The following is a 144,179-nucleotide window of genomic DNA, read 5'->3' on the forward strand; positions in this document are numbered from 1 at the left end:
TCAAACACCGCCAGTTTCTGCCCGGAACTGCTAGCTGCACAAAGAAAAACACCAGTCAATGTGTTAGTGGGGTTCAGCAACGCCAGCTGTTCCCCTGCTGTGTAGTTGGCATCGTGTCCAGCACAAGCCACGCTGGCACAACCGACCAAAAGCTGCCACCAGTGCAGGCTTCGGCCTACACTCTGCTCCTCTCCTCCTCCTGCTGACCCCGGGCTCAAACACCGCCAGTTTCTGCCCGGACATGCTAGCTGCACAGAGAAAAACACCAGTCAATGTGTTAGTGGGGTTCAGCAACGCCAGCTGTTCCCCTGCTGTGTAGTTGGCATCGTGTCCAGCACAAGCCACGCTGGCACAACCGACCAAAAGCTGCCAACAGTGCAGGCTTCGGCCTACACTTTGCTCCTCTCCTCCTCCTGCTGACCCTGGGCTCTAACACCGCCAGTTTTTGCCCGGACATGCGATCTGCACAGAGAAAAACACCAGTCAATGTGTCAGTGGGGTTCAGCAACGCCAGCTGTTCCCCTGCTGTGTAGCCGGCAACGTGACCTGCAAACGCCACGCAGGCACATGAACTGAAATTGAAGGGAGCCTGCCCCCCACCCCCAGGTGTTTCTATGTATAATAGCCACCTTGTACAGCAGTACTGCTGCATTTGTACAAGGTGGCTGACTTTTTCTCCTTGCCCACGTTTAATTAAACGCGTACTAAATGTGTCTCATTGAGACCATTCCACTGTCCCTGAGGTGTGACTTTCCTTTCTAATGATACGCAGCACCACCCTTGTTAGCGCTGCCCGTCTTTTGACATCATTGGTTAGCTGGCTGCGCCTGTGCGTCTGCCCTGCTCGAAACAACGCCCCTCGGTGTCTTATTTTTTTGGACAGCGAGGGTGTGATTGATGGGCATGTGCAGTGCATATGTTTGCCTGTGTTCACTCATCTCCTTCCGCCTTCTTCAGACTGGGTGTCCTCATGGCCGCGGCAGGCGATAAGGGATCAGCTGAGGCCGCCCAGTCTGAAGCAGGTGTAAGGACATGTGTGAGCGTCAAACATATTTACTGAACAAGGCCACGAATCCCAGCCACGCAGTGTGATTTTTTGAAAACACACTGTGGGTCTGGGATTCATGTCCATCGCTAACCGCAACGGCCGACATGAAATGAGGTCAGAAGACAGGAAGCGCTCACAGCGCATGGCCAAGGGATCACAATAGCGCAGACTCCTGTACAGCAAATAACAACGCTCAGGAATCTGCGCACAGCATCTAGGTGTAAATTTTTACACCTGTGCTGCATCTCCTTAAAAAGACAAGTCACGCCTCCACTACTGTTTGACAGTATAATGGGCTAAATAGTGTACGTGTTTTATTCAGCGTGTGCAAGGAGCAAAATAAAATAGAGCAACCTTTGACTTGTGCATCATTAATGCTGTTCAAGGTGTGGCTCTTGTACCTTGCAACACCTGAGGGGGGGGGTTAAAGGTAACCTTTGAAATTGGTTCAACTAGGCTTCGGCCTACACTTTGCTCCTCTCCTCCTCCTGCTGACCCTGGGCTCAAACAATGCCAGTTTCTGCCCGGACATGCTAGCTGCACAGAGAAAAACACCAGCCAATGTGTTAGTGGGGTTCAGCACCGCCAGCTGTTCCCCTGCTGTGTAGCTGGCAACGTGTCCTGCAAACGCCACGCAGGCACATGAACTGAAATTGAAGGGAGCCTGCCCCCCACCCCCCCAGGTGTTTCTATGTATAACAGCCACCTTGTACAGCAGTACTGCTGCATTTGTACAAGGTGGCTGACTTTTTCTCCTTGCACACGTGGAACTCAACAAGTACAAAATGTGTCTCATTACAGACCATTACAATGTCCCTGAGGTGTGACTTTCCTTTTTAATGACACGCAGCACCCCCATTGTTAGCGCTGCCCGTCTCCTGACATCATTGGTTGGCTGGCTGTGCCTGTGCGTCCCCCCTGCCCGACACAACGCCCCCCGTTGTCTCATATATTTTGACTGCGAGGGTGTGATTGATGGGCACGAGCAGTGCATATGTTCCCCTGTCTTCACTCCCCTCCTTCCGCCTTCTTCTGACTGTGCGGCCTCATGGCCGCGTCATGCGATAAGGGATCAGCTGAGGCCGCCCAGTCTGAAGCAGGTGTAAGGACATGTGTGAGCGGCGAACATATTTACTGCACAAGGCCACGAATCCCAGCACCGCAGTGTGACTTTAGGAAAAGCCACTGTGGGTCTGGGATTTATGGCCATCGTTAACCGCACCGGCCAACATGAAATAAGGTATTGAGACGGCCTGCACTAACAGGGTATTGCCAAGGGATAACACAAGAGCGCAGTTTCCTGTACTGCAAATAACAACGGTAAGGAATCTGCGCCCAGCACCTAGGTGTAAATTTGTACACCTGTGCTGCGTCTCCTTAAAAAGACTAGTAGTCACGCCTCCACTACTGTTTGACAGTATAATGGGCTAAATAGTGTACGTGTTTTATTCAGTGTGTGCAAGGAGCAAAATTAAATAGAGCAACCTTTGACTTGTGCATCATTAATGCTGTTCAAGGTGTGGCTCTTGTACCTTGCAACACCTGAGGGGGGGTTAAAGGTAACCTTTGAAATTGGTTCAACTAGGCTTCGGCCTACACTCCGCTCCTCTCCTCCTCCTGCTGACCCTGGGCTCAAACACCGCCAGTTTTTGCCCGGAACTGCTAGCTGCACAGAGAAAAACACCAGTCAATGTGTTAGTGGGGTTCAGCAACGCCAGCTGTTCCCCTGCTGTGTAGTCGGCATCGTGTCCAGCACAAGCCACGCTGGCACAACTGACCAAAAGCTGCCACCAGTGCAGGCTTCGGCCTACACTTTGCTCCTCTCCTCCTCCTGCTGACCCTGGGCTCAAACACCGCCAGTTTCTGCCCGGACATGCTAGCTGCACAGAGAAAAACACCAGCCAATGTGTTAGTGGGGTTCAGCACCGCCAGCTGTTCCCCTGCTGTGTAGTCTGCATCGTGTCCAGCACAAGCCACGCTGGCACAACTGACCAAAAGCTGCCACCAGTGCAGGCTTCGGCCTACACTTTGCTCCTCTCCTCCTCCTGCTGACCCTGGGCTCAAACACCGCCAGTTTCTGCCCGGACATGCTAGCTGCACTGAAAAAAACACCAGCCAACGTGTTAGTGGGGTTCAGCACCGCCAGCTGTTCCCCTGCTGTGTAGCTGGCAACGTGTCCTGCAAACGCCACGCAGGCACATGAACTGAAATTGAAGGGAGCCTGCCCCCCACCCCCAGGTGTTTCTATGTATAACAGCCACCTTGTAGAGCAGTACTGCTGCATTTGTACAAGGTGGCTGACTTTTTCTCCTTGCCCACGTTTAATTAAACACGTACTAAATGTGTCTCATTGAGACCATTCCACTGTCCCCGAGGTGTGACTTTCCTTTCTAATGATACGCAGCACCCCCCTTGGTAGCGCTTCCCGTCTTCTGACATCATTGGTTGGCTTGTTGCGCCTGTGCGTCCGCCCTGCCTGAAACAATGCTCTTCGTTGTCTTATTTTGACTGCGAGGGTGTGATTGATGGGCACGAGCAGTGCATATCTTCACCTGTCTTAACTCATCTCCTTCCGCCTTCTTCAGACTGTGCAGCCTCATGGCCGCGGCATGCGAGAAGGGATCAGCAGAGGCCGCCCAGTCTGAAGCAGGTGTAAGGACGTGTGTGAGCGGCCAAAATATTTATTGCTCAAGGCCACGAATCACAGCACCGCAGTGTGACTTTATGAAAAGGCACTGTGGGTCTGGGATTTATGGCCATCGTTAACCGCACCGGCCAACATGAAATGAGGTCATAAGACGGGCAGCTCTAACAGGGCATTGCCAAGGGATAACACAAGAGCGCAGACTCCTGTACAGCAAATAACAACGCTCAGGAAGCTGCGCCAAGCACCAAGGCGTTATTTGGGACACCTGTGCTGCGTCTCCTTAAAAAGCCAAGTCACGCATCCACTACAGTTTGACTGTAGAATGGGCTAAATTGTGTACGTCTTTCATTCAGCGTGTTCAAATAGACAAATTAATAGAGCAACCTTTCACTTGTGCAGCATTAATACTGCACAAGGTGTGTCTCTTGTACTTTGTAACACCTGAGGGGGGGTTAAAGGTTTCCTTTGAAATTGGTTCAAATAGGCTTCGGCCTACACTCTGCTCCTCTCCTCCTCCTCCTGCTTCAACACGGGCTCTAACATCGCTAGTTTTTGCCCGCAAGTGCTAGCTGCACAGAGAAAAACACACGCCATTGTGTTAGTGGGGTTCAGCAACGCCAGCTGTTCCCCAACTGTGTAGCCGGCAAAGTGTCCTGCAAACGCAACGCAGACACAAAGCTGACTCCAGTGCAGGCTTCGGCCTACACTCTGCTCCCCCTGCTTACCCTTAGCTCCAACACCGCTAGTTGGGGCTCTAGGAAGACAATCTTTAATAAGCAACGCATCTGGGTTCCATCACCGCCAGCTGGTTCTCGGCAGTGTTCTTGTCACAGGTACTCCCTCGTGCCAAGCCTGGTTTCAGCACCGTCAGCTGTTTCCGGGTTGTGTCAAGTTCACTGAGACGCCTATGCTTGCCCCGTCGTGGTGCGGTCGGGTTAGCCAACTCCAGGGTGCCTCCAGTTTAGGAGCTTCCTATGTGGGCTGCGTGAACTGGTAGTCAAGGCTGGTTCTGTAGTGCCAGTAGGCCCAGCTCCCCCTGTAGGACTGTTGGGGTTCGGTAACTGCGGCTGCCTTGCGGCCTAGCTGTTCTCTCCTCTCCTGTGGGCCTTCGGGTCCACCTCCTGGTTCCAGCACCGTCAGCTGGTTCCAGGCCGAGCCTTTGGCTTAGGTGCCTCCTCCTGGGTATCCGAGTTCCGCCAACGCCAGGCGGTCCTTGGTAGTGCTTTTAAGCGCGGGCACCTACAGCTTAGTAACCGGGTTCCAGCACCGCCAGCTGGTCCTCGGTCGTGCCATTGGCTCTTGCACACTGGGGCAACGCATCTGGGTTCCAGCACCGCCAGCTGGTTCTCGGCAGTGTTCTTGTCACAGGTACTCCCTCGTGCCAAGCCTGGTTTCAGCACCGTCAGCTGTTTCCGGGTTGTGTCAAGCTCACTGAGACGCCTATGCTTGCCCCGTCGTGGTGCTGTCGGGTTAGCCAACTCCAGGGTGCCTCCAGTTTAGGAGCTTCCTATGTGGGCTGCGTGAACTGGTAGTCAAGGCTGGTTCTGTAGTGCCAGTAGGCCCAGCTCCCCCTGTAGGACTGTTGGGGTTCGGTAACTGCGGCTGCCTCGCGGCCTAGCTGTTCTCTCCTCTCCTGTGGGCCTTCGGGTCCACTTCCTGGTTCCAGCACCGTCAGCTGGTTCCAGGCCGAGCCTTTGGCTTAGGTGCCTCCTCCTGGGTATCCGAGTTCCGCCAACGCCAGGCGGTCCTTGGTAGTGCTTTTAAGCGCGGGCACCTACAGCTTAGTAACCGGGTTCCAGCACCGCCAGCTGGTCCTCGGTCGTGCCATTGGCTCTTGCACACTGGGGCAACGCATCTGGGTTCCAGCACCGCCAGCTGGTTCTCGGCAGTGTTCTTGTCACAGGTACTCCCTCGTGCCAAGCCTGGTTTCAGCACCGTCAGCTGTTTCCGGGTTGTGTCAAGCTCACTGAGACGCCTATGCTTGCCCCGTCGTGGTGCTGTCGGGTTAGCCAACTCCAGGGTGCCTCCAGTTTAGGAGCTTCCTATGTGGGCTGCGTGAACTGGTAGTCAAGGCTGGTTCTGTAGTGCCAGTAGGCCCAGCTCCCCCTGTAGGACTGTTGGGGTTCGGTAACTGCGGCTGCCTCGCGGCCTAGCTGTTCTCTCCTCTCCTGTGGGCTTTCGGGTCCACCTCCTGGGTCCAGCACCGTCAGCTGGTTCCAGGCCGAGCCTTTGGCTTAGGTGCCTCCTCCTGGGTATCCGAGTTCCACCAACGCCAGGCGGTCCTTGGTAGTGCTTTTAAGCGCGGGCACCTACAGCTTAGTAACCGGGTTCCAGCACCGCCAGCTGGTCCTTGGTCGTGCCATTGGCTCTTGCACACTGGGGCAACGCATCTGGGTTCCAGCACCGCCAGCTGGTTCTCGGCAGTGTTCTTGTCACAGGTACTCCCTCGTGCCAAGCCTGGTTTCAGCACCGTCAGCTGTTTCCGGGTTGTGTCAAGCTCACTGAGACGTCTATGCTTGCCCCGTCGTGGTGCTGTCGGGTTAGCCAACTCCAGGGTGCCTCCAGTTTAGGAGCTTCCTATGTGGGCTGCGTGAACTGGTAGTCAAGGCTGGTTCTGTAGTGCCAGTAGGCCCAGCTCCCCCTGTAGGACTGTTGGGGTTCGGTAACTGCGGCTGCCTCGCGGCCTAGCTGTTCTCTCCTCTCCTGTGGGCCTTCGGGTCCACCTCCTGGTTCCAGCACCGTCAGCTGGTTCCAGGCCGAGCTTTTGGCTTAGGTGCCTCCTCCTGGGTATCCGAGTTCCGCCAACGCCAGGCGGTCCTTGGTAGTGCTTTTAAGCGCGGGCACCTACAGCTTAGTAACCGGGTTCCAGCACCGCCAGCTGGTCCTCGGTGCCATTGGCTCTTGCACACTGGGGCAACGCATCTGGGTTCCAGCACCGCCAGCTGGTTCTCGGCAGTGTTCTTGTCACAGGTACTCCCTCGTGCCAAGCCTGGTTTCAGCACCGTCAGCTGTTTCCGGGTTGTGTCAAGCTCACTGAGACGCCTATGCTTGCCCCGTCGTGGTGCTGTCGGGTTAGCCAACTCCAGGGTGCCTCCAGTTTAGGAGCTTCCTATGTGGGCTGCGTGAACTGGTAGTCAAGGCTGGTTCTGTAGTGCCAGTAGGCCCAGCTCTGTTATGGCTGGCAATCAGGCAACACAGCGTGCAGTAATCAGCGCACATACAGAGATCTGGCAATAACCAAAAACGATAGGACGAGCTCTGAGACGTGGAATCTCTGTAGACTGCAGTACCTGATCTATCCTCACACAACTATAAGCAGCAGTGGATTGCGCCTATCACTACCTATGCAACTCGGCACTGCCTGAGGAGCTGACTAGCCTGAAGATAGAAATACAAGCCTGACTTACCTCAGAGAAATACCCCAAAGGAATAGGCAGCCCCCCACATATAATGACTGTTAGCAAGATGAAAAGACAAACGTAGGAATGAAATAGATTCAGCAAAGTGAGGCCCGATATTCTAGACAGAGCGAGGATAGCAAAGAGAACTATGCAGTCTACAAAAAACCCTAAAACGAAAACCACGCAAAGGGTCAAAAAGACCCACCGTGCCGAACTAACAGCACGGCGGTGCACCCCTTTGCTTCTCAGAGCTTCCAGCAAAAGTTAATAGCAAGCTGGACAGAAAAAACAGAAAACAAACTAGAAGCACTTATCTAGCAGAGCAGCAGGCCCAAGGAAAGATGCAGTAGCTCAGATCCAACACTGGAACATTGACAAGGAGCAAGGAAGACAGACTCAAGTGGAGCTAAATAGCAAGGCAGCCAAGGAGCTCACCAAAACACCTGAGGGAGGAAGCCCAGAGACTGCAATACCACTTGTGACCACAGAAGTGAACTCAGCCACAGAATTCACAACAGTACCCCCCCCTTGAGGAGGGGTCACCGAACCCTCACCAGAACCCCCAGGCCGACCAGGATGAGCCACATGAAAGGCACGAACAAGATCTGGGGCATGGACACCAGAGGCAAAAACCCAGGAATTATCTTCCTGAGCATAACCCTTCCATTTGACCAGATACTGGAGTTTCCGTCTAGAGACACGAGAATCCAAAATCTTCTCCACAATATACTCCAATTCCCCCTCCACCAAAACAGGGGCAGGAGGCTCCACAGATGGAACCATAGGTGCCACGTATCTCCTCAACAACGACCTATGGAATACATTATGTATGGAAAAGGAGTCTGGGAGGGTCAGACGAAAAGACACCGGATTGAGAATCTCAGAAATCCTATACGGACCAATAAAACGAGGTTTAAATTTAGGAGAGGAAACCTTCATAGGAATATGACGAGAAGATAACCAAACCAGATCCCCAACACGAAGTCGGGGGCCCACACGGCGTCTGCGATTAGCGAAAAGCCGAGCCTTCTCCTGGGACAAGGTCAAATTGTCCACTACCTGAGTCCAGATCTGCTGCAACCTGTCCACCACAGAATCCACACCAGGACAGTCCGAAGACTCAACCTGTCCTGAAGAGAAACGAGGATGGAACCCAGAATTGCAGAAAAATGGAGAGACCAAGGTAGCCGAGCTGGCCCGATTATTAAGGGCGAACTCAGCCAACGGCAAAAATGACACCCAATCATCCTGGTCAGCGGAAACAAAACATCTCAGATATGTTTCCAAGGTCTGATTGGTTCGTTCGGTCTGGCCATTAGTCTGAGGATGGAAGGCCGAGGAGAAAGATAGGTCAATGCCCATCCTACCACAAAAGGCTCGCCAGAACCTCGAGACAAACTGGGAACCTCTGTCAGAAACAATATTCTCAGGAATGCCATGTAAACGAACCACATGCTGGAAGAACAAAGGCACCAAATCAGAGGAGGAAGGCAATTTAACCAAGGGCACCAGATGGACCATTTTAGAAAAGCGATCACAGACCACCCAAATGACCGACATTTTTTGAGAAACGGGAAGGTCAGAAATGAAATCCATCGAAATATGTGTCCAAGGCCTCTTCGGGACCGGCAAGGGCAAAAGCAACCCACTGGCACGTGAACAGCAGGGCTTAGCCCTAGCACAAATTCCACAGGACTGCACAAAAGCACGCACATCCCGTGACAGAGATGGCCACCAGAAGGATCTAGCAACCAACTCCCTGGTACCAAAGATTCCTGGATGACCGGCCAGCACCGAACAATGAAGTTCAGAAATAACTTTACTAGTCCACCTATCAGGGACGAACAGTTTCTCGGCCGGACAACGATCAGGTTTATTAGCCTGAAATTTCTGCAACACTCTCCGCAAATCAGGGGAGATGGCAGACACAATGACTCCTTCCTTGAGGATACTCGCCGGCTCAGATAACCCCGGAGAGTCGGGCACAAAACTCCTAGACAGAGCATCCGCCTTCACATTTTTAGAGCCCGGAAGGTATGAAATCACAAAATCAAAACGAGCAAAAAATAACGACCAACGGGCCTGTCTAGGATTCAAGCGCTTGGCAGACTCAAGATAAGTAAGGTTCTTATGATCAGTCAAAACCACCACGCGATGCTTAGCACCCTCAAGCCAATGACGCCACTCCTCGAATGCCCACTTCATGGCCAGCAACTCTCGGTTGCCCACATCATAATTACGCTCAGCAGCAGAAAATTTCCTGGAAAAAAAAGCACATGGTTTGAACACTGAGCAATCAGAACCTCTCTGTGACAAAACCGCCCCTGCACCAATCTCAGAAGCATCAACCTCGACCTGGAACGGAAGAGAAACATCAGGTTGACACAACACAGGGGCACAGCAAAAACGACGCTTCAACTCCTGAAAAGCTTCCACGGCAGCAGAAGACCAATTAACCAAATCAGCACCCTTCTTGGTCAAATCGGTCAATGGTCTGGCAATGCTAGAAAAATTACAGATGAAGCGACGATAAAAATTAGCAAAGCCCAGGAATTTCTGCAGACTTTTTAGAGATGTCGGCTGAGTCCAATCCTGGATGGCCTGAACCTTAACCGGATCCATCTCGATAGTAGAAGGGGAAAAGATGAACCCCAAAAATGAAACTTTCTGCACACCGAAGAGACACTTTGATCCCTTCACGAACAAGGAATTAGCACGCAGTACCTGGAAAACCATTCTGACTTGCTTCACATGAGACTCCCAATCATCTGAGAAGATCAAAATGTCATCCAAGTAAACAATCAAGAATTTATCCAGATATTCACGGAAAATGTCATGCATAAAAGACTGAAAAACAGATGGAGCATTGGCAAGTCCGAACGGCATCACCAGATACTCAAAATGACCCTCGGGCGTATTAAATGCCGTTTTCCATTCATCTCCCTGCCTGATTCTCACCAGATTATACGCACCACGAAGATCAATCTTAGTAAACCAACTAGCCCCCTTAATCCGAGCAAACAAGTCAGAAATCAATGGCAAGGGATACTGAAACTTAACAGTGATCTTATTAAGAAGGCGGTAATCAATACACGGTCTTAGCGAACCATCCTTCTTGGCTACAAAAAAGAACCCTGCTCCCAATGGTGACGACGATGGGCGAATATGTCCCTTCTCCAGGGACTCCTTCACATAACTGCGCATAGCGGTGTGTTCAGGTACGGACAAATTAAATAAACGACCCTTAGGGAATTTACTACCAGGAATCAAATCGATAGCACAATCACAATTCCTATGCGGAGGTAGGGCATCAGACTTGGACTCTTCAAATACATCCTGAAAGTCCGACAAGAACTCTGGGATGTCAGAAGGAATGGATGACGAAATAGACAAAAATGGAACATCACCATGTACTCCCTGACAACCCCAGCTGGTTACCGACATAGAGTTCCAATCCAATACTGGATTATGGGTTTGTAGCCATGGCAACCCCAACACGACCACATCATGCAAATTATGCAGTACCAGAAAGCGAATAACTTCCTGATGTGCAGGAGCCATGCACATGGTCAGCTGGGCCCAGTACTGAGGCTTATTCTTGGCCAAAGGTGTAGCATCAATTCCTCTCAACGGAATAAGACACCGCAAAGGCTCCAAGAAAAATCCACAACGTTTAGCATAATCCAAATCCATCAGATTCAGGGCAGCGCCTGAATCCACAAACGCCATGACAGAATACGATGACAAAGAGCACATTAAGGTAATGGACAAAAGGAATTTGGACTGTACAGTACCAATAACGGCAGAGCTATCGAACCGCCTAGTGCGTTTAGGACAATTAGAAATAGCATGAGTAGAATCACCACAATAGAAACACAGTCTGTTCAGACGTCTGTGTTCTTGCCGTTCTACTTTAGTCATAGTCCTGTCGCACTGCATAGGCTCAGATTTACTCTCAGACAATACCGCCAGATGGTGCACAGATTTACGCTCGCGCAAGCGACGACCGATCTGAATGGCCAAGGACATAGACCCATTCAAACCAGCAGGCATAGGAAATCCCACCATTACATCCTTAAGAGCTTCAGAGAGACCCTTTCTGAACAAAGCCGCTAGTGCAGATTCATTCCACAGAGTGAGTACTGACCACTTCCTAAATTTCTGACAATATACTTCTACATCATCCTGACCCTGGCATAAAGCCAGCAGATTTTTCTCAGCCTGATCCACTGAATTAGGCTCATCGTAAAGCAATCCCAGCGCCTGGAAAAATGCATCAACATTACTCAATGCAGAATCTCCTGGTGCAAGAGAAAACGCCCAGTCCTGAGGGTCGCCGCGCAAAAAAGAAATAATAATCAAAACCTGTTGAATAGGATTACCAGAAGAATGAGGTTTCAAGGCCAAAAATAGCTTACAATTATTTCTGAAGCTCAGGAACTTAGTTCTGTCACCAAAAAACAAATCAGGAATCGGAATTCTTGGTTCTAGCATCGATTTCTGATCAATAGTATCTTGAATCTTTTGTACATTTACAACGAGATTATCCATTGAGGAGCACAGAGCCTGAATATCCATGTCCACAGCTGTGTCCTGAAGCACTCTAATGTCTAGGGGAAAAAAAAGACTGAAGACAGAGCTAAGAAAAAAAAATGATGTCAGGATTTCTTTTTTCCCTCTATTGGGAATCATTGGTGTGGCTCCTTGTACTGTTATGGCTGGCAATCAGGCAACACAGCGTGCAGTAATCAGCGCACATACAGAGATCTGACAATAACCAAAAACGATAGGACGAGCTCTGAGACGTGGAATCTCTGTAGACTGCAGTACCTGATCTATCCTCACACAACTATAAGCAGCAGTGGATTGCGCCTATCACTACCTATGCAACTCGGCACTGCCTGAGGAGCTGACTAGCCTGAAGATAGAAATACAAGCCTGACTTACCTCAGAGAAATACCCCAAAGGAATAGGCAGCCCCCCACATATAATGACTGTTAGCAAGATGAAAAGACAAACGTAGGAATGAAATAGATTCAGCAAAGTGAGGCCCGATATTCTAGACAGAGCGAGGATAGCAAAGAGAACTATGCAGTCTACAAAAAACCCTAAAACGAAAACCACGCAAAGGGTCAAAAAGACCCACCGTGCCGAACTAACAGCACGGCGGTGCACCCCTTTGCTTCTCAGAGCTTCCAGCAAAAGTTAATAGCAAGCTGGACAGAAAAAACAGAAAACAAACTAGAAGCACTTATCTAGCAGAGCAGCAGGCCCAAGGAAAGATGCAGTAGCTCAGATCCAACACTGGAACATTGACAAGGAGCAAGGAAGACAGACTCAAGTGGAGCTAAATAGCAAGGCAGCCAAGGAGCTCACCAAAACACCTGAGGGAGGAAGCCCAGAGACTGCAATACCACTTGTGACCACAGAAGTGAACTCAGCCACAGAATTCACAACACAGCTCCCCCTGTAGGACTGTTGGGGTTCGGTAACTGCGGCTGCCTCGCGGCCTAGCTGTTCTCTCCTCTCCTGTGGGCCTTCGGGTCCACCTCCTGGTTCCAGCACCGTCAGCTGGTTCCAGGCCGAGCCTTTGGCTTAGGTGCCTCCTCCTGGGTATCCGAGTTCCGCCAACGCCAGGCGGTCCTTGGTAGTGCTTTTAAGCGCGGGCACCTACAGCTTAGTAACCGGGTTCCAGCACCGCCAGCTGGTCCTCGGTGCCATTGGCTCTTGCACACTGGGGCAACGCATCTGGGTTCCAGCACCGCCAGCTGGTTCTCGGCAGTGTTCTTGTCACAGGTACTCCCTCGTGCCAAGCCTGGTTTCAGCACCGTCAGCTGTTTCCGGGTTGTGTCAAGCTCACTGAGACGCCTATGCTTGCCCCGTCGTGGTGCTGTCGGGTTAGCCAACTCCAGGGTGCCTCCAGTTTAGGAGCTTCCTATGTGGGCTGCGTGAACTGGTAGTCAAGGCTGGTTCTGTAGTGCCAGTAGGCCCAGCTCCCCCTGTAGGACTGTTGGGGTTCGGTAACTGCGGCTGCCTCGCGGCCTAGCTGTTCTCTCCTCTCCTGTGGGCCTTCGGGTCCACCTCCTGGTTCCAGCACCGTCAGCTGGTTCCAGGCCGAGCCTTTGGCTTAGGTGCCTCCTCCTGGGTATCCGAGTTCCGCCAACGCCAGGCGGTCCTTGGTAGTGCTTTTAAGCGCAGGCACCTACAGCTTAGTAACCGGGTTCCAGCACCGCCAGCTGGTCATCGGTCGTGCCATTGGCTCTTGCACACTGGGGCAACGCATCTGGGTTCCAGCACCGCCAGCTGGTTCTCGGCAGTGTTCTTGTCACAGGTACTCCCTCGTGCCAAGCCTGGTTTCAGCACCGTCAGCTGTTTCCGGGTTGTGTCAAGTTCACTGACACGCCTATGCTTGCCCCGTCGTGGTGCGGTCGGGTTAGCCAACTCCAGGGTGCCTCCAGTTTAGGAGCTTCCTATGTGGGCTGCGTGAACTGGTAGTCAAGGCTGGTTCTGTAGTGCCAGTAGGCCCAGCTCCCCCTGTAGGACTGTTGGGGTTCGGTAACTGCGGCTGCCTCGCGGCCTAGCTGTTCTCTCCTCTCCTGTGGACCTTGGGGTCCACCACCTGGTTCCAGCACCGTCAGCTGGTTCCGGGCCGAGCCTTTGGCTTAGGTGCCTCCTCCTGGCTATCCGAGTTCCGCCAACGTCAGGCGGTCCTTGGTAGTGCTTTTAAGCGCGGGCACCTACAGCTTAGTAACCGGGTTCCAGCACCGCCAGCTGGTCCTCGGTCGTGCCATTGGCTCTTGCACACTGGGGCAACGCATCTGGGTTCCAGCACCGCCAGCTGGTTCTCGGCAGTGTTCTTGTCACAGGTACTCCCTCGTGCCAAGCCTGGTTTCAGCACCGTCAGCTGTTTCCGGGTTGTGTCAAGCTCACTGAGACGCCTATGCTTGCCCCGTCGTGGTGCTGTCGGGTTAGCCAACTCCAGGGTGCCTCCAGTTTAGGAGCTTCCTATGTGGGCTGCGTGAACTGGTAGTCAAGGCTGGTTCTGTAGTGCCAGTAGGCCCAGCTCCCCCTGTAGGACTGTTGGGGTTCGGTAACTGCGGCTGCCTCGCGGCCTAGCTGTTCTCTCCTCTCCTGTGGGCCTTCGGGTCCACCACCTGGTTCCAGCACCGTCAGCTGGTTCTCGGCAGTGTCTTTTGCTCTTGTACCTTCTGCTCCCCATCCTGGTTCCAGTACCGTCAGCTGGTTCCGGGCAGAGCCTTTGGCTTAGGTGCCTCCTTCTGGGTATCCAAGTTCCACCAACGTCAGGTGGTCCTTGGTAGTGCTTTCAGGCACGGGTACCTCCTGCTTAGTAACCGGGTTCCAGTAACGTCAGCTGGTCCTCGGTAGTTCCATTGGCTCTTGGACCTTCGGCTACCCATCCGGGTTCCAGTACCGTCTGCTGGTTCTCGGCAGTGTCTTTTGCTCTTGTACCTTCTGCTCCCCATCCTGGTTCCAGTAACGTCAGCTGGTTCCGGGCAGAGCCTTTGGCTTAGGTGCCTCCTTCTGGGTATCCGAGTTCCGCCAACGCCAGGCGGTCCTTGGTAGTGCTTTTTAGCACGGGTACCTCCTGCTTAGTAACCGGGTTCCAGTAACGTCAGCTGGTCCTCGGTAGTTCCATAGGCTCTTGAACCTTCGGGTAGCCATCCGAGTTCCAGTTCCATCAGCTGGTTCTTGGCATTTTCTCAGCCTTCTTGTACCTTCTGCTACATTTCCAAGTTTAAGACCCTAAAGTCGACGACCCGGAAGACCACCCCGATGACGACGACCCGGAAGACCACCCCGATGACGACGACGGCGGAGACGACGACAGTGGAGACGACGACGGCGGAGACGACGACACTGAAGACGACGACCCTGGAGACGACGACATGGAAGACCGAGAAGCAGAAGAACAAGAGGCTGCAGAACAAAGAGCAGAAGAACATTAAGCATAAGACTTAATATCAGAGCAAAAGATATTATCTAAATTATATGCAGAAGAAGACTAAGCAGTGTATGGGGGTGAGTCCGTTCCTCCTCGTGGTGCCCCTGGATAAAGCCTGATGCTGCAGGCCAAACTGAACGTGGACAAATGTAACTTTTGTGACTGGCAGAACGGAAGGTGTAATCTTCCAACTTTTATAGATCACAACTACGGGAATGCCTGTCACAAATGAGAATATGATGAAGAAGTAGAATAGGAAGAATAATAACAGTGGAATAAAAAGAATATGTAGAATAGGAAGAATAACAATAGTTGAATAAAATGAATATGAAGAATGTAATAAAAAAAAAATAGGTAGAAGATGAAGAAGAAGATGAATAAGGTGAAGAAGAAGTTGATGTCAAAGATGCTGATGATGATGAAGATGAAAGTGTGGGAAAAGTAAAAAAAAAAATAAAAAAAAGAAGGGGAAGGGCGTGGAATAGTGAAACATCAATATCTGACAAAATAAAAAAAAATTTACATAGTCAATATCTTTTTCACTCCGAACGTCTTTAAAAAAAAAAAATTCATGCTATTCTATTTGATTGGGCTAAACCTCATTGCCTTTAATGTCTCCGCCACCTCCCACAATACATCCTACATTATTCTTAGTTGTTTTCCTTGATGTAGAATGAACCTACAAGGAAAGAAAGGGTTTATTTTAATTCCGATATTTTGGTCCCATTGACTTGCATTGGGATCGGGTATCGGTATAGGCGATATCCGATATTTTTTGAATATCGGCCGATCCAATCCCATACCGATACTTTCCGATATCGGAAGGTATCGCTCAACACTACTTGGGACCGATTTGGGGCGGCTAGTGTCTCAGTATGTGGCCACTGAACCCCCAAGTTCGGCTCCCCAAGAATGTCATGACTCTACTGTGAATGTTGATGTGTTGAATGTGCCTCCAACAGTGGGGGAGGGAGTGAAACCTGAGGGTACTCCATACACTGACACCACACACACGGGGCTCACAGGGGGGACAGGTGAGGAGACTGTAGGGGAGAGCTCAGAGGTGGAGGGAGGGGCTGCTATGGGCAGTGTAGGGCCCCTAAGTGAATCCAGCCTGCTGAGTCTAGGGCCCCTGCAGGAAGAGGAACAGGCCATGGGGGGAGGAGGCGTCCCGGGAGAGGAGCCACCAGGTAAGACCCCAGGGCAGGAGTTCCCCACACCCGGGATGTCAGGAGGGCAGGGAAGTCTGCCTGACCCGGCGACTTGGTCAGGAGCTGGGGGGAAGCAGGCGCTACCCGTGGGCACAGCGGTCGTGGCCGCTGTCACCCGGAGTGGGAGCGCCGGAGCCCAAGGAGCCTTGCAGAGGTCCGACGGCTTCCCCCTCTCTGACCAAGTGGCTGCCGAGTCAGACAGCGGCCAGGAGACAGATCCCGGGGAGCTGACAGCGGATGTGGCGGTGTCGTCCATTCTCGCCACATCGAGTCAGGGATTTCAGGCAGCGTTGGAAGCCGACGCTAGCCTGAAAGCTCTCAAGGAGCAGGCGGCACAGCCTCCTGGGGAGTCAGACCGCGAGCGGGTGGTCTGGGACCAGGGACGGCTGTACTGGGTATCGGTCCAGCAGGGTTCACCGGAGGCGTGGCCCAGGGACCGACAGTTAGTGGTACCCTATCCGTTCAGGGCGGAATTGTTGCGGATAGCCCACGAGATTCCCATGGCCGGACACCTAGGGATCGCTAAGACCAGGGCCAGGCTAGCGCAGCATTTCTACTGGCCTGGAATGAGGACCGAGGTAATTGCCTACTGCCGTTCGTGTGACACCTGTCAGAGGGTGGGGAAGGCGGGGCGGCGCCCCAAAGCCCCACTGGTAACTCTGCCCATCGAGCCTTTCTCGAGGGTGGCTGTGGATCTCATTGGACCTCTGTCCACTCCCAGTCGCTCCGGGAAATGCTTCATATTAACGGTAGTGGACTATGCCACTCGGTACCCGGAGGCGGTCGCTTTGTCATCCATTCGGGCTGACAAAGTGGCCACTGCCTTACTGGAGATCTTCTCCAGAGTGGGGTTTCCCCAGGAAATGCTCACCGACCGAGGGACCCAGTTCATGTCCCAGCTGATGGAGTCTCTCTGTAAGCAGATCCAGGTGCAACATCTGGTAGCCAGCCCGTATCACCCACAGACCAATGGCCTGTGTGAGCGGTTCAACGGCACCTTAAAGCAGATGCTTAAGATGTTGGTCGACTCCCACGGGAGAGATTGGGAGCGGTATCTCCCACACCTTTTATTTGCCTACCGGGAGGTTCCACAGGCCTCAACGGGGTTCTCCCCCTTTGAGCTCCTGTATGGGCGACGTGTACGGGGGCCCCTTGCTCTAGTGAAGGAAGCGTGGGAAGGAGATTTGGCCACCCCTGGAGTGTCGGCCATTGAGTATGTTGTGCGCTTCCGGGACAGAATGACGGCCTTGACGCGGCTGGTGCATGACAATATGGCCCAGGCCCAAGCTGACCAGAAGCGGTGGTACGACCAGAATGCTTGTGAGAGGACCTACCAGGTGGGTCAAAAGGTGTGGGTACTGGTTCCCGTCCCACAAAACAAGCTTCAGGCAGCCTGGGAGGGTCCATACCTCGTGCACCAGCAGCTCAACGCCGTCACCTATCTGGTTACCCTGGACCACGCCCGTGGAAGGAGGAAGGCCTTCCACGTGAACATGATGAAAGCACATCATGAGCGGGAGGCTTGTGCCCACCCAGTGTGCAACCTCCCGGAGGAAGGGGAGGTAGAAACCCTCCTGGATCTGCTTACCCAAGTCAAGGCGGGTGGATCCATCGAGGAGGATTGTGGAGGTTGGCCACCAGCTTTCGGAGGACCAACGTTCCCAGCTGGGGGTCACCCTACACCCCTTTCGGGAGCTGTTTAGCAGCCTGCCCGGAAGGACTGAGGCAGCCGTCCACGATGTGGACACCGGCAATCACCCCCCAATCCGGCGTTCAGCATATCGGGTCTCTCTCGAGGTGCAGCAGCACATGCGCCAAGAGATAGACGAGATGCTGAAGCTGGGGGTGATCCAAGCATCCAACAGCGCGTGGGCTTCGCCGGTAGTCCTCGTCCCTAAAAAGGACCGGACTACGCGGTTCTGCGTGGACTACCGGGGGCTCAACGCTGTGACGGTCACCGATGCGTACCCAATGCCGCGCATCGATGACCTGCTCGATCAGCTGGCCGGGGCCAAGTACCTGACCATCATGGATCTGAGCAGGGGATATTGGCAGATTCCCCTGACCCCTAAGGCACGGGAACGCTCTGCCTTTATCACCCCATTTGGACTGTACGAGTCCACGGTGATGCCCTTCGGCATGAAGAATGCCCCTGCCACTTTTCAGCGGATGGTCAACACGCTGCTCAAGGGACTGGAAGGGTATGCGACTGCGTACCTGGATGACATTGCCATCTTCAGTCCCACCTGGGAAGATCACCTACAGCACCTGGCGCAGGTGTTGGGGAGGATCCAGAGGGCAGGGTTGACCATTAAGCCGGAAAAGTGCCAGCTGGGTATGAGTGAGGTCCAGTACCTGGGACACCGGGTAGGTGGGGGAGCTCTAAAGCCAGAGCCCGGGAAGGTGGATGCCATCACCTCCTGGCCCTCCCCCAGGACCAAGAAGCAGGTGATGTCCTTCTTGGGGACTGCCGGGTACTATAGGAGGTTTGTTCCACACTATAGCACCCTGGCCAAGCCCCTGACAGACCTCACCAAGAAGAAGCTGCCCGTCGCAGTCGACTGGACAGTCGCCTGCGAGACAGCTTTCCAGGCGCTCAAAACCGCCTTGTCTAGCTCTCCTGTACTACAGGCAGCCGACTTCACGCGGCCGTTCGTAGTACAGACCGACGCCAGTGACTTTGGCCTCGGTGCTGTGCTCAGCCAGGTCGACACTACGGGACATGAACACCCCGTTTTGTACCTGAGCCGGAAGCTCCTGCCGAGGGAAGTGGCCTATTCCACGATGGAGAAGGAATGTCTGGCAATTGTATGGGCCCTGCAACGTCTGCAGCCATACTTGTACGGACGCCACTTCACCGTGGAAACAGACCACAACCCCCTCAGCTGGTTACACTCGGTCTCTGGGACGAATGGGAGGTTGCTACGCTGGAGCCTGGCTCTCCAGCAGTATCACTTCAGCATTCGCAACAGAAGCGGCAGAGACCATGGTAATGCCGATGGGTTGTCCCGGCAAGGAGAAGGTGTGGATGGGCGCATGGGGGAACACAGGAATGTGATGCCCCCTAGCGCCCTCTAAAGCAGGGAGGTGTGATGAGGGAACAGCCGCCATCTTGGAACAGGCATGCTATCAGATTGGCGTGACTCCATTTTGTCTCATGGTCACAGGAGTGCTCCTGGCCCCCACCTTTGCTAATGAATAGAGTTCTTATTAGTATGCTAACGGGCTGAGCTCAGTGTAAACTGTAGATGGTATTTCAAAGCTGTGAGGAAACCACGCAAGCAGGGGGCTTGGAAATGCTTGGGGACTTAATTAAAACACGCATGCCAAGTGGCCACTGGATACACATCTATTATGGCAGCCCAGCCGAACTGTCTCCAACATGGAATTGTGAATTATGGACGCATCGTCCGAGGTACAGGCTCATAAAAAATATTCTCCTTGCCCTAAAGAAATTGTGCATCCAACAGTGTGACTCCCGTGATGGTGGAAGGTCTGAAACCCGAGATATAGGGATCAGCCTCCCACAGGGACCGAATGGGTCCAGGTTTGATCCCAGTACGACCGGCAGAACAAACCACAGGCGCTGGTACTGCCCGTGTGCTGATCCGATCATCCTGAGAGAAGTTATCCCATTTATTAGATATGGGAATAAATCTTGCAGGGAGGCAGAGGGGGTGGAGATTGCTAAGCCCACCCAGCTGCAGGCAGGGGGGCTCAGCCAGGTATAAGAAGAAGCTGAGGTCACTGGGAGGGTCTCACTCCACAGAAGAACATGATGATGATATCTTAAGGAACAGGGTATGCCAGCCAGAGGGGAGCAAGCACATGCTTTCTGGGGGCTGCCCGGCAACTAAGATTTGGACCTGCGGAATGCTGCGCGCCCCCAGCTTCCACAAGCGACCTTCAACCTGGTAAATTCACCTCCAGCTTTATACCTTTAAGCCTTGTATTATTGTTGTTATATTGTACTCTGACTGTAACTCTTGATATATTGTGATTGTATATTTCTTGTAATTATCTAGTGCGCCCTTAAGGCAATTAAATCATAAATTAATTTTGGGCTGATCCTTTTACTCTGATTGCGAATCCTAGAATACCCAGTGTGGGTAACAGGGCAGTCTCCCCAGCGGCCATTTGCTCTAGGTGCAGTTCCTTTACTGACCTGAGAGACAAAGGGGGCGCCGGAGAGCTGGGCCTGTGTAGTGACGTCACGGATTGGTGACGTGGGAGGAAGGGGTAATCCTTCACAGACGCCAACGCCCAGTTATTATCAGGTAGTAAAGAACTGTATTGAATTATCGATTGAACCCGTCTGATATTTATAGAGGTGCTCTTACCAGGCATAAAGCCAGTTTGATCCGGGTGTATAATGTCTAGTATAATAGAGTTCAGCCTAGTGGCTAAAATCTTAGTAAAAATCTTATAGTCTACATTTACTAACGATATGGGGCGATAGGACCCGCACTCTAATGGATCTTTCCCCTCTTTTCTGAGTACAATAATATGTGCCTCATAAAAAGTATCGGGCAGGCATCCCCCTCTCCATATCTCTCTGAACACTTGCAATAAAAGTGGAGCTAGTACTTCTCGGTATTTCCTATACAATTCGATTGGGAAGCCATCTGGCCCGGGGGCCTTCCCAGAGGCCATATCCGTTATAGCTTGCTCTATTTCTTCTAGGGTAAATTCAGCGTCCATAAAAGCCTGCTGTGTGGAATTCAGTGTAGGGAATTCTATATCGGATAAATATTCTAATCAATCTGAAACACTGAAATCGCTCTTGGACTCATATAACCCTTTATAATAATTATAAAAGCACTGAAGTATTTCCTCGGTGGTGGTGTTCAACGAGCCGTCTGGCGAACGAAGTTGTATTACCATATTAGACGTATTGTGTTGACGTACCAGGAAAGCCAAAAATTTCCCCGCCTGATTCCCCACTTCAAAATATGATTGTCGCGTAAAAAACAGCTTACGTTTGGATTTAGTGTCCAGGTGTTGGGCATATAATCTTTGCAGGGTTAACCACTCAACCTTATTGTTATTAGTCTGACTGGCTGTATATGCGGCCTCAGCATCTTTCAAGCGTTGCTCAATCTCATCGTCGTCTCTCGATGTCACCCTTTTAACATAAGAAATCGTAGAGGACAAACAGCCCCTTAGGTACGCCTTAAGGGCGTCCCAGAATAAATTAATATCTTGAGGATCTGGGTGAGATCGAGTATAACAATTCAACTGGTCAACTGTTCTATCACTTGAGTCTATTAGTTTAAGCCAAAAGGGGTTCAACTTCCATATTCTACCATTAGTCAGTTTCCCAAATGTAAGCGTGAGAACAATTGGACTGTGGTCCGAGATTCCTCTATTGCCATGCTCTATACCGCTTACCCATTGCACCAAGCCGCCAGACCCAAAAATATAGTCTATACGGGACAGGGAACTCTTAGATAAGTGGCAGGTATATCTTTTTTCCCCAGAGTGACGTATCCTCCATAGATCCACCCAGCCACTATTTTCTATGAACAGTGTCAGTGTCAGTCGGGGCCAATGAAGAAGACAAGGGCTGAGGTTCCCCAGATGACCCATCTCCCAGTCTCAACCTATCCAGACCACTATCCATGACTAGGTTAAAGTCACCCATACAGATGACATGTGCGTCTGGGTAATTTAACGCAAAACTCATTGCCATCCTAAGTATTGAAATATTAGCTGGAGGAGGGTTGTAAATGCAAAATATAACATATTCACGAGAATTAATTAATGCATGAACAAAAACAAAACGTCCCTCTGCCTCCCATCGAACATCTCTGTGTATCAACAATGATACCCCTCTCGAGTAGCTGGTGTGGAACGCATGAACATGCCACTGTACCCAGGGTTTCTGTACGCTTCTGGCTGTGTCTCTAGTTAAATGTGTTTCTACCAGGGCCACAATATGAGGATGATATCGATTGATCTGGGAGAACACCTTAATTTTCTTCCGGGGTGATTTAATACCCCGTATATTCCAGGTCATACATATCAATTTAGACTCCATATTCATTCCTTAACCTATGGCATACAATGGTGGTCGAGAGAAGTCTACAGATTACGCATAAATAATTATAACAGTTCTGGAGGCGGCTTTTACCTAAACACTTATTAGTGCTAGTTAAACTTAACAAAAAAAGAAAACTTAACAAGAACTGAACAATCCAGGAGCATTGTTTATCGCTCCCATCATCTAAACCTGGGGATACCCCCGCTGACTCCAGCGTCCGGTATCGTTGGTATTTTGAACGCTCGCAGAGAGAGCTCCAATTTCAAAATTTAAAGAGGCATTAGTTGGTCGGAAACTTATCAGGGTTCCGTTGCATTAGACTTCCCACGGGATCGCAGCCAGTCCTCTGCCTCCGATGGGTCAGTGAAGAACAAGGAGGAACCATTGCAGACCACCCGGAGACGTGCTGGATAGATCATGGAGTAGATGATGTTCTTGTCTCTGAGTTGTTTTTTGACATCCATAAATCTTGCCCGCTGTTTCTGAAGTTCAACGGAGAAGTCTGGGAAAATCGAGATTGTAGCACTATTAAACTTGATGGGACTCTTTTGTCGTGCCAGTCGCAGAATAGCATCTCTGTCCTTGCAGTTAAGGATGCGTGCCAGGAACGGTCTGGGTGGGGCTCCAGGAGGAAGGGATCTTGTAGGGACTCTATGGGCTCTTTCCACCGAGAACATTGGGGAGAATATGTCTCCCAAAGAGGATTTGAGCCAATCTTCCAGGAATTTTTCAGGTTGTTGGCCTTCTGAGCGCTCCGGCAGACCAATAATGCGAATATTGTTTCGGCGCAGTCTGTTTTCCAAATCGTCTGCCTTTTGTTTCCAGGCATTTATAGACCCAGCAACTTTCGTTAGTTTTGCCTCCATAGGTTTGATAGTGTCCTCCACCTGAGATACCCTTGTTTCAACTTCTGTTATACGTCCCTTCATGGTCTGCATGTCTTGCCTTAGGCGCCCCACCTCCGTATGTACATCCTCTATTTTTTTCAGAAAGAGACGTCCTAGTTAGAGATATAGCTTGCATTAATTGTTCAGATGCTTGCTTAAGGGTACCGTCACACTATACCATTTCGATCGCTACGACGGTACGATTTGTGACGTTCCAGCGATATCGTTACGATATCGCTGTGTCTGACACGCAGCAGCGATCAGGGATCCTGCTGAGAATCGTACGTCGTAGCAGATCGTTTAGAACTTTCTTTCATCGCTGGATCTCCCGCTGTCATCGCTAGATCGGTGTGTGTGACACCGATCTAGCGATCTAGCGATGCGTTCCAGCGATGTGTTCGCTTGTAACCAGGGTAAACAGGGTAGGGGACTTCGGGATCGTTGGATGCTGGAGAGCTGTCTGTGTGACAGCTCTCCAGCGACGCTGTAGCGATCGACATTGTTGTCGGTATCGCTGCAGCGTCGCTTAGTGTGACGGTACCTTTAGTCTTGCTCATAACAAGACTGACTGCCAGCACAGTGAGGTGTCAGGTTACATCTTCCATTATTCTCTTTAGATAAGAAGTGTGGAATAGAGCAAAAAAAGGGAGAGACAGAATGATCGCGAGGAGCTTTCTAACAAGTCTCTTCAGAGCTGGATTCACATCTTTATGCTGCTTCTATCTGTGTGCTGAGCTGTGTATTGGAGATGTATTAGCAGCTAGTCTTCACCAACCAATTCAGAGACAGTGGCTGTAGAGGGGAAAACTGGTAAAAAAAAAATGCAGGGTACCAGTCATACAATGGTCAGAAATAGTGGAATCCCTCATGTACAGACCAATAACAGCATATTCCAAAAAGCCACTTGATAGCACAGTTATCGTTTACGTGGCCCATTCAATGTGCGATAGTTAACAGGCTATAAGGGTGATCAACACTCAGGGGCTGAAAATCTGATAATCCAAAAGGGCCGTAAGTGGGTCTTTATACAAGCAGTTTTAGGTTACATCTCCTATAATTCTTTTTAGATCGAACCGTGCTGAGCTTTCTAACAAGTCTCACACCAGAGATGGATTCAGATCTACACTGCTCAGTACTGTTGTATAATTTCCTTTATGCTACTTCTAGCTGTGTATAGAAGACATCATAGCAGCTAGTCTTCACCAACCAACTTGGAAACAGAGACCACAGAGGGGAAAACTTGTAAAAAAAAAAAAATGTTTACGCCGATGACATCACTTTCTGTTCTCAAATTTAGTGTTCACCATTGACATCAAGGATCGATCTTATGGAAATGTACATGGAGCTCATACAATACCTAAACCTGTGTAATAATACCCGAGCCACAATATTCAGTAACCTTTAATAATTATAATAATATTAATTATACATCAGAAGCCAGAAATTTTGAAAAAGAGAAAGCTTTAACACCAAGAGTGGACACAGGACACGTATGTAGAAGGTCGAAGTCATGAGTGAAAGAAAAGGGTCAGGAGAAGAGTAGTGGAAAAGCGAATAGTTGTGTGGACGAGTAGAGAAGTTTAGGAAATACCGGAGTGACGGGGTTGAGAGTACGTGTGACGCGGTATGGGATGGAACGGGGAGGTGAATGGTATGACACACAGATGTACCAAAAAAGTCAGCATATCACAAACCACACACAGCAGAAGAGAGGGGTCAAAATCTGCCATTTTTTGGGAGAGAGATAAGTGTCAGGTTGTCCTGAAGAAGAACATGGGAATGCGGTAAACTGAAAGCACTCACCCATATTGCACACACACAGCGCTGGCAGCATATAATGCCGGGGTAGTAGCACCTCCGCCCCCCTACTCACTAAATTGTAATTATTGGTTTGAGGTTTATTATGGGGGGTGAATGCTGTAATATGTGCAAACAAAAGACCCTAGAAGCTATGTGCAATCTGATATGTCCATAAATAAGTGTGAATGTCGCCTAATACAGAAGGGTTATCAGAATAGGTTCTGCTATCCGGTGTGTGAGGACTTGTCTACATAGGGTTGTGTTGAGGATACGTCGTCTGCCGGAGATTATTGTACTTGTGGTCCTTCACACAGACTAGTGGAATAGATCGGCATTGCATAATTAGGGGGTGTCTAATGTATATCTTCATTTTGGTCCTACAGGAATCTGAGGTGTCCTAAGTAATGGGGAGGTGGTGGGTTCTCGATTGACATGGGATGATTGACATGTTTAGGTGGGTTCTCTGGCCCCGCGAGGTCACTCCTATCAGACATGCTGGTCACACTCTGTAGAGTCCATCTCCTCGGGTCACCCCATGTACCCCGCTCTTCCCTGGTGGTGACGGCGCAGTTGTCGCCCCTAGAAGAGGAGCAGTTTCCGCTTGAGCTCATTTCTTCTCCACAATGGCATCCTTACAAACTCATCCAATGTCATGGAGAAGACCCGCTGAAAGTCCTCAGGGGAGAGATATCTCTGTGGAGAAGAACAAATAAAAAAATTGTATTAGCGCCCTATGGAATAGGTGACATTGTAGTATCCACGGCATAATTACCAATCGGCCATAACAAAAAAACAAACACCAGCCTAATACCCTCCTGCCACCAAAATAACTCTTGACCCTTCAAGACATGGGGCGTGCGTCATCATTTGTGATTTGTCACTTATTTTGTCTTCTGGAATTTGCTGGTGTTTTTCTGCTCCAAATGATTATTTATATAGCACCATTGATTCCATGGTGCTGTACATGAGAAGGGGTTACATTAAAAATTACAGATATCACTTACAGTAAACAAACGAACAATGACAGACTGATACAGAGGGGCGAGGACCCTGCCCTTGCGAGCTTACATTCTACAGGATGGTGGGGAAGGAGACAGTAGGTTGAGGGTCCGGTAGTCGTGAGGAGGCAGCGGGGTTATTGCAGGCTGTAGGCTTTCCTGAAGAGGTGGGTTTTCATGTTCCAAGACCACAAAGAACAAAAAGACAGCGCCACAATGGATGGTGAAAAAATAATATCTTACATTTATTCTGCCTCCTGTAGCGACATTTCGGTCAACAGACCCGTAGAAGCGCCGGTGCAGGCGCGAAACGGCTGTTGTCCTCTCCCCCGCTCACCTCCTTCATTCTGTTTCCCCCGTGCCGTGAAGATGGTCTCACACTTACTTGAATAAAGAGGTAAAGCCCGCTTTACAGGATCGGTGAGTGTTGCCGCGTCTTTCTTCATTTTCAGACCTTTATCAAGCACCGTCAGCTTGATGAAGGTCTGTTGACTGAAACGTCGCTACAGGAGACAGAATAAATGTAAGCTCTTATTTTTTCACCATCCGTTGTGGCGCTGTCTTTTTGTTCTTTGTGGTCTTGGTACTGTAACCCGGATGGGCTCCCTGGTTTTGGACGTGCGCCCTTGTGTCCGCTGAGACCTTCAATCTATAAAGAAAAGGGTGCGGTTTTGACTTTCTTTTGTTTTGACTCTGAGCGTTTTCAGGTTCCGTCTGAAGGATCTGAATGTGGTTGATAGTCGGACGTGTTGGGGCAAAGAATTCCAGAGGATGGGGGATATTCAGGAGAAGTCTTGGAGGCGGTTGGGTAAGGAGCGGATAAGTGTGGAGGAGAGGAGGTCTTGGGAGGACCGGAGATTACGTGAGGGAATATACCGGAAGATTAGTTCAGAGATATATGGAGGAAACAGGTTATGGATGGCTTTGTAGGTCAGTATTAGTAGTTTGAACTGGATACGCTGAGGGAATGGGAGCCAGTGAAGAGATTTGCAGAGGGGGGGAAGTGAAGGAGTAGCGAGGAGAGAGATGAATTTGTCGGGCAGCTAAGGATGGACTGGAGAGGTGCAAGGGTGTTAGCAGGGAGGCCACAGAAAAGGATGTTGCAGTAGTCAAGGCAGGAGATAATGAGGGCATGCACAAGCATTTTAGTAGATTGACGGTTGAGGAAAGGACGGATTCTGGAGATATTTCTGAGCTGGAGGCGACAGGAGGTGGAAAGAGCTTGGACGTGCAGTTTGAAGGACAGAGTCCAGGGTTACTCCGAGGCAGCGGACTTTCCGGTACAGGGGAAAGCATGATGTCATTGATTGCGATAGGTCAGGTAAGGAAGATCTATGAGATGGAGGAAAGATGATGAGTTCAGATTTTTCCACATTGAGTCTGAGGAAGCGAGAGGAGAAGAAGGAGGATATGGCTGATAGACACTCCGGGATTCTGGACAGCAGAGAGGTGACATCTGGGCCAGAGAGGTAGATCTGAGTGTCATCAGCATAGAGGTGGTACTGGAAGCCAAGTGTATAGATTGAGAAGAGTAGGGGTCCTAGAACAGAGCCTTGGGGGACTCCAGCAGAGAGAGGGTGGGATGAGGAAGTAGTGTGGGAGTGGGAGACGCTGAATGCCGGTTGGAAAGGTATGAGAAGATCCAGGATAGGGCGAGGTCTTTGAATTGATTGAGGTTCACAAATTTGTCACAAAAAGAAAAATTAAAAGCGTTTTTAAAGTCGTCTGTTTTTTTGTTTGACTTTTTTTTTATCCCGAAAACTCCCAAATCCCATAAAATGTCATCAACATTCACCAAACTGATAATTTCCCCCGAAACATTACTCCAGAGAGGGGAGGAAATGGGAGTGAGATGCGTCCCGGGACATTTGGTGAAAGTTGCATTTCAAGAATCTGTCTAAAACTTCTCAATAAGGAAAGTTGTTGAGGGGAAAAAAAAAGGAACAAACAAACAAAAAAAAAGTGTTGCAAAACAAAAAGTATAATAATAAAAGTTACTCTGTCCTTAGGAGCCACCGCACACAACTCAGGGGACACCAAGTTCATTGCAACAAGCAAACGTTTTCTAGTCAGTTCGTGTTCATCAGATGGCAACATGTGGAATTTGGCACAACACTTCTGGTTCCTTCCTTCCTTAGCACAATACATCTTGAACCTTACCATTCGTTCCTCCTGGACTATGCCTGCTCCCACTGGCTCCCTCAGCCCCAGAGATTTCATAACCAGTTCCGCAGTGTATCCTGAATCCATTACCTTCACACGGTTCCACGTCCATCTTCTGTGCGCCAAAGGACCAGATGCGCCCTTTAGCCCTTATGCCGGACCTTGAGCTCCTGATGTTACCGGAATATCCGCACACCAGAAGAGGACGTCATCGTAAGAAGATGAGAGGCCCCGGACCGCGACGCCCATTGAATCGGACCGCCCGCCCAGGTGAGTATAATCTAACCTTTTTATCTCATCTTTTAGGATTCATCGGGGGCTTATCTACAGCATTACAGACTGCTGTAGATAAGCCCCTGATACCGGTGGGCTTAGCTCACCGTTGATTTTGGGGGTGACAGGTTCCCGTTAACAGTATGATTAGTATGTACTAACCATGGTCCACATCATATGTCCTATCCTTATACTTAGCACCAACATATCCTGCCATGTTCCATGCATATTTCACATTACTGTAATAACAGTACTTATACTACCCCATATCACAGACTGGTTACAATGTACAATATATATATATATATATATATATATATATATATATATATATATATATATATATATATATATAAAACATTGGTGTCTTCAGGGGTAGGAACACAATAGCCCACCACTCCTACAATTGATTGGGCTGAGATTTGGGGGGATCGGAGACACATTTTCACGTGCACTTGCCCATTTTTCCTGCCTCCAACACATCAACTTCAAGAGCTACCTAGTCACTTGCCACCTAAGTTATCCCTCTTTTACAGGTGGCATTATTTTAAGGTTATGGCTGATGGATGTGTGGTATTACATATACTCCAGAGGAACAAACCCATTTTCTCCTTACCTCTAGCTGAGTCTTATCCACCCCAGGAGGTAGTTTCTGGCGCCCCCTATTTGTTACTATTAACATTTCATAAGGAAATATCTGCGAAAGAAAAATTGGAAAAATAAAATATTAGTTAGAAATAAATTTCTCTTAGGCCAAATTCAGACATTGAGGATTTGCGGTGTAGATTCTGTGAACAGTACAAATAAATGGGTTTTTTTTCAAAATCACAGTCACACATTGCACGAAAAAAAACCACAGCAAAAACGCTGTGAATTTTAGGAACCGCAGCTTTAAAAAAAAAAAAAATCCAACAAAAAACGCACTGTGTGAATGAGATTTTAGAAATCTCTTTTAATTTTGCTGCTATTGTAAAATGTTTTCTTTTTTTTTTTTTACCTGAAAAAGCTCACAGAAAAAAAAGCTACGTGTGAATAAGCCCTAGGAAAAACTGTTGGTGGAAAGTAGCCAGTGGTCTTATATGTAACGTATTCAGTAAGAGGAATATAGAAAGGACTTCCCACCCTAAATAAAGCCTAAATATTCCAAGTTTCTGTTATTTTGGTTTACCAGACCATTTTACCGTCTGACATGATTTTCAAGAGAAATCCACGTTTTTTTTTTAATGATGTTTTCAGATCTGTTTCCTAATCAGTTTTACCATGTTTTTTTTGTTGTTGTTGTTTCCATCTTTTCAGTTGTCATGTTTGGATGGGATTTCAAGCAGAATCCACATCAAAGAAGTCACGGGTCACTTCGTGTGTTTGGAGGCAGGCAGTTTTTTTCTGGGTTTTCTCGTGTTTTTTTCCCTAGCCTTTATTATTATTATTATTATTATTACTATTATTATTATTATTTAAATTTTTAAAAAAAAGCAAAATTGATGGCAAAATGGCCAAAAAAACATCCGGTTGTCTTCTGGACATCGTTTGAGATTTCCCATTAAGGCTACTTTCACACTAGCGTCGCATTCGGCCCGTCGCAGAACGTCGAGCCGAGATTCCGATGCTAGCGTTTGATGCGTCACACAACAGGTGCAGCGGATGCATTTCTTCGGCGAATCCGCTGCCCCATTGTGAGGTGCGGGGAGGTGGGGGCGGAGTTCCGGCTGCGCATGCGCGGTCAGAAATAGCGGTCCGTCGGCAGCAAAAAACGTTATGTTTAACGTTTTTGCTCCCGACGGTCTGCCACAACACGGCGCAACCGTCGCACGACGTTTGCGACGTGTGTCAGTACGTCGCAATGCGTCGGTAATGTTACTCTATGGGGCAAAAACGCATCCTGCAAACAACTTTGCAGGATGCGTTTTTTCCCCTAAATGACGCATTGCGACGTATTCAAAACAACGCCAGTGTGAAAGTAGCCTAACCTGTATTGCAAAATTGAGCGTCATCTCAGCAGAAAACACCAGAGGAATGGACATGTGTCTCCTTTTAACTTCTTGTCGTTTTTAGAAACGTGAAGTGGTTAAAAGACGCTTATGTTCATTCTTTTGAAAGTTTTTGATAGGTTTCGCTGGTGGTTTCCGCCTGAAAAAGACGTTGTGTGCACATAGCCACTGTTACGTCAAAGGTTGTGATCACAATGAGGCCTTTGCCATGGTTTTGGTGCTGATTATGTGCCAAAATTCAGGCTTCCCTTTTATTTGAATGGCAAAACAAACAGAGTATGTTTACATGGAATCTTTTTATGTGGATTTAGAAGTGGATCCGCTTTAAAGTCCACATTGATAATCACTTCACTTACCATATGAATACTTTTTGATGTGGATTTTGAAGCAGATCAGCGTCAAAATTTAGGTGAAAAACTCCATGAGAACATATCCTAATTATTCTTCATTACATACCTTCTGCTCCAGCATGCTGGGGAGAGAGTTTCCCCGATCCATCCTGGTCCTCTGCCCTTCACCGTTCTGCAGGACATAGAAGACATTTCTGGATGCACTGGGTCCTGACCATGTGAATCCATCTTCCCCATCCCTTCCCTATGAACGCTTACCTGAAACCCTGAAAAACAAGAAGTAATTATTTAGCCCAAAATATTCATTATTATTAAAAAATATTACTAATAATACAGGGTGTGACCTAAGTAAGACTGGTGTAGTCTCTAACATGTCAAGGGAAAGCCAAGGAGGTAAAAAAAAGAGAGTCCGCCGGCTCCAAAATCCAAACTAAGCACCAATCCTTGTAGGGCACCTTGTGCTGAGAGGAGCCATGATTTAATTATAAATTTTCTCGTTTTAAAAAAAGTATATATATTTTTTTCATATGCAAATGTCGCTAAGCAGGGGAGGGACTTCACAGGAGCCATCTGCTTGGCAACCAAGTCTAATGGAGACCCCAGAGACCCTGTAAAAACAAATTATCACCTAACTATGGGATTAATGATATGTAGATCAGTGGACGTCCGACCTCTGTGCCCACACTGATCAGTGGAGCAGGGCACTTTTACTTTAGAATAGCGGGCAGTGCACACGATTGACCACTGCTTCATTCAATCCCTATAGTGGTGCGACAGCTGCCCTTTTTCCAGAAGCCCCCTAGAGAACAAATGGAGCGGAGTTGGGCATCCAACCTGACGCGCCATTTTGTAATGGATAAAAGTGCGCTATCAAGGAATAAAATCCCTATTCGATGCGGCTCCCAGCAGTCAGACCCCAACCGATCAGTACTCCTGTTTTCACAGCACAGCTCCTTTAATGGTGGTAACGTACGAGACCATGGATGGTGGTCTCTGGAGATTTAGGAATATACAGATTGCAAAGCATTTCCTCCTAACCTGTGCTCTCCCTCTGCCGGTCCGGGTGATGAAATTCTGCAGACTGCAGCTAAAGACGGAGAACATCATAGTTATTACATAGCGCAGCGGCCATGGGTAGCAATCGGTATAGAAGCATATTGAGCAGACAGTGCCGTAAACACCTACCCTCGATAAGCTGCTCCTTCCATATCCAGAGTGAATGGCTGTGGAGAAAGAGCACTGACATGTCAGAAAACACATAGTAGATCCTGGACCTCCAGCTTTATTTATTGGGTGGGGTGGAATTGGGAAGAAAAGGACTAGTTAGCTATAGGGGCTTCATGAAGTCACAAAATGGCCTTGGTCCCTGAGGGTACCGTAGGCTCCCTGTACCACAAAGAACACCAGTATAAATGGCGCATAGTAGGTGGGAGCCATGTTAGGATGCCCATACTGATTCACGGGACCATTCGACTATGTTATGTATAAGGGTGTCCTGACTCCTGATGGCAGATAATGGAAGGAAGAAGGGTCCACTGAGGGCTCGTGTACACAACCGATTATAGAAGACTAGTGCTATCCATGATATTCTATGGGGCTGTGCACATGTCCGATTTTTTTTTTCCTCTGACTGAGTGGTCTGAGGAAAAAATCAGAGGCATGTCCCATTCTGAAATGAGTGTCAAAATCGTCAATGCAAGTCTATGGGTCCATGAAAAACATTGGCCCGTACTCGGATGATACTCAGTTGTGGTCAGATTTTCACGGACTGACAGAATGGAGAAGGCGAAGAAACTTTTTTCTTCTCTCCACCTCCAAGAAAAACCAATGCCACTCTGATCAAAGACTGATGAGACTATCTGGACTGTTTTTCTCGTCTGCGCCTACCCTGATACTTACGTGTGTAGATTGGAGTCCGGTCCGGCAGAGAACGAGTTTTTCTTCGCGGGGTCCCTCCCTTCTGCATTTCTTCTTTTAGGATGAGTCTTCCTAGGTTAGACTGGATCTATACGGTGAAAGGTAATCGGTGTGAATGTGTTCCTTGGTGATTTATACATTAGTTTTTTATAAAATACCGTGCTTTACCTTGGTCAGCTCCACTACGTGCCGTTCTTTCAGTTCTCTCACCTCCTCACTTTCCTCACCCTCCTCGTCTCCTTTGGATTCCCTGCGGTGTCGTCTCTCTGACTCTAAAGAAAGAATAGGTGGCGTTAGGCGGCATGTCCTCGTCTTGGGGCTTGCAGCTCATGCCGAATGGCTGATCGCGCTCACCTACGACGGCCAAGGAAGGAGGACATGGCCAGTAATCGGTTTCGATCTTCGCTGGCTGATTTGGGTCTGGAGGCTTCGCAGCTGGGAATTTAGAGGACTCTACTATGGGGTCATCGGATGGTCTGTGGGAGAGCGCCGATTCTAGAAGAAGAGTATTAAAATCAAGGCTGAGATGAGAGGTAAGTGCCAGAGGGTACCGGCATGGTCAGTGGGGTCTTCTCACCTCTCTGCCTGTAGATTGGTGGCTTCTTGTAGAGATTTGGCTCAGCCTGAGAAATCTCTGAAGAAACAGAGCACAGAGTGAGTGGCACATGGGAAAACGTGGTAAGTGATGTAACATAGTAACATAGTAACATAGTTAGTAAGGCCGAAAAAAGACATTTGTCCATCCAGTTCAGCCTATATTCCATCATAATAAATACCCAGATCTACGTCCTTCTACAGAACCTAATAATTGTATGATACAATATTGTTCTGCTCCAGATGTGAAATCCATGGTACCACAAAACCTCAATTTTACCTGGGCAGTGGAAATGTTGCAGTCCTCCTCTGGGAGAATTGGTTCCTCCACGGGTACCTGGTGGAGTTGAGCCACTTACTATAGACTTGTTGTCTGCCCAGAGTGCAGTGACCTGTGTAAAAAGAAACCGTAAGTAAGACCATTATAAAGTGCCCATAACTGCTTGTTTGGCCAAAAACTACCATATTCCACCGGGACCTTCCATCCCCCTCCCCCCACACATGCACATTCAGTTTGCCGGGGGGAATCATTGAAAAGAGGGGAGTAACCCGTTGTCAGATACCTCTACTGGTGATGTATCTTCCATGGGATCAAAAATTGATTGGGCATTGAAATTCAACATGCCCAATCCTTCTTTCTTCCAACCTCATTTGTTGGAAATAAGCATAATTTAGTCGGCCAGCCCCATCAAAATCAGTGTGAACGCCCAATTTTGCTCTAATGTATAAGGTGGACGTAACCTAATACAACTTAAACATCATACATGTACGCCATTGTAAATATATGGTACGGGTTTATTGCTCCTGAATTCTGGACACTGTGGAGAACACAGAAGCCAATTATTATCGCTAATGTGAAAAAAATGTTAGGGAAAATAATTAAAATAAAATTCAGAAAAATAAACAAAACTTAAGCCACCCACCCCAACATGCAGACTGGCATTTCTCAACAACATCGTTCAGCCGACAGCCGTACCCGCCTGTGTCCACCAATGAGTGCATGAGCTTGTGGGAACACTGAGGGGCTACCTGCACACTTGTGCATGCATTTTTCCCTGCAGGCGGGACGTAGTGCAATGTGTGAACGCAGCCAAATCACGTAACCTGAGACTTTACATATCATACACTATTCAAAAAATAAAGGGAACACTAAAATACCACATCCTAGATATCATTGAATGAAATATTCCAGTTGTAAATCTATATTCATTGCATAGTGGAATGTGTTGAGAATTATAAAACATTAAAATGATCAATGTAAATGAAAATTAATCTCCCACGGAGGTCTGGATTTGGAATGATACTCAAAATCAAAGTGGAAAATCAAATTACAGGCTGATCCAACTTCAGTGGAAATGCCTCAAGACAAGGAAATGATGCTCAGTAGTGTGTGTGGCCTCCACGTGCCTGTATGACCTCTCTACAATACCTGGGCATGCTCCTGATGAGGCTGCGAATGTTCTCCTGAAAGATCTCTTCCCAGACATGGATTAAAAGGACACTCAACTCCTGGACAGTCTGTGGTGCAACATGGCATTGGTGGATAGAACGAGACATGATGTCCCAGATGTGCTTGGTTGGATTCAGGTCTGGGGAATGCACAGGCCAGTCCATAGCATCAATGCCTTCATCATGCAGGAACTGCTGCTGACACACTTCAGCAACATGAGGCCTAGCATTGTCATGCATCAAAAGGAACCCAGGGCACCAGCATATAGTCTCACAAGGGGTCTGAGGATCTCATCTCGGTACCTAATGGCAGTCAGGCTACCTCTGGCGAGCACATGGGCTGTGCGGCCCTCCAAAGAAATGCCACCCCACACCATTACTGACCCACTGCCAAACCAGTCATGCTGGAGGATGTTGCAGGCAGCAGATCACTCTCCACAGCGTCTTCAGACTCACATGTGCTCAGTGTGAACCTGCGGTAATCTGTGACGAGCACAATGTCGAATCTGCCAATCTTGGTGTTCTCTAGCAAATGCAAATCGCCCTGCACGGTGTAGGGCTGTAAGCACCAAACCCACTTGTCGACGTTGGCCCTCATACTACCCTCATAGAGTCTGTTTCTGACAGTTTGAGCAGACACATGGAGGTAATTTTTGCAGGGCTCTGGCAATGCTCCTCCTGTTCCTCCTTGCACAAATGTAGCTGTCCTGCTGCTGGGTTGTTGCCCTTTTATGCCCCCCTCCACGTCTGCTGACAGACACAGTTACCCTTCTTGCCACAGCTCGCATTGATGTGCCATCCTGGATGAGCTGAACTACCTTTTGTGGGTTGTAGACAACGCCTCATGCTACTGTACCTCTAGGGTGAGAGGAATGACAAAATGCAAAAGTGACCAAAACAACAGCCAAAAAGGATGAGAACAGAGAAATGGTCAGTGTTCACCCTCTGCAGAATTACTCTATTATAGGGGTGTCTAGCTAATTGCCTATCAGCTCTACCTGTTGTCTGTTCGATTTGCACAACAAAATTGATTCACAGTCGGTGTTGCTTCATAACTGGACAGAAGTGATTGACTTGGAATTACATTGTGTTGTTTAAGTGTTCCCTTAATTTTTTTTGTGCACTGTAGATCAAAAAGTCCAAAATAAAGAAGGAAGCCCATTCTAATGCTCTATGTTACAATAAATTTATAAATTAAAACAAAGAAAAATCTACTTATGATATACCGTACATTACTCTAAATAAATGTTTTAAAAAAATGTATAAAAAGTTAGTACATGCGGCCTTATATGTCACAAAAATACAGCAAAAAAAAAATTATTTTGGTAGACAAAGAATTTAAATAAAAGTTAGGACCATGACATCATCAAGTGAGCAAAATCACAAAAATGTGTCTGGTATTTTAGGACCAAAACTCTAGTTAAAGGGGTCGAAAAAAACTCACCTGCTCACGCCCCCTACCATAACCCTACAAATGTTTAGCTGTTTACCTCGGGTGATGGAGGTGGAGATATTGACTTGGGTGACAGCGATCGCTGGAAAACAAACAAGTGTACTCTGTGAATCTTTTTTGCACCATTGAACATCATCTTGACCATGAACTATAGGAGGTGTTAAAAGTGTCCTATCATATCAGATAAGTCATCAATTTTATAGCGGTGGGGCTCCGACACCCAGCCCCACAACTGATCAGCTGTTTCCAGCTAATATGAACATGCACAGCCCTGTGTATACTGTGTTTCGCTGTATTTGCTTCATCTGGGGTTTCAATCTGAAAAGTCTTGTGCTTATCTGAAGTGGTAACAGGAAGAAAGACAAACAGAGGCCAATATATTATACTTTGGGTCTGTTTGCGTAATAACTCTGTCAGGGGCACATCTGAATATAGTTTTTCAGCCACTGCCACAGAAGCCTTAGACGGAAACATTAATGCACTGCCAAATGTAGTGTGAACAGGCCCTAATGGACGGTTTAGTATCCTGCTGCCATTTACTTCAAAAGAAGCTGAGCTACAGTACTCGAAAACGGACACCATGCAGTGTATGGAACTGTGCTGTTATGGCTCTCTACACTATGTGTATATGGCTGCTGAGACAGCAGCAAACATCATCTGGTGGGATTGCCATGTACCGGACCCCCACTGATTTGATATGGATGACCTAGGTGTGGGACAAGCCCTTGAAGTGTGAAATATGCATCAAGGAAAACCTACCCATCCAACAGGTTCTTCACCTCTACTATTTTTGTAAATATCTGCAGAATATCGTATTTAAAAGGGACACTATACCTATTTATTACTGCTAAAAGTATATAAGAGAGGAATCAGGTCTGAAACAAATGGGTGGAGTCAGACTGAGGACCGTGAGAAGTAGGAGGGGCAAATGTCTGGTGTCCTGTGACACATTGAATAATTGTTCCTTAGCTTTGCAATATGAGGCAAAATATGATCAATGGTAAAAAGTGTTTTAAAGGGGTTCTCCACCAATAGAGAAAAATGTGTCACTATAAATAATTTTCAAAACGCCATTAATTAGCAAATTACACTTATTTTGTTTAAGGAGGTAATCACTATAGTACATTAAAATGGCCGCTGTCTTGTTAAACTGACAGAAAACTTCTAAAAGGACCAATGCCTGTGAAAATGGGCAGTAGGAAGCCCGTCGACTCAATTCATGTGTTTGAAGATGTGTTCCCAGTGGATAGTAAGTGGTAAGAAGAGGCTGCTCACATTGCTGTCCACCCTGTCTATCTGATCTAATACTGGAGATACCAGCTATGCTGAGGTAGGAAGAGGCTGCTCACACTGCTGTCCACAATGTCTTTCTGATCTAATACTTGACATACCAGGGGTACTGAGGTAAGAAGAGGCTGCTCACACTGCTGTCCTCCCTGTCTATCTGATCTAATACTGGAGATACCAGGGGTGCTGAAGTAAGAAGAGGCTGCTCACATTATTCTTCACCCTGTCTATCTGATCTAATACTGGAGATAGCAGAGGTGCTAATGTCAGGAGAGGCCTCTCACACTGCAGATTACCCTTCCTATCTGATCTAATACTGGAGATACCAGGGGTGCTGAGGTAGGAAGAGGCTGCTCACACTGCTGTCCACCCTGTCTATCTGATCTAATACTGGGGATACTACGGGTGCTGAGGTAAGAAGAGGCTGCTCACACTGCTGTCCAGCCTGTCTATCTGATCTAATACTGGGGATATCAGGGGTGCTGAGGTAAGAAGAGGCTGCTCACACTGCTGTCCACCCTGTCTATCTGATCTAATACTGGAGATACCAGAGGTGCTGAGGTAAGAAGAGGCTGCTCACACTGCTGTCCACCCTGTCTATCTGAGGGCGGCACGGTGGCTCAGTGGATAGCACTGCAGCCTTGCAGCGCTGGAGTCCTGGGTTCAAACCCCACCAAGGACAACATCTGCAAAGAGTTTGTATGTTCTCTCCGTGTTTGCGTGGGTTTCCTCCGGGCACTCCGGTTTCCTCCCACATTCCAAAGACATACTGATAGGGAATTTAGATTGTGAGCCCTATCGGGGACAGTGATGATAATGTGTGCAAAATGTAAAGCGCTGCGGAATATGTTAGCGCTATATAAAAATAAAGATTATTATTATTATTATTATCTAATACTGGGGATACTACGGGTGCTGAGGTAAGGAGAGGCTTCTCACACTGCAGATTACCCTGTCTATCTGATCTAATACTGGAGATACTATGGGTGCTGAGGTAAGAAGAGGCTGCTCACACTGCTGTCCACCCTGTCTATCTGATATAATACTGAAGATTCCAGACGTGTTGAAGTAAGAAGAGGCTGCTCACACTGCTGTCCACCCTGTCTACCTAATCTAAAAATAGAGATACCACGGGTGTTGAGGTAAGAAGAGGCTGCTCACACTGCTGTCCACACTGCTTTTCTGAATCCTGAGCAACTGCTGATACCTGTATATAATCCTTCCTACATACTGTCATGCTATCATCTGGTCACAGCAGCCACTCAGGTCATTTCCCTAAACAAAATAAGTTATTTGCGACTTAAAGGTACAATATTAAGGAATTTAGTTCTAATGACATTTATAAAAGTTTTTTTCTACTTGAATATGACTACAACAAGAGGGATTTCTTGTTTGTATTTGTATTTATCTATTTCTGTGGGGAGGGGGTTGTAATTTTTTTTATATACTATTGATCTATACTGTCTAGTTTTATATATATGTGTCCATTACCTCTCGGCTCCGCAGGGTCTCAGTATTCTCCAGAAGGGTGTATGTGAAATGTGGTTCATAGATCATTAGATCTGGACGCTCTATATCCAGTATAGCTTTATCGCGCGGGAGAGCAGCAAGGTCCTTGTAACCCAGGACGCGACTGTCCATCCGAGCCTGAAAAGAGATATATGAATATGGGAATAACAGTAAAAGGCATAGTAGCCATTAAAGTGAATCCGTCCCATATATAATCAATAAGTATGATCTCATTCAATATCATTAATGTAATTTTTGCATTATGATTGAGCCTTGTGTGAATACAATCCCTTTACCTTTTGACCCATTTATCTTTATGTCTAAAGCCCATTAGGAAATAAAATAAATGAACATTTGCAAATATAGAGACATGCACTAAATAGGGTAAATGAACGGGGGCATTACTTACAGTGATAGTAGAGGGGGAGCCTGGTACAGTGGACCCTCTAGACGAGGTGACACTTCCAGGAGTCGTAAGAGGGACCTGTTAACAGAACAATTATCATACATGGATGAAACTTCCAAAATCAGGCTCCTGCGACCAGAAGCGGTGTCACGCTTTATCTGGTCCAAGGGCCACATTAAAATGTCATGGGGTACAGAGACCCTTATGGCATAGAGACATATAGTAGGTAAGGGGATGAACAGTGAAACAGCCAAGATTCAGAAGTCCCAAATACAAAGAGGAATCAAGCCACCATAATTCTCCCTGAGATGGATCTTCCACCTTTCAAACATTTACCAAAATTTGGCTAAGTGTTCCATAATGTCCTGACAAAGGGGAGACCTGACGAACTCTTAGAGTTGGGAAATCTCGATCATTTATTGCGTTTTGATGTCTATGGGAGGCAAAGGTGATGTAACCAAGGGGGTGGAGGAAAGTCATTGAGAGGGTGTGGCCCCAAAAATTTGGGCAAAAAACTAATGGAAGTGAACCTTAAAATATTGGCAAGTATGTATTTAGCTTAGCAATCACCGTTTTAGCTAAACAGTCTCTTTAAAGTGAATCTATCATGATGAAAATGGAATAAGACGGCAGGATATTATGGAGCAGGAGAAGCTGATCAGATTGATAGAGATATTTTGGAAAAGATTCAGTCAAACTTTCATTATATTTACTAAAATCCCTGGTGATTGTATGCACAGGAGTCCAGTGGGCGGGCCTACTAATGATTGACAGCCTTCCCTTATGACTGTATAGGCAGAGACAGCTGTCGATCGTTAGTAGGACCGCCCACTGGACTCTTACGTACAAACACCAGGGATTTCAATGACTAAAATACAAGTTATACTGAATCTTTTCCCACAATTTAATCTATTATTCTGCTCAGCTTCATTTTCTCTATGCCGGACTGTCATCAGATCAGACTGGATGTACAACGTGACAGGTTCCCTTTAAGATGCCAGTCACATGATGTCTCCATAATGGTGCCGTCTATCATACTCGCCAACAGTCCCGATTTTCCCGGGGCAATCCTGTCTAGAACGTCTTGAATTTTGGGCCAAAGTAACTTAAAAATGGAGCGTTGTTTTCATGTAAAGCATTACAGTCCAAACTCACTCGCCGTATGAGCTGCGTACATCCCTGATGTGATTATCCCCCACTATAACCTCCCGTCTGTGCGTCTCCGGACATGTCATTTCCAGGAATAATAATATGGAACATGTGCCATGAGAGCGCGGGATGTGCACTGTACTTCCATCAATAAGGAACTTACATAGCCCCAGTGAGTCTAGTGGTAAACATATCTAGGGTATCATTTAGAGGGGCGTCTTGTATCTTAAAGTTCCTAGCACCCTAGGGAGAGCTAAACGATCTCCTCAATCATCTGCCTTGTACTGATGTTTCTTGTCAAAGCCATGCACTATGCAGTGCTCACGATTGGTTTGTCCATCATCCTAGATAAACCATTCACCCTAGCCCACCAGGGATGTACCCAGAAATCCCAATAATGCTCTAGAGTTTTGTGATTGACCCTTGACCAAACTAAATCACTAGGGATGTATCCAGAAATCCCGGGAATGCTCTATAGCCAGGATGTCAAACTCAATCACATAGAGGGCCAAAATTAAAAGCTTGAAAAAAGCCGTAGGCCATTCTTGATATTTATTTTAAAAAAATGTCTGCAATTGGGGAAGTTGTTCCTTATTATCAAATATAACATTGAACCTTTTCATATCAAAACAAACTTAAAGGGGTTGTCCCATGGACAAAGTACATCTTAGAATAAAATATATATAAAAAATATGTTATGTAAGAGCAGTAAAAAGCATATGGCCCAATGGCCTAATTTAAATATGTAATACGGCTACGTTCACATTTGCGTTGTGCGCCGCTGCGTCGGCGACGCAACGCACAACGCAAATAAAAACGCACCAAAACGCACGCAAAAACGCTGCGTTTTGCGACGCATGCGTCCTTTTTTGCCGAAGTTTGGACACAAGAAAAATGCAACTTGTTGCGTTTTCTGCGCCCGACGCTTGCGGCAAAAAAAACGCATGCGTCGCACAACGCAGCACAACGCATGTCCATGCGTCCCCCATGTTAAATATAGGGGCGCATGACGCATGCGTCGCCGCTGCGTCGCCCGACGCAAACGCGCAAAACGCTAATGTGAACGTAGCCTAACAAAGGATAAAAAACCTTGAATAATACAGATAAAGTATGATGCAAAAAAAGTGCCCCCAAACACAATAAGATACCCCCACAGTGAATTCTTCCACATGAACAGTGTGATGACCCTACTGTACCCCCTCCCTCAATCCCCCCAGCAAAGTATGGTGACCCCATCACAGTATGATTCCCAAACTGTAATTCTCACACAGCCCTTTACACAGTATAATGGACCCCACGTAGTACTATATACAGTATAATGGGCCCTGAGTTGCCTTCTATACAGTATAATGGACCCCACATAGTCCTCCACACAGAATAATAGGTCCCACATAGTCCTCCATACAGTATAATGGGCCCACATAGTGCTCCATACAGTATAATGGACCCCACAAAGTGCTCCATGCAGTATAATGGACCCCACATAGTGCTCCATACAATATAATGGCCTCACATAGTGCTCCATACAGTATAATGGCCTCACATAGTGCTCCATACAGTATAATGGTTCCCATATAGTCCTCCATACAGTATAATCGCCCCACATAGTGCTTCATACAGTATAATGGGTCCCACATAGTCCTCGATACAGTATAATGGCCCCACATAGTGTTCCATACAGTATAATGGACCCCACAAAGTGCTCCATGCAGTATAATGGACCCCACAAACTGCTCCATGCAGTATAATGGACCACACATTGTGCTCAATATGGTATAATGGGGCCCTGTGTTGTCCTGTATACAGAATAATGGGCCCCACATAGTCCTCTTCACAGTATAATAGGTCTCACATAGTCCTCCATACAGTATAATGGCCCCACATAGTGCTCCATACAGTATAATGGACCCCACATAGTGCTCTATACAGTATAATGGGGCCCTGCATTGTCCTCAATACAGAATAATGGGCCCCATATTTAAAAAAAAAAAATGCTCACCTCTTCATTCCCCCGCTGCTCTGGTCTCAGTGACAAGTGCTCTTAACCTCTTTACTGCTTGGTACAGCGGGTACGTTGTAATAGGTCATCGCGTCCGCTGTTCTGAGACGTCAGATGCAGAGGGATAATGATGGCGGATGGAGCGGCAGCTGACGCTTTCAACTGTGTCTCCATCCAAGATGCCAATACAGTTGAAAGTGCAATGTGATACCACATGGGGGGCCCACCCAGCAGGCATCATGGGCCAAATATACTAATCCTGGAGGTCAGATTTGGCCCGTGAGCCAGAGTTGACCTGTAACCGCACTAGACCACTTGGTAAGAATTATTTACTATCATGGTCTACCATAGTTATAACCACTTTAAACCTCAAATAAAGTTAGTGATTAACACTTTGACATCTCTAGACTGCCAGGAACAATACCAGAATACTCTCACAACAAAATATCACTTGGAAACATGGTTGATTATTAGTAGGAAAAGACCATATGGTCTGATTAGGCCTCCACTAGAAAATATCTGCCAGCTGATTTCTGTCTAAAGTTTAGGGTCTCAATCTGGAGTTTTCAACCTGTGGCCGGGCTTTATTGAAGACTTTTATTTTTACTATATACTGTCTGCAATACTAAAGTTTAGCATTATATAGTACAAAATCGCCCAGAAATTAGCATTTTAATTAAGATGAAAATGAGGCATAGTGCTATGGGTGTGACAGAGCACTTCCAAGTTACTGCCTCCCCATCTTGTTTCCCTGCCCAGCACCAGCCTCTTTCGCTTGATTGATAGCACACTGGGTGATGTGAGGAGTCAGGCAAGGAAATCAGAGAGTAGGCTATCAATTACGGTAAAGGGGCTGGTACTGGGCAGTGAAACAACCAAGGAGGGCCGAAGATGGGAAGTGCTTTTTCACGCCCAGAGCACTTAATGCATTATTTGTATATGAATTAAAACACTGATTTCTGAGGAAAGCAGCAACAGATAGAAGATGTAAAGGTGTGGATAGATCTACATTTCAAAGACCTGCATACCCATATATACGGTGTGGGATTTGGGGGGGAGGGGGTGATCATATTTACAGATTCCCTTTAAACCTCATATAAAACAAAATCATGATGTAGAATTTGTATTTGTAGACCTGTCTTCTGCCATGTCAGTATAGTACGGACTCATTGATGTTACCTTATGAAACTTTTCCATTCAGCTGTTGAGTTTCAGTGTTGTGTGTGTATACCGGAGATCTAGAGGTGAGAAAGAACAGGATTCATTCACAGGACTCGTTCATTGTGTGAACTGTTTCATATATTTCATTTACTTCCCGTCGCTGGATGCAGTAGTCATGGAGCTGGTGCACATTTATTTGGTACAACAGAGGGTATCAACATTGCGTGAGTAATTATTCGGAGGTTACCCTGGATTATATAGTGATAATCTGGATTAATGCTTGGTTATTAGAACAATGATTTCTGGAGTAATGATCTTCAGGATTGACAGTCAAGAATTGGGTCACATTTAACAAGGGCATTACAAATGGCGGTAGACACCACATTTTATACATGTATATGTACCCAGTCGTAAGCCCACCAGGAGACGGCAATGCCATCTCTGATGCCATGATAATTGGTCATGGCATTCACTATTATTTCATGACTCCGTCATCCCACTGAATGATGTGACTGCAATAAAAATCACATTTCCTAGTAGTTTTGGTTACGGTAATGCTGCTCCCACCTGAGGAATCACAGTTCCTTTTTTGTGGCACAACTAGCATTACTTAACTCTCCACAGCACTTTGCAGACATTGTCATCATGGTCCTCTGTGGGGATCACAATCTAAATTATATATGTTTCTAAGTGTGGGAAGAAACCCACGCAAACACTTTAGAGGTAAGTCCATTGTTTGACAAAATATAGCAGGATAAATTTCAAGTTGATTTTGTATGGCTCCCGAAGGATGGTATAAATCCATGGTCTTGACCGTGGTCTGTCTCTATAAGGATGGCTCTAAAAGGATAACTGCAGAAATTTGCCAGAACTGAGCCAAAAGTGAACAGAAGGTACGACTAACCACTGTTAATAAATGTACTAAATTTATTTCCCTTTCCGCCACACTTACTCATCATGCGCTCTAACAGTTTTGGCTCCATTACTCCTCACTCTCCTTTGCTATACCCAAACCCCAGCACCCTTTAGCCAAGTAATAATCTCTCTTTCCCTCCTGCCTCCCCATCTGACCTCCTCCGCTGACTTGCTCCTTAACCTTAGATCTCTCCTAATAAAACACAAAACAAGCCGCCCACTCTCCTTCTCCCACCTGCTGTCTCTCTCTGCTTCTCACTGCTTGCAACATATCTCCCAATCCTGGACCCCCACAGCTCATACCACCCATTATTACCCCCTTCTATCGCTCCCAACCCAACTTAAACACCTAAAATCTTGCCCACCTCAAATGTGTGCCCTTGATGCCCACCACCCTGCTCCCTCTCTCTGGATCACTCTGGAATGCCCGCTCCGTCTGCCATAAACTGCATGTGATTCACGACCTCTTTACCTCTCATAATCTTTCATTCCTGGGCCTCACTGAAACATGGCTGACACCCTCTGACACAGCCTCCCCTGCTGCGCTATGTTACGGCGGCCTCCACTTCCCCCACACTCCTCGCCCTGGCAACAGACATGGTGGAGGAGTGGGCCTTCTCCTTTCTTCCAACTGTACCTTTAACCCAATTCCACCTCTACCCTCCCTTATCATCCCCTCTTTTGAAGTCCACTCTGTCCGCATCTACTCTCCCTCCAGCCTCCAAGTGGCCATCATATACCGACCTCCAGGCCCGACCACTACCTTTATTGACCATTTCTCCACCTGGCTCCTTCATTTTCTGTCTGCTGACATTCCCACCATCATCATGGGTGACTTCAACATCCCCATTGACACTCACCAGTCAGCAGGCTCCAAACTCCTGTCCCTTTTTTAATCTTTTGGACTTACTCAGTGGTCCTTCTCAGTCACCTACACAGACGGACACACATTAGACCTGGTCTTCACCTGTTTCTGCTCCCTATCTAACTTCACAACCTCCCCTCTTCCTCTGTCTGACCACCATCTACTCACTTTCTCATCACGGTCCTCCACACCTGTCACCCATGTCCAGCAACATGCGCCCCAACGCAGAAACCTTGCACATCTAGACCCTCGCACACTCTCTGACTCTATTCAGCCATTGTCCTCCATAGCTTCACTCCACGACACACACACTGCCACTAGTTTCTACAATGCCACTCTGGCATCAGCCATCGACTCGGTCACCCTTGTCATGCATAGCAGAGTGCGATAAATCAATAGACAACCTTGGAACAATAACATCACTAAAAAGCTTCGGCAAGTATCCAGAATTGCAGAACGGCGCTGGAAAAAAACGCATTCGCAAGATGATTTCACTGCACTCAAACAAGCAACAATCACATTGAACCCCTTTGAATGCCAGACCAATGCCCTAACCCTATAACTTCCCTCTCCAAAATCACTGAAGGACAGCCTGCTCATCTCTCCTAATCACACCTCACCACTTGTGCACTTGACCCCATCCCACCTCCTCCCCAACCTCTCCACTACACTAATCCCATCCCTACCCCATCTCTTCAATCTATCACTAACTTCTGGAACCTTCCCCTCTGCTTTCAAACATGCCACAATCACACCTTCTTAGGGCTAGCGGAACGCACCAAATGTTAAGATAGATTAAGGTGCGTTCGCAGCCCGGGGTCCACAGTGCAGAGATGGAACCTGCTGCCAAGTAATGACGGACTATATGGCAGTACAATGTGAATACACACACGGGTTAACTTCACCCTGTGTGAAGGAAGCGAACCCTGTTAAGTCACAGGGCCGTGGTACCGCACACAAGAGCGCAAGCAAGGAGTCACCGAGCTCAGTCCCAAGACTTGGGATCCGAGTCCGTCTAGACTACTTGCGCTCGACACCGCTAATGGGGTGTCAGCGTAACCAAAATAATAATTAAAGATGCACAAGAGTGCATGCGGTGCCACACTGGCGGACGCCACTAACCACCCAGGCTTGGGTCAGGAAAGCGCTGTGAAAGCGCACGGCGCCGCACTGGCGGTCACAGCAATTAGACGCTGTATGGTGTGTAACGTGCTGATGGCTAAGTCGGGCGCTAGATAGCAATCATCCACCTTCCGCGAACAGTCATCCAATAGGGAGGGGAATATTAATTAATGACTTTCACTCACAACACACACACACGTTTACAAATGTACACTTGCGCATGGCCATGCGGTCATGCGAGGCTTATATAGCTGCAGCACGTTCAGGACCTTCCAATAAAGGACCAATGGGAAGCTGCCACAGAAGTTTAGCACCTTCAAGACCTTCCTGGAGGACCAATGGGAACCGCTGCAGCATCTGAGCTTGTGACCCTCGATCTCCAACGGGAGATCTCACCCTGGGCATGCTCAGAAGGGAAAAAGCAGGACTTAGTCCCAAAAGCAACTGCTCGCCGCTGCCCAGCACTGACTTCAATGGCAGAAGCAGGAAAAGCAGCAGTAATCCTATGCACAGAGTGAGACTGAGCAAGACGCTGGGAACGACGTCTCCGCTGAGCAGACTCTACTGCGGCTGGAGAAGAATGGGAGACCACAGCAGAGATGGTTCGAAATTCCCCCTGTGCAGAGGTGGGAACTCGAGACCTAACACACCTATTCTCAAAAAGCCTTCCCTTGACCCAAGCGCTATGTCCAGCTACCGCCCCATATCTTTGGTCTTATTTGCTTCCAAACTACTTGAGCAGCACGTCCATGCTGAACTTTCCTCTCACCTTGCATCTAACTCTCTCTTCGACAACCTACAACCTGGCTTCCTTCCCCACCATTCCACTGAGACTGCTCTGACCAAACTTACGAACGACTTACAGCCAAAGCTAACAGACAATTCTCTATACTCCTTCTAGACCTGTCCTCTGCCTTCGACACAGTTGACCACTGCTTCCTACTACAGATCCTCTCTTTGGTGTCAAAGACCTTGCCCTATCCTGGATCTCCTCATACCTCACCAACCGCACATTTAGCATTTCCTACTCCCATACTAACTCTTCATCTCGCCCCTCTCTGTTGGTGTCCCTCAAGGCTCTGTTCTAGGACCCCTTCTCTTCTCAATCTATACCCTTGGCCTGGGACAATTCATAAAGTTCTATGGCTTCCAGTACCATCTATATGCCAATGACACTCAGATCTACTTATCTGGCCCAGATGTCACCTCTCTGCTCTCCAGAATCCCAGAGTGTCTATCAGCCATATCCTCCTTCTTCTCCTCTCGCTTCCTCAAACTCAATGTGGACAAAACCAAACTAGTTATCTTTCCTCCATCTCGCAAACCTTCCCTACCTGATCTATCTATAACAATAAATGAAATCACACTTTCCCCCGTCCCAGTAATCCGCTGCCTCGGAATGACCCTTGACTCTGCCCTGTTCTTTAAACTGCACATCCAAGCTCTCGCCATCTCCTGTCGCCTCCAGCTCAAAAATATTTCCAGAATCCGTCATTTCCTCAACCCTCACTCTACCAAAATGTTTGTGCATGCCCTAATCATCTCCCGCCTCGACTACTGCAACATCCTCCTTTGTGGCCTACCTTCTAACGCTGTCGCACCCCTCCAGTCCATCCTTAACTCTGCTGCCTGACTAATTAATCTCTCTCCTCGCTACACTCCTGCTTCCCCTCTTTGCAAATCCCTTCACTGGCACCCAATTTCTCAGCATATCCAGTTTACACTACTAACACTGACCTACAAAGCCATCCATAACCTTTATCCTCCGTATATTTCCGAACTAATCTCTCAGTATCTTCCCTCACGTAATCTCTGGTCCTCCCAAGACCTCCTTCTCTTCTCCATGCTTATTCGCTCCTCACTCAATCGCCTCCAAGACTTCTCCGGAATATCCCCATCATCTGGAATTCTGTGCCCCAACACGTCCGGTTGTCCACCACATTTGGATCTTTCAAACGGAACATGAAAACCCATCTCTTCAAAGAAGCTTACAACCTCCAATGATCACACGACCACCTCAACACCATTGGAGCTACTGCAACCCTCGACCTACTGTCTCCTTCCCCATAATCCTGTAGAATGTAAGCCCGCAAGGGCAGGGTCCTCTCCCCTCTGTATCAGTCTGTCATTGTTAGTTTTGTTTACTGTAAGTGATATTTGTATTTTGATGTAACACCGTCTCATGTACAGCACCATGGAATTAATGGTGCTATGTAAATAAATAATAATAATATCCAAATGGCCCATGGCAGAAAAAAGATTCCCCACCCTTGGTGTAAGCCCAGCCTCAACATTTCAGGTTGGTGGTGTGTACTCGTCCTCATCGTTTAAGGCTGGTCATGTGTACTCGTCCTCATCATTTCAGGCTGGTCATGTGGACTCGTCCTCATCATTTCAAGCTAGTCATGTGGACTCGTCCTCATCATTTCAGGCTGGTCATGTGTACTCGTCCTCATCATTTCAGACTGGACATGTGTACTCGTCCTCATCATTTCAGGCTGGTGGTGTGGATTCGTCCTCATCATTTCATGTTGGGGTGTGGACTCGTCCTCATCATTTCAGGCTGGTTGTGTGGACTCGTCCTCATCATTTCAGGCTGGTGGTGTGGACTCGTCCTCATCATTTCAGGCTGGTGGTGTGGACTTGTCCTCATCATTTCAGGTTGGTCATGTGAACTCATCCTCATCATTTCAGGCTGATGGTGTGCACTCGTCCTCAATTTCAGGCTTGTGGTGTGGACTCGTCCTCATCATTTCAGGTTGGTCATGTGAACTCATCCTCATCATTTCAGGCTGATGGTGTGGACTCGTCCTCCTAATTTCAGGCTGATGATGTGGACTCGTTCTCATCATTTCAGGCTGATTATGTGGACTTATCCTCATCATTTCAGGCTGGTGGTGTGTACTCGTTCTCATCATTTCAGACAGGTGATATGGACCCATCCTCATCATTTCAGGCTGGTGATATGGATCTATCCTCATCATTTCAAGCTTGTGGTGTGGATACTAGAAAACTTTTTGACAGTGAGGGTGATTAATGAGTGGAACAGGCTGCCATGAGAAGTGGTGAGTTCTCCTTTAATGGAAGTCTTCAAACAGAGGCTGGACAGACATTTGTCTGGGATGGTTTAGTGAATCCTGCATTGAGCAGGGGGTTGGACACAATGACCCTAGAGATCCCTTCCAACTCTAACGTTCTATGATTCTATGACCCATCCTCATAATCTCTGACAGTTGGTGGGGACCCATACTCATCATTTCAGGCTGGTGATGTGGACCCATTCTAATCATTTCAGACAGTTGGTGGGGAGCCATTCTCAATATCTCAAGCTGGTAATGTGGACCTATTAACATTTCATGCTGGTGGTGTAGACCCATCCTCATCACTTAAAAGGAACTTGCCAGTGGATTCATGTTGCCAGAACTATGAGCAGCATGAATCAAACACTGACTAGTCCGAAGCAGGTCCCAGGTGGTTTCTCCATGACCTACTTCCCTAGACTGACAATTTTTCCCTACACACAAACGCATAGGAAAGACCTGATAGTCATGGGGAGAAGCCAGGGAGAGTCCACTGGGAACCTGTCTCGGAATAGGCCTCTTTCACACTTCCGTTTTTTACAATCAGTCACAATCCGTCAAAATGTTGAAAAGAAGGATCCTGTGCTGCTTGTTAAAAATGCATGCACTGGGTGTGTTTTTTTTACGGATCCGTCGAGGATATGTGCACATGTTGTGTATGCCTCTTCGCTGCGTTGTTCTGCTGTGAAAACGCATACATCACACAACCCATGTTAAAAATAATAAAAAAAATTAAAAAATCGTGATATAATTACCTTCCGGCGTCCCCTGCAGCCTTCCTGTGGCCCTCGCAGCCTTCCCGATGCTCGCGATGCTGCCGGCAGCTCCCGCTCCCAGTAATATCTTGCGAGACAATGACCTATGATGACTGCTACATCATCAGGTCATTTCGCCAGGCTTCACTGGGAACGGGAGCTGCCGAGAGCATCGCGAGCATCGGGAAGGCTGCGGGGGACGCCGGAAGGTAAGAATATCACGATTTTTATTTTTTTATTATTTTTAACGTTATATCTTTTTAGTATTGATGCTGCATAGGCAGCATCAATAGTAAAAAGAGAGAGCGAGAGAGAATTTCCCTGACGGGAAATTCTTCTGCGCATGCTCAGTTTCAAAAAGACAGCATCCATCGCTGGATTCCTGCTTTTGATAGTCAGCGACGGTCACTGAGCGATTTTCCGACGTACACAAAAAATGTTTCTATGTGTGTTGTCTCCGCCCGACGGACAGCAATTTTACGATGGATCCAGCGCACGACGGATGAAACGGAAGGCTATCCGTCACAATCCGTCGCTAATACAAGTCTATGAGAAAAAAACGGATCCAGCAGAAACATTTGCTGGATCCGTTTTTTTCACAAAACGATGCATTAGGACAGAAAAAGAAAGACGGAAGTGTGAAAGAGGCCATAGTCATCTGCATACTCCCCTGGACAACTTTTCAAAGTATATCTTCTGGTCGTGGTTGAAGGATATTGACTTTGGAGTTTTTCTTACATGTATTTTAAATAAAAGGCAATAATGTCATCTGACAGCAGTGTAACCCTTATCTCTCTTCTTCAGAACTACAGTATATTCTAAGCTCATTTATGACCACTTGAAAGTTGAAATTGGCTTTGGTCATAAACCAGCTAAGATGTTTGAGGAGGAAACATAAGGGTTACACTGCTTTCAGATGAACTCTGCTATGCACTGTTATACCAATGGTTGAAAATTATCTATAGCTTTGCTTTTTAACAAAAATTATACAGATTAAAGTAAAAAAAGGCACCCAAAGGTGTTCATATCCTTTAAGTAATGGAGATATTTTTAGTCACCTCAAAAAAGCAGAGATTTCCAGAGATAATCAGGTTATCTAGGCCCATCTCTCATCGAATATTGGTTGCCAGAACTCAATTACGGGACGTCATCATAGACCAGTTCCGACGGTTTGATAACCAATCTATTTTATTGACTGACCGTCAACTTTCCAAGCTGTCACCCCCTTTGGACCTGCATCACGCACATTTTGTGGCTACAACCTCCATCTATTTTGAAGTAATTCTGTGACTCTGTGACTAGACAACTGAGACCAGGAGGTTATCCAAAACACGTAGGTTCTACTTTTGGTTTTGGCCCCAAAATACAAAATTCTGACCAAAATATGAGTTTGACACTTAGTTCTTACCAGATAGTGTGTCGCTCTGCATCACGTGTCCTCCTAAGTTCAACTTTGGCTCTGCTCGAGAGAAAGAGAAAAAGGCACGTTTCAACAAATGTAGAAAATAAGTAACAAAGTATTCTGAAATTTGACCTAAATTAGAGCTACATCTGCAATTGAATGATAATTCACGTTATTTGGGTGATCATACTATGGACTGTACTATGGTACATAAACCTTCGAGTGGTATGTGCAGCCATATTGTGGCACCCATAGATTTCACTGGTGATCTACTGTACGGCTAGGTTCAGAAGAAGGTATTTTCGGTCAGTGGGCACATCAGTCCACACACCAACAGCAAACTGACCAATGTAAGTCAATGTGCTTGTGCATATTAGTAATTTTACACCTGGGCTAAAGGTTCATGAGGAAAGCAACATTTTCATCTGTTTTGCGGATAGTGACACCCACGCGTTTCAAGCACCTTGTAGTGTATTGAATGCTTTTTTGATGGTGTGATGTTAGACATGGTGGATTTTACGATGTAATCTCACGATGTTAATTACTTATACATAAAGACACCGGAAAGAAATGGTATCTGATGATGTTCTCAGTAGTATGTTTTTATGGACCCTGACAAAGACCTCAAGCCTGAGGTAGAAACGCCTTGCTCAATAAAGTTGTTTTGTTAGTCTTAAGAGGATCTGTGCATTTTAAGCCACCAAGGTCCCACAAAACCACAACGTCTGTACAAGGCCTCCGAACTTGAGTCCTACAACCTTTTCCATTATTTTCATGTTTGTAAACTTGATGTTGGGAATTTGGACCTTGAGATTGGAAGCAGGAGTCGCAGTTGGGGTTGGGCAGGAGGAGTTGCAGATGGGATTGGGCAGCAGGAGTCACAGTTAGGATTGGGCAGCAGGAGTCACAGTTAGGATTGGGCAGCAGGATTCACAGTTGGGATTGGGCAGCAGGAATCACAGTTGGAGTTGGGCAGCAGGAGTCGCAGTTGGGATTGCGAAGCAGGAGTTGCAGTTGGGATTGGGAAGCAGGAGTAGCAGTTGGAATTGGGCAGCAGGAGTCGCAGTTGGGATTGGGCAGCAGGAGTCGCAGTTGGGATTGGGCAGGAGGAGTCGCAGTTGGGATTGGGCAGCAGGAGTCGCAGTTGGGATTGGGAAGCAGGAGTCGCAGTTGGGATTGGGAAGCAGGAGTAGCAGTTGGAATTGGGCAGCAGGAGTCGCAGTTGGGATTGGGCAGCAGGAGTCGCAGTTGGGATTGGGCAGCAGGAGTCGCAGTTGGGATTGGGCAGCAGGAGTCGCAGTTGGGATTGGGCAGCAGGAGTCGCAGTTGGGATTGGGCAGCAGGAGTCGCAGTTGGGATTGGACAGCAGGAGTCGCAGTTGGGATTGCGAAGCAGGAGTTGCAGTTGGGATTGGGAAGCAGGAGTAGCAGTTGGGATTGGGCAGGAGGAGTCGCAGTTGGGATTGGGCAGCAGGAGTCGCAGTTGGGATTGGGAAGCAGGAGTCGCAGTTGGGATTGGGAAGCAGGAGTAGCAGTTGGAATTGGGCAGCAGGAGTCGCAGTTGGGATTGGGCAGCAGGAGTCGCAGTTGGGATTGGGCAGCAGGAGTCGCAGTTGGGATTGGGCAGCAGGAGTCGCAGTTGGGATTGGGCAGCAGGAGTCGCAGTTGGGATTGGGCAGCAGGAGTCGCAGTTGGGATTGCGAAGCAGGAGTCGCAGTTGGGATTGGGAAGCAGGAGTAGCAGTTGGAATTGGGCAGCAGGAGTCGCAGTTGGGATTGGGCAGCAGGAGTCGCAGTTGGGATTGGGCAGGAGGAGTCGCAGTTGGGATTGGGCAGCAGGAGTCGCAGTTGGGATTGGGAAGCAGGAGTCGCAGTTGGGATTGGGAAGCAGGAGTAGCAGTTGGAATTGGGCAGCAGGAGTCGCAGTTGGGATTGGGCAGCAGGAGTCGCAGTTGGGATTGGGCAGCAGGAGTCGCAGTTGGGATTGGGCAGCAGGAGTCGCAGTTGGGATTGGGCAGCAGGAGTCGCAGTTGGGATTGGGCAGCAGGAGTCGCAGTTGGGATTGGGCAGCAGGAGTCGCAGTTGGGATTGCGAAGCAGGAGTTGCAGTTGGGATTGGGAAGCAGGAGTAGCAGTTGGAATTGGGCAGCAGGAGTCGCAGTTGGGATTGGGCAGCAGGAGTCGCAGTTGGGATTGGGCAGGAGGAGTCGCAGTTGGGATTGGGCAGCAGGAGTCGCAGTTGGGATTGGGAAGCAGGAGTCGCAGTTGGGATTGGGAAGCAGGAGTAGCAGTTGGAATTGGGCAGCAGGAGTCGCAGTTGGGATTGGGCAGCAGGAGTCGCAGTTGGGATTGGGCAGCAGGAGTCGCAGTTGGGATTGGGCAGCAGGAGTCGCAGTTGGGATTGGGCAGCAGGAGTCGCAGTTGGGATTGGGCAGCAGGAGTCGCAGTTGGGATTGGGCAGCAGGAGTCGCAGTTGAGATTGGGCAGCAGGAGTCGAAGTTGGGATCAGGCAGTAGGAGTCGCAGTGGTGGCATTCCATACATATCAGGCAATCTATCGTGTTGTACTCTGAGCACAATGGAAACATTTGGATTGTTGACCCATACCTTCCTCACCCATCCATGATGCAGACAAACACAATTTGCAGAAGAGTCTGGTCCCTGAAATCACACCTACGTGTGAACTCAGCCTACCCCTGATTTGATTTATACAATATCCAGCAATAAAAAAAACCTGGCGCCATGCTCCTTCGGATGTTGTATTACGCTTTTCCCCTGCAGAATCATTACTCCTAGGAGAGGATAATCAGTAACGCAGCACGTTACCATACAGTAGTACTTAAGCCACCGTAGCCCATAGCCACAGGGACTATGCAGTCTGCTTAACCGACGTGACTTCTCATTCTTTCCTAGTGGCACCAGATCCTGATCCTTCAAGCATTTTGTGAATAGTGAACTCTGACCTTCCTGTTGAACTTAAGGGGAACCTGTTTTGCTGAACACACTGTCTGATCTGCACACTGTAAAGAAGCCAAGGAGCTGATCAGATTCATATACAGCTTTCTGGGCCAAAAATGAAGTATTTTACTAGTAAATAGTGATGAGCGAGTGTGCTCGTTACTCGGGTTTTCCGAGCATCTGGGACATGCTCGTGTTTTATGTTTTTGTTGCCGCAGCTGCTAGACAGCCTGAATACATGTGGGGATTCCCTAACAAATAGGCAACCCCCATATGTATTCAGTCTGTCTAACAGCCGCAAATCGCGCAGCTGCTGCGACTCAAATAATCTCTGAGCATGCCAAAATACTAAAAGACCACTCGGGAAATCTCGAGTTACGAGCATACTCGCCCATCTCTACTAGTAAATTATTCAATTAACAACTCATTCTAGGGTTAGGAGTCCAGACCCACAATATCCGTTTGCTCTTGTTCCCTATAACCTTTTTGCCCTCGGAGTACTCAGGATTTAAAAGGTGATAGGTTCTCTTTAGAGCCCCAAAAAAGTTCAAGGGACTCATTCATTACTTTTTTGCACCTGTTTTAGTCTACTTTGTAGTGTTTTTCACCAGTTTTTTTTATTGTTTTTATTGTGACAAATTTATTTACGACTTTTTTGGTTTATTTTTGTTTTTTTAAACATGGTTTTTGTTTTTTAGATGTTTACGGCCGAATCAACAATTGCGACTTTTAAAAAAGTCTCAACATTTTTGTGCAAATCAACTCCAGTTCCCTGCGGAGAGATTTTTTTTTTTGCACTGCACACATTTTTAAGCAAATGTAAGAGATGCGTGTGACATTTTAACAGAACATGCAATTTTTTTTTGTTTTAAAAAGGCACAAAAAAAGGTTAAAGACAAAAATAAAGCGCACTTTAAAATTCATGAACCCCTATGCGCCATTTGGAACAATTAGGTGCAAAAATGTTAATGAATACCCGAAAACAAGGAGTAAAAGTGACTTGAAAATATGTAAATGATAAATTGGGCCCCAGTGTTTATTATTTTACATATACGGTCCACTTCTTTAACTAATGGCCCTTTATAATTAGCTTAGAATTGGTAAATGTTGATGGCGGCACATCGCCTGGTGTGAACGTGAAATGTGCCGCTAGCAATATGCAGAGGTGGCCGGTAACCTAAGCAATGAGCAGTAAACTAAAGTATTAAAAATCCTGCATTATTGAGAACAAAAAGCATTGAAAAGTTGTTAGTTTTTACAAGCACTAAGCAATTTGACCCATTTAAAAACTTAAAAAGCAATCTTTCAGGATGATTTCACCAGCAGTACGACTGCATGGGTCTTAAAACAACAATAAAAATGATACCAGTCTTGTAGTAATCAGATGTTCCAGCGCTGAGAAATCAAGCTTTGAAGCCACATGCAAATTAGTGCTTTGGGGGCGTGTCTATGACTCAGTGCACATTGACACGCCTCTCCAATGCACTTCCAGGCTAACTTGCATGTGGTTTCAAAGCTTGATTTCTCAGCGCTGGAACATGCGATTACTACAAGACCGGTATCATTTTTATTGTTGTTTTAAGACCTATACAGCCGTACCACTGGCGTCAGTAGTGAAGTTTCCCTTTTAGACCACCTCTTTAACAGCATTTCTAAATTAGCAGCATTTTTGCATCAAAATACACAACATTTCCCCTCGATTTATCAACTGTAGATTCTCTGCAGCGGATATGTTATCATTGAGAGAGGAGAGAATGACAGGTTACATGGGGAAAGTGAGAACGCCACCTGTGCTGCTGTCTGACCTCTTGCTCTTTTTCCGAGTGCTGTTTTTTCTCCCCTTCCCTATCCCATACACTTGTTTCCCTTCCCAGAGCGCAGACCATACAGGACGCACTGCACTTCCTCTCCCAGTGTATGGGACAATGAGGAGGAGATATCAGGGTAAAGGGGGGAAACAAGGAAAGTAAATAGACAGTGCAGAGGTGACACATGATGGTAACCATGGACCAAAGTATGGGAAATGGAGCCACATTGCTTCTATTATCCATATCTATATGGTCGGCATGTTTTTTTCTGCACACTTCATGTACAACATTAGTTCTATGGGGGAAGCGACATGGTGACCACTTTACATTTCTGAAATATCCAGTTTCAGATGCAGCTTATGTAAAAAAAACAGGAGATCTAGTCGTCAGCAGTAATTTGTGGGAGGACCCAGAAGAAAGTGTTTAATTTCCCTTCAGCGCCCATCAAAGGGGAAATTAAAGGGGTTTATGCGGGCTTGAGGTACCCGCTGTATGTGACTGTAGATTGGCGAGTCCTATTACACACATTGTCAGGCTTCCCCTCTATTGTCAGATTGAGTGGGCGGTCATGTGCATTTTGACTATCACAGGTGCAAGTCCCCTAAGGGGACTAAACAATCAAATAAAAAAAATAAAATAAAAACAGTAAAAAATGAGTATTCATTTCAAAACACCCCTTATTACCAATTTAAAAATAAAGAAAAAAAAAACTAAAAAAAAAATTGGTGTTATCACATACTTTCAAGTATAATCTATGAAAATATAAAATTAATTAACCTGTACGATTAAATAAAATAAAATTAAAAAGCCAGAATTGCATTTTTTTTACCAATTTAAATGCCAGCTCAGCAACCCCCTTAAAAAAAACACTGCTCCATTGACAATAAAAAAATAAAATAAATGTAGAGTAGTCAAAAAAAAAAAAAAATGGCGACACAAACCAATTTTTAAATTTCTACAAATTTACAAATTATTTTTCTACATATAAATAAAAGAAAAACAACTACCGGTATGTAAGTTTGGTATTTCTATAATCACACTGACCTTGGCAATCATTTTTCTAGGTGTATTGTACAATTTAATCCACTCCCCCCCCCCCCAAAAAAAAAAAAAAAATACAAACAAACAAACAAAAAACTAAACCTAAAAACTATGGTGCAATTGCAGTTTTTCATCATTTTGCCACACGTAGAATCTTTTGTAGTACGTTGTTTATTTTGTTATTCAAAACTGCAACTCGTCCCAAAAAAAAAAAACAAGCCCTGGTTCTTGGGGAACAAGATGAAGAGCAAAAACGAAAATTGGAAGGTAGGGATTAAATAAGACCAAAAAGAGTATAAATGAGGCAGTCATTTGCTTTAAAAAAAAAAGATACAGTTCTAAAATATTAAGACTATATGAAGAAAAATAATGGGCAGCATGTCTTAATCACTGAATTCAGGTGCTTCATTCATCCGCCCTGCCCCTGGTGTATACCATCCGGCTCCTCCTGCATTGTGCCCCCTGTAAAGTTTAGTGGCATATGGATAATACTATGGACATGTTTTTTAGGGTTCTTAGTTCAAGTGGAGGGGAATCTTAATCTATCTCTATATTTATATATATATATGATATATATATATATATGATATAACACTGCATTATATACACTGATGTACAGCCCCAATAGCAGTCCTATTATGTAAACTGAAATTAGATAAAGCACAATTTCCTATTTCATACATTATTTTCTCAGGATTTTTCCAGCATGGGGTTACAGCAGTACATGAAGCCTGTGTCCATGCACGCTGATGGGTTACACGTGGCCATAACACATTTCTGCCCCTTATCTCTGCACACCACGGGGCGCCCCACCCAAGTAGGTCACATGTCCTGTAAAACTATCATCTCAGCCCATCTGTGGAATCCTTAGATGACAAATACATTAAAAAAAAAATAATAAATAAATAAAAATTATATCTTAAGTACGATAAACAGTAACAAGTAATCAGATAGATTATTGTGCAAAAAAAAAGTGACCTTAAAAGGCTAAAACGAAGCTTCCTTAAGACACAAGGGGTTCATTATTTGGGATCTGCACACCTTTGCTGTATATTGTAACATTTGCTGTGGACCTCTATGTTACAAACCCTATGGTAGTGGATTGGGGGGTTAATAATACGTGCAGGAATCCGGCGATGAATAATTAATATGGAATAAAGTCACAATTTCCATCCATCAATAAAAGAAAACTGTGCACAGGGGTTAGATACAGACAGGAGATACAGGGCTAAAGGCTTAAAAATAAATCTCTCATTTGCGGCAATGGGGAGGTCATCAATGTATCTCTCGCACTTTATATTGTCACATTTGCTTCCCCCCGAACACACTTATAAGACACAGATCTGACATTATATATTGATTTACTCTATTTTTTCCCAATCACACCCCTATACGCATATATATGTGTCATACGTGTTCTTGTGCATGAGTATTAATACCCTATGATAAATATAATTTCTACTTGTCCTTTATTAATATTTGCAGTCTCAATGATTTAGCATGATATCCTCCTATTCCGCACCCCCTGTAGAAATATAGACCCCCTCCCACCTGTGGTTTCCTGTCCTTGTAGCCCACCCCGTCCTCCCAAGCATGGTGCACCTTAGTCGAGTGGTTTGATGTCTCTTGCAGGTGCAGTCTCTTTGTAGGGTCTGGTCTGTGCTTGCAGATATCCAGGCAGTCTCTCAGCGCCCCTCCCTGTACTCAGAAGCTGTGAACATTCTGCACAGAACCACCGTCCTGTCCAGGGAGGGGATTCACGAGGAGCATGGTGTGTCCCCTCAGATTAAGGGGAAAGAATGGCAAGCTTCGGAAATTTTCATGGCGGTGGCGTTGAAGAAAGTGCAACAGATGTGTGAGAAAGGAAGAGAGAAAGAGAAAGCGGCGGAGGTCAGCGGAGAGAATTAGATGGGGAGAGGCGAGATAACGGGAGGGAGGAGTGCAGAAGTGGAAACAACCTTCAATGATGAGAATGATGAAAGAGATATACTAATGGGACACGCTGCGTCTCCCGGGGACAAGTCACCGGTATTAGAATGGCCTAAGGGTTCTCATCTTTATAGGATGTACAAAAAGTTTCATTGTTGCCTTTAACGAGTGGTCATCATGGCCTCTTACGACTCATGGATTACTTGGGCCATAGTTTGGTCACTGTTTAAATAAATCAATAGTACATGTAAATTTAAGACATTATATTATATATTATTACAGAGGGGAAAATAAGTATTTGACACTCTGCCGATTTTGCAGGTTTTCCCACCTACATAGAATGGAGAGGTCTCTGATTTTTTATCGTAGGTACACTTCACCTGTGAGAGGCAGAATCTAAAGATAAAAACCAGAAAAATCACATTGTATGATTTTTACATAACTAATTGCATTTTATTGCATCAAATAAGTACCGTATTTTTCATAATATAACACGCAATTTTTTTCCCACAAATTTGAGGGGAAAATGAGGGTGTGTCTTATAATCCAAATTGTAGCTGCGGTGGAGCTGTATTCCAGGGTCGCTGCTGCTGGAAGCTTCTGACAGCGGCAGGAGTCGGTCGATGGCTGTGGGCCCCAGGCCGGTGCGACAAGGTATTCGGCAGTGCGGGGGCTCTACCAATATTTTCTGAAAGTCCGAAGCCCCGCAGTTTCCACACTCTGCTATGTGGCGGACTCCGGGAAAATGGCGGCCTTAGGCAGCATATGCGAAAATTGGGATCTCAATTGGACATGCATCGCATCCAGCGGGCAATTTCCCGGAGTCCACCACATTAGAAAGTATGGAAGTACAGGGCTCCAGGCTATCACAAAATGTTGGTGGAGCCCCCACACCATTGAACACCTCATCATACCAAGCTGAGGCCCGCAGTGATGGCCCAAATGCTGCCACCACTGAACACCCAGTTCTACCAGCCTGAAGCCTGCAGCAGCTGCTACCTCCACCAGCAGCGACCCTGCAGCATGGGACCCTGCTCCACCACCAGGTAAGCTAAAGCAAAAGCGAATAATAATAACACCCACCATTTTATTGGACAGCGGAAGTCAGAGGTTGAGGGGTTTAAATAGCCAACTGCCCAGTCCAAGGCTCTCAGGAAGGAGACAAAACCAGACAAAAATTAACCCCATAGCTCCCTAATTTAGTGGCACTAAAATTCCCAGGAATAAAACAGGACTCTCGTCAAATGTTGCCTGCAACAAAGGTGTGGCCTGGCCTGAAGCAGAAACAGAGGAGAGAGGAACGAGCACAAATGTTACAGTAAGGCCGGAGTCACACTAGCGAGGAATACGGACGAGTACTATGCGATAAAACATCGCATAGCACTTGGACCAGTATTCCCCTATGGGGCAGCTCACATCACCGTTTTTTTCCGAGTACGGTGCGATATACGCTGACCACGGCAATGGAGGAGATGGAGAAATTCATTTCTCCGCAGCTAAGCTCCGATCCGCTCTGTGTGAGAGGCTCGGAGCACAGACTCATGACAACTCGGCTCCCGCTCGCAGCAGAGCAGGAGCCGAGGGTCATTGGCATCTCGCATCCAAAGCAATACGCTAGTGTGACCCCGGCCTTAGAGTCTGACTTCTGGGACCCAACTGATACCAAAATGGGGGCCTCAAATTCTCATGTAAACGTAGTTTTCGTTGAAAAAGAGGAAAAGTTGCGGTGAGTGATAAGTAGAACTGACTCCTTCATCAGGACCCCAAATTGATGATTGACATTTTTTTATTTTTCCCGACATGGAACCTAAAGAAAAGTGCTGCTTTTTAGATGGATGGCTATCACATGTCAAACAAAACAGGATAAGTACCGTAAGTAGAATATTTATGATATTTGAATCTATTTTCGCTGAATAGGCGTTTTTCTACAATAATCTTGGCCAACCAAGTCAACAGTTTCTATTTACTAAGGTCAATGTATCTGGGCTCTTCTGACAACACTTACCCAAGAATATCGGAGAACAGGGCAAATTCCTTCAAGAAAACTACACGATATGTATATGCCTTCCACTCTCAGTGGTTTGAAGGGTTTATTCCCATCTTTAGAAGTTCTCACCTATCCAAACAATAGGTGATAACTGGTTTGATGGGGGTCCAACTTCCGGGACCTCCACTGATCCTGAGAACGGGCCTAGAGGGGTGTGTGCGTCTGGCCACCACTCCTTCCAGATGGTTCTCCGGATCAGAGGGGGTCCCAATGCTGGGTTCCTGATTTTCATCTATCCTACAGATAAAAGTTGGGAAGACCCTTGATCACCAAGAATAGAAAATTGTGCCATTAGATAATGATAGTAGATGCATTCTTGAAGGACGTCGGTCATACAGCTTCCCTTATTGCACTCTGAAGCGGTAACATTTCAGAGAAATCCTTATTTAAAATTGTGCCAGGGAACCGGGAGAAAAGTCAAGAGGGCGGCTTCCTGTCAGCCGCTTCCTGCCCGGCTTAGCTTGATTGATAGGTCTCTTCCTAACACAAATATTAATGATGATCTTGTTTCTTGGGAACTGATAACATAGGAACACATTATTAATTCTGCAGCTGCACCACTACATCCAAGTCAGTATGAGAGATTAATGTCCAAGCCAAAATCCAATAATAAGGAAAAACTCTGTCCAGACTACAGAGGCCGGGCCGGTATAGGTCATATTTTGGCAAGTGATGTTCTACACCTTCTCACTATTCCTAGGTGGCCACACAACGTCTTCTTCCTGTCTACCTCCACACCAATAAAAATGTAACATAACATAGTAACATAGTTAGTAAGGCCGAAAAAAGACATTTGTCCATCCAGTTCAGCCTATATTCCATCATAATAAATCCCCAGATCTACGTCCTTCTACAGAACCTAATAATTGTATGATACAATATTGTTCTGCTCCAGGAAGACATCCAGGCCTCTCTTGAACCCCTCGACTGAGTTCGCCATCACCACCTCCTCAGGCAAGCAATTCCAGATTCTCACTGCCCTAACAGTAAAGAATCCTCTTCTATGTTGGTGGAAAAACCTTCTCTCCTCCAGACGCAAAGAATGCCCCCTTGTGCCCGTCACCTTCCTTGGTATAAACAGATCCTCAGCGAGATATTTGTATTGTCCCCTTATATACTTATACATGGTTATTAGATCGCCCCTCAGTCGTCTTTTATCTAGACTAAATAATCCTAATTTCACTAATCTACCTGAGTATTGTAGTTCTCCCATCCCCTTTATTAATTTTGTTGCCCTCCTTTGTACTCTCTCTAGTTCCATTATATCCTTCCTGAGCACCGGTGCCCAAAACTGGACACAGTACTCCATGTGCGGTCTAACTAGGGATTTGTACAGAGGCAGTATAATGCTCTCATCATGTGTATCCAGACCTCTTTTAATGCACCCCATGATCCTGTTTGCCTTGGCAGCTGCTGCCTGGCACTGGCTGCTCCAGGTAAGTTTATCATTAACTAGGATCCCCAAGTCCTTCTCCCTGTCAGATTTACCCAGTGGTTTCCCATTCAGTGTGTAATGGTGATATTGATTCCTTCTTCCCATGTGTATAACCTTACATTTATCATTGTTAAACCTCATCTGCCACCTTTCAGCCCAAGTTTCCAACTTATCCAGATCCATCTGTAGCAGAATACTATCTTCTCTTGTATTAACTGCTTTACATAGTTTTGTATCATCTGCAAATATCGATATTTTACTGTGTAAACCTTCTACCAGATCATTAATGAATATGTTGAAGAGAACAGGTCCCAATACTGACCCCTGCGGTACCCCACTGGTCACAGCGACCCAGTTAGAGACTATACCATTTATAACCACCCTCTGCTTTCTATCACTAAGCCAGTTACTAACCCATTTACACACAATTTCCCCCAGACCAAGCATTCTCATTTTGTGTACCAACCTCTTGTGCGGCACGGTATCAAACGCTTTGGAAAAATCGAGATATACCACGTCCAATGACTCACCGTGGTCCAGCCTATAGCTTACCTCTTCATAAAAACTGATTAGATTGGTTTGACAGGAGCGATTTCTCATAAACCCATGCTGATATGGAGTTAAACAGTTATTCTCATTGAGATAATCCAGAATAACATCCCTCAGAAACCCTTCAAATATTTTACCAACAATAGAGGTTAGACTTACTGGCCTATAATTTCCAGGTTCACTTTTAGAGCCCTTTTTGAATATTGGCACCACATTTGCTATGCGCCAGTCCTGGGGAACAGATCCTGTCGCTATAGAGTCCCTAAAAATAAGAAATAATGGTTTATCTATTACATTACTTAGTTCTCTTAGTACTCGTGGGTGTATGCCATCCGGACCCAGAGATTTATCTATTTTAATCTTATTTAGCCGGTTTCGCACCTCTTCTTGGGTTAGATTGGTGACCCTTAATATAGGGTTTTCATTGTTTCTTGGGATTTCACCTAGCATTTCATTTTCCACCGTGAATACCGTGGAGAAGAAGGTGTTTAATATGTTAGCTTTTTCCTCGTCATCTACAACCTGTGACGCTGTAAGAATCTGGCTGCACTCGGATGTCACCCGAGTGCAGTCCGATTAGAGCATGTATATTCAAACGGAGAGTGGACCCACTGGACCGTGATGACGAACCCCTCTCGGACGAGCTGACCAGGTGGACCGCCCCCTATACAGGGAGAGTTAGGGGCAGGCCCGTGAGGGACTATCGCCACGGAAGCTGGAGGGTCGACTGAGAACAGATGGGAACACAGCAGGCACAAAGGGAAAGAGGGAACAGAAAGGAAATACTGAGACAAGGGAGAAGATGGGAACGCTACAGAGGCACGGAGACTGGCAGGACAATATGGAGAGACCGAGGCTGACGGGAGCAAGGAAAAGATATAGGAGCCGGGCAGGTACTGCAGAGGAAAAGGAACTGAAGGAACAAGGCAGGAACACAGGAAACAGGCAGGCACTGCAGAGGGTGGAGGAGACCCAAAGTCAGAGAGCTAGGAACGCTCAGAGACCACAGGTGGCCAGAAGCACTTGTAAACACAAATGAACATCAGGCACAGAGAAGCAGCAGGAAGCAGTTTACATAGCAGCATGGGAGCTACTTCCGGGTTACAGTCCTCCAGGATGACAGAGAGGACAGGAAAGAGCGCCAACAGAGGAATCAGATGTGCGCACGCGCAGAGCTGAATGCGGCGCGCGCGCGCACCCGGCGAGCTGCAGTGGGAAGAGGCGGCGGCAGCAACGGCATGACAGTACCCCCACCTTTACGCCCCTCCTTTTTAAGACTAGAAAGAAACCGGGACAAAATACGAGGAGCCCGAATGTTCTCTCGAGGCTCCCAGGACCTCTCCTCAGGACCAAAACCCTTCCAGTCAACCAAAAACAAAGTTCTCCCTCTAAGTTTTTTCATGGCTAAGATGTCCCTAACCTCAAAGACATCATCCTCGGAAACAGGCGAAGGAGAACAAAGGTTAGAAGAATGAAACTGATTAAAAACTACAGGTTTAAGGAGAGACACATGAAAAGAATTAGAAATACGCAGAGAGGCAGGCAACTTAAGTTTGTAAGAAACGTCATTAATACGAGACAAAACTTCGAATGGACCGATATAGCGAGGACCCAGCTTATGTGAAGGGATTTTGAGACAGATAAATTTAGAAGAAACCCAAACCTTGTCCCCAGGATGGAATATAGGAGAATCAAGACGTCTTTTGTCCGCATGTCTCTTCATCCTAACTTGAGTCAACTCAAGGGCGGACTTGGTCTCCTGCCAGACCCTGGAGAACTCTCTAGACAGAAGATCAGCCGCTGGTACAGTAGAGACAGGAGGAACCGGAAGAGGAAGACCAGGATGTTGACCGTAGACGATAAAAAATGGAGATTTGTTAGTAGCTTCGCTGGGATGGTTATTGTAAGAAAACTCAGCCCATGGCAGTAAGTCAGACCAATCATTCTGATGAGAATTGGAGAAATGGCGGAGATAAGTTACCAAGGTCTGATTAGTACGTTCCACCTGGCCATTGGACTGTGGATGGTAGGCCGAAGAAAAATCAAGCAAAATGTTCATAGATCTGCAGAGGGATCTCCAGAAGCGGGCGGTGAATTGAACACCTCGGTCAGAAACAATATGTAAAGGAAGACCATGAAGACGAAAAATATGGTGAACAAAAATCTTTGCCAATTCGGGAGCAGAAGGTAAACCTGGGAGAGCGATGAAATGAGCCATCTTGGAGAAACGGTCCATGACCACGAAGATGACGGTGGAACCAGAAGAATGAGGCAGATCAGTGATGAAATCCATAGATAAATGTTGCCACGGAGAGGAAGGTACTGGCAAAGGATGTAGAAGCCCAGAAGGTAGTTGCCTGGGAATCTTATTCTTGGCACAGGAAGGACAAGAGGCGACAAAACTTTGGACATCCTTAGACAACGTTGGCCACCAGTAAAAACGAGAGATCAAACGAAAGGTTTTTTTGAAACCAACATGTCCAGCCAGTTTGGAGGCATGACCCCAAAGTAAGACACGTCTCCTGTTCCCTTCAGCGACAAAGGTCTTACCCGGAGGCAACGAAGTAAGAGAGACTGGAGCAACTGTGATGACTCTGGCAGGATCAATGATGTGTGCAGGCTCGTCCTCCAAATCCACCATCTGGAATGACCTAGACAGAGCGTCGGCTTTGGAGTTTTTATTTCCTGGCAAAAAACGAAGTTCGAAGTCAAACCTGGCGAAAAACAAGGCCCACCTGGCCTGCCGAGGATTAAGTCTTTGCGCAGAACGAATATACACCAGATTCTTGTGATCGCTGTAGATTATAAAACGATGTAAAGCCCCTTCTAAGAGGTACCGCCACTCCTCTAATGCCAACTTGATTGCCAACAGTTCTTTATCACCGATGGAATAATTTTTTTCCGAGGAGGAGAAGATCTTTGAGAAAAAACCACAAGGCACAAGACGACCAGAAGAGGATTTCTGCGAGAGCACAGCTCCAGCTCCAATTGCAGAAGCATCTACTTCAAGGATGAAGGGTTTATTGGCCACTGGACGATGAAGAATAGGAGCTGAGGCAATGGCTTGCTTGATGGACCGGAAAGCCTCTTCGGCCTCAGACGACCACAGATGAGGATTGGCACCCTTCCGAATTATGGAGGAGATTGGAGCTGAAAGAGAGGAAAAGTGAGGTATAAACTGCCGATAGTAGTTAGCAAATCCAAGAAATCGCTGAATTGCTTTCACTCCAAGAGGACGCGGCCAGTTGAGCACGGCAGAAACTTTTCCCGGATCCATACACAAACCAGCGTCGGAAATGATGAAACCCAAGAAGGGTAGAGATGACTGTTCGAAGACACATTTTTCCAGTTTTGCATACAGCCGATTCTCTCTCAAACGCTGAAGTACTTGCCGTACATCTCTTCTGTGAGTAGACAGATCTGGAGAGAACACAAGGATATCGTCCAAGTACACTACAACACAGGTGTAAAGTAGATCCCGAAAAACATCATTTACGAACTCCTGGAAGACTGCGGGTGCATTGCATAAACCGAAGGGCATAACCAAATATTCATAATGACCATCTCTGGTATTAAACGCAGTCTTCCACTCGTCACCAGAACGGATACGGATCAAATTATAAGTTCCTCTGAGATCCAATTTGGTAAAGATTCGTGCTCCACGCAGACGATCAAAGAGTTCTGGTATGAGAGGAAGTGGGTACTTGTTTTTGATCGTGATGGTGTTGAGACCCCGGTAGTCTATACATGGGCGAAGAGAACCGTCCTTCTTTTTAACGAAGAAGAACCCAGCTCCTGCAGGTAAGGAAGACTTTCGAATGAAGCCTCTGGCCAGATTCTCTTGAATATATTCGGACATGGCTTGCGTCTCGGTAGGAGACAATGGGTAAATACGACCCCTAGGTGGAGTAGAACCAGGAACAAGGTCTATCGGGCAGTCATAAGAACGGTGCGGCGGCAAAATCTCCGCTTCCTTCTTGTTAAAGACGTCCGAGAAAGCGCAATAGGCAGGAGGAATTCCCATGGATTCCGAAGCAGACCAAGAGGAGGACGCAGGCTTGACGGGAAGCAGGCACCTGTTCAGACAAGACTGTCCCCACCGTAGAACATCTCCAGTACGCCAGTCCAGCGTGGGTTCGTGATCTCTCAACCAAGGAAGACCCAAAAGGAAAGAATGAGACAAAGAAGGTAAAACATAAAAGGCCAGTTTCTCACGATGAAGTGCTCCAATCTGAAGTTCGACTTCCTCCGTAACCAAGTTGACGGTCTCCCGCAAAGGCTGACCATCGACAGAAGCTATTTGTCTAGGAGTCTCCAAGGGTCTAACAGGTATCCCAAGCCTGTTAACAACCTCGAGCTGAACAAAGTTCCCAGCCGCTCCTGAATCAAAATAAGCCTCCAGAGAAAAGTGATGGGAACCTAAATGAAGAATAACAGACAAAACCAGAGGCGGAGAGGAATCATAACCACCTAGGAAGGCCTCTCTTACCTGTCCTAGGCGGATGCGTTTCCCGACTTCTGAGGACACGCGCGTAAGAGATGAGAGGCACTGCCGCAGTAAAAACAAAGACCTTGTGCGAGTCTCTCTTTGCGGCGTTGCTCAGAAGACTTAAGGCGATCGACCTGCATGGGTTCAGGAGAAGATGAAGAAGCCACCGGGGCTGCTTGAGAAAAGGAAGTCCCTCGAGCAACAGTGGTCTGGCGAAGAGATCTCCTCTCTCTGGCAAGCTCACGAGTGCGCTCCTGAAAGCGCAGATCAATGCGTATGGCCAAGGAGATAAGATCATCCAAAGAGGTGGGAGTGTCCTGTCCCGCCAACTCATCCTTAATCCGTGAAGACAAACCACGCCAAAACGCTCCAACCAAAGCCTCATTATTCCACCCAAGGTCTGAGGACAGAGTCCGGAAACGGATGGCGTACTGGGCTACTGAGAGAGTACCCTGGTAAAGGTTAAAGAGGGACTCAGTGGTAGAGACCAGACGACCAGGTTCATCAAAAACCTTACGGAAGGTATCCAGGAACGGATTGAGTTGGGAGACCAAAGGATCATCACGCTCCCAGAGGGGATTAACCCATGCCAAAGCCTCACCCTCCAAATGGGATACTATAAAAGCAACCTTAGCTCGGTCGGTAGGATAAAGTAGCGGAGACAATTCAAAATGCAACTGGCATTGATTAAGAAAGCCACGGCACGCTTTAGAATCCCCACCATACCGAGGAGGTCTAGCAAGTCGGGGAGAGGGTTGTGGCGCAGAGACAGGAGTGGAACCAGAGGCCACATTCTGGAGGGAGCGAAGCCGATCATTAATGGAGGCCATAAAATTCAAAATATGGGACCGAGTGTCCCGTTGTTGACCTAGCTCCTGCTGAAGGGCAACCAACTGCGGAGCAATACCAGGATCAGAAGGCTGTAAAGCCGCTAGGCGAGACTCCATATTCTTTAAAAATGACATGATCCTAGTCTGGTTTTCACGCAAAAAGAGTAACTCCTTTTGAGTGGCAGAGACTCCAGCGGGGTCCATGGCCTGATGTTACTGTGACGCTGTAAGAATCTGGCTGCACTCGGATGTCACCCGAGTGCAGTCCGATTAGAGCATGTATATTCAAACGGAGAGTGGACCCACTGGACCGTGATGACGAACCCCTCTCGGACGAGCTGACCAGGTGGACCGCCCCCTATACAGGGAGAGTTAGGGGCAGGCCCGTGAGGGACTATCGCCACGGAAGCTGGAGGGTCGACTGAGAACAGATGGGAACACAGCAGGCACAAAGGGAAAGAGGGAACAGAAAGGAAATACTGAGACAAGGGAGAAGATGGGAACGCTACAGAGGCACGGAGACTGGCAGGACAATATGGAGAGACCGAGGCTGACGGGAGCAAGGAAAAGATATAGGAGCCGGGCAGGTACTGCAGAGGAAAAGGAACTGAAGGAACAAGGCAGGAACACAGGAAACAGGCAGGCACTGCAGAGGGCGGAGGAGACCCAAAGTCAGAGAGCTAGGAACGCACAGAGACCACAGGTGGCCAGAAGCACTTGTAAACACAAATGAACATCAGGCACAGAGAAGCAGCAGGAAGCAGTTTACATAGCAGCATGGGAGCTACTTCCGGGTTACAGTCCTCCAGGATGACAGAGAGGACAGGAAAGAGCGCCAACAGAGGAATCAGATGTGCGCACGCGCAGAGCTGAATGCGGCGCGCGCGCGCACCCGGCGAGCTGCAGTGGGAAGAGGCGGCGGCAGCAACGGCATGACACAACCATTCTTTCCTCACTATTTTTTAAGGGGCCTACATTTTCAGTTTTTATTCTTTTACTATTGATATAGTTGAAGAACAGTTTGGGATTAGTTTTACTCTCCTTAGCAATGTGCTTCTCTGTTTCCTTTTTGGCAGCTTTAATTAGTTTTTTAGATAAAGTATTTTTCTCCCTGCTTTGGGATGTCAGACTATTGGGATTTGTGGACGATTGAGTGCTTGTCTAATGGAAAGAAGAGCAATAAATGGGTCTGGGCGGGAGAGGACGGCTGCTGAGATCATTAATCAGATCACTTAAGAAGATTCAAAGGCGTTTTCCAATAATCTGAGGAATATAAAACTAAGGTAAGCTATTTAATATGAAATGAAACATTTCAAAAAGACGACCCCCTTATCCAAAACTGAATTCATGTGCCAAATTTTATTTATTTATTTTGATTTTTTTAGTTTACCCCTCTAAATGCCAATTTTGATAACCCAACCAATCGTGGGGGTTCACTCCTGACAATCACAATGATCAGCTGATTAAGGGGTTAGCGGTGCAGGAGAACTGGTACAGCGCCAGTCACTGTGTAGTGGCCCTGAGTGGTATTACAAGGTCTCTGAAATCCGGGTGAAGGTAGAATGGTGTAGTACTTTTCACTCTCTATACCACCCCCAACCCAATTCTAGGCGGCTTCTCAGTATGCCCAATGTGTATAACACAAGTTTCCTTAAACCCCTTCCTGATATGGCCAGTTTGGCATTTTTACTTCCCCTTCTTCTAAGCACCGTAACTTTTTTACTTTTCTGTCCACATAGCTATACGAGGGCTTGTTTTGAGGGACGAGTTGTACTTTTTCAATGACACTGTTCATTGCCCCACATACTATACAGGAAAATGGCAACAAGTATTCCAAGTGTGTTGAAATTTTGAAAAAATGCAATTCTGCTCTTGATTTGCATCGCACATATCCAGCAGATGTTGTATTTTATATTTAGGGGAAGAATGAAGTAAAATTTAAAGAAATTTTCAACTTTTCCAAAGTTTCTGATTTTAGGAATCCCATGTATGGGCTGATGCCCCTCATACAAAGGCTACAATGATGAAAATGATAGGATTCCAATATCTGACCTATAATGTTAATTGCCAACAATTTTTGCTATCCCAGGAGAAAGAAATTAACTTCTCAAACAGATTATGGCACCGGCAATTTTACTGCAGGAGGAAGGAGAGGAAAAAACAAAAACTTTAAAAAAAAAAAAAAAAAAAAGGTATTTGGATGTATGCGCTGACAGAACAAAAGTGCGCTCTGCTCTTCGGGCGTGTACGCCTACTGGAGGTGGACACTCAGCTGTAGAAGACTAAGACTGTGTCATGGTATCTGCCTTCAGTACACCTGAAAATGGTGCACAACAGAGTGCACATTTGCTCTGTCAGCGCCATTATAGTCTATGGCCCTGATGGCACATATATCCAAATCCTGTTTTTCGGTTGCAAGCTCTGACAGGACACTGAATGAGTGCCTAAACACAGTGTGAAGGCACTCTAATCCTCACTAACCTCATCGATGTCCACATCCCAGGGGTTGTCTGCACCCCCATGACAGTACCCCCATGACTGTAGTAAACGTACATGTGATTTCATTGGGAAGGGCAACATCAACACCATTACAGTCACACTAAATAGGGCGATCATAGGGCCTTAGTCTGTTCGAAAAGATTCTCTGAGGCTCACAAAAATCTGATACTCCCTTCTTGCTCCACCAATGTACTCTACTGATTGGTCTGACTGACACATTAATATATAACGGCATTGAAGTCTAAGGCGAGTGAGTCCTCTACGACTTGTGATCAGTGACAGAAGATCACGTATAATTGTAAACATCTGCGACTCTGCCGCGGTGGCGGAGAATTGCGTGAAACCATGGGATGTCATTAGATGCGATGGTGCTGGGTTGCTGTGGTCTTACTGCAGCTTTGTTACTGTGCAGCAGTTCAGATATGGGATGTTTTTGTCAAGTCTTATTCCACACAGTCTGGAATGACAAGCAGTGGATTCCAGCACAGGGCGAGGAACCTCCTGCCCCACCCAGGATACAAAGAGTCAGCTCAGTGGGTCAGGACCTTCCACATTGCTGAGACTGTGCTACATGAATAGGTGTGAAGTGTTCTCATTATGGACCCCACCAGAAGCTGTGTACACTGCTGAACAGTACAACGGTATAGGTCTTATCACTGCGGACTTCCATCTTACAGTGGGGAATTCCCGACATTGGCACCATTAGACACTTAACCCATTAATGACCGAGCCAATTTTGACCTTCCTGACCAGACCAAAATTTTACAATTTTGATCAGTGTCCTTATATGAGGTTATAACTCTGGAACACTTCAATGGATCCCACTGATTCTGAGATTGTTTTTTGACATATTGTGGTAACATTTCTTCGATATAACTTGCGTTATTTGTGAAAAAATGGAAATTTGAAGAAAATTTTGAAGCTTTCAAACTTTAAATTCTTATGCCCTTAAATGAGAGATATGCCACACACACAAAAAAAATTATGTTAGGACATTATAGGGCTAAAAGTTGACCAAATAGCGACCACAATATTGTGCAGTTTCACCTGTCTTTCACTAGGGGGACTTGTCAGGGAGTCACAAAAACATTGAACTTTAGGAAGGCAAAGTTTGACCAGCTTAGAGATGCTCTTAATCTGGTAGACTGGGACAATATCCTCAGAAATAAGAATACAGATAATAAATGGGAAATGTTTAAGAACATCCTAAATAGGCAGTGTAAGCGGTTTATACCTTGTGGGAATAAAAGGACTAGAAATAGGAAAAACCCAATGTGGCTAAACAAAGAAGTAAGACAGGCAATTAACAGTAAAAAGAAAGCATTTGCACTACTAAAGCAGGATGGCACCATTGAAGCTCTAAAAAACTATAGGGAGAAAAATACTTTATCTAAAAAACTAATTAAAGCTGCCAAAAAGGAAACAGAGAAGCACATTGCTAAGGAGAGTAAAACTAATCCCAAACTGTTCTTCAACTATATCAATAGTAAAAGAATAAAAACTGAAAATGTAGGCCCCTTAAAAAATAGTGAGGAAAGAATGGTTGTAGATGACGAGGAAAAAGCTAACATATTAAACACCTTCTTCTCCACGGTATTCACGGTGGAAAATGAAATGCTAGGTGAAATCCCAAGAAACAATGAAAACCCTATATTAAGGGTCACCAATCTAACCCAAGAAGAGGTGCGAAACCGGCTAAATAAGATTAAAATAGATAAATCTCCGGGTCCGGATGGCATACACCCACGAGTACTAAGAGAACTAAGTAATGTAATAGATAAACCATTATTTCTTATTTTTAGTGACTCTATAGCGACAGGGTCTGTTCCGCAGGACTGGCGCATAGCAAATGTGGTGCCAATATTCAAAAAGGGCTCTAAAAGTGAACCTGGAAATTATAGGCCAGTAAGTCTAACCTCTATTGTTGGTAAAATATTTGAAGGGTTTCTGAGGGATGTTATTCTGGATTATCTCAATGAGAATAACTGTTTAACTCCATATCAGCATGGGTTTATGAGAAATCGCTCCTGTCAAACCAATCTAATCAGTTTTTATGAAGAGGTAAGCTATAGACTGGACCACGGTGAGTCATTGGACGTGGTATATCTCGATTTTTCCAAAGCGTTTGATACCGTGCCGCACAAGAGGTTGGTACACAAAATGAGAATGCTTGGTCTGGGGGAAAATGTGTGTAAATGGGTTAGTAACTGGCTTAGTGATAGAAAGCAGAGGGTGGTTATAAATGGTATAGTCTCTAACTGGGTCGCTGTGACCAGTGGGGTACCGCAGGGGTCAGTATTGGGACCTGTTCTCTTCAACATATTCATTAATGATCTGGTAGAAGGTTTACACAGTAAAATATCGATATTTGCAGATGATACAAAACTATGTAAAGCAGTTAATACAAGAGAAGATAGTATTCTGCTACAGATGGATCTGGATAAGTTGGAAACTTGGGCTGAAAGGTGGCAGATGAGGTTTAACAATGATAAATGTAAGGTTATACACATGGGAAGAGGGAATCAATATCACCATTACACACTGAACGGGAAACCACTGGGTAAATCTGACAGGGAGAAGGACTTGGGGATCCTAGTTAATGATAAACTTACCTGGAGCAGCCAGTGCCAGGCAGCAGCTGCCAAGGCAAACAGGATCATGGGGTGCATTAAAAGAGGTCTGGATACACATGATGAGAGCATTATACTGCCTCTGTACAAATCCCTAGTTAGACCGCACATGGAGTACTGTGTCCAGTTTTGGGCACCGGTGCTCAGGAAGGATATAATGGAACTAGAGAGAGTACAAAGGAGGGCAACAAAATTAATAAAGGGGATGGGAGAACTACAATACCCAGATAGATTAGCGAAATTAGGATTATTTAGTCTAGAAAAAAGACGACTGAGGGGCGATCTAATAACCATGTATAAGTATATAAGGGGACAATACAAATATCTCGCTGAGGATCTGTTTATACCAAGGAAGGTGACGGGCACAAGGGGGCATTCTTTGCGTCTGGAGGAGAGAAGGTTTTTCCACCAACATAGAAGAGGATTCTTTACTGTTAGGGCAGTGAGAATCTGGAATTGCTTGCCTGAGGAGGTGGTGATGGCGAACTCAGTCGAGGGGTTCAAGAGAGGCCTGGATGTCTTCCTGGAGCAGAACAATATTGTATCATACAATTATTAGGTTCTGTAGAAGGACGTAGATCTGGGTATTTATTATGATGGAATATAGGCTGAACTGGATGGACAAATGTCTTTTTTCGGCCTTACTAACTATGTTACTATGTTACTATGACCAGCAATTTCTAATTTTTCCAACATAATTTACAAAACTATTTTTTTAGGTACCACCTCACATTTGAAGTGACTTTGAAGGGTCTATACGATAGAAAATACCTAAAAGTTACACCATTCTAAAAACTGCACCCCTCAAGGTGCTCAAAACCACATTCAAAAAGTATATTAACCCTTCAAGTGCTTCACAGGACTTTTTGTAATGTGGAAAAAAAAATGAACATTTAACTTTTTTGCACAAAAAAATTAATTTACGGTAAACCATTTTTTTTTTCATTTTCACAGGGGTAACAGGAAAAAAAATCAACCCAAAAATTAGTTGTGCAATTTCTCCTGAGCATGCTGACACCCCATATTTGGGGGAAAACCACTGTTTGGGAGCACGGTAGAGCTCAGAAGGGAAGGAGCGCCGTTTGACTTTTTGAATGCAAAATTTGCTGGAACAATTGGCGGACACCATGTTGTGTTTGGAGTGCTCCTGATGTGCCTAAACAGTGAAAAACTCCTACAAGTTACACCATTTTGGAAACCACACCCCTCAAGGATTTTATCCAGGGGTATAGTGAGCATTTTCAACCCACAGGGACGACACAGAATTTACAACATTAGGTCGTCTTATTGAATATGTCGTCATTAGTGTTAAGCCCAAGTGCTCGCTACGCCAGACATCATCGGGTGCTCGGGTAGGCACTAAATATCGCAGGTGATCGAGTGACATGTCCCTGCCCCGCATGTTTCACGGCTTAGACACTCCAAAAAAAAACATGCGGCGATCTGTGATACTCTGTGCATACCCGAACACCTTATGCAAACTAGAGTAGCGAGTAGTGATGAGCGAATATACTCGTTACTCGAGATTTCCCGAGCACGCTCGGGTGTCCTCCGAGTATTTTTTAGTGCTCGGAGTTTTAGTTTTTCTTGCCGCAGCTGAATGATTTACATCTGTTAGCCAGCATAAGTACATGTGGGGGTTGCTTGGTTGCTAGGGAATCCCCACATGTACTTATGCTGGCAAACAGATATAAATCATTCAGCTGCGGCAAGAAAAACTAAATCTCCGAGCACTAAAAAATACTCGGAGGTCACCCGAGCGTGCTCGGGAAATCTCGAGTAACGAGTATATTCGCTCATCACTAGTAGCGAACACTTGCGCTCAACACTAGCCATAATTTCTTTTTACTTTTGAAAACCCCCAGTTTTAACCCAAACCCAACCCTATCCCCAACCCTAACAAATCCCTAACACAGCACTCAACCCCACCCTAAGCACAACTGCAAAGAATAGAAAAATATATATATGTATTTTATTTATATAATTAAGGGGGTGACAAAGGCGGATTTGATTTACATTTTTTTTTATTTTGATCGCTGTGATAGGATCTATCACAGTGATCAAAAGGAACCAATAGGAAAAAAATCCTATTGTTGCTGGGTACTGCGCATGCGCCCGCCATATTTTTTTCTAGGACGATGGCGCCAGGCGGGGACGGAGCATGGGTGACCGAGGATGGTGGAGGTATCGGCCGTTTTCAGGGGCATCATTTCTCTCTCCTCTGACTTGTGTGTCATGTCAGAAAAGAGAATAATGGCGGTCATGTGATCGGACACTGGAAAATCCAGCCCTGATCATGTTTTCTGGGGTATCAGCTACCCCCGGTATCTGAGACCCTGGAGATTTTCCGACTCTGGGGGGCGCTGCAGCCTTATTCACGATCACCGTTTTAAAATGGCGGTGAGAGAATAAGTTCCCTTAGCGGCCACCATTTTAATGCGTATTGCTGAGGGGTTAAATTCCTGTGAAAACAAGTTATTATCTATCGGCAGTATAGTCGTCCAAGAGCAATCCAGTCAGCACTCGGATGTAGCAAGGTGCTCGAGTCCAGAGATGGCGTCTCACTTTGTAGTAAGTAGTAAATACCAAAGCACTGACATTCCAAGAGAATATTCGGAATTTATCCCAACAAAACCATCATTTATGTAGATACCTTTCGGTTCACACCGAGCGTTTTTCAAACAAAAGGATCAGTGGGAGCCGAAACGCGTCACATGTATTATGGCGTTGCAGAAATACATTCCGAATAATCTCTTGAAACATGGGTGCTGGGGTCCTTACTATTTACTATCTGTAGTATAGGTGATAACTTACTTACAAAATGGAGTGGTGGTCATCTTAATGGGGTGACTGGAAAAGCCAAAAGCGGTGACACATGCGTGCCACCATTTCCACACCGCAGCACACACTCTGCCGATTTCTCATGTTTTCTCAACGAGTGAGCCGCTGTCAGACATCTCTGTTGGCGGCTTATCTCCCGAGAACAATAGACAGAAATTGGATTATTTATTTTTTGTATCTGATGAAGGCCCCCATACACATTAGACTGAAAATAGACCGATTGTTTTCCTCAGGTGTCATCCCTTTTTTTTCACTGAAGCAGGCAGACTGTCTGATCTTATTTTACACATTTATTTTTAACAATGGAGTAGTTAAAAACGGATGAAACTCGGAGTACAAATATGTCTTCATAGTGTCATCCACGTCTCACAGATCCCATAGACTTTGAAGGCCGAGTCTGATCCGCAAAACAGATGAGAACAGGCCCTGCTCCGAGTCTGCTGGACACAGCTCTGGGGTATAACACACACCGACCTGTTTTTAAAACCTATTGGTGAATGAGTCAATGAAACGCAACGGATCAGTATGAAGTGCAAGCAAAATAAACGGACAGTACGCGGATGTGTGAATGTAGCCTAAGGCCACGTTAACACTATCAGTATTTGGTCAGTAATTTACCTCAGTATTTCTAAGCCAAAACCAGGAGTGGGTGATAAATGCAGAAGTGGTGACTTGTTCCTATTATACTTTTCCTCTGATTGTTCCACTCCTGATTTTGGCTTACAAATACTGAGGTAAAATACTGACCAAAAACTGACAGTGTGAATGTGGCCTGAGAGGCTAGTTTCACTTGAGCGTATAAAAAATTATCTAGAAATTAAATTTTTTTTTCAACACTTATCTGTGGTTTTTACAGCAGCATCTATTAATAATTTACAGGAACATTTACAGTTTCCTATGTTACAGAATTGCAATTTATCCGTAAAAATCGGAGTCTATACAGAGGCTCAGTACGGCATCCGATGTTTTCTGCGCACCCATGGACTTGAATGGAGGAGTCTCATCCAATTTACAGGAGAAACTAGCGCATGCTGACATTTTTTACACACGCAGATTCGGTCTGTGAAAAAAAAAAAAATCGCTTACCTGCAATCACCATGGAATAAAATTGGTCCGAGTGCGGTATGTTTTTTTCTATAGACAAGACTCGGACCGAAAATACCGTTGTGTGAACGAGCTCTAATGCCGAGAGACTGAGTGAGAAGCTGCGTCCTCTGAGAAAAAAAAATTGTCCAGGTTTTCTGGATAAATTATTTATACCATTGTGTGAACCTGGCCTTACGCTAGTAATAATAATAATCTTTATTTTTATAATAAGAATAATAATCTTTATTTTTTTTTTTTATATACGCTAGTAAGATTTTTCTTTGGTGACTTAGGTCTATTAAATAATTTTTTTTTCCATACGAGAGAAAAACAGACCCGTCAGTGTGTTGGATATAGTTTTCATCTGTTTTCTCATGTGCAAAAATAAGATTTACAAGCTTCTCCTACCCGGTAAAAAAAAAAAAAAAAAAACAGCACTAAGATGCAGCTCGAATGGCCACCTTGCGCTGTCCGAGTTTTTTTTTTTTTTTTTATTTCTTTTTTTTTAGCAGCAACTGTGCAAAAAACACATTGTTTTGCCGCGAATCAGCAAAAATCATGCCCTCAACGCTTGAATGCAGCCTTATTGGATGACCAAATGTGTATGTTATTTATGCTTTATGGCTTTTACTTAATTCCTTAATTATATATACCCTTTTACTGCGGTTATTAAGTGGCTTTATTCCTCATAGCTGTAAAAAGGTATCGATGAGGAATAAGTAAGTAGCGCCCCCTTAAGGGTAAAAATATGGTGGTTGTCAGGTCTACATTATAGCTGACTCCTGTGCAAAAAAGTGCTCCTTTCTTTCCACGCCCTGCAAAGCGTTCCCAAAATTTTAATTTTTACTTTTTTTCCCCCACTTTTTAATTCTATCTTGCATCAATTCCACTGAAGCATCTGAAGGGTTAACAAATTTCCTGACAGCAATATTGAATAATTTAAGGGGTGCAGTTTTTAAAATGGTATCACCTCTAGGGGGGGGGGAGAATTTCTGATATATTATAGATCCATCAAAGCCCCTTCAAAATGTATTGGGTCCTTAAAAAAATAAGATTTAGAAATTTTCTTGAAAAAAAAAAAAAAGAAAAAGAAAAATTGCTGCTACGTTTTATCCATTTTAAGATCCTAACAAAATAAAAGGATGTTTGAAAAACGATGAAGCACAAAAAACTTATAAAGGATGCATGAGAAGAGACAGACCAGCAGAATTATGATTACAGCTCAGGAGGTCACTTGGGACCGATATGAAATAAGTAAAGCAATGTAAGTAACTAACATTAATCAACGCCTTATATTAGTTATAGATAGCAAATTAGTAAATATATATATATATTATATATATATATATTATATATATATAGCCCCAGTGCTGGGGCTGCTGGCGACACGCACTGGCACATTAATATGGGTAAGATTGGCGGTGTATCTTATTTACCTAGCTATCTTCTGACTATACGCATATAGAAGTGGTTATAAATTGTTATTACTACTCTTTATGGGTTACAGTTTCATACATCGTGGCACTGTATTTTGCACATAGCACTTTAGGGATGTATGTTATACTGTACCCAGATTTAGGTTATCCGCCTGTCATGCCTTCGCTGCTACTACAGTGTTAGTGTCTTTTGTATTTGCATCATCTTTGTACCTTGTTTTGCTGTTTTGTACATATGTTACATGTTCAATAAATGTATTACTTTTTGTCTTATACTTGTATGTGGGACTCTATTACTCCATGGTTGTTGTAGGATTGGGATGTAATGTATGTACACAGTGACTCCACCAGCAGAATAGTGAGTGCAGCTCTGGAGTATAATACAGGATGTAACTCAGGATCAGTAATGTAATGTATGTACACAGTGACTGCACCAACAGAATAGTGAGTGCAGCTCTGGGGTATAATACAGGAGGTAACTCAGGATCAGTAATGTAATGTATGTACACAGTGACTGCACCAACAGAATAGTGAGTGCAGCTCTGGGGTATAATACAGGAGGTAACTCAGGATCAGTAATGTAATGTATGTACACAGTGACTGCACCAACAGAATAGTGAGTGCAGCTCTGGAGTATAATACAGGATGTAACTCAGCATTAGTACAGGATTAGTAATGTAATGTATGTACACAGTGACTGCACCAGCAGAATAGTGAGTGCAGCTCTGGAGTATAATACAGGATGTAACTCAGGATCAGTAATGTAATGTATGTACACAGTGACTGCACCAGCAGAATAGTGACTGTGGCTCTGGAGTATAATACAGGATGTAACTCAGGATCAGTAATGTAATGTATGTACACAGTGACTGCACCAACAGAATAGTGAGTGCAGCTCTGGGGTATAATACAGGAGGTAACTCAGGATCAGTAATGTAATGTATGTACACAGTGACTGCACCAACAGAATAGTGAGTGCAGCTCTGGAGTATAATACAGGATGTAACTCAGGATCAGTAATGTAATGTATGTACACAGTGACTGCACCAGCAGAATAGTGAGTGCAGCTCTGGAGTATAATACAGGATGTAACTCAGCATTAGTACAGGATTAGTAATGTAATGTATGTACACAGTGACTGCACCAGCAGAATAGTGAGTGCAGCTCTGGGGTATAATACAGGATGTAACTCAGGATCAGTAATGTAATGTATGTACACAGTGACTGCACCAGCAGAATAGTGAGTGCAGCTCTGGGGTATAATACAGGATGTAACTCAGGATCAGTAATGTAATATATGTACACAGTGACTGCACCAGCAGAATAGTGAGTGCAGCTCTGGAGTATAATACAGGATGTAACTCAGGATCAGTAATGTAATGCATGCACACAGTGACTGCACCAACAGAATAGTAAGTGCAGCTCTGGGGTATAATACAGGATGTAACTCAGGATCAGTAATGTAATGTATATACACAGTGACTGCACCAGCAGAATAGTGAGTGCAGCTCTGGAGTATAATGCAGATTGTAATTCAGGATCAGTAATGTAATGTATATACACAGTGACTGCACCAGCAGAATAGTGAATGCAGCTCTGGGGTATAATACAGGATGTTAAGGTACTCAGGATCAGTAATGTAATGTATGTACACAGTGACTGCACCAGCAGAATAGTGAGTGCAGCTCTGGGGTATAATACAGGATGTAACTCAGGATCAGTAATGTAATGTATGTACACAGTGACTGCACCAGCAGAATAGTGAGTGCAGCTCTGGAGTATAATTCAGGATGTAACTCAGGATCAGTAATGTAATGTATGCACACAGTGACTGCACCAGCAGAATAGTGAGTGCAGCTCTGGAGTATAATACAGGATGTAACTCAGGATCAGTACAGGATCAGTAAAGTAATGTACACAGTGACTGCACCAGCAGAATAGTGAGTGCAGCTCTGGAGTATAATACAGGATATAACTCAGGATCAGTAATGTAATGTATGCACACAGTGACTGCACCAACAGAATAGTAAGTGCAGCTCTGGGGTATAATACAGGATGTAACTCAGGATCAGTAATGTAATGTATGTACACAGTGACTGCACCAGCAGAATAGTGAGTGCAGCTCTGGAGTATAATTCAGGATGTAACTCAGGATCAGTACAGGATCAGTAAAGTAATGTACACAGTGACTGCACCAGCAGAATAGTGAGTGCAGCTCTGGAGTATAATACAGGATATAACTCAGGATCAGTAATGTAATGTATGCACACAGTGACTGCACCAACAGAATAGTAAGTGCAGCTCTGGGGTATAATACAGGATGTAACTCAGGATCAGTAATGTAATGTATGTACACAGTGACTGCACCAGCAGAATAGTGAGTGCAGCTCTGGAGTATAATTCAGGATGTAACTCAGGATCAGTAATGTAATGTATGCACACAGTGACTGCACCAACAGAATAGTAAGTGCAGCTCTGGGGTATAATACAGGATGTAACTCAGGATCAGTAATGTAATGCATATACACAGTGACTGCACCAGCAGAATAGTGAGTGCAGCTCTGGAGTATAATACAGGATGTAACTCAGGATCAGTACAGGATCAGTAAAGTAATGTACACAGTGACTGCACCAGCAGAATAGTGAGTGCAGCTCTGGAGTATAATACAGGATATAACTCAGGATCAGTACAGGATCAGTAAAGTAATGTACACAGTGACTGCACCAGCAGAATAGTGAGTGCAGCTCTGGGGTATAATACAGGATATAACTCAGGATCAGTACAGGATCAGTAATGTAATGTATGTACACAGTGTCTGCACCAACAGAATAGTAAGTGCAGCTCTGGAGTATAATACAGCCTGTAACTCAGGATCAGTAATGTAATGTATGTACATAGTGACTGCACCAGCAGAATAGTGAGTGCAGCTCTGGAGTATAATACAGGATGTAACTCAGGATCAGTAATGTAATGTATGTACACAGTGACTGCACCAGCAGAATAGTGAGTGTAGCTCTGGAGTATAATACAGGATGTAACTCAGGATCAGTAATGTAATGTATGTACACAGTGACTGCACCAGCAGAATAGTGAGTGCAGCTCTGGAGTATAATACAGGATGTAACTCAGGATCAGTAATGTAATGCATATACACAGTGACTGCACCAGCAGAATAGTGAGTGCAGCTCTGGAGTATAATACAGGATGTAACTCAGGATCAGTACAGGATCAGTAAAGTAATGTACACAGTGACTGCACCAGCAGAATAGTGAGTGCAGCTCTGGAGTATAATACAGGATATAACTCAGGATCAGTACAGGATCAGTAAAGTAATGTACACAGTGACTGCACCAGCAGAATAGTGAGTGCAGCTCTGGGGTATAATACAGGATATAACTCAGGATCAGTACAGGATCAGTAATGTAATGTATGTACACAGTGTCTGCACCAACAGAATAGTAAGTGCAGCTCTGGAGTATAATACAGCCTGTAACTCAGGATCAGTAATGTAATGTATGTACATAGTGACTGCACCAGCAGAATAGTGAGTGCAGCTCTGGAGTATAATACAGGATGTAACTCAGGATCAGTAATGTAATGTATGTACACAGTGACTGCACCAGCAGAATAGTGAGTGTAGCTCTGGAGTATAATACAGGATGTAACTCAGGATCAGTAATGTAATGTATGTACACAGTGACTGCACCAGCAGAATAGTGAGTGCAGCTCTGGAGTATAATACAGGAGGTAACTCAGGATCAGTAATGTAATGTATGTACACAGTGACTGCACCAGCAGAATAGTGAGTGCAGCTCTGGAGTATAACACAAGATGTAACTCAGGATCAGCACAGGATAAATAATGTAATTTATCTAAAGAGTGACTCAGCTATTGTGCAAATAAATTCTACAGTTACGACACATATTCCTCCGCATACAGAATTCACATACACTTGATTATATAGGGTACAGTAGACATACAATAGCATCCCGTATATGAGGCCCGCCATAGCCTACTCCCTGCATATCCCCTCATATTTCCATCAATCCGCTTTTCCCTTCCCAAAAGTTGCATGCCGTCCTTCATGCTCTGGCATGCGTGTGCCATTCCTGCGCGCCCCTCGCTGACCCTCTCCCCTTTGTCCCCAGCACAGGACACATATAGACATTTCTGTTCAGCATTACTGTCTGACTGATCTGTCTCATGAGACAAATACCCGGCGACACGAGCAGCTAGAAACATGACGGGGAAGAAGATGGAAAGTCTTCCACATGTGCCCGCCGCTGACGATGCACCGGCAATATTCCCATACGGCACAAGCATGACATTGCCAACACCGCCATATAAGCATGCGTCACGTTACACCACACATATGTACAGGTACACACCCCACCGGCACGTACCTAGAAATACGTACACAATGACCAGGCCCAGCTCCCTGATACGCAGTCACAAGATGCACAGTCACAGGTCCTCCTCCTCCCCCATATTGCCCCTTTACACACACCCTAAACTCCTTTCGCACTTCCCCATGCCCCCTCCTCTACCCTCCTGGTCCTGTCGCACCCCCTTCCTCACCGCCACCTCCCACCGTGGTGTTACCGTGGGTTCCCGGGCCGTACAGACAGTGTCAGCATCATCCGCTGTTCCTGACTCCTGTAACTATGGCAACGGCTAATCCTCAGCATCACCGGGGGAGGACGGATGGTCCCCTCCCTGCCTGCAGAGCATCAGCCGCCCCTCCCTGCCTGCAGCACATCGCCACCTCTTCCTCCCAGACAGGAGCAGAACATCTGTCTGCGGAGCCATTGTTTCACCTTGTCTCCTGTCACTGTATCAGTAGGCAACGGTGATAGCATTGCCTGCCATCTTGTTCTGTGACTAGCCCGCCGCCCACACTAGCCGCAGAGCCATGGGTAAGAATACAGACACCAACGAAAAAAAAAAGATATAAAACATAAAAAAACACATCAGATAAATAAATTATATTTTTTTAGCGCTATCTATTATTCTCTGTTATCAGCCATTTTAAGTCGACGTGTGGGATAAACATAAAATACGAGCCCCCCATCACCACCATTGACCGCTGAGTTCATTTTAATAGCTTCCTATTCGAACATTGCAGCCATAAATCACATAGACGGGCGCTCGTCCACATCAAGGACCCCCGGGAGCAATATGGCAGATGTAATATTGATTTGTAGGCTAAGGGTACGGAATATCAGGACTTCTGCTGTAATAGGCGTACATACCTATGTATGGGGGCTACGCCAGGTTATAGGGCCCAGTGTAACGCCCTAAAGGGGGTCCCGCCGCGTCCAATTATTTATTATTTTTGCGCTCTCCTTTTTTTCCTCCCCTTTTTCCAATAGCTATAACTGTTTACAGCCATATGAGGGCTTGTTTTTTGGTGGGGCGAGTTGTAGTTTTATTTTGTAGGTTTTTTTTTTTAAAAAAAACACCATTGATTTTACGATATACTGCACTGAAAAACAGGAAAAAAATAAAAAATAACTCCAAGGGCAGTGAAATTCTGAAAAAATAAAATGCGTCTTCATTGTTTTATGTTTTTTTGTTTTTTTTTTACTATGTTCATTGTGGCATAAAAATGATGTGGTGACATGATTTTCCATGTCAGTATGGTTATAGTGATACCAAACTTGTATAGGTTAAGTGGTGAGAAAAAATATATATACAGTACAGAACAAAAGTTTGGACACACCTTCTCATTTAAAGATTTTTCTGTATTTTCATGACTATGAAAATTGTACATTCACACTGAAGGCATCAAAACTATGAATTAACACATGTGGAATTATATACTTAACAAAAAAGTGTGAAACAACTGAAATTATGTCTTATATTCTAGGTTCTTCAAAGTAGCCAACTTTTGCTTTGATGACTGCTTTGCACACTCTTGGCATTCTCTTGATGAGCTTCAAGAGGTACTGTAGTCACTGGGAATGGTTTTCACTTCACAGGTGTGCCCTGTCAGGTTTAATAAGTGGGCTTTCTTGCCTTATAAATGAGGTTGAGACCATCAGTTGTGTTGTGCAGAAGTCTGGTGGATACACAGCTGATATTCCTACTGAATAGACTGTTAGAATTTGTATTATGGCAAGAAAAAAGCAGCTAAGTAAAGAAAAATGAGTGGCCATCATTAGTTTAAGAAATGAAGGTCAGTCAGTCCGAAAAATTGGGAAACACTGTTGCTGGTGACACTGTTGGGGATTTATTCAAAATTGAAGGCATACTGAACCAGCATGGCTACCACAGCTGCAGCGGCATGCTATTCCATCCGGTTTGCGTTTAGTTGGACCATCATTTATTTTTGAACAGGACAATGACCCCAAACACACCTCCAGGCTGTGTAAGGGCTATTTGACCAAGACGTAGAGTGATGGGGTGCTACACCAGATGACCTGGCCTCCACAGCCAGACCTGAACCCAATCGAGATGGTTTGGGGTGAGTTGGACCGCAGAGTGAAGGCAAAAGGGCCAACAAGTGCTAAGCATCTCTGGGAACTCCTTCAAGATTGTTGGAAGACCATTCGCAGTGACTACCTCTTGAAGCTCATCAAGAGAATGCCAAGTGTGTGCAAAGCAGTCATCGAAGCAAAAGGTGGCTACTTTGAAGAACCTAGAATATAAGACATATTTTCAGTTGTTTCACACTGTTTTGTAAACTATATAATTCCACATGTGTTAATTCATAGTTTTGATGCCTTCAGTGTGAATGTACAATTTTCATAGTCATGAAAATACAGAAAAATCTTTAAATGAGAAGGTGTGTCCAAACTTTTGGTCTGTACTGTGTGTGTATATATATATATATATATATATATATATATATATATATATATATATATATATACAGTTAGGGCCAGAAATATTTGGACAGTGACACAAGTTTTGTTATTTTAGCTGTTTACAAAAACATGTTCAGAAATACAATTATATATATAATATGGGCTGAAAGTGCACACTCCCAGCTGCAATATGATAGTTTTCACATCCAAATCGGAGAAAGGGTTTAGGAATCATAGCTCTGTAATGCATAGCGTCCTCTTTTTCAAGGGACCAAAAGTAATTGGACAATGGACTCTAAGGGCTGCAATTAACTCTGAAGGCGTCTCCCTCGTTAACCTGTAATCAATGAAGTAGTTAAAAGGTCAGGGGTGGATTCCAGGTGTGTGGTTTTGCATTTGGAAGCTGTTGCTGTGAGCAGACAACATGCGGTCAAAGGAACTCTCAATTGAGGTAAAGCAGAACATCCTGAGGCTGAAAAAAAAGAAAAAATCCATCAGAGAGATAGCAGACATGCTTGGAGTAGCAAAATCAACAGTTGGGTACATTCTGAGAAAAAAGGAATTGACTGGTGAGCTTGGGAACTAAAAAAGGCCTGGGCGTCCACGGATGACAACAGTGGTGGATGATCGCCGCATACTTAATTTGGTGAAGAAGAACCCGTTCACAACATCAACTGAAGTCCAGAACACTCTCAGTGAAGTAGGTGTATCTGTCTCTAAGTCAACAGTAAAGAGAAGGCTCCATGACAGTAAATACAAAGGGTTCACATCTAGATGCAAACCATTCATCAATACCAAAAATAGACAGGCCAGAGTTAAATTTGCAGAAAAACACCTCAAGAAGCCAGCTCAGTTCTGGAGAAGTATTCTATGGACAGATGAGACAAAGATCAACCTGTACCAGAATGATGGGAAGAAAAAAGTTTGGAGAAGAAAGGGAACGGCACATGATCCAAGGCACACCACATCCTCTGTAAAACATGGTGGAGGCAACGTGATGGCATGGGCATGCATGCCTTTCAATGGCACTGGGTCACTTGTGTTTATTGATGACATAAGAGCAGACAAGAGTAGCCGGATGAATTCTGAAGTGTACCGGGATATACTTTCAGCCCAGATTCAGCCAAATGCTGCAAAGTTGATTGGACGGCGCTTCATAGTACAGATGGACAATGACCCCAAGCATACAGCCAAAGCTACCCAGGAGTTCATGAGTGCCAAAAAGTGGAACATTCTGCAATGGCCAAGTCAATCTCCAGATCTAAACCCAATTGAGCATGCATTTCACTTGCTCAAATCCAGACTTAAGACTGAAAGACCCACAAACAAGCAAGACCTGAAGGCTGCGGCTGTAAAGGCCTGGCAAAGCATTAAGAAGGAGGAAACCCAGCGTTTGGTGATGTCCATGGGTTCCAGACTTAAGGCAGTGATTGCCTCCAAAGGATTTGCAACAAAATATTGAAAATAAAAATATTTTGTTTGGGTTATGTTTATTTGTCCAATTACTTTTGACCTCCTAAAATGTGGAGTGTTTGTAAAGAAATGTGTACAATTCCTACATTTTCTATCAGATATTTTTGTTCAACCCTTCAAATTAAACGTTACAATCTGCACTTGAATTCTGTTGTAGAGGTTTCATTTCAAATCCAATGTGGTGGCATGCAGAGCCCAACTCGCGAAAATTGTGTCACTGTCCAAATATTTCTGGCCCTAACTGTATATATATATATATATACATACATATATATATATATTTTATAGATCAAGCCAATAATAAACAAGTAGCTGGGCTTCAAAGAAGTACCATGGTGACAGCTATGGAGACCTTCAGCTGGCCCTCCCCCGGCTGCCTTGGCACTCTAAGGACAACCCTTGAACAAGTCATCAGGAGAGGGTTGGGAACCCAAGGTAATGGACCATCTGGATTATGTGCCTTAAAAAGGACCTATCACTTGCTAAGAAAATAAGGTAAATACCTTTCCGTTTTGAGTTGCGTCGCTGTATTGCAGAGATATTCACAATTGTTGCATTTGGAGCACAGAATGGGAAATCTCTGCTTGTAGTACAACTGGATGTTTCTTCAGAGTCCTCTCTGGGGGTGTGTGCTTTCAACCCACCCTCCTAGATGCTGTGATTGGCAGTGTCAGTGAGGGATGGGTAGAAGCACATGCCCACAGAGAAGACTCTGAAGAAACGCCCAGTTGTAGTACAAGCAGAGATTTCACACACTGCGCTCCAAAAGCAATAAATGTGAATATCTCTGCAATATAGTGACACAGCTCAAAATGAAAAACAGCGGCAAAATCAGGGGAGCTCAGGGATTTCTGCAAGGTATTTGACTCAATTCTTTACATTTACATCAGGTTAAAAAAAAACAAACATTAATGGCAAGTGATAGGTCCTTTTTTAAAATTGGAATACATCAATCTTAAACATAGCATCCTGCACAGATGTGCTCATGGCTTTCACTTATGGGGGCACTATTATACGTTATGCAGTAAGAGCCCTATCAGAGCTTGCTACTGTAGTATCTGAGGAGGAGACCATGAGTATGTGACCTGCTCTCTTCTGGCTCATTTTTGGTATTGGTGAGAAGCCAGCGGGTGACTCCATTCCCCTTTTGTGTGATTTCTTGATCGCTCAGTTAGGGTTCTGCACCAAAGCACACTGTATATCTCTGAGCCATGTGGCTATTTAGTCACGTGGAACCACTTTACAAACTGCAAGATGCCAACTTATTCCATTATCTGGGCTAGCGGACCTCCAGTGACACAAAGGACCTCCAGAGGACATAAGAGTATGGATTCACCACTAATAGGCTGAAATTAAGAGCTAGAAGCTTATTTGTGTCCGGTGCCTGGATAAATGATGTTTTCCTGGACTGATGAAGTGCTACTGTGCACTCTGAAAACTGTGGATGGAGCGAATAATGGGGGATTTGTACGTTACTTGGAAAATAATGCAGACGCCATTCTCTTGTGTACAATGAAGCCCCTGTTTTCCTGAACAGTGAACAAGACAGAGAAGAATATACTTGTATCCCTGCTCATTTTAGGTACTCAGTACTGATGGGGACTCATAAATTCACAAGTATGACACAAAGGTGGATCGGCCTAGGAAACCATATCAAGTATGAGAATAACCCCTACATACACGTTAGGTAGAAGTCGGCAAAGCCATGATTTGGCCAACCATTATGCCCACATTTATTTGCCGAGCAGTTTTATGTTCTCTATGTTGGAGACGCCGCTAGACATTTCTAAGTACGGATTATCTCTTCTAGAACAAAAGTACCGGCAATCTAAAATGGCACATGCCGGACCCATCTGCAAGGGGTTTGTATGTTCTCCCCGTGTTTGCGTGGTTTTCCTCCGGGTTCTCTGGTTTCCTCCCACATTCCAAATACATACTGACAGGGAATTTAGATTATGAGCCCCAATGGGGACAGCCATGATAATGTTTGTAAAACGCTGAGGAATAGGCTATGTAAGAAATGCATAATAACGATAATAATAAGTCAATTGTCAGGGACCCCCACAGACATTAGATTGTTGGCTGAATATCGATATCGACAGGTTTTTGACAAATGTGTATGAGGGAACTTTAGCCTCCAATGAGACCTCTAACAAAAGTGTTACCTGAGAGAGAAATCAATGCTGTGGTATCAGTAATCCATCAGCATTGAAAGTGGGAAAGAGACTTGTTAGGACCTGGAAGAAGACAGATCCGTTAACGTGAAAGAAGAGTTCAACACAACAAACTTGGCTCCATTTCATCGGGACCAAGCAGAAGCTATCAGAGTTTCTCCTAAGCGCTACAGAACTGTGTGTAACACCGGTGTTCAACTGTGTTAGGGTGTAGAGCAGGATTCTTTAGCTACGGCACAGTAGCAGTGCGGCCCGATTATCTGAAGCCAGATAGAAAAGTAGTTTGCAGATATTGTTTATTCTGTTTGTATTGAACTTTTCCGTACCATAACTGGAGTTTAGCTTGTGTGACACGCTCCAGCTATCTCTCCTTGTATCCACTATTGCTATTATCATTAAAAGAACTGTTAGGGTACCGTCACACTATACGATTTACCTACGATCACGACCAGCGATATGACCTGGCCGTGATCGTAGGTAAATCGTAGTGTGGTCGCTGGGGAGCTGTCATACAGACAGCTCTCCAGCGACCAACGATCCCGAGGTCCCCGGGTAGCCAGGGTAAACATCGGGTTACTAAGCGCAGGACCGCGCTTAGTAACCCGATGTTTACCCTGGTTACCAGCGTAAAAAAAAAACAAACAGCACATACTTACATTCCGGTGTCTGTCCCTTGCCGTCTGCTTCCCGCACTCAGTGACTGCCGGCCGTAAAGTGAAAGCACAGCACAGCGGTGACGTCACCGCTGTGCTCTGCTTTCACTTTACGGCCGGCAGTCAGTGAGTGCGGGAAGCAGACGGCTAGGGACCTGACGGACACCGGAATGTAAGTATGTGCTGTTTGTTTGTTTTTTACATTTACGCTGGTAACCAGGGTAAACATCGGGTTACTAAGCGCGGCCCTGCGCTTAGTAACCCGATGTTTACCCTAGTTACAAGCGAACGCATCGCTAGATCGCATCGCTAGATCGGTGTCACACAGCGGGAGATCCAGCGACGAAAGAAAGTTCCAAACGATCTGCTACGACGTACGATTCTCAGCAGGATCCCTGATCGCTGCTGCGTGTCAGACACAGCGATATCGTAACGATATCGCTGGAGCGTCACGAATCGTACCGTCGTAGCGATCGAAATGGCACTGTGTGACGGTACCCTTAGTCTTATTTTCCAGCATATAATCCTCTGTCTTTCAATAAACCCGGTGTTTTGTTTCTGCCTCCTCGTCTACTGTGCCGTATTTGAGTCCTGCCCGGCGGTGTCGTTCAGTCACCACTACATGTGTATGGAGTAGTGTAGGGATAGCTAACTCCTTTGGCCAACAGCTGTCTGTGGTGCATGGCCAGAATTCCTGTTGGTCAATGCCATTAATTTTGGTGGGATCCACTGACAATTATCTATTGTGCCACATCAGGGTAAAAGGAGGCATTGCGCAGAAACCATTGAAATGTAATACAAATGAATGTTGGGTCAACCAAAGGTCCTCTCTTTGCAGCCTCCTTGTAACTCTGACTGAGCAATGAGAGCCCCCTCTAAAGGTCCCCTATACACATTAGATAAACAAAGTCAGGACTTTCCATTTTCGATGTGACTGGTCGACCCCCTAATGTGTATGCTGCACTCAAAAGATATTGTGTGAGCACCTTAGTGTCTGTTCACATGATCAATATTATTTCTGTTTTGGATCTGTTTTGAAATGAAAACAATAAAATGATCCAGTAAAGGATCCATTCATTTAGAAGGGAAATTATATGTCCTAAAATGTATTCTATTTGCCTCCTTCCAGCTGCAATTAGTTTAGTAGCTGGATAAAAAAAAAAACATTGTGTCTGGCCAAAAAAAAAGGAAAGTGACTGGATCCGTTTTTTTTCCATTAATATTGAAGTCTATTGGAAACAGATCCTAACGGGCGGTCATCTGATATGTCATCTGTTAACGGTTCCATTTTTTAGAACCGCCCAGAACAGTAAAAGTGATCAGAGACATCTCTAATAAGAACGGATCCATTACAAATGGAACAAAAACAGATCTAAAACGGAAACCAAGGCATGCATCAAATTTTTCATCTGTTAGTGATGGATCCAATTTTTCGTTTAAATACTTGATCTTTTACAGCGGATGACAAACTGGACATGTGAACACGGCCTTAAACCAAACTCCGAGAGAGTTGTCAGTAATGACAGATCATCTCTGTCCTGACACTCTGGTGACTTATTGTGACAGGGACTAAAGATCTATTGATCTGTTGTACTGATCTGTGAAAAGAATCAATTGCTGTGCACGTATCACGGTCCTTGAAGAGGCCGCCACCAGCATCGGCAAATTACATAAAAATAGTAGAAATCTCAGATTTCCCTTTTAGAGGAAATGGTAAAACCTTCTTCACAAACCTGCTTGCATAGAAAGAAACCTGACATGACGACACATACAAAACAGAATTTGGAGCTGTTAAATGGAAAACTGGGGATGCACAAAGTCAGCAAATACCAGCGAGACAACGAGAAAGCAGGAGAAAGCGGGAGGTGGGGGAAGAGCGAACACGGACACCACTGAAGGGACATGCCAGAGCAGACCTAATATATATGTATATTTACACATACTGGATGTGGCGTCCTATACACTAAACTAATATACAGACCAGACACAGTCCTATTATATGTGTACAGTATATATATATATATATATATATATATATATATATACACACACACAAGTGCTGCTCACTAAATTAGAATATCATCAAAAAATGAATTTATTTCAGTTCTTCAATACAAAAAGTGAAACTCGTATATTATATAGAGACTTTACAAACAGGGTGATGTATTTCAAGTGTTTATTTCTGTTAATGTTGATGATTATGGCTTACAGCCAATGAAAACCCAAAAGTCATTGTCTCAGTAAATTAGAAAAATTAACCCCAAAAAATATAGTTACTTACCGATAACGGTATTTCTCTGAGCCCATGATGGCACCACGGAGAGAAGGGATCCGCCCACCAAGGACAGGAAACCTACAGATAAAAAGGCGGTACCTCTCTCCCGCATCAGTTGTTTACAGAGCATGATGGGAGATTAAGTTAATAATAATATATTATTCAACATTACTTGAAGTCTTAACCGAGATACCGCGTGGCTATTTAATTAAGGTATTAGCATTAGCACACCCATATGTGAAGGGAGGGAATGTACGGGTGCCGTCATGGGCTCAGAGAAATACCGTTATCGGTAAGTAACTACATTCTTCTCTGTCCCCCATGACGGCACCACGGAGAGAATTGCAGAGACTGTACATTAGGGAGGGACCACGGCTTCCAGAACCCTTTTACCAAATGTAAGGTCTGAAGAAGAGATAAGGTTCAATCTATAGTGCTTATAGAATGTAGAGGGTGAAGACCAGGTAGCGGCTCTACATATTTGATCAATTGAAGCACCGGCCCTTTCCGCCCAGGAGGTTGCCACTGCTCTCGTTGAGTGCGCTTTGACTTTCCCCGGGACAGGTACTCCGCTTGACTCATCCATGCCACCTCTCCCCACGCACCCTAGAGGCCTACTAGCCCCAGCGGTGGTGCCTCAGGTAACCACATCAGCCGAGGCAAGGGGACCCCCGTTGCCTAGATCGGACTGATTGGCCCCGGAATCCCATGACGAATCGAGGTAGGCTTCTGTGGGTCTCCCATCAAGGACAGGAAACCAAACTGATGCGGGAGAGAGGTACCGCCTTTTTATCTGTAGGTTTCCTGTCCTTGGTGGGCGGATCCCCTCTCTCTGTGGTGCCGTCATGGGGGACAGAGAAAACCTGCAAAGGCTTCCTAAGCATTTAAAAAGGTCCCTTAGTCTGTTTCAGTAGCTCCACAATCATGGGGAAGACTGCTGACGTGACAGATGTCCAGAAGGCAGTCATTGACACACTCCACAAGGAGGGTAAGCCACAAAAGGTTGCTAAAGAAGCTGGTTGTTCACAGAGTTCTGTATCTAAGCAAATTAATGGGAAGTTGTATCTATAAATACGGTACATACACACACTGTTGACATTGTCCTATACACTGATGTAAAAACCAGAGGACAGTCCCCTTATATAACAAATAAACATATCAGACAATAATCACATCTATGTACATGACTGCACTGAATTACCTGCTCAGGATATCATCGTTTTCCTGTAGTAGTGTAGACCAGTATGTGTCTACCACTTGTAGTAAAGTGACCGCAAGCAAGGAGACTTAAATATTAACCAGGCAAGTAGAATAGTTATAGGAGAATTCAGTCATTAACATGAAAGGAGCTCCATCCTGACTGTACGAAGAACACAAGTCCACAACCAGAAGAAGCCGATTTCCTGCAGTGGATTTCACTAGTGCTTTTCAGACATGGAGTATTTTATTCTGTTTTGTACATTAAAAGAGTTCGTTCTTTCCTACCAGTTTTAGAATTTTATATAAAAACCAAACATTATTATGTTGACGATTCAAAAACTTTTCAGAACTCTTGACACATATAGTTGTTTAATAGCAGTTAAAGGGTTAGAAAAACCTCTGTTTCCAAAATGCAGTTTGTTTTTTTAAAAAACAAAACAAAAAAAAACCCTGTTTTTTACTCACCCTCTCTGGGTCCAGTACGGAGTCTCTGCCGATGCTCATGGTGTTTGTTGTTTGATATCACATCGACAGCGCTGCAGCTAATAAGTGAGCACAGCAGCTCCGTCCGTGTAGACAGCGCGAGCTGCTGAGGTCACTGATTTACAGCAGCGCTGAAGACAATAACAGAAACCAGGAACAGCAATGAAAAACTCAGCTTTGGACCCGGGGAAGGTGATTAAAACACAGATTTTTTTTTTTTTTTTAAATCCAAACTTGGAACACATCTTCTGAAATCGGAAAACTCCTTGAAAAGGAATAATAGAGCGGAGCTGAAGCTTCAAGGGATTCAGTCTGGAACCAGTATGATCGTATATGGGAAAATATAGACCATTAGTGTAAACGTAGATCAGGTCACAGTAGAAGATCAGTTTCTAACTTTCCATTTTCTTCAAGGGCAATTGTGAGGAAACCATAGTCAGTCAGTAAGTAAGCACTGAGAAGGTAGTTCTAGCTGGAGATGAATTCCCCCAAGACGGATCCTATAACAAATGGATTATCGCATGTGAAACCTTTGGAAATGTATCTGCATTTATTAAAGTGACCCAAGCCCTGTAATAGTGTGAGCTGTGCATCTGAGCGAGCTGCAGTCATTACCCCAAGTATATACACGGATCAGATATAATGTTAGAACCACCAGTAGGAAGCGTGAATAACATTGGTAATCTGGTGACAATGGCGCTTGTCGGCAGACAATATATTAGACCGTAAGCGACCAGTCATTTCTTAAAATTACTGTGTTAAAAACTAAAAAAAAAAATAGGCAAGGGTAAGTTCACACAGGGCGTTTTTGCTGCTTTTTTTTCTGCAGCAAAACCTGATCTTCTTGGCAGGAAAGAAGCTGTGTCAAGAATGCAGGTTTAGGTGCGTTTTTGGTGCGTTTTTTTTCTCCGTTTGTCCATGCTAATGCCCTTGAATTGTCAGCAGCAAAAACGCAGTAAATAGTGATACCTGCGTTTTTGCTTCGTTTTTTCAACACCCATTCAAGTCAATGAGTGAACAACACTGAAAAAACGCAGCAAAAACGCTGAAAGAAGTGACATGCTCTATGTCCAAAAAAAAACGCAGCAAAGCACAAAATACTGATCACACAAAAAAACCCAATGTGTGTGCATGAGACTTCTGAAATCTCATAGGCTTTGCTGGTGCTGTAAAAAGCAGCTGAAAATTAGCATTAAAAAAACGCAGCAAAAACGCCCTGTGTGAACTTGCCCTAAGGATCTGAGTGCCAAATGGTGATCACAAGATAAATGCGTCCGAGCAGGTGGTGCCAGAAAACGACCGATTGTTTGATTCAGCCTATATGTATATATAATTTATATTTACCGTATATACTTGAGTATAAGCCGAGATTTTCAGCCTGTTTTTTTAGGCTGAAAGTGCCCCTCTCGGCTTATACTCGAGTCATTGTCCCATGGGGTCGGCGGGGGAGTTGGAGCTGCGGCTGTCACATACTCACCTGCTCTCGGCTCGGTCCCTGCATCTCCAATGGCCTCCGGGCGCCGGCAGCTCTTCCTATGTTCAGCAGTCACATTGTACCACTCATTAAAGTAATGAATATGGACGCGACTCCACTCCCATAGGGGTGGAGCTGTATATTCATTACTTTAATGAGCAGTACGATGTGACCGCTGAACATAGGAAGAAGCTACCGGCGCCCGGAGACCATCTGTCAGTGAGAAGCTGCCAGGGACAGCGCTGGGAGGGTGAGTATGACGGGTGAGCATTGCGCGATATTCACCTGTCCCCATTCCACCGCCGGGCACCGCTCAGTCTTCTGCATCCTCCAGCTGTGACGTTCAGGTCAGAGGGCACGATGACGTGTTTAGTGTGCGCCCTCTGCCTGAACAGTCAGAGAGCCGGAAGACAGAGCGACGAGAGGCGAGTATGTGATTTTTTTTTTTATTCGCAGCAACAGCATATAAGGCATAATCTATGGAGCATCTTATGGGGTCATCAACCTTTATGCCGCATTGTATGGGGCAAATGTTTATATGGAGCATCTTATGGGGCCATTATTAACGTTTGTGCAGCATTACAGCATATGGGGCATATTTTAATATGGAGCATCTTATGGGCCCCATCATAAACTGTGTGGAGCATTATATGGGGCGTATTTTATTATGGAGCCCATAATGAACTGTATGGAGCATTATATGGGGCTCCTGATTCAATATGGATATTCAAAAACACTTAACCTACTGATGTCTCAATTAATTTTACTTTTATTGATATCTATTTTTATTCTTGACATTTACCAGTAGCTGCTGCATTTTTCACCCTAGGCTTATATTCGAGTCATTATCATTAAGTTTTCCCAGTTTTCTGTGGCAAAATTAGGGGTCTTTGCTTATACTCGAGTATATACTGTATTTTCTACATTTTGTTTTTAACATTCTTATTAGTATTTATATTTAAATAAAAATAATTAGAAATCTTGCCATTTTCACATTGTCCACTAGGCCTATATTAGACTCATACTTTGTTCTGTAGATTAGATTTCTCAGCAGTCTCGTTACCAGTTAAGTTCTAGAGACGAGTGAGCCCAAACGAGAGAGATCGAGAGAAAAATTTCAATGGGGTTCTGGTACCCGAACCGAACTTTGGAATGAAGTTGGGGTCAGGTATGAGAACCCAAACTTACGAGAGTCTGCTCCTCCCTAGTTATTTCCACAATTACCATATTTTTACATAGAACACAGTAAATGTGTAGTTATTAATATACTGTAGAGATTAAACGCAACATAAAAATTCTGTCTTTTTTTCATCTCTATCTGCCCCTATTGCCCTCTGTGCAACCAGCTTCACATAGCTGAATGCATAGTCCTATTCTTGCAATGCTAAAACTACATTTCCCAGCAGCACCCTTCTCCTCAGTGCTGCAGGCCCCTTCCTCTCCTGTGTGCTTTTGATTAACCTTACTTCTCTGAATTGAAGAATAAGGGTATGTGCACACGGTGCAGATTTTGCTGCAGATCCGCAGCAGTTTCCCATGAGATTACATTACAATGTACAGGTCCTTCTCAAAAAATTAGCATATAGTGTTAAATTTCATTATTTACCATAATGTAATGATTACAATTAAACTTTCATATATTATATATTCATTATCCACCAACTGAAATTTGTCAGGTCTTTTATTGTTTTAATACTGATGATTTTGGCATACAACTCCTGATAACCCAAAAAACCTGTCTCAATAAATTAGCATATTTCACCCATCCAATCAAATAAAAGTGTTTTTTTAATAACAAACAAAAAAACCAACAAACAATAATGTTCAGTTATGCACTCAATACTTGGTCGGGAATCCTTTGGCAGAAATGACTGCTTCAATGCGGCGTGGCATGGAGGCAATCAGCCTGTGACACTGCTGAGATGTTATGGAGGCCCAGGATGCTTCAATAGCGGCCTTAAGCTCATCCAGAGTGTTGGGTCTTGCGTCTCTCAACTTTCTCTTCACAATATCCCACAGATTCTCTATGGGGTTCAGGTCAGGAGAGTTGGCAGGCCAATTGAGCACAGTAATACCATGGTCAGTAAACCATTTACCAGTGGTTTTGGCACTGTGAGCAGGTGCCAGGTCGTGCTGAAAAATGAAATCTTCATCTCCATAAAGCATTTCAGCCGATGGAAGCATGAAGTGCTCCAAAATCTCCTGATAGCTAGCTGCATTGACCCTGCCCTTGATGAAACACAGTGGACCAACACCAGCAGCTGACATGGCACCCCACACCATCACTGACTGTGGGTACTTGACACTGGACTTCAGGCATTTTGGCATTTCCTTCTCCCCAGTCTTCCTCCAGACTCTGGCACCTTGATTTCCGAATGACATGCAAAATTTGCTTTCATCAGAAAAAAGTACTTGGGACCACTTAGCAACAGTCCAGTGCTGCTTCTCTGTAGCCCAGGTCAGGCGCCTCTGCTGCTGTTTATGGTTCAAAAGTGGCTTTACCTGGGGAATGCGGCACCTGTAGCCCATTTCCTGCACACGCCTGTGCACGGTGGCTCTGGATGTTTCCACACCAGACTCAGTCCACTGCTTCCTCAGGTTCCCCAAGGTCTGGAATCGGTCCTTCTCCACAATCTTCCTCAGGGTCCGGTCTCCTCTTCTCGTTGTACAGCGTTTTCTGCCACATTGTTTCCTTCCAACAGACTTACCGTTGAGGTGCCTTGATACAGCACTCTGGGAACAGCCTATTTGTTGAGAAATTTCTTTCTGGGTCTTAGGGTACCGTTACACTATACGATTTACCTACGATCACGACCAGCGATATGACCTGGCCGTGATCGTAGGTAAATCGTAGTGTGGTCGCTGGGGAGCTGTCACACAGACAGCTCTCCAGCGACCAACGATGCCGAGGTCCCTGGGTAACCAGGGTAAACATCAGGTAACTAAGCGCAGGGCCGCGCTTAGTTACCCGATGTTTACCCTGGTTACAAGCGTTAAACTAAAAAAAAACAAACAGCACATACTTACATTCTGGTGTCCGTCAGGTCCCTTGCAGTCTGCTTCCCGCACTCAGTGACTGCCGGCCGTAAAGTGAAAGTGAAAGCAGAGCCGCTGTGCTCTGCTTTCACTTTACGGCCGGCAGTCACAGTGCGTGAAGCAGAGACGGCAAGGGACCTGACGGACACCAGAATGTAAGTATGTGCTGTTTTTTTTTTTTTTAGTTTAACGCTTGTAACCAGGGTAAACATCGGGTAACTAAGCGCGGTCCTGCGCTTAGTTACCCGATGTTTACCCTGGTTACAAGCGAACGCATCGCTGGATCGCATCGCTAGATCGGTGTCACACACACCGATCTAGCGATGACAGCGGGAGATCCAGCGATGAAAGAAAGTTCCATACGATCTGCTACGACGTACGATTCTCAGCAGGATCCCTGATCGCTGCTGCGTGTCAGACACAGCGATATCGTAACGATATCGCTGGAACGTCACGAATCGTACCGTCGTAGCGATCGAAATGTTATAGTGTGACGGTACCCTTACCCTCTTGCTTGAGGGTGTCAATGATGGCCTTCTTGACATCTGTCAGGTCGCTAGTCTTACCCATGATGGGGGTTTTGAGTAATGAACCAGGCAGGGAGTTTATAAAAGCCTCAGGTATCTTTTGCATGTGTTTAGAGTTAATTAGTTGATTCAGAAGATTAGGGTAATAGGTCGTTTAGAGAACCTTTTCTTGATATGCTAATTTATTGAGACAGGTTTTTTGGGTTATCAGGAGTTGTATGCCAAAATCATCAGTATTAAAACAATAAAAGACCTGACAAATTTCAGTTGGTGGATAATGAATCTATAATATATGAAAGTTTAATTGTAATCATTACATTATGGTAAATAATGAAATTTAACACTATATGCTAATTTTTTGAGAAGGACCTGTAAACCTATGGAAAACAAAACGTTGTGCCCATGCTGCGGGAAAAAAAAAAAACGCGCTCCAATAGAAAACCGCAGTGAAATCTGCGGTAAAAACGCAGCGTTTTTGCCCTGCAGATTTATCAATTCCACTGCGGAAAAATCCGCAGAGGACCATTATACGTGTGCACATTGCCTGAGAGCTTTGCTGGAAGCTGGCTGGCTAATTAAAATTTAAAGTTACACAGGCTTCCAGCACAGCTCTGCTATGCTCAGCTGAGCTGCATTTGACACATCATCAAGCTAATTCTACAGTGCTGTGCAAATTAATTGGGACAAAGCAAAAAAAAATAAAAATAAAATGTTACAATGCACTGTTACATACTAAATTCTGAAAATTACCTTTTTCCACTGGCTAGTTGACCAAGATTTATTTATTATATATTAAAACTGGTTTGAATCACTGACTGGTAACCAACTTGCGATTTTACTTAAAAAATGCTTTGTCCCAATTAATTTGCACAGCACTGTATGTTTAGGATATACTATTCTTCTGTGCAATGTATAGACCTGTAAAGTAGTCTGTCAGCTCAATTTTATCTTTTGGCATCTATATCAACAAATCTGCATGAGTATTTTTTACATCATTGATGTTAGCTGGCTTCCAGTGTAACTGTGTTTGATGCCAGCTACTGACAAAGTCATGATTTGATACCGCAATTACTGCTCTTTTTGATTCATATGATGGAGGATTATCTTCTGCCATATGCATCAAAAAGAGTCGTCTGCAGTTTCATCATCACATTCTTTGCCTTGCATTATAGAGGGCATCTTTTGTTGTAAGGTGAGAGGAGTATCTTGCCTCAGGTAGAGATCTGAGGGGACATCCAGAGGGTAGAATTTAGACGCCTCCAAGACTAGTGGGATGGGTATGGTTCTCCAGACAGATTGTTAAACTGACAGCCGGCTCAGAATTGTGAGAAGGCTGGTTCCCTTCTTTCTGGATTCAATTGTAGCTGCATCTTTTAGACACTTTTTTTAAGACAAAAGCTCCGAGACAGTAGCAGAGGAACCGTAGTCTGCTCCCCACCTCGACAAGCATGTCATGAATTCATCACGATGCTGAACTAATCACGCTGCTGCCGTCACCACTGCATCATAGAGGTGGCAAAGAAGGAGGGCAAGGTAAGCACTTTATGGAGCTACAATTGTATGGACTTGTTGAACATGGGGGGCAGCAGGGGGTGTTAGTACGAGGGCACAGTAATTTGGGAGGGATGCAACATGGAAGGGACTGTATGGAGAGGAGGCAGCATGCAGAGGTGGTGACCGCAGTGTGAGGACTCCAGTATGGAAAGGAGGATCGTGTGGATGTTTTGCACTGTAAATAAAAGTGACAGTGAGGTCATTTTATGCAGGGAGCATATTGAGCGACAATTATTTAAGGGCACAGCATAGGGTAGATATTTTTGTTCAGGAGCATTATATAGTCAAAAACAACAGCGTAAGGGCACTGTCAGGATGTGCTGCAGCAGCTTAGAGAAGAGAGAAGTCTACCAAGATGAGATGTGAAAAGTCATCGTGGCATCTGGTCAAGATGAAGAAAATACTGACTAATTGGAGAAGATGTCATCTATAAGATTACATGGATGTTAATGTGACACTGCCTGTATCTCATCGGTACTGTGGTTTCTGTATGGTCCACAGCTTGATCTTAACAGCTCAAATATCAACTTACCATTAAGGACATAACGGAAACGTAGTTTTATGCATTATACAGCAATTGCATATAGGGCGGCCCTGACATTATGATTGATCACTTTACCAAGTTTGGTGATGTATTCATGTACTAATGGTTGTTTTGGTGATGTGTTTTTTTCTACTGATGGCGTGTTGTGGCAATTCATTTCTGTACTGATGGCACTGTATTCCTATGTTAATGGTTCTGATCATGTACACCTGTAACAATCCACAACTTTTAAGATCAACATGGCCAAGTATCACAGTCTGACAAGTTACTGTTACTACATTTGTCTTTGTTTAGGAGTATTAAAGGGGTTGTTGTCCTATCCAATGTTGTTGCTTTTTTTTTTTTTAACAATGCTAAAAAAATAAAAAAAAGAAGGTTGAACGTCTGCAGTCATTATGTGGCTGCAGCTGTGAATCTTCACCGTGCTCGCATTGCATGCCATCAGGATATTCTGATGCAGGCAGTGCGAGTCTGAGGTCACACATCTACTAGGCATGCTTTGCCTTGCTCAATTCACTTGTTTTGAGCGAAACTTTGTTTAGTCTGAATGTGGCTGAAGTATGGAAATTGCATCGTTGCGGTCACATGACCTATTGTCACGAAAAAAAAAAAAACCAAAATTTTGCAGTCACATTAGAAAGACTGCACACTTGCATCACAGTTTACCTTATGACTGCACAGTGCTTTAATGCGTGTAATCTCAAGTGGGGGTTGTCCCACAGCGTAGTGCTGTTATGTTGTAGAACAAGCATCCAATTTTCTCCCGAGAGTCCTGAGTGGTTCTCCATCATTTATCAAGACACCACTACTGTATACATCGACTCTGCATGCCCATCAGTCTCCACATGTATGGAAGTATAATCTAGCATCTCTTCTGGAGAATGTCGCTGCACACTATGTATTAGGTATAGCACCTGTACTACAGTAACCATCTGTGGAACATTACAGCTCTGCCACCCTGTGGTTAACACTGGAATTACACTTACATACTGGAAGGGATGCACTCATTAAAGGGATTTTCTGATACTTTATATTGATGGCCAAACCTTAGGCTAGGTCATTACAGATTGGTGGGGGTTGATCAGCAGTATCATGCTGCAGCCCCGATAGTTGACAGGATTATAGTTCTGCTCCAACTGATCACTCCCTGCCACCACTCAGAACAGCGGAGTGAGTTGGGGTTCCAGCACTGCAGATTTGATATTGATAGCCTAGCCCAATTTAAGTTTCATGGCGCCAGCACAGACTTAATCTTCAGCACACTGCCCACCCCAACAGAGTGAAGAAAATTTTTTTTTATATATATATATATCTTTGTATTTTAGAGGCATTAATTCCACAAACAGGCAGATTTCTTCCCATAGAAAAGGGACTTTATTTTACAGGTTACAAGACAAGTGTAAATATTACATTACAACTATATCCAGCCTGCCAGTGTCCAAGGTGTAAGAAGGAGGCTCTGATTGTTCTGCAAATGTTGATATCTGCACTGGATGGAGGACTGGATAGTAAAAATACAATGGACAAGACAAAAATGGCATCCGGCACCTGCAGAGACGAGGGGATAGTTAGCCTACAGCAGTGTGGACCAATTCCTTATCGTAACATGTTAAACATTACCCGGCGTCTCATTTCTTAGCCGCTGGCTTTCTGCCCCGTCCAGCTCCTTTGCCCTGAAAAATACGGATAGTGACTTCACTACGCACTTGGATAAGCAGTAGTAAAGGACTGGTCTCAACTTGGGTGAAGGATTGAGCCATTCCCCACCTCAAATCAACTGACAGGACCATCCTATATCTACATTATCTTTTCACCCAGGCCTAGCCTGGCACAGATGCCAGCCAAGACACCGAGTGCACATGTACCTTTTTTGCTGGACTGTCTTCTTCAGAGCTTCTGAAACGAGAAAAAAAAAGAAAAAAGTCACATTCCTACATGTACCATTTACCAGTATAGTAAACCATGTTAGGCTCTGTTCACACCAAGTTCAGCCAGGAGGATTTCCATATATACCGCGATGTATAGGATGCCCATAGGTTCCCACATTAAATAAGTTATAGAAAAGATTAACTAAGCTGTTCTATAGAAAAGAAAATGCACTTCTGTCTTGTGGATATGTTTGGAGTCTGTGGGACATTGTAGTGTGAATACAGCCTTACCAACCAGAACCTATTCAGATCCAAGCTGTAGCACCATAATACTATACTTACTCATCCTCCTTGTCATCTTTGTCCATTTTCTTCTTCTAGGACAAAAACAAAGTTAGCAACAAGCAATAAGACCATTGTAAAAACATTCCCACTGAATATTTCCATGTACATCACATCCAGTCCTAATGTATTGAGCAGGCTCAGGAGCAGAGCCTGCACTATACATGGCGGGTGCAGGTGGTGTACAGTTGAAATATGCCTCCAATGTCAGGGTTCAGAACTAGTCTTATGCTTTATCAGTCTCAAAACCCAATTTAATAGAAAAGTGGGTTTCAGCAAGGTATTTTTCATATCCCCATAATGTCCTGCAGAATAAAGTTACCAGATCATTTTTGCCACTCAGCAAACACCATAAAAAAATTAAAAAAAACTCCCCAAACAGTAGTCCAAGTTCATTTTTGCATCATTTCACATCACAAGATATTCCATACAAGGAATTTAAGTGGCACAATCAAAGCCTTAAAACAAACAAACAAAAAAAAAAGTCCCACCTAACCTCCCCAGCAAGGCAGGAGGCAGTGGAGCATTGAGCCCTTCGAGTCACTCATGACCATGGTGGCTAGCGAGACAGGAGCGCATGCATTTCTAGGCAAATGATAGTACCAGGGCAGGTTACCTTAGCCTGGCTCCCCTTCTTAGAGGCTGCTGGCCTTTTTACTGCTTTCGGGGGAGATTCAGGATCTTCATCCTCTTCCTCCTCAACCTCTTCTTCCTCCTCTTCTTCCTCTGCCCATGTGTAGTCTTCTTCCACTAGGAACACATTTCAGCATTTGTCAAACAGTGTTAAGAGCCTTAGGGGCAAGAAGCCTGTAGTGCGCATGTTAGACTAATCCATAGGCCCCACATTCAGAGTCCATGAGGGTTTTTTTTGGGTTGGTGAAGCACATCACCTGGATGTTATAGGCTTTAGTTTTGCCATATGGAATAGCAAAACAAATGGACCCATTCCATGCAGAAACATTGAATCAGAAACTTTATGAAATCCCCATAAAGGAAAAAAAACAAAACAAACAACCTATGGGCACATTTAAAGCTTTTCACTCCCGAATTCTGGAGTAAAGGCTTCAAACAGTTGCAAAATTTTAAGTGCAACTCTGATTTGGGCCTAAATTTTGGAATTGTTGCAGTCTTCAGCCTAGTTGGGAGAAACTGGCATGAACGGGGGTGATCACATTTTTTATCAATATCTTTAGAATAAACTGAGCCATATCAGGAGAGGAGACAAGTCCCCTGGTTTCCTGTGTTGCACTCATGATATCAGGCACCACAAATCTACAGATACTAGCTGCCAGTCTGATGTGTATGGTGGCCTCCTGACAAATATCAGGGGAGAGAAGGATCAGCATGTCAGATTTCCAACAGCTGATCCTTCTGTTCTCCAGAAGTCTCTCAGGATTCTGGTAGCAGATCTGAGATAGGAGCGCTCGGCCAAGTGTTCCTATATATGGGGTTGTATGAGGGGCAGAGAGACATCAGTTGAATGATCTTTCAGCTTACAGACTAATGGATATGGAGACCCTTTAGTATTGCTGTCCCGTTATATCAGGGGAGTTTTAAAGCCCTAGTCTGGGAATTCTGAGGTCCCCAGTAGTTGAACATTCACAAGTCATCTGTCCAGTCAGAAAAGGGGTACTATAATTTGGAAAGTTTATACACAGACTAGTTCAGTGGCACAACCCATAGACTTCATTATGGCCCACCAGCTTCAACTATTGCACATAGTTAATATTTTTGGTCTCCTCATGCAAAGGAAATTGACTTTTGGGCTACAGGATGCAAGTGTATATTAGGGCACAGTCAGTCATAAATCGGACAGCAATCGAAGTGCAGTGCATAGACTGGCTGGAAGCTCTCCTGACACGTCGTGCTCTGGTCGGGAGAGCAGCCAGCCAGTCCGATTTATACAGCCATATGACTGCGCCATTCTAGCTACGCCTCCGAAGGTGCCAGAGAAGCTAGAAAGATGACAATGATCCGTGATAAAATACCTACATGCAATATGTTGACCACTAATATATACAGGTCCAGATCCAGCTTTCAGGCGGAAAGTGATTGGAGGAGTTAACTCAATGCCCATCATAGTAGCCTGCAACCAAGATCCATATTATAATTAGACATTGGCAAAGACAATTCCTGTAAGGATTCTCCATAAGCTACTTACCATGGGCAGAATAGATGGCTTCAGGGTGGCTATGGGAACTGGTTGTGCATCACTCCCTTCCACTGCTTGAGGGACTATTTCCACTACATGAAATTCATCTTTGGCCTTGTCCCCTAGACATACCTTAAAGAATGGGTCATCATTAAGGCGATACAGCTTAATTGGGATTCAACATTTTAATAAAGACACCTCGAGAATCAATCAACGCAACTGTGGCCACCCACACAATCCACGAGTACTCACAGTTCTCAGGGCCAGCTGGTGCTCACTCTTGTCGTCATCTGACACTTTAAACACAAAGGTCCTTTTCTGTTCATTCAGTTCACACCCTGGGAAGGCAAGCAGAAGGCCGAGCGCTGCCATATTATAGGGGAGTGCTGATAAAGTAATAAGGGAATGATGATATTTGACTATAGGCCCTTATGTATTGTTCCTATTAACCTCAAGCTAGTGTAACTTAGTCATGTGAGGTCCAAGGGGCCATACTAAGAAATTATTTTACTTTAAGAAAATCTATGAACTTTACTAAATATTATAAAAAAGTTTTAATAAACAATTTAAACATCTACTTCTGTACCATGAAAAAAAATTATAAAATAAAATAGTAATTTGGCTCAAGAATCACAACTTATGGTGTGTATTGCACATACATTTCTTGCAATTATTACCTTTAATTTTTTGGTCACTAGATCTCAGGAATGACGTCAGTCTGACAGGACCCAAAAACAAAAATGGTACTACCCCATTAGTCACACTGGGACGCGTGTAGTTGACGCAGAATGTCATGATCAGTGGCGTAGGAAAAAGGGGTGCGGGGGGGGCGGACCGCCCCGGGCAGCACAATGCGGGAGGTAGGTCACCGGGCCGCGGCCGGCGCTGGCTGAAGAAAAAGAGTGCGATCTGCGCTATACAACGGATTATCGCTGGCGGCGGCCATCTTCCGGAGGCCGCGCATGCGCAGATGTTAGTGCTCAGCTTCCCGGAGCTTCAGGAAAATGGCCGCGGGATGCCATGCGTGTGCAGATGGAGATCGCGACGGCCATTTTCCTGAAGCAGAGTTCGCATCTCGGCTTCAGGAAAATGGCCGCCGCCGCCATCTCCATCTACGCACGCGCGGCATCCCCCTGCCATTTTCCTGAAGCTCCGGGAAGCCGAGCACTACCATCTGCACATGCGCCTCCGGAAAATGGCCGCCGCCAGCGATAATCCGTCGTATAGCGCAGATCGCACTCTTTCTTCAGCTGCGCAGTGGATTCGGCTGTTGGGCATGCGCAAACCACTACGCCACCAACGGAAAGATGAGCAAGATCTGGGGGAGAAACAGCGATGTCAGCACGACCATATGACCAGACCAGCGTGAGCGACAGCCCAAAACAGCGACTTTACAAAGGTATTTCGGCAGCATAGGTGGGGAATAAAGGCACAAAAAAAAAAAACACTAATGTAAAGCACAGTTCTGCCCCTATTTAACGCTATTTTTTATCTCATCTTGAAAAAAATGGGGTGACAGGTTCCCTTTAACGCTATTGACGTGCGGGCCCGCGTGGGGGGGGCGCCAAAAGCTCTAGCTACGCCTCTGTTCATGATGCACTGAGGAGGAAGGGGCACCTGAGCTTGTAAGCTACTGAAAAAAAGGACAGTTCCCTGCCATATTTTTAGAAATACGACAAGGGGGAAAAAAAAAATAAAAAAAACACAAACAAATCTCACTTGGGGTCCAATGTACCCAAAGTGACTAGAGGATTAAAGCCAATATCCACAGATGGAAAACCCTGCTAGCCAAAAAAGAAAGTTGTCACACTTACCCCATATGAGAGACACTGGTTTCTCCAGCTTGCTGGTGTTACTTACTGTGGAGGCCATTACAGCAGTCTGTAGAACACATACATGTATTTTTTTAGTCACATTGCCCCTTTCATACCCTCCAAGACAGAAAAGCTTTAGGCGTTCCCCTAGAGTTGTAGGGTACATCCACAACTAACATAAAAAGGTGCAGATTTTCTGCAATGGAAAAGCTGCAGCAGCAAAAGTTACACCAAGTCTGGCAGAACTTGGTTCCAGAATTAGTGTGGATTCCACCCGAATCATAAACTGACACAGGGCAGATCTCAACGATCAGTCGTGTGCTATACGGCACAGATTTTTCCACCTAGAAAATCAGTAAAGAACATGCACATCCCCATGTGAACATACCCTCTTGATGCCACAACAAACTGCAGGACTAAAGGAGTGTGACCAGAGGATATCAGGCAGCACCTGCAGCTTTATATAACTGATGGCAGCCACCTGACCCTGATCAGACATTATTGCTGCAAAATAAATTAACTCTGTCCTTGCACAAATTTCAGTCAAATGCATAAAAAGAAATTAGGCTACGTTCACATTAGCGTTACGCTAATGTGCGTCGCTGTTGCGTCGGCGACGCAGCGGCGACGCAGCGGCGACGCGCCCCTATGTTTAACATAGGGGACGCGTGCGTCTTTTTGCACGCGTTTTCCGACACGTGCGTCGTTTTAGACGCTAGCGTCGGACGCAAGAAAACGCTACAAGTTGCATTTTTCTTGCGTCCGATTTCGGCAAAAAACGACGCACGCGTTTTTCCGTGCGTCGCCGCTGCGTCGCCGACGCAACAGCGACGCGACGCTAATGTGAACGTAGCCTTAGCTTTGTATTAAAGTATGTGCACACAGACATTTATTTTTTAGAGGGAATGAATAATAACCATGTATAAGTATATAAGGGGACAATACAAATATCTCGCTGAGGATCTGTTTATACCAAGGAAGGTGACGGGCACAAGGGGGCATTCTTTGCGTCTGGAGGAGAGAAGGTTTTTCCACCAACATAGAAGAGGATTCTTTACTGTTAGGGCAGTGAGAATCTGGAATTGCTTGCCTGAGGAGGTGGTGATGGCGAACTCAGTCGAGGGGTTCAAGAGAGGCCTGGATGTCTTCCTGGAGCAGAACAATATTGTATCATACAATTATTAGGTTCTGTAGAAGGACGTAGATCTGGGTATTTATTATGATGGAATATAGGCTGAACTGGATGGACAAATGTCTTTTTTCGGCCTTACTAACTATGTTACTATGTTACTATGTTACTAATTCTGAAGGCATCTGCTCCAAAAATCCATGTCAAAAACTGATTCAAATACTTGACAAATCTAAAGTATATGAAAAACAGTTTACTGTGCCAAAACGAGTATCCAGAAGGTAGTATCCTGCACTGGGATAGACAGCACACTGAGCTGGGTCTCAGATATATCAGATATAGTCCATAGTACTAGAAGTTTCAGCAACCACAAAATGGGAAAATAACCTTTAGGCTATGTTCACACGTTGCGTTTTTGCAGTGGCTTTTTTATGCACATTTTCAGCTACATTTCACAGTCCCAGCAAAGTCTATGAGAGTTCAGAAATCTCATGCACACAGTTTGTTTTTTTCCTGTTTTGTCAAAGCGCTGTGCTTTTGCAAACTGCAGCATGTCACTCCTGTCAGTGTTTTTTTTCAGCATTTTTCACCCATTGAAAGCAATGGATAGTGCAAAAACGCTACAAAAATTGCAGGTTTTGGGGCCAAAACCTGTTGAAGTTAACTCAGATTTTTTTTTCACGTTGCGGATTTGACTGTGGAATTTTCTGTGCAGATTCTGCATTTCTTGGCAGAAAACACAGGTCAAAATCTGCGTGGTTTTACTGTGGATTTTGTGCGTTTTTTTGTGGATTTGCTGCGGATTCTTTGCCGATTTCATAGGTTTTTTTACCCCTGCGTATTTCTATTATGGAATGGGTGCAGAAACGCTGAAGATCCGCAAAAAGAATTGACATGGTCCTACTTTGAATCTGCTGCGTTTTTCATCCGGATTTTTCCACACCATTAGCACAGCACTTTTTTTTCTCATTGATTTACATTGTATTGTAAGGGTATGTGCACACGTTGCGAATTGGCCTGCAGAATTTTCCGCACAGAATCTGCATCTCTCGGTAGAAAACGCAGATCATAATGCTTGCGGAATTGATACGGATTTCTTGCAGATTACTTGCGGATTTGTTGCGGATTGTCATGCGTTTTTTGATGTGCAGATTTGCCTTACTCAATGTATATTCAATGGGTGTAGAAATGCTGCGTTTCCGCACAAAGAATTGACATGCTGCGGAAAAACCCCCGCAGCAAATCAGCGCACAGCAATTCTCAAATTTCCATTGACTATCATTGTTACTGTACTGTACTGCGGATTTGATGCAATTCCGCGAGTCCAAAAACGCTGCGGAAACGCATCAAACTCCACAACGTGTGCACACAGCCTAAATCACTTGCACATCTGCAGCGAATCTGCACAGAAAAAAACGCTGCGGATCCGCAGGAAATCCGCAACGTGTGCACATACCCTTAGGCCTCATTTGGGCATCAGTTTTTTGAGGTACGAGAAAAGCAGACCGAGTTTTATCAATGATTTTCATAAGTTTCGTCAGATTTTTTAATTGATAAGACATAGGATTCTTCCACCTTCTCCTATTAGTCAGGGAAAAATAGACAGCACCCGGAGGGCATCCAGATGCTTTCAGAATATTTTCACGGACCCATAGACTTGCATCGTAGATTTAGTTCCGATACCTGGATCAATATCAGCTATGTCTCCATGATTTTGCATGGACCTCTCAGTCTGGCATGTGAACAGCCCCATAGACTGCCATAGGTATGAGTGTAATCCATGAACAAAACGGACAGCACTCATACATAAAATTGGTATGTGTGATTGAGCAGTTAGGCCTTGTTCAGACGTCAGGTTTTTTTGACATGTGAGAAAAACTGACCAAGTTTCACTAATACTTTTCATCAGTTTTTTTCCCTGATGAGAAAAAAAAATGTTTTAAAAAAAGTATTCCCACCTTTGCTTATTAGTCAGGGAAAAACGGACAGCTCCTGGATGGCATCCGAATACGGTCAGGTTTTTATCATTGACCCATAGATTTGCACTGCTGGCTCACTTTGGTGTGGATTTTAGAGTGGATCCAATTAAAAATGTTCATCAAAAAACCCTACGTATTTTACAATTTTGACCACTGTCACTTTATGAGGTAACTAGATGGTGGCCCGATTCTAACGCATCGGGTATTCTAGAATATGCATGTCCACGTAGTATATTGCCCAGCCACGTAGTATATTGCCCAGTCACGTATTATATTGCCCAGCCACGTAGTATATTGCCCAGCCACGTAGTATATTGCCCAGCCACGTAGTATATTGCACAGCCACGTAGTATATTGCCCAGCCACGTAGTATATTGCCCAGTGACGTAGTGTATTGGCCAGCCACGTAGTATATTGCCAAGCCACGTAGTATATTGCCCAGCCACGTAGTATATTGCCCAGTCACGTAGTATATTGCCCAGCCATGTAGTATATTGCCCAGTCACGTAGTATATTGCCCAGCCACGTAGTATATTGCCCAGCCACGTAGTATATTGCCCAGCCCACATAGTATATTGCCCAGCCACATAGTATATTGCCCAGCCACGTAGTATATTGCACAGCCACATAGTATATTGCCCAGTGTCACGATATGGTATGAAATATCATATAAGTTTAGTTGCTCTTCAGCTCATGAGGTGGGCTAAACCCCCCCTTCCCTAGCTGACTCTCCTTGTTTCTCTCTGGGCTATGGACTGTATGCTAGAATGGGGTTTTATTGCCCTGGGGTCATAAATTCCAGGCTCGGACGAAAGTCCCTCACCCCTCCCACCTGCACTAGTTAGAACTGGAAAAGTGGCTCCAAAAATTCATGAAAGATTCTTTGTTTAGTTTTTGTTAGATATTAGGCAAACGATTTAAGCTAGAAATACGAAAATATATATTCTTATTCTCACTCGGTGTATCTACCCATCCCTTGAAACTCGGGCTTCTAACTCCATCTGGTAAAGAAGTAGGGATTTCTCTGTAAATATGTATCCCAGATAGGACATATTTGATCTCATTAGAATGCTCACGTTAATCCGAGATGAATTATGAGTTTGTTAGGACTCTGACATGTTTTGTAGTGAAGTTATAGAAATCAGAGAAAATAGTTTAAAGTTTACTCAGAAGGTAGAGAGAGGAGGGTCTGGATAAGCCAGCCTTTCTGTGATGTCACAGCCGTGAAGTTATAACTGTCTGCACACATCCCCAGCTCTGTCTCTCTGCTTGATTTCTTCTTCTGGACTTCTTGTCTTCTCCTGAAGCCAGCAGCACGTCCTAATGAGCTGGGACATATGGAAAACTCCACTAGCCTGGTTGCCTGCAATGTTTTGAACATGTGAGTGTTATCTTTTCTCATTTATTCCCTTTATGTTATAATTACCCTTGTACATATTTGCAATTGTCTCATTTGTAACATCTTTATAAAATATTTTTGATAAAGCACTGCCTAATTTTTTAATGGGATATACTATTATATGTTAGTTCATTCTCCTGTTCTAAACCGTACCCTAAGTCTCTTGAAGAGAATTACGCTACTGTGTTGGGTTAGCTTCGGACCCGTTTAATCGAAGCTGGTGGCAGCATACGTTTTGTACCGGGTAGTTGGGTGGCGTTATAGAGACTGCGGCATTGATAATTATTGATCCTGCCTAAGTGGGAGTAGTTATCGCGTCGTTGCAGCGTGCCCAATAGCCAGTACATAGCAGGCAGCCTTTCTGGCGACTAATTACCCAGGGTGTAGTACCTAATCTGACCTGAGAGTAAGGGGGCGCCAGAGAGCTGCAAGTGTTAAGTGGAACTGTAAGCGGGATATACATAAATCCCTGCAGTTCGTGGTATATAGAAAAGCAGTGGGATACCTAGAATAAGCCCCTGCTGTAAGCTAAGAGGCCAATAGCCTTGTGTGTGGTTTTACATCACATCGTGGAGTGGAGGGATAACTAAGATAAGCCCCCTGCACATGTGATAGCCGTCTGTTGGCCTAAAGTCACCTCAATCCGTGACGTAGGGGTGACGGTCACGGTGTGAATCCTGACCCATTGGTGGCAGCGGTCAGGGGAATCGTGACACCCAGCCACGTAGTATATTGCCCAGTGACGTAGTGTATTGGCCAGCCACGTAGTATATTGCCCAGCCACGTAGTATATTGCCCAGTGACGTAGTGTATTGGCCAGCCACGTAGTATATTGCCCAGCCACGTAGTATATTGCCCAGCCACGCAGTATATTGCCCAGTGACGTAGTATATTGCCCAGACACGTAGTATATTGCCCAGTCACGTAGTATATTGCCCAGTGACGTAGTATATTGCCCAGACACGTAGTATATTGCCCAGCCACGTAGTATATTGCCCAGTGACGTAGTATATTGCCCAGACACGTAGTATATTGCCCAGACACGTAGTATATTGCCCAGCGACGTAGTATATTGCCCAGCCACGTAGTATATTGCCCAGCCACGTAGTATATTGCCCAGCCACGTATTATATTGCCCAGCCACGTAGTATATTGCCCAGTGACGTACTATATTGCCCAGCTATGTAGTATATTGCCCAGCCACGTATGTCACAAGTTAAAAAATAAACATACTCACCTTCGGATCCGAGGGCCCATTGTAGTTGTAACATACTCACCTTCGGATCTGGCGCAGGCGATGTGCGTGCGGCTGCCGCCATCTTCCGTTCCCAGGAAGCATTGCGAAATTACCCAGATGACTTAGCGGTCTTGCGAGACCGCTAAGTCTTCTGGGTAATTTCGCAATGCATACGCCGGGAACGGAAGATGGCGGCCGGCTCTGCGGACAACGGAGGGTGAGTATAGCAGGTTTTTTTTTTTATTATTATTTTTAACATTAGATTTTTTACTATTGATGCCGCATAGGCAGCATCAATAGTAAAAAGTTGAGGACAAACAGGGTTAATAGCGTCGGTAACGGAGTGCGTTACCCGCGGCATAACGCGGTCCGTTACCGCCGGCATTAACCCTGTGTTAGCGGTGGATGTCCTCATATGAACTCGAGCCTGGGAACTTTTCAGAATATTTTCCCAGGCTCGAGTTCATATGAGGACATCCAGCAGAGGGCGCATCACCGCGACTGAAGGTAACTACAGGTCATTGACCTACATTCCATTCATTCCCTGGGGTTTTACAGGCAGGACCACAGCTGCATTAGCAGAGCTTCTGCTTGTAAAATTAGTTAACCCCTTCAGATGGATTTACATCGTGGAACATGACAGAACAACAGAAGGTATGGAATATTGATGTTTTTTTATTTTACCTTTTTTACAGAACGAGGGTCTTCAGGTGGATTACCAGTATAATAAAATATTACAAAAACCTGTGTATTTATTTCATTAAAATACTTTGTAATAATGTGTGTGTGTTTTTTAACCATTTCATACTATTGGATTAATAATGGATAGGTGTCATAATTGACACCTCTCCATTATTAACCTGGCTTAATGTCACCTTACAATAGCAAGGTGACATTAACCCTTCATTACCCCATATCCCACAGCTACACGGGAATGGGAAGAGAGTGGCCAAGTGCCAGTATAGGCGCATCTTCCAGATGTGCCTTTTCTGGGGTGGCTGGGGGCAGATGTTTTTAGCCGGGGGGGCAATAACCATGGACCCTCTCCAGGCTATTAATATCTGCCCTCAGTCACTGGCTGTACCGTTCTGGCGGAGAAAATTGCGCGGGAGTCCACACCAATTTTTTGCGCGATTTAACCCTTTAATTTAATAGCTAGAGTGCCAAAATTTTGCACATACACACTACTAACATTAGTAGTGTGGAATATGCAAAAAAAAAGGGATATGAGATGGGTTACTGTATGTAAACCATTATATATCCACAAGTTTTGCTCAATAATATCTACTACGTCCCTCCCAAACGGGGGACAATGCACCATAAACTTAATTATCTCACATAGGCGTGATCTAAGAATAAACTGACCTCGACCATAGTACAATATAAAACCAATTATTTTATTAGAAAAAGATTTTTTTATCCTAAAAACATAGGCTTATCCAAAACATTGGACTGACATACATATATGCATATTACTTATCAATATAAAGCCTTGTAAATCCGTAAATGTTATATTATCAGAGGGAAAAATATGTCTGCCAAAATACATACACATAAAAGTAGCTTGTCGCTAATCCTCCTTATGGTATGGCAATCAGTCCACCCTCATGAAATGGCATATATATAAATGTATGTAAAAGTGTACCTTACCACCTCCTGAAGAAGCAGTGTGAAACGCACGTCGAGGCAGAGGGACGCCGAGGCTCATCCCCATGTGGCTGACCGTAAGGTACACTTTTACATAAATTTATATATATGCCATTTCATGAGGGTGGACTGATTGCCATACCATAAGGAGGATTAGCGACAAGCTACTTTTATGTGTATGTATTTTGGCTATATATTGATAATATGCATATATGTATGTCAGTCCAATGCTTTGGATAAGCCTATGGCAGAGTTGTCCCTCTTCTGTGGTTCCAGTACCCTTTCTTGCAAAAGTAGACATATGTTGTTTTTAGGATAAAAAAATCTTTTTCTAATAAAATATTGGTTTTATATTGTACAATGGTCGAAGTCAGTTTATTCTTAGATCACGCCTATGTGAGATATGTATGTAAACCATGTCTCATATCATGCCGGGTTTGAGAAGGCGATAGGAAAAGCCGGCAATTGAATTACCGGCTTTTAAGCTACAGTGGGGCAAAAAAGTATTTAGTCAGTCAGCAATAGTGCAAGTTCCACCACTTAAAAAGATGAGAGGCGTCTGTAATTTACATCATAGGTAGACCTCAACTATGGGAGACAAACTGAGAAAAAAAAATCCAGAAAATCACATTGTCTGTTTTTTTATCATTTTTTTTGCATATTATGGTGGAAAATAAGTATTTGGTCAGAAACAAACAATCAAGATTTCTGGCTCTCACAGACCTGTAACTTCTTCTTTAAGAGTCTCCTCTTTCCTCCACTCATTACCTGTAGTAATGGCACCTGTTTAAACTTGTTATCAGTATAAAAAGACACCTGTGCACACCCTCAAACAGTCTGACTCCAAACTCCACTATGGTGAAGACCAAAGAGCTGTCAAAGGACACCAGAAACAAAATTGTAGCCCTGCACCAGGCTGGGAAGACTGAATCTGCAATAGCCAACCAGCTTGGAGTGAAGAAATCAACAGTGGGAGCAATAATTAGAAAATGGAAGACATACAAGACCACTGATAATCTCCCTCGATCTGGGGCTCCACGCAAAATCCCACCCCGTGGGGTCAGAATGATCACAAGAACGGTGAGCAAAAATCCCAGAACCACGCGGGGGGACCTAGTGAATGAACTGCAGACAGCTGGGACCAATGTAACAAGGCCTACCATAAGTAACACACTACGCCACCATGGACTCAGATCCTGCAGTGCCAGACGTGTCCCACTGCTTAAGCCAGTACATGTCCGGGCCCGTCTGAAGTTTGCTAGAGAGCATTTGGATGATCCAGAGGAGTTTTGGGAGAATGTCCTATGGTCTGATGAAACCAAACTGGAACTGTTTGGTAGAAACACAACTTGTCGTGTTTGGAGGAAAAAGAATACTGAGTTGCATCCATCAAACACCATACCTACTGTAAAGCATGGTGGTGGAAACATCATGCTTTGGGGCTGTTTCTCTGCAAAGGGGCCAGGACGACTGATCCGGATACATGAAAGAGTGAATGGGGCCATGTATCGTGAGATTTTGAGTGCAAACCTCCTTCCATCAGCAAGGGCATTGAAGATAAAACTTGGCTGGGTCTTTCAACATGACAATGATCCAAAGCACACCGCCAGGGCAACGAAGGAGTGGCTTCGTAAGAAGCATTTCAAGGTCCTGGAGTGGCCTAGCCAGTCTCCAGATCTCAACCCTATAGAAAACCTTTGGAGGGAGTTGAAAGTCCGTGTTGCCAAGCAAAAAGCCAAAAACATCACTGCTCTAGAGGAGATCTGCATGGAGGAATGGGCCAACATACCAACAACAGTGTGTGGCAACCTTGTGAAGACTTACAGAAAACGTTTGACCTCTGTCATTGCCAACAAAGGATATATTACAAAGTATTGAGATGAAATTTTGTTTCTGACCAAATACTTATTTTCCACCATAATATGCAAATAAAATGTTAAAAAAACAGACAATGTGATTTTCTGGATTTTTTTTTCTCAGTTTGTCTCCCATAGTTGAGGTCTACCTATGATGTAAATTACAGACGCCTCTCATCTTTTTAAGTGGTGGAACTTGCACTATTGCTGACTGACTAAATACTTTTTTGCCCCACTGTATCTAGCGCTGCATGATATATATATATATATATGTATATATATATACATATATATATATATACATATATATGTGTGTGTCTCACTGACATATATATATTTATAGACAGTATATATGTTTTTACGATTTTTTGAGCATATGGATCCATTGTATGTCCGTATGTCGGTTTTGCAAGCCTGCGAGAAAATCTCTCAGTATGGATGCCATACGGATTACATACGGAGGATGCCATGCGCAAAATACGCTGACACACCCTGCCTACAGAGTACTTACGGATCACCATTTTTTGAATTTTGTGGCATATTACGGCCGTAAAATACGGACCGTATTTTTATACGCTGAGTGTGAGGCCGGCCTAAACGTTGACCCATGTCAGAGTCCTTGAAAGTCTGAGAGCCATTTGCTCATCCAAATGAGCCAATGTCCAAGAGACAAATCGACAGTCAGCATCTGCAATCGCCATGATAACTATCGAAAAGTAGTTTTTGTAACTGAAATACTCTGATCCACTTCCAGCAGGTTTCAAAATCCGAATGTGTTTGCTGTCCACAGCCCCCAAACAGTTTGGAAAATTACAAATGTCCTGGAATTTTGCAGCATTTTCCAGCCAGAGTTAAGTTGTGGGTTGGGGGAGAAATTAATCACGCAGAACATCACATAAAGCACGGCAGATGTCTCCAACAATCCCAGAAAGGATGGATACTCCAATCCGGAATTGAAAATGTAGAGATCTTAAAGGGACTCTGTCACCTGAATTTGGAGGGAACAATTTTCAGCCATAGAGGCGGGGTTTTCGGGTGTTTGATTCACCCTTTCCTTACCCGCTGGCTGCATGCTGGCTGCAATATTGGATTGAAGTTCATTCTCTGTTCTCCATAGTACACGCCTGCGCAAGGCAAGATTGCCTGGTGCAGGCATGTACTACGGAGAACAGAGAATGAACTTCAATCCAATATTGCAGCCAACATGCAGCCAGCGGGTAACGAAAGGGTGAATCAAACACCCAAAAACCCCGCCTCCATGGCTGAAGATTGTTCCCTCCAAATTCAGGTGACAGTGTCCCTTTAAGGCCTCTCCGGTAGCCAGGAATCTGCCGAACAGGAAAATGGAAGAAAACAATATTCAGTACATGGCTTTTATAACAATAAGGCTATGTGCACATGTTCAGGATTTCTTGCAGAAATTTCCTGAGCAAAACAGGACATTTTCTGCAAGAAATCCGCATGCATTTTTAGCGCGTTTTTTTCTCGCGTTTTTGGTGCTTTTTTTTGCGTATTTTTCTGGAGGGTCCCAATGCAATAATATAGTGGGAAATCCACAAAAAAATCCGCAAAATTAATGAACATGCTGCGTTTTTTACCGCGATGCGTTTTTTCGTGGAAAAAAACGCATCATGTACACAAAAATTGCGGAATGCATTCTAAATGATGGGATGCATAATGTATGCGTTTTTCGCATTTTTATAGCAAAAAAAACGCAAAAAATCTGCAACGTGTGCACACAGCCTTATACTAATGACGTGTTTCTTTTCAAAAATTACAAACCTCTGGATCACTAACAGACGTTCCTCAGCAGGAATTGCTTAACGTAGTTGTGTGTCCTGCCTGTTGATGGATCCTCAGATATGTAGCAGCAAGTAACTGAAGATCTGTTCCGACATCCTTGTGTAGTCAAAAAACTTTTGCGGGTTTTCAAGCAGCTTGGTGTACAACAAATGGTAGGCTCCACGGCTCTCTCGTATTTCAATGATGGGGTGTTGCCAATAGCGACGACAACATCTTCTCCATCTTTCTCTTCTTCTTCACAAGCCACAGCAAATGCAAAAGCCAATTTCAATGAAAAATCAAGATTAAAACTGCAGCTCTCCATGCTAAAATCCATCTTGTAGCTGGATACAGCACCAAAAGTTGAGGATTGCATCTGTGCAGAGTGTATACTGTATATAGAAATTCCATGAGACACGCCGATTGTGTGTGGCTTGTGTCAAGGAAATTCTACTTGTAGTGAAATATGTATAGATATGATTGTGTGACTAGCAGTAATTTAACATCTGTCCTGAAGGCTGCAGGTCTCACCAAGGTGATAATATGTGTTATCCTGAGAAAAGGCAGTTTTCCTGCTCTCAGACCACAGGGGGGGCCTTCCTGGAAAGACAGAATTGGAAACATTTAACACCTCTGAGGCCTCAAAGGGCAGATGCCAAATGGGACCGAGTACAGCCTGACAAATTCTATTTACTATCTATCTGTGAGAACTCTAACTAAGAATTTCGGAGAAAATAATATATTCATTGGTGGAGTGGCCATGGTCCAGTGAAAAACAAGCAATTATAATATCAACCTGAGAGGCTGGTCTAGAAATCTGACCTCCAAGATAACTCTATAAATTAGGCCTGTACACATCGAACCGGGTTTCACAGACTGAGGGACAGCCAAGCTGATGTGTTCCGTTCCATATTCGTCCCCCCCCACAGGGAGCAGAAAGCAGACTACAAAGTTAGATATTTCTGTAAGTTTTCTTCCGTTTATTTTATAACTGTTTTGCATACTTGTATGTCACTTTTTATTTCCATATTTTTATACCCTTTTTATTGTAAGTACTGTACCTTTTCTATTAAAGATTAAAACTTTAATAAGTTGAGCCTTGCATGTTCTAAAGAATCCATAGCCTTATGATTGGCAGACAGTAGTAGTAATATTTCCGGGACTCATCGCCCGTGTGTTCGGTGAGTGGTGGCAGCGTGTATGAGCGGGTGTGTGGCCTGGGTCGGTGTGTGATTTATGCTCCCATTACAGCATAGGACAGAGGTTGAATGCTGGACTGAGAGAGGGGAGATAGACTAACCCTTGCCGGTGCAACCCCAAGTCGCGTGCTGAGAAGTGGTTCGTGACAAATTGGTGGAAGAGTGGTGGGATAGAATTATTTCTATTACAGCATTAGTGCATGGTTTAAGCAATTATTCCCTGTACTAAAGAATTGGTATCCTTGCGAGGAGTGCACCAGTTCTACAAGGTTCAACTCAGTGCTTACTTAGACATACTTGCAAACAGTTTCCCTTCCCCGTTTTTCTTTTCTTTTCTCTTTTATTTGGCAAAGGCTGTTCATCGATATGGCAGCCCAGTCCAAGAAGCAGAGTAAAGAGGCTGTGACCGACCTCTGTGAGCAGAGAGGAATAGAGACGGCCGACAAAGCCAAGGAACTGATGATACGCGCCTTGGTCGAGCAGGACATAGAGCAAAGTGCTGAAGCATCTGACCAAGGAGAGAGTCCTTCTCAGAGAGACTGAGCAATGCCAGCTATTGCATCGGAGATACCTGATGGAAGTGCCAGCAATGCCAGTGCTGAGGAGCCTATGGACTTTACTTTACAAATGGCCATACAAGAGCTGGGAACAATTGATCCCAATCTGCGCATGCAGCTTATTCTACAGTACCGAGAGGCTGCTGCAGAACGCCAGGAAGAGACAGCTTTCAAGCTTCAGATTTCTCAAATAGAGAGGGGTATCAGTCCTCAGCTAAACCCCTCCTAGGACATAAATCCAAGGAGACCACATACCATCTACCCCGTGAACAGTGGGTGCAGTATCTAAGCCCAGGGTTGAGAGGCAAAGCCCTGGAAGTTTTTGCTGGCCTCCCACCAGAACTAGATGGGAACTATGAGGCCATAAAAGAGGCCCTGATCAGGAAATACAACTTAACCCCAGAAGTGTATCGGAGAACGTTCCGAAACCTACAACGTGGATCAACTGACAGCTATGCGGATGTTGTGAGCACCTTGAAAACCATGTTCCACCAATGGATCAGGGGACTTTCTGTTAACAGTTTTGAGGACTTAACGGGTCTTATGGTCAAGGATCAATTTCTTCACATGTGCCCCACGGATGTACGACAATTTGTGTGTGATCGATAGCCACAAACTGCGGATCAGGGTGCAAAGATTGCTGACTGCTATGTAGCGAACAGGATTCCTGAGGTGTGGAAGCCATTGGGATTCAGCTGGAAGGGAGGAAAGCCAAATGGGGACCCTTCTCCCTCTACTGGCCGATCACCAGTGCTGTCCAAGCCCACCTACTATGGGGTCCCGGGGACTAGACATTCTCTAGGTGATGCACGCCGATGTTTCTCCTGCAACAAAGTGGGACATGTTAGCGCTGTCTGGCCTGATAGGGAGAAACGCCCAACCACAAAGCCGTCTGTGTCCCCACCGTCTGTCCTCTTTGTGGCCGGCTCTGATGTGAGGGCTAATGAGAACTGTCAATCACTGTTGGCAATAAAGTCACCATTGGTCTCAGAGACACTGGTGCAGAGGTGACTCTGGTGCGTCCAGCAATGGTAACCCCTGCCGATATCATACCAGGAAAGACTATGTCTATAACCGGGATTGGAGGGGTCAGCTCTGCCGTGCTTATGGCCCGTGTGTACCTGGACTAGGGAGCAGCGAAAGGACTGAGAGAAGTGGGAGTATCAGAGGCTATTCCCACCAATGTGTTGCTAGGCACAGACCTGGGGAGGATGTGTCCCACTATATTTCTCCTTTGCAAATAAATGCTACAGAGAAGGTGGAAGCAAGTGACCCACCTGAGATCCCGTGTGAGGAGGGAAAATGTACCAATGCACAGGAATGTCCGTATGTGGCAGCTGTCACCCGGAGTCAGGCTGCGGCACAGAATCAACCCAAGAGATTAGAGGATGAGTCTCAGACAGAACTGCCCGAACCGGAGGCCCATACTGTGGCCTCGGAGCCTCCTCACATGGCAGACCCACCAAGGTCCCTGATAATCGACACTGAAGACTCAGCTTCAGACCAGGGCCTGGCAGTCACACTAGGCCAGGGGCTGCAGACTGACACTCAGAGCTTCCAGGAGGCCCTGTGGACAGATGTCAGTCTGGAGGAGCTCAGATGTCTTGCAGACCGACCCCTTACTGCTTCTGACAAAGAGAGAGTATACTGGGACCAGGGCAGACTGCATAAAGAGACACTCCCCACGGATACCACAGAACCTTGGGACTGTGATAAGCGGCTGGTTGTTCCTTATCTATTTAGGGAACAATTATTGAGAATTGCTCATGAAATTCCTATGGCCGGACACTTTGGAATACAAAAGACTAAAGGTACCGTCACACTAAGCGACGCTGCAGCGATACCGACAACGATGTCGATCGCTGCAGCGTCGCTGTTTGGTCGCTGGAGAGCTGTCACACAGACAGCTCTGCAGCGACCAACGATCCCGAGGTCCCCGGTAACCAGGGTAAACATCGGGTTACTAAGCGCAGGGCCGCGCTTAGCAACCCGATGTTTACCCTGGTTACCAGCGTAAACGTTAAAAAAACAAACACTACATACTTACATTCAGCTGTCTGTCCTCTGGCGCTGTGCTTTCCTCTGCACTGTCAGCGCCGGCCAGCCGGAAAGCTTCCTGGCTGGCCGGCGCTGACACAGGATGCAGGAGGAGTGCAGAGAAGCACAGCGCCGGGGACAGACAGCTGAAGGTAAGTATGTAGTGTTTGTTTTTTTAACGTTTACGCTGGTAACCAGGGTAAACATCGGGTTACTAAGCGCGGCCCTGCGCTTAGTAACCCGATGTTTACCCTGGTTACCAGTGAAGACATCGCTGGATCGGTGTCACACACGCCGATCCAGCGATGTCAGCGGGAGAGCCAGCGACGAAATAAAGTTCTGGACTTTCCTCAGCGACCAACGATCTCCCAGCAGGGGCCTGATTGTTGGTCGCTGTCACACATAACGATTTCCTTAACGATATCGTTGCTACGTCACAAAAAGCAACGATATTGTTAACGATATCGTTATGTGTGACGGTACCTTTAAACTTGCCTGACACATAACTTCTATTGGCCCAAAATGGGGACAGATATTGCCAATTACTGTCAATCCTGCATAGTTTCTCAGAGAGTTGGAAAGTCCGGGAATATACAGAAAGCTCCATTGATACCACTGCCTGTGATCGATGAGCCTTTCCAGCGAGTGGCTGTGGATATCATAGGGCCACTTGCAATCCCTAGCAGCTCTGGCAAAAAGTGCATCCTCACAGTGGTGGACTATGCTACACGATACCCAGAAGCTGTGCTCCATCCGAGCAGACAAAGTGGTGGATGCTTTACTGACTGTTTTCTCTCTTGTTGGTTTCCCCAGGGAAATGTTACCTGATCGGGGAACCCAATTCATGTCCAGTCTCATGGAAAGCCTCTGTAAGAAAATACCAGTGCAGCATTTTGCGTCTATCATCCCCAAAACATTGGACTCTGCTAGCGTTTTAACCGGACATTAAAGCAAATACTGAAAATGCTGGTGGAGACTGAAGGCAGAGATTTGGAGCGGTACCTCCCCCATCTGTTGTTTGCGTACAGAGAGGTAAACCAGGCGTCTACAGGATTCTCCCCTTTTGAACTGGTTTATGGGAGGAGGGTCAGGGGGCCACTTGATTTGATAAAAGGACTGTTGGGAGGATGACCCCAAAACTACGGGAGTTTCAGTGGTTGAATATGTACTGCGGCTCAGAGAAAGAATGCAAAAACTGAGCAACCTGGCCCATGAGAACGTGACCCAGGCCCAAATCAACCAGAAAGTTTGGTGTGACCGTAATGCCAGACTGAGGGCCTACGAGGGGGGGGGGGGGGCAGAAGGTTTGGGTGTTGGTCCCTATGTTACAGAATAAATTGCAGGCCGCATGGGAGGGACCATACACTGTACACAAGCGGCTAAATTATGTTAATTATGTGGTGACCCTAGATGAGAATGCAAAGCGTCAGAAAGTATTCCATGTAAATATGTTGAAGGCTCATCATGACAGGGAGACCTGTGTCTTACCTGTCTGTAGTCTCCCTGAAGCGGGGGAGGCTGATCTGTTACTAGATGTGGGGGCTGGGATTCAGAACATGAATTCCCTGGAGAGGTTCGTCTACAAATCTGACCTCCGAGGTAACTATAAATTAGGCCTGTACACATAGAACTGAGGTTCACAGATTGAGGGACAGCCAAGCTGATGTGTTTCATTCCATATTCGTCCCCCCTCAGGGAGCAGAATGCAGACTAAAAAGTTAGATATTTCTGTAAGTTTTCTCTCGTTTATTTTATAACTGTTTTGCATACTTGTATGTCACTTTTTATTTCCATTTCCATTTTATACCCTTTTCATTGTAAGCACTGTACCTTTTCTATTAAAGATTAACCCCTTTCTGACATGGGACGTACTATCCCGTCGAGGTGGAGTGGGCCCCCATGACCACGGACGGGATAGTACGTCCAGCGCGATCGGTGGCGCTCACGGGGGGAGCGCGGCCGATCGCGGCCGGGTGTCAGCTGCCTATCGCAGCTGACATCCGGCACTATGTGCCAGGAGCGGTCACGGACCGCTCCCGGCACATTAACCCACGGCACACCACGATCAAACATGATTGCGATGTGCCGGCGGTATAGGGAAGCATCGCGCAGGGAGGGGGCTCCCTGCGGGCTTCCCTGAGCCCCCCGCAGCAACGCGATGTGATCGCGTTGCTGCGAGGGTCTTACCTCCCTCCCTGCTTGTTCCAGGCCCGGATCCAAGATGGCCGCGGATCCGGGTCCTGTAGGGAGGGAGGTGGCTTCACAGAGCCTGCTCAGAGCAGGCACTGTGAAGCAGCCTGCACTGCTCTCAGATCGGTGATCTGACAGAGTGCTGTGCAAACTGTCAGATCACTGATCTGTGATGTCCCCCCCTGGGACAATGTAAAAAAGTAAAAAAAATGTTTCAAAATGTGTAAAAAAAAAATAAAAAAAAATATTCCTAAATAATGAAAAATATATATATATATTATTCCCCTAAATACATTTCTTTATCTAAATAAAAAAAAAACCAATAAAAGTACACATATTTAGTATCGCCGCATCCGTAACGGCCCGACCTATAAAACTGGCCCACTAGTTAACCCCTTCAGTAAACACCGTAAGAAAAAAAAAAAAACGAGGCAAAAAACAACGCTTTATTATCATACCGCCAAACAAAAAGTGGAATAACACGCGATCAAAAAGACAGATATAAATAACCATGATACCGCTGAAAGCGTCATCTTGTCCCGCAAAAAACGAGCCGCCATACAGCATCATCAGCAAAAAAAAAAAAAAGTTATAGTCCTGAGAATAAAGCGATGCAAAAATAATTATTTTTTCTATAAAATAGTTTTTATCGTATAAAAGCGCCAAAACATAAAAAAATTATATAAATGAGGTGTCGCTGTAATCATACTGACCCGAAGAATAAAACTGATTTATCAATTTTACCAAACGCGGAACGGTATAAATGCCTCCCCCAAAAGAAATTCATGAATAGCTGGTTTTTGGTCATTCTGCCTCACAAAAATCGGAATAAAAAGCGATCAAAAAATGTAACGTGCCCGAAAATGTTACCAATAGAAACATCAACTCGTCCCGCAAAAAACAAGACCTCACATGACTCTGTGAACCAAAATATGGAAAAATTATAGCTCTCAAAATGTGGTAACGCAAAAAATATATTTTGCAATAAAAAGCGTCTTTCAGTGTGTGACGGCTGCCAATCATAAAAATCCGCTAAAAAACCCGCTATAAAAGTAAATCAAACCCCCCTTCATCACCCCCTTAGTTAGGGAAAAATTAAAAAAAGTATTTATTTCCATTTTTCCATTAGGGCTAGGGTTAGGGCTAGGGTTAGGGCTAGGGTTAGGGCTAGGGTTAGGGTTAGGGCTAGGGTTAGGGTTAGGGCTAGGGTTAGGGCTAGGGTTAGGGCTAGGGTTAGGGCTAGGGTTAGGATTAGGGTTAGGGCTAGGGTTAGGGTTAAGGCTACAGTTAGGGTTGGGGCTAAAGTTACGGTTAGGGTTTAGATTACATTTACAGTTGGGAATAGGGTTGGGATTAGGGTTAGGGGTGTGTCAGGGTTAGAGGTGTGGTTAGGGTTACTGTTGGGATTAGGGTTAGGGGTGTGTTTGGATTAGGGTTTCAGTTATAATTGGGGGGTTTCCACTGTTTAGGCACATCAGGGGCTTTCCAAACGTGACATGGCGTCCGATCTCAATTCCAGCCAATTCTGCGTTGAAAAAGTAAAACAGTGCTTCTTCCCTTCCGAGCTCTCCCGTGTGCCCAAACAGGGGTTTACCCCAACATATGGGGTATCAGCGTACTCAGGACAAATAGGACAACAACTTTTGGGGTCCAATTTCTTCTGTTACCCTTGGGAAAATACAAAACTGGAGGCTAAAAATAATTTTTGTGGGAAAAAAAGATTTTTTATTTTCACGGCTCTGCGTTATAAACTGTAGTGAAACACTTGGGGGTTCAAAGTTCTCACAACACATCTAGATAAGTTCCATGGGGGGTCTAGTTTCCAATATGGGGTCACTTGTGGGGGATTTCTACTGTTTAGGTACATTAGGGGTTCTGCAAACGCAATGTGACGCCTGCAGACCATTCCATCTAAGTCTGCATTCCAAATGGCACTCCTTCCCTTCCGAGCCCTCCCATGCGCCCAAACGGTGGTTCCCCCCAACATATGGGGTATCAGCGTACTCAGGACAAATTGGACAACAACTTTTGGGGTCAAATTTCTTCTCTTACCCTCGGGAAAATACAAAACTGGGGGCTAAAAAATAATTTTTGGGGGAAAGATTTTTTTTTTAATTTTCACGGCTCTGCGTTACAAACTGTAGTGAAACACTTGGGGGTTCAAAGCTCTCACAACACATCTAGATAAGTTCCTTAGGGGGTCTAGTTTCCAAAATGGTGTCACTTGTGGGGGGTTTCTACTGTTTCGGTACATTAGGGGCTCTGCAAACGCAATGTGACACCTGCAGACCATTCCATCTAAGTCTGCATTCAAATGGCACTTCTTCCCTTCCGAACCCTCCCATGCGCCCAAACAGTGGTTCCCCCCACATATGGTGTATCATCGCACTCAGGACAAATTGGGCAACAAATTTTGGGGTCCACTTTCTCCTGTTACCCTCGGGAAAATACAAAACTGGGGGCTAAAAAAATAATTTTTGTGGGAAAAATTTTTTGTTTTATTTTTACGGCTCTGCATTATAAACTTCTGTGAAGCACTTGGCGGGTCAAAGTGCTCACCACACCTCTAGATAAGTTCCTTAGGGGGTCTACTTTCCAAAATGGTGTCACTTGTGGGGGTTTCAATGTTTAGGCACATCAGGGACTCTCCAAACGCAACATGGCGTCCCATCTCAATTCCTGTCAATTTTGCATTGAAAAGTCAAACGGCGCTCCTTCCCTTCCGAGCTCTCCCATCCGCCCATACAGTGGTTTACTCCCACATATGGGGTATCAGCGTACTCAGGACAAATTGTACAACAACTTTTGGGGTCCAATTTCTTCTCTTACCCTTGGGAAAATAAAAAATTGGGTGCGGAAAGTTAATTTTTGTGAAAAAATATGATTTTTTATTTTTACGGTTCTACATTATAAACTTCTGTGAAGCACTTGGTGGGTCAAAGTGCTCACCACACCTCTAGATAAGTTCCTTAGGGGGTCTACTTTCCAAAATGGTGTCACTTGTGGGGGGCTTCAATGTTTAGGCACATCAGGGGCTCTCCAAACGAAACATGGCGTCCCATCTCAATTCCAGTCAATTTTGCATTGAAAAGTCAAATTGCCCTTTTTCGCTTCCGAGCTCTGCCATGCGCCCAAACAGTGGTTTACCCCCACATGTGGGGTATTGTCGTACTCAGGACAAATTGTACAACAATGTTTGGTGTCCATTTTCTCCTGTTACCCTTGGTAAAATAAAACAAATTGGAGCTGAATTTAATTTTTTGTGAAAAAAAGTTAAATGTTCATTTTTATTTAAACATTCAAAAAATTCCTGTGAAGCACCAGAAGGGTTAATAAACTTCTTGAATATGGTTTTGAGCACCTTGAGGGGTGTAGTTTTTAGAATGGTGTCACACTTGGGTATTTTCTATCATATAGACCCCTCAAAATGACTTCAAATGAGATGTGGTCCCTAAAAAAAAATGGTGTTGTAGAAATGAGAAATTGCTGGTCAACTTTTAACCCTTATAACTCCCTAACAAAAGAAAATTTTGGTTCCAAAATTGTGCTGATGTAAAGTAGACATGTGGGAAATGTTACTTATTAAGTATTTTGTGTGACATATCTCTGTGATTTAATTGCATAAAAATTCAAAGTTGGAAAATTGCAAAATTTTCATAATTTTCGCCATATTTCCGTTTTTTTCACAAATAAATGCAGGTACTATCAAAGAATTTTTACCATTGTCATGAAGTACAATATGTCACGAGAAAACAATTTCAGAATCACTGGGATCCGTTGAAGCGTTCCAGAGTTATAACCTCATAAAGGGACAGTGGTCAGAATTGTAAAAATTGGCCCGGTCATTAACGTGCAAACCACCCTTGGGGGTAAAGGGGTTAAAACTTTAATAAGTTGAGCCTTGCATGTTCTAAAGAATCCATAGCCTTATGATTGGCAGACAGTAGTAGTAATATTTCCGGGACTCATCGCCCGTGTGTTCAGTGAGTGGTGGCAGCGTGTATGAGCGGGTGTGTGGCCTGGGTCGGTGTGTGATTTATGCTCCCATTACAGCATAGGACAGAAGTTGAATGCTGGACTGAGAGAGGGGAGATAGACTAACCCTTGCAGGTGGAACCCCAAGTCGCGTGCTGAGAAGTGGGTACGTGACACCACAGCAAATGCAAAAGCCAATTTCAATGACAAATCAAGATTAAAATTGCAGCTCTCCACGCTAAAATCCATCTTGCAGCTGGATACAGCACCAAAAGATGAGGATTGCATCTGTGTAGAGTGTATATATAGAATTCCCATGAGACACGCCCATTGTGTGTGGCTTGTGTCAAGGAAATTCTACTGGAAACGCATTGTCCGTTCTCCAGGAAATATCGAACGCATGCGCATACACAACGCAAACATATGCCAAAACACATACAACTGCATGCACATGCAGTGGTTTTTTTGCATCATGCGTAAGATGATGTGGATAAAAAATGCAGCGTAAGCATGCTTTTAAATGCGTTTGCTCATGCAGATGATATGCTGCGCACAGAAACACTAATGTGTACTTAGCCTTAGAGGCACATGAAAGCTGTACAAAACAGCTGACATGTGCCGGGAAAGATGTGGGCTCCGTGCCGAAGCCCAAATCAAAGGGAGGTTGTCCGACATTGGCGTATTATTACGCCCAAATTTGGAAAGGGGTTAAGCGATGAAATATCCAATGTTTGTAAAAAAAAACAACTTAAAATGTTTCTATGTTTTGGGATGTGGTTGATTACTTTTTTTTTAAAACTTTGTTTAGTGATACCATTTTGGGGTAGATATGATGTTTTGATCGCCTTTTATTGCAATGTTGCAGTGACCCAAAAAACTTAATTCTGGCATCTATATATTTTTTTTCATTAGGCCGTTTACCTATCGGATTAATTTACTTTATATTTTAAAGGATCTGGCGTTTCTGAATGCAGCAATACCAAATGTGTGTATTGTTTTTAATTGTTTTATTTTGAATCGGGCAAAAGGGGGGTGATTTTAACTTTTTTTTTGCTTACTTCAATAGTCTCCTTAGGCCATGTTCACACTATGCGGTTTTTACTGTGGAACCGCGGCGATTTTGCCGCTGCGGGTCCGCAGCTGTTTTCCATGCAGGGTACATACAATGTTACCCTATGGAAAACAGAAACCGCAGTGCACATGATGCGGAAAAACACGAAAAAAACCGCGCAGAATCGCTGCGGAAATTAAGAAGGACCATGTCACTTCTTTGTGCAGAATCGCAGCGATTCTGCACCCATAGAAATGCATTGATCCGCTTACTTCCCGCATGGGGCTGTGCACACCATGCGGGAAGTAAGCGGATAATGTGTGGGTTATACCCGGGGTGGAGGAGAGGAGGCTCTCCTCCAGGCCCCAGGAACCATATTTGTATTAAAAAAAAACGAAAAAAAAAAACAAAATCATGTATACTCACCCTCGGAAGTCTCAGCGCTGCACGCGGCCGTCCGGTCTCAGGTTTGCTATGCGACCAGGACCTTCGGTGACGTCGCGGTCACATGACCGTGACGTCACGAAGGTCCTGGTCGCACAGCATCTTTGGAACCGGACCGCCTGCAGCGCCGAGGAGATCGGGACGTCAGAGGGTGAGTATATCATTATTTTATTATTTTTAACACTACTATTGATGCTGCATATTGCTGCATATGCGGCATCAATAGTAGGGGTAAAATCCCGCAGCGGAACCCGCAGGACAAACCGCGATAAATCTGCAGGGATAACCGCAGCGGGTTTGCCCTGCAGATTTATCAAATCCGCTGCGGGAGAACCCGCGGGACAAAAAGGAGCGTGTGAATGTGGCCTTAGGAGACTTGAAGCTGGGATCATTCGATCGCCTGTGCTACACATGGCAGGGCTGTGTAGCATAAATCATGATCTCCATACCTACACATCCGAGGTCGTGAAGGGGCTAAGACCCGCATTATGTGGCAGGGTGGCGTAGTGGTTAGCACTGCAGCCTTGCAGCGCTGGAGTCCTGGGTTCAGATCCCACCAAGGACAACATCTGCAAGGAGTTTGTATGTTCTCCCCGTGTTTGCGCGGGTTTCCTCCGGGTTCTCCGGTTTCCTCCCACACTCCAAAGCCATACTGACAGGGAATTTAGGTTGTGAGCCCTAATTGGGACAACGATGTCTGTAAAGCACTTGTGGAGTTAATGGCACTATATAAGTGCGCCTTTTTACACATGAAGATCGTAATGGGTAAAAAATTCAGTAAAATCGCTGCAGATATGCCGAAGTAATGAATAGGCTGCGTCTTGAAAAAACAAAAAAAAAACACCAAATATAAAATAGGGAAAAAATTAAGCAACACGGACGCTACTGAAAAATGTTGCATTTTTCAAGCACAAAAATATGTGCAGAAAATATGCTTCAGAATTGCTACAGAAGAAGCTAAGACTGCGTACGGCGTTTTGATCATAAGGTGACAAAAAACATCAATTTTATTTAAAAAAAAAAAAATGTATATGGAGTTTCCCACATAGGAATCGTAATGCTCTAAAATAAACGGTGGGATTTTTACAGACTCAGGGCTATCAAATGTCACAGAACGAGACCATGTGTGATTTATGGATAGATATAACTAAATAAATAACTAAAAACAATTGCAAGTCTCGTAAAATGTATGTCTTTTTATACAGGCTTAAAAAAAATGCACAAAAAAACGTGTGAACGAGGCCATATATGATGATTACAAAAAACAAAAAAACAAAAACAAAGTGTTCCCAGCAGAAACCATTGCCACTAAAATAGCGCCATTTATATTTTATGCGTCAATCACAGCGCGTGAGGTAAAAGGCGCACAAAAGGCGGGAAACCTCCGCTCCTCATCACGTGACCGCACCGCACCACTGACTCTACAAAGAAAAACTGCCCTGGTTTCCACAGCAACCGCTCAATTGCTTGGACTATCATTGGCTAGGCCGATTGTCACAAGTTTTCAGCGGCGAGCCTACCAGTGAACTACCTGTGCGCATGCGTACTACGCATGGAAGAGTATCGATGGCGGAACAGGCTTCAGCATGATGAGAAGAGAATCACTTCCGGTTGAGAGAGGAAAGGGCAGAACACTGCACAGAGAGTACCAAGATGGCGGCGCCGGGAGAACTGGGTGGCTTGAGTTCGCTGGTGAGAATGTATAACTTTTGTCATGGTCATTTGTTCTCGTAGCCTGGCGTCTCTGCAGAGGGCATCATTGTGGCGTGTGTCATAGCTGTACCGCAGCCATGCTGGGGTGATCAGAGACACGTGTTCCCCCAGTGCAATTCTGAGACGTGTTGTTCCCCAGGAGACGTGAACCCTATAGAAATGCACAGGAGCAGAGTATTCACACTGGTTGTGCAGTATCGCTGCCATAGTTTTCTGTGGTGAGCAAAAATGCTGAGAGACCCCAGGAATCTGCGCTGGGTGCCGTCTCCTCTGTATGGCGCCATGATAATAATTTTATTTATGTAGCGCCAACATATTCTGCAGCGCTGCCATGGTGGGGCAGAGCGCTGCCATGATGGGGCAGAGTGCTGCCATACAGTGCAGACGATAAAGGCGCCACAAGTTATCGGTGATCTAGGATTTATTTCATGAATCCAGCAAACAAAACCCCTCTGTTCACAATGAGAGGTTGATTTTTGGCCTTGTACCGAGCTGCGCTCCCACTCTGCGGGCCCCCCTCAGTCTCTGCGGACCGCCCTCACTCTCTGCGGGTCGCCCTCCTGCTCTTTGTGCGCCCTCCCACTCTGCGGGCCCCCCTCAATCACGGACCGCCCTCACTCTCTGCGGGCCCCCCTCAGTCTCTGAGGACCGCCCTCACTCTCTGCGGGTCGCCCTCCTGCTCCTTGTGCGCCCTCCCACCCTGCGGGCCGCCATCACTCTCTGCGGGCCGCGCTCCCGCTCTTTGTGCACCCTCACTCTCTGCGGGCCGCCCTCACTCTCTGCGGGCCGCGCTCCCGCTCTTTGTGCGCCCTCACTCTCTGCGGGCCGCCCTCACTCTCTGCGGGCCGCGCTCCCGCTCTTTGTGCGCCCTCACTCTCTGCGGGCCGCCCTCACTCTCTGCGGGCCGCGCTCCCGCTCTTTGTGCGCCCTCACTCTCTGCGGGCCGCCCTCACTCTCTGCGGGCCGCGCTCCCGCTCTTTGTGCGCCCTCACTCTCTGCGGGCCGCCCTCACTCTCTGCGGGCCGCCCTCACTCTCTGCGGGCCGCCCTCACTCTCTGCGGGCCGCCCTCACTCTCTGCGGGCCGCCCTCACTCTCTGCGGGCCGCCCTCACTCTCTGCGGGCCGCGCTCCCGCTCTTTGTGCGCCCTCACTCTCTGCGGGCCGCCCTCACTCTCTGCGGGCCGCCCTCACTCTCTGCGGGCCGCTCTCCCGCTCTTTGTGCGCCCTCACTCTCTGCGGGCCGCCCTCACTCTCTGCGGGCCGCCCTCACTCTCTGCGGGCCGCCCTCACTCTCTGCGGGCCGCCCTCACTCTCTGCGGGCCGCCCTCACTCTCTGCGGGCCGCCCTCACTCTCTGCGGGCCGCCCTCACTCTCTGCGGGCCGCCCTCACTCTCTGCGGGCCGCGCTCCCGCTCTTTGTGCGCCCTCACTCTCTGCGGGCCGCGCTCGCTCTTTGTGCGCCCTCACTCTCTGCGGGCCGCCCTCACTCTCTGCGGGCCGCCCTCACTCTCTGCGGGCCGCCCTCACTCTCTGCGGGCCGCCCTCACTCTCTGCGGGCCGCGCTCCCTCTCTGCCAACTTAGTTAAAAAAAAAATGTTGGTATCAAAATAATATCTTCCTTGTGTAGGAATTTGTATGGGAAAATGACATTGCTGTTCATATCTTCAGTCTTTCAGAGACGCCAAGCGTCTAACAGAAGTGCCCGACCGTTGTGCAGGGGTTGCCCTAAGTGAAGACACTCTGTCAATGGGATGGCTAAAAGGCTTCTTTTTTGAATGTTTTCTCAGCATTTTTCAATTATAGGAAAAAACAAAATACCGCTAGCGTTTTAATTAACTGATTAATAGATTAAAAAAAAACAAAAAAACAAAAAACAAAACACAAGTCTGGAAAACACGAAAAATGTCAAGAGCCGTTATAAAAAAAAATTGAAAAAAGCAAAATGTTAATAGAAAGTCACTTTATGAAAAACAATAAATAATATATGCTTGAAATATCATAACGGGAAGCACAAAAAAATGTTAGCAGATGCCTCATTTAATATAAAATGGAACCTCCCAAAAATGTGCCGGGTTGTAAGTTGGGCTGAAAGTTTATCCCTGGCTGTGTGCAAGGACCAGTGTATGTCGACACGGGGCGGAGGCGCTGCACACTTACCCTGGTGTGTGATCTGTAACGTATCACTGTACTAGCAGCACAGATGAGATGGAAAATAAATAATAATTCTCATCTGCACCGGTCTGGAGATGTGGATGTGAGATCGGGGCAGGTTTTTGCTGCAGATTTCACTCGTCACAAAGCAGGGTGACATCCGCCATAAGTGCACTTTTTTTTTTTTCTTCTTGTTCATTTGGGGAGGAGGGTGCTCATACTTTACACTGGATTCACTGTATAACAAAAATAACAGACATTAGGAAAGTATCTTACAAGTCTTATTTTTTCCTTTTGTTTTCCAGGGAGCAGCAGAAGCGATGTCCGTGGCGGAGGCGCTGTCTCTTCCTGCAGAATCTTACGGCAATGACGTAAGTGTGTAGTAATCAGGACGTGCTTCTTCTGTACAGGGGACGGATTTGCTAGTTTATCGTGGTCTTACTTTTCTGTTGGTTAGGACTAGTGATGAGCGAACGTGCTGGAATATGGTGTTATCTGAGCATGCTCAAGTGCTAACAGTGTTTTCAGCGTGCTCAAAAACTATGTTTTAGTCCTCGCGGCTGTTCGACAGCCACAACCCATGCATGGTAAGCCTGTTTGTTAGACAATCCCTGTATGTGTTGTGGATGTCAAACACTCGCAAGACATCCAAACGCGAGGACTCTAAAATATTATTCGAGCACGCCAAAGTCACTCTGTTAGCACCAGTGCTCCGACGACACCTTATCCCAGCACGTTCACTCATCACTAGTTAGGACCTGTTATATAGGTTGTCTGGCCCCAGGTACAAGTCTGCAGTCACTTTATGTGACTGGAGACTTGTGAATCCTCACAGGGTGCGCACTGCTTGTTTTGAGGATTTTTTGGTACTGGCGGTCAGCCGGTCATGTGACCACAGGTAATCGATTTGTATACTTCTAGTCACATTCCGACTAGACATGTCCGGCCTCACTCAATGGCCACGTCTAGTCTGCACGTATGCAAATCGCACACTTGTGGTCATGGAGAATCTTCACAGCGCACAATGCAGCCTAGGGTTGGACAGCCCCTTTAACATACCTCGTTAGTAAGGCCGCTGAGCACAGTGATTCGTCACAGAGGTGATGTGGCGCCACCACTGCAGCCATTACACAGAGACAGGAGCGGCGGTGGAGAGTTAGTGCTGGACCTGTGGATAATAACGATCTTAGTTATTCTACATGACTGTTTTCCTTAATAAGTTGCCGGCCTTGTGCCCGGCTTGATACCACCAAACAGATATATAGAACAATCAGAAAAAAAAACAAACATGTAGTCTACCCATGAACAATGAGTTACTGCAAGTGGCGCAGAAAAAGCTGGGCCTCCATAAATAATACGTCTTTTATTTTGCAGCCCAACGTGGAGATGGTCTGGGCCATGAAGGCGTATCAGCACGCAGAGGTGTACTTCAATGTAAGTCAGCTATCACGTCCTGTCGACGGAGCGGAAGAGAAGCTGCTGCTCTGTTGACGTGACGCCAGCAGAATCTAACGGCAGGAACGGTCTGTGCTGGCGACTAGTTGGCCAGGCATAACAGGCAACTACCTGCCCGAGCTTGAACACATTATTTTCACAAAGCCCTGGATATCCCTTTTGATGGCCTGTTTGGAGCGACTGACAGCACTTCTGAGCAGAACAATGATTTCCCATTTAGACAGACAGATTATTAGGAGACGAGTGTTTCTTGGCCTGTCTAAATCACTGCATAAAATGGGTAGATCATTTTTTTTTTTTTTCTTAACGAGGGTCAGTTCCCGCTTGATGCATGAAATGAATAATGAGCAGTAGCCATAATCCCAGGTCAGTAGTCGTGCTCTTACATTGTCGCCCCCAGCTTATATCCTCCGTTGACCCTCGCCTCTTGAAACTGACCCGTTTAGATGACGGGATCTACACAGCTTTCCGAACAGAATTTCCTGATCTGCGTATTGACGTGATCGACCCCGAAGATCTGAAGTCTCCTGCAGCCAAAGAGGTAAATGAGTAACATCTTCCATGGGTTTTTTTTTTTGTTCTTCCTTTTCTTTCCTGCATGACAATGACCGTGCCTTATAACATTCACAGAAATGGCGGCCATTCTGCATGCAGTTTGAGAATCAAGTGGAAGATTTTAACTACGGGACCTTGTTAAGACTGGACAGCAGCCAGGAGTATACAGAGGAGAATACCATCTTCTGTAAGTGTCTAGGAGACAGCGGCGTACACCTCCCAGATACTGTCCGTGCACGGGAAACGGCGGCGTACACCTCCCAGATACTGTCCGTGCACGGGAAACGGTGGTGTACACCTCCCAGATACTGTCCGTGCACGGGAAACGGCGGCGTACACCTCCCAGATACTGTCTGTACACGGGAAACGGCGGCGTACACCTCCCAGATACTGTCGGTACAGCAGGAAACAGCGGCGTACACCTCCCAGATACTGTCGGTACAGCAGGAAACAGCGGCGTACACCTCCCAGATACTGTCGGTACAGCAGGAAACGGCGGCGTACACCTCCCAGATACTGTCCGTGCACGGGAAACGGCGGCGTACACCTCCCAGATACTGTCCGTGCACGGGAAACGGCGGCGTACACCTCCCAGATACTGTCCGTGCACGGGAAACGGCGGCGTCCACCTCCCAGATACTGTCGGTACAGCAGGAAAGAGCGGCGTACACCTCCCAGATACTGTCTGTACACGGGAAACGGCGGTGTACACCTCCCAGATACTGTCGGTACACGGGAAACGGCGGCGTCCACCTCCCAGATACTGTCCGTGCACGGGAAACGGCGGCGTCCACCTCCCAGATATTGACGGTACAGCAGGAAACTACGGCATACACCTCCCAGATACTGTCTGTACACGGGAAACAGCGGTGTACACCTCCCAGATACTGTCGGTACAGCAGGAAAGAGCGGCGTACACCTCCCAGATACTGTCTGTACACGGGAAACGGCGGCGTACACCTCCCAGATACTGTCGGTACACGGGAAACGGCGGCGAACACCTCCCAGATACGGACAGTACAGCAGGACATGAAAAGTCAGCGTGTTATAGGAATATTCCCATCTTCATAGATGGGTAACGATTGCAGATACGAGAAACTTTGCTATTTACTGCTTATTATGTCAAGAACGGCTGAAACTTTTAGGCTGTGTGTACACGTTCAGTATTTTTCACGTTTTTTCGCTATGAAAACGTGAAAAAACCACTTACATATGCATCCCATTATTTTTAATGTATTCCGCATATGTTGTGCAAAAGTTGTTCATTAATTTTGCGGATTAGCCGCTATTTAATGCATTGGGAAGCTCCGGGAAAAAAAAATGTGAAAAATCAGCACCAAAAAACGCATGCGGATTTCCTGCAGAAAAAATCCGGTTTTGTTTTGAAGATGGGAAAAACCCTTTAAGTGGGGATCTATAATGAGCGTCTGTCTCCCTTATTCCGCTCTACTTATGTTTCAGGAGTCTGGTCGCTACTAGTGATGAGCGAACCTATTTGGATAAGGTGTTATCTGATCATGCTCTGGTGCTAACAGAGTATCTTCGGCATGCTCCAATAATATGTTAGAGTCCCCACGGCTGCTGTTCGACATGCGCAGCACATGCAGGGATTGTCTAATAAACAGGCCTACCCTGCATGTGTGGTGGCTGTCGAACACTCACTTAACATGCAGCGGGGACTCGAACATGTTTCGAGCATGCTGAAGACGTTCTTAGCACACGAGCATGCTCAGATAACACCTTATCCGAATTAATTCGCTCATCACTAGTTGTCTGTTATCAGGCGGGTAATGCTTTAAAATAACATAAGTAGAGATGAGTGGATCGATTTTTGGGACTCAGGTTCATCATACACTTCAGGGATACCTTATATGGGAGACCCCCTAAATCATATGGCGTGGCTCTTCATTGGCCAGTGCTGGCGTGATATCATCTATGCATCAAGTCGCACAGATGACGTTGCGGTAGCCCTAAGAGCCACTCCAGAAGGGTCTGGTGGGCCTGTTGTCTTGCCACCAGGTGTCCCTGACCTGAACGTGAGTCCCATGAATCAATCCGCTATTTGTAATAATCATTACCTACTTGCTCCCAACCAGTGATGACATTGCACATGACTACTGTAGGCATGTAGACTGCTGAGGCCAGTGGTTGGCTGCAGCGGTCACGTGCTATGGACCTCACTAAAGCGGTCATGTAAATAAATTCGGACACTAAGCAAAAGGTGGCGGTGAAGCGGCAGGGACATAAACGGGTAAGTGCTTCTTAGGGGTTCTCCCATAGAGCATCACTTCTAGGGTACCGTATGTAATTTTATAGTCCATGTACGGCCACTGATCTCCCAGCTTGAACACCAACAGCTACGACGCTGTGGAGTTCAGGAAAGGAGACCGGTGAGCGGCCTGGAGATCATGGACATGTGAATGCAGCCATAACCAAAGGCTTTTTATCTTGTGTACATGATGCGAGTGTCCTAGTGGAAGTAGCAGCTCTAGAGATCATTACTGAGCATTTCATTAATCGGTAATATATGGGATTTCTCACTCCCCCCCCCCCCCCCCCTATATTATCGGGCTTTTACATTCTTTCTCTGACTCTGCATTGGGGGACACAGGAAACAATGGATGTTTGCTGCCTCCTCCTCCGCATGCTACACTCCTGGCACCAAGCTACTCAGATTAGTGTCACGCAGGAGGCAGACACAGGTCAGGAGTCCAAGAACGGTTTCTGCCTATGGGTATCTTTAATTTTATGCTATATGACATCAACTGAAACGGAGTAGCTTGATGCTGAGGAGAAACCAACTATTTCTTTAGGTTGTACCCAAGAAAAACATTTTGCGTCGAGTCCCAAAAAATTCCTTTTTGGTTTTTTTTTCAGCTACCAGAATCCAATTTTTTGCTATTGAAATTGCACGGAACAGAGAAGGATGTAACGACGTCATCTACAACAACAGACATAAACGAGCAGGAAAATGACAGCCGGAAGGACCGTGGACGGCGTCAGATGCCGGTGGAGCCGGCCCTCGTGTCCTGTACCACCGTACCAGTTACCAAACAGTTCTGATTTTATTTTTCTGCAGTTTCCACTATACACTCATTTGGCAAACAGTAAAATACCCAAACTTCATTGCTGCCACCAGACGTTAAAACCGCTTCACAAAGTGCCATCTATGAGTATATGGACACCTGTTTTTTTTTTGTTTTTTTTTAGTAATTTTAATAAATTGCATGTATATTTACAAAGTTCCCATAGATTTGCTCGTCTTCATAGTTGCCTCACTCCTGGACACATCCCCACAACTGGAAGAATTATTTTATGGAACGTTTGACTTTCATAACTAACTTTGTTCTTTATTCGCACATACCTCTCCCCTAAAAAAAACAAAAAAAAAACACGACAACTTTTTTGGAAGACACATGTCACCAAGGGAGTTGCCACTATTCTGCATAGCTCAGGTGTGTGTTCTGGGCTTACACACAATATGGGCCATTTTTTTTTTTCAGATTTCTGTAGTGTTTGATCAACCATATTATTCCCCACTGCCTAACCATAGCAAAAACTAAAAAGATTGCGGAAATCTGGGTAAATATGGAGCAACTCAGAACTTCACTACAACAATAAAACTTAATTGATAAAAGGAAATATTCACATTCAGATAAAGTGAGCTGCGTCTTAAAGGGATACTCTTGACGCCGCTCACTTCCAGCGGTGCCAATGATGTTACGACCCCCCCAGCGAAATGTGGACACGTCTCAACAGGTATGTGGGGGGTTACATCATGGCGCACCTCCAGTGCAGAAGTGAGCGGCGCCAGACAGCACTTCCAAATCCACAGAATGGACGTGAGGGTGAAAGATTTTCCTTCATTTTTCAGAAATCACAGCTACTATGCCAAAAAAAAAATAGCATCTTAAAATGTCACAATGTGACAACGGTCTGCTAATGTACAGGGGTTGGCTTGGCTGACTTATTATCTTTACAGGATCAGTTGTGTAGTTAATGGAAAAGATTAGCAGGACCCTCGTCCAGCAGCGACATTGGGAGTCCAAAGCCTTGCCAACCTGCCTGTCGACATCACCGGCGCCTCTTCTGATTTGTAGGCCTGGCGTGATATTGCGTACGGTCTAATATCAGAAGAGAGGCGTCCAGAGATACCTGCCAGGTAGGAGGAGGCTTTTGATGCAACCAACGTCATTACTGGACCAGGGTGATGCAAATCTATCATCTCTAGCTAGCCCTGCTCAATCTCACATCAAGAGGTGGGCAGGCGCCTTCTGTACGCGCACCCGGGTATCGGTAATTGTGCCATCACCCGCCCTGTTCTTTCTGCAGAAGTGACCAGAGCAGGACTCCTGTAGTGCGGAGTTAAATGGACATATAACACGGACGAAGATCGCATGGCAATGCTCGGACTGGCTGGCGGCTCTCCTGACCCAAGCGCGACAGCTGCATAGAAATGTATGCTGTTAGGAAAGCCGCCTGCCAGTCCGAGCATTGCCATGCGATTTTCATCCGTTTTATACGGCTGTCAGTCTGCGCCCTTAAACACTAATCTTAGATATATAAAAAAAAATAGCTCATTTACATCCATTTTTGCATAAAATGGAATATTTTCATTCTTTTGGGCTTTGGTAGTTTCTTAGGCCTCTTTCACACTTCAGTTGTTTGGCGTCAGTCTAAAACCGCCATTTTCCTCAAATAACGGATCCGTCATTTTTTTTTGACGGATCCGCTATTTTCCCATAGACTTGCATTAGCGACGGATGGTCGTCCGTTCAATCCGCCATGCGACGGATCCGTCGAAATTTGGCGGACGTCATCTAGACATAGACGGACATTATAACGTTTTTTTGTCAACGCCGAAATGGCGGATCGCGACGGATCCGTCGCGTCCGCCATTCCATAGAATGGCCGCCTATGGGCGACGAATCCGTCGCCCCAATCCGCTTTTTCAATTGGGCATGCTCCAAAAAGTAGATACTTTTCCCAGACAACCCCCAAGTAACGGATCCGTTAGAACCGTTTTCTCAACAATTGTGACGGATCCGTCACTATGTCGGAAGTGACTGACGCCAAACAACTGAAGTGTGAAAGAAGCCTTACCCGTAGCCGGCGATGGGCAGCAGCCAACTATAAAGGTCTCATCTACTCTATATACGGTACTTATAATGAACTAGTATAAAACCCCTAAAAATAAGAAAATAGGTTCGGACACAAGCGCTATGGCCATGAAGAGATGGACGATCTCTTCTACACCGCTCAGGTGCTGCGTCTCCATTATTGCCTGAAAAGTCGATGGCTGTAATACTGGAGCCGGGGAGAAATGTCTGTCTCTGTCCCATCACTATAGGATGGCCGATAAGTGCTGTAAGAGCGGGCCCCGAATACGGGAGGGCCACACAGTGGTCTTCAGTAAGCTACGACTCCTAGCAAGCAGACAGTCAGAGTATACTGGGAGTTGTAGTTTTGCAACAAAGCCAAGGTTTGGAGACCACTGGTGTGTAGTAGGGCCACATTCAGATGGACGGTTTTCTCACGTTTGATCACAGTGTGGTCTGTCATCAGTTTTTCTTCTACGTGGAAAAAAGAAAAAAAAAAAGTTTCTCCTCCTTCATTCTGTCAGTCCGTGAAATTCAGCTCATACTCGGACGGTCCAAATTTTTTTTCCCGGACTCAAACTTGCATTGCCGATTTTGATCCAGCCCTCGGATCCAAAATAGGACATGTCCCCCAAGAGTTTCCGCAGACCATTTGGTCTGTGAAAAATCCCAGAAATGTGAATGGCCCTGTAGACTATTACAGGTTTGTGAAACCCACGGGTAACACTCGTACTTGAAAATCAGACTTGTGAATGAGGCTCTACATTATGCCAGTCACATTAGACTTACGCTACGTGTCGTGGTGCATCGCCCGAGTATATTAGACCCCAAATTTGCTTGCAGACAGGACACAGTCACCTACTGCAAGCGGCCAACACCCAAGACCAAACATCCAACAGGTCTGAACTTTTTGCAGTGGTCCTGTCCAGATCGTAACCTTCATGTCTAGAGTAACTAAACCAAAGGTCTCATACTGCATTCCCCGAGGGCCGCAAACAGGTCATGTTTTCAGGATTTCCTTGTATTGCACAGGTGATAATTTAATCACCTGCACAGAATGATTCCAGCACCTTGTGCAATGCAAGGAAATCTTGAAAACACGCATGGTCTGAGGCCCTCGAGGAATGCAGTTTGAGACCCCTGAACTAAACAGGACAACACTTGTGTTCCTTGAATTGTCTCCAATGGGTGGAAGACCCCCTACCAGTCTGATCAGAAGACCCCTGAGAAGTACAGGGCTCAGGAGATGAGAGCTCCAGCCTGAGCGCGCACACGGATTCGACAGGAAGTCATAGGTTTTCTATTGAATCCATACTCCGCACTGTGCGCGCTCCTGTCTCAGAGGCCTTGAGCGATCGATGAGGGTCTCAGGACCACCAGACTATTAAAGGGTCACAAAATTATCCAATGTAGTCCCCAAACATTTACTCTTTAGAGATGCACCGTCACTTCTCCACACTTGTCTAGTTTAATAAATACTTGTCAATTCTTGAGCAACTTTTCTCTATGGTGCTGTTATTAGTCCTGCAAATGTATGAATCAATCAGCAACAGGGGTTTAACCAATCGCCATGCTAAGGGGGTGTGCCTCTCTACACAATCATCACCGATTGGACAGTGTCAGACTCTGCAGGGTGACACGCCCCCAGCTGGTAACACCTGGCTGTGCTTCTAACATTTGCAGGAGGAATAACAGAACATGTGACGGAAAAAGATGCTCCAGAATTGTTATTTCACAGGTAATATAGTCATTTACTACAACAGATATGTCAGGAGAGGTGACCGGACCTGTTTAACCCTTTTCCGGCTATGGAAAGGGCTGTAAACGTGAATACTGACCATCTGACGTCACTTCGCAAAGGCAGAATATGAAGTAGCATGAAGAGCTCAGTGGGCGAATCTCGTCGCAAAACTGGTGCAAAGGAATATCTGTCAGTGTGCTTTATGTCAACCACCAAGATTTCTTTACCCCAGTTTTAATTTTTCCCCACTGCTTTAAGCCCTGTTAAAGGGGTATTCCCATCTCATACATTACCGGCAATGAAAAAGAAAAAATAATCTCCAGCATGGATCTTCTAAAAAGTCAATTTATTGAAAACACTTTAAAATGCAAACATTTGCAAAAAAGAGATGGGGGTCCCAGGTGGTCAACGCCGACGCGTTTCGACCATCAGGTCTTAGTCATGGCATGAAAATGGGACCACATATTAACATTTTATACAACACAGAACACTAAAACAACAAGTGCTTGCTATCTAAGCACTTGTTGTTTTAGTGTTCTGTGTTGTATAAAATGTTAATATGTGGTCCCATTTTCATGCCATGACTAAGACCTGATGGTCGAAACGCGTCGGCGTTGACCACCTGGGACCCCCATCTCTTTTTTGCAAATGTTTGCATTTTAAAGTGTTTTCAATAAATTGACTTTTTAGAAGATCCATGCTGGAGATTATTTTTTCTTTTTCATTGCTGGCTCTGGACTACGCCCTTGACCAAGGCGGCTCCGTGCATGGACATCATTGCACTGTTGAGGGATTGGTGAGCTGACTTATTTTCTTCCCATTTTTTCCTTTTTCCCTATTTTTGTATCTCATACATTACCGTATACTAGCTGCAGATCCCACTAATGGGACTTTCGATCTTGAGATAGGGGTGGGTTTTGGCCTCGTGCGTCGCTTACAAATTCCCCTACAAATATATGAATATTCTGTCCGCTTTTCCACAGACGTTGGGGAGTCAGAGCCCCGCTCTTGATGTTCACCATAAATGTATCAGACGAGGGACACCCCTAAAGATGTGCTTCATAATCCAGTTATATGCATCCTTCCCAAGCACTGTAGTTTCGCATAAGTTTCTAAATTCTTGTAAAAGAAAAAAAAAGTTTTTCCTCTTTTTATTGGTGTCTTACTTTGTGACATGTGTTTTTCAAGCAAAATAC

At 45.5% G+C, this 144,179-nt stretch overlaps 3 protein-coding genes across 3 annotated transcripts; 1 reads left to right on the forward strand and 2 right to left on the reverse strand.

The window, feature by feature from the left end:
- Positions 1-24,585: 24,585 nt before the first annotated feature.
- Positions 24,586-84,014, reverse strand: DMTN (dematin actin binding protein). The gene is given in 17 exon segments (XM_069766997.1): positions 24,586-25,693; positions 29,051-29,131; positions 30,879-30,991; positions 30,994-31,038; positions 31,811-31,859; positions 31,958-31,995; positions 32,672-32,777; positions 32,858-32,961; positions 33,044-33,184; positions 33,267-33,323; positions 33,564-33,675; positions 36,223-36,267; positions 38,964-39,119; positions 39,391-39,465; positions 43,715-43,773; positions 51,842-51,892; positions 83,989-84,014. Coding segments are annotated over 15 exon segments (1,254 nt in total). The 5' UTR covers positions 43,733-43,773; positions 51,842-51,892; positions 83,989-84,014; the 3' UTR covers positions 24,586-25,579.
- An 18,945-nt stretch (positions 84,015-102,959) lies between these two features.
- On the reverse strand, positions 102,960-107,846 carry NPM2 (nucleophosmin/nucleoplasmin 2). Its single transcript, XM_069762187.1, has 9 exons — positions 107,789-107,846; positions 106,227-106,312; positions 105,984-106,106; positions 105,815-105,908; positions 104,439-104,572; positions 103,823-103,857; positions 103,478-103,508; positions 103,233-103,285; positions 102,960-103,160 (listed from the first exon to the last, which is right to left on the reverse strand). Exons 1-8 carry the CDS (start codon positions 107,844-107,846, stop codon positions 103,241-103,243), a joined length of 606 nt encoding a protein of 201 aa, XP_069618288.1. The 3' UTR covers positions 102,960-103,160; positions 103,233-103,240.
- Positions 107,847-131,893: 24,047 nt separating this feature from the next.
- On the forward strand, positions 131,894-139,389 carry PBDC1 (polysaccharide biosynthesis domain containing 1). The gene is made up of 6 exons (XM_069766998.1): positions 131,894-131,962; positions 134,439-134,504; positions 135,508-135,567; positions 135,989-136,129; positions 136,219-136,330; positions 139,021-139,389. The coding sequence occupies exons 1-6, from the start codon at positions 131,924-131,926 to the stop codon at positions 139,116-139,118; spliced, it is 516 nt and encodes a 171-aa protein (XP_069623099.1). The 5' UTR covers positions 131,894-131,923; the 3' UTR covers positions 139,119-139,389.
- Positions 139,390-144,179: the final 4,790 nt, after the last annotated feature.

Source organism: Ranitomeya imitator, chromosome 4, assembly GCF_032444005.1.
Source record: "Ranitomeya imitator isolate aRanImi1 chromosome 4, aRanImi1.pri, whole genome shotgun sequence".
Lineage (NCBI taxonomy): Eukaryota > Metazoa > Chordata > Amphibia > Anura > Dendrobatidae > Ranitomeya > Ranitomeya imitator.

Coding starts and splice junctions, on each gene's coding strand:
- NPM2 (XM_069762187.1), bottom strand. CDS start 107,846: ATGGCCTCCACAGTAAGTAACACCAGCAAGCTGGAGAAACCAGTGTCT. Junction 106,107..106,226: donor ACCAGCTGGCCCTGAGAACT/GTGAGTACTCGT, acceptor CCATTCTTTAAG/GTATGTCTAGGGGACAAGGC. Junction 105,909..105,983: donor AGCCATCTATTCTGCCCATG/GTAAGTAGCTTA, acceptor TCTTGGTTGCAG/GCTACTATGATGGGCATTGA.
- PBDC1 (XM_069766998.1), top strand. CDS start 131,924: ATGGCGGCGCCGGGAGAACTGGGTGGCTTGAGTTCGCTG. Junction 134,505..135,507: donor CAGAATCTTACGGCAATGAC/GTAAGTGTGTAG, acceptor TTTATTTTGCAG/CCCAACGTGGAGATGGTCTG. Junction 136,331..139,020: donor AGAGGAGAATACCATCTTCT/GTAAGTGTCTAG, acceptor TTTTTTTTTCAG/CTACCAGAATCCAATTTTTT.